Consider the following 123,634-nt stretch of genomic DNA (forward strand, 5'->3'; position numbering starts at 1 on the left):
AACAATGAGTGGTAAACAATGGAGAACATAAACCTTTTGTGAAAATATCAGCATATTGAGTTGTGGAAGCAACAAATTACAGAGAGATAACACGTTGTTGAACCCTTTCCCTCACAAAATGACAATCCACCTCTATGTGTTTGGCTTTAGAATGCAATACCGGATTTGTAGCCAAAGCCATAGCAGAGACGTTGTCACAATGTAAACTGGGAGGAGAGGAAATGTCAAGATGAAGGTCCTGCAAAAGTTGTTGAAGCCAAACAACTTCGGCAGTGGTAGTGGCCATAGCCCTGTATTCAGCCTCTGTCGATGATCGGCTAACTGTGTGTTGTTTCTTAGAACTCCAAGAAATGGGATTGGAGCCTAAAAACACAACAAAACCTGTAGTAGACCGCCTATCATTGGGATCACCAGCCCAATCAGCATCTGTGTAAACTCGTAAGCACAGAGAACCAGGTTGAAAAAAGATGCCCCAGCCTAAAGTACCGCGGAGATATCAAAGAATCCTCTTGACAGCAACATAATGAGATTCCAGAGGAGAATGCATAAATTGGCACACTTGATTCACAGAATAGGCAATATCAGGCCATGTAAAGGTTAAGTATTGAAGAGCTCCGACAATGCTCCTGTAATGTGTTGGATCTGAATAACTAGGACTACCATGAGTCAGAAGTTTCTGATTAGGATGACAGGGTGTGATACATGGTTTACACTCGAGCATATTTGTCCTTTGCAATAGATCATGGACATATTTAGACTGATGCACAAATAATCCCGGAGATTGATAGTCTATTTGCAAGCCAAGAAAATAGTGGAGAATCCCTAAATCCTTCATGTCAAACTCTGTGGTTAACTGAGAGATAACAGACTGAACACAAGCATCACTATCACCAATAAGAATGATGTCATCCACATATAACAGTAACACAACTATGTTGGTACCATTATGTTGAACAAACATGGAAGGATCGGCATAAGAAGACTTAAAACCCAATGAAAGTAAGAAGGTGGTGAACCTGTCAATCCAAGCTCGGGGAGCTTGTTTGAGACCATAAAGTGACCGTTGTAATTTGCAAACATAGTCGAGATGAGCCTTGTTAACGAAACCCTGTGGCTGGGACATATACACCTCTTCCTCAAGAAATCCATGTAAAAATGCATTCTTAACATCAAGTTGTTTCAGTTTCCATCCCTGAGTGGCTGCGAGAGAGAGAATGAGTCTCACAGTAGTTGGCTTCACCACTGGACTGAATGTTTCATAATAATCTAAACCAGCTTCTTGAGAAAAGCCTTTGGCCACCAAACGAGCCTTATATCTGGCAACTGACCTATCGGGATGTCGTTTGACTTTGTATATCCATTTACAACCCACCAAATTTTTATTGGGTGGTAATGGAACAAGGTGCCAGGTATGTTGCTGTAGTAATGCATCCATTTCTTCCTGCATAGCAAGCTGCCACTGTGGAGACTTAGAAGCTGCAGAATAAGACGTTGGTTCTTTAACAGAATCAAGATGAATTGTAGTATGATAAACCTTCTTCTTCTTAGATATCCCAGATTTAGACCGTGTCTGTATAGAATGGAAATTCTGAGAATGCAATGGAACAAGTTGTAACTCAGGAGCTTGAGAAATAGTAGGATCTGGATGCAAGTCCGAACCCATAGAAGTTTGAGAAGTAGTAGCATTTGGATGTAAGGATGAACCCATGGCAGAATCAGAGATTAACCCCATTGATGAATCTGAGACTGAACTAGAGATAGCCGGCGATGTGGAGACAAGATCACCTTGATGGAGAATATGGGACTGAGTAACTGGACTAGTAGTATGGGAAAATGCAGGAACAATGGCACGAGGTAAAAGAGTATGATTTAAGGAAGGATGCTCAAATAAGTTTGAATAAGGGACAGAGAGTGGGACAACTGATGACAAAGATGAAGTAGACTATAGATGGTGAAGCTTAGTGGAACCAGGAAACTGACTTTCATCAAACAAGACATGTCGAGACACAATTAACTTGTTATCTTTGACAGAGTAACAGATATAACCTTTATACTGAGATGCATACCCCCAAAAAATACAAACAGTGGTTTTTGGATCAAGTTTGGTTGTTCTGTAGGGTTTCAAAGAGGGAAAACAAGTACAACAAAAAATGCGTAAGTGAGCAAGTTGAGGAGGTGATTTATGCAAGACTTCAAAGGGAGATTTCATGAGTAAAGTGGAGGTTGGCATCCTATTGATAAGATAGGTTGCAGTAGCACAGGCATGATACCAAAACATAGAAGGTAATGAAGCTTGCTGCAAGAGAGTAATGGCAGTCTCAACAACATGCATGTTTTTCCTCTCGGCTAACCCATTCTGCTCAGGGGTATAAGGACAAGACTTTTGATGAGTGATACCATTTTCCCGAAGAAAAAGACTGAAAAGAAGCACCAATATATTCCCCACCCCCATCACTCTGAAGAGTTTTAATATGAGCATCAAAAGAATTCAATACAAAGGAATGAAATTGCACAAAATGACCAAAGATAGCAGCTTTATTGATGATTGGAAAAATCCATGTATACCTAGTACATTCGTCTATGAAAGAGACATAATATCTATACCCCTCAATGGACATACAAGGTGCAGGCCCCCATACATCGGAATGTATAACTGCAAAAGGAAGTACAGATTTTGAAGCAGGAGAAGGAAAAGGAAGTTTAGTAAACTTTCCTTCCAAACAGGGAGTACAAGGCTGAGATTGTGCAGTACAATGGAAAGGAATGGCAAACTTACTAAGAGCTAGCTTAACTATGTGATTAGTAGGATGACCCATGCGACGGTGCCACAATGAAGAAGACACCTTTTGACCAAGAAATGCTTCTGGTAAGACCTTTGATTTTGGAAGCACATGAAGAGGATAAACGGCATGATTACTCAGTCCTTGGAACAATATTCTCTCAGTGATCTTGTCCTGTATACAGAGAGAAAACTCATCAATGATACATCGACAATTATTATCTTTGCATAATTGATGCATAGACAATAAATGTTGGGACAAACGAGGAACATGCAATACAGATTGAAGTTTAAAAGTATGAGACTTGGTTGGAAGGTTAGATTTGCCAATATGAGCAATAATCAAACCTTCACCACTAGCACCAGTGACAGTATCCGTATGAGGATAAGGATAGGCCATCTGAAGATTAGAAATATCAGAGGTCATGTGATGAGTAGCGCCGGAGTCAAGAAGCCAGAACTCTTGTTGGGGTGCAGATGGAGTGGGAGTAACTTGAGCCGTCATAGCCACAGGAGAATGAGAAGAACCACTCATGCCAGAGGACTGACCATTGAAATGCATGCCAGATGACTGACCATTGAAATTCATAGACTGGTGTGAGGCTGGAGGCTGTTGAGAATGGAACTGTGGAAAAGGTGGTTGATAATACTGCTGTGATGACTGATATCCTGGAGCTGAAGAATTATTTCTGTCAAAACAAGTTGTAGCCGTATGCCCCACTCTATGGCAAATCTGACAACCATGTTGAAAACAATTGATAGCAGAGTGACCTTTTTATCACAAATTTGACATTTCTGCATTGGTTGATAACTCTGTGGAGAGAGCATTTGGTGTTGTGGTCCTGATGCTGAATGCGATTGAGACTGAGGTGAATACTGATTTCCACCAAATGAGAACTGTTGTGGAAACTGTCCTTGATTACCCAGAAAAAACTTCTTGCCTTTTCCTTTGTGTTTGAAATTATTTCCTCTGAAATTATTGTATGTACCTGAACCACTTTGAGAGACAAAAGCCAAGGGTCTAGGAAAAGGAAGTTGTTGAAACTGAGGATAGGGTAATTGTTGCTGTGAAAATGGTTGTGAGAAAGGAATAGGTAAGAACTGAGGAGGTTGTTGAAGGGGCACATAGGAATATGGTGACTGAGGGCTAGAAGGAAGGCCAAAATAGCTGCTAGATGAACCCTCCTTAGTACCAGATATACCTTCAGTGTCATATGCAGATGGAGAATTATGAGCCAACATAGCAGACATGAGAGGAACTTGCTTAGTGACTTCATTCAACGTATCTTCTTCAGCTTTCAATTGAGACCGCAGTTCTTTTAGAGATACCAATGTTTCCCGTCCACGAATGACAGACTTAATAGTGTTATACTCAGGAGGTAAACCCCGCAATGCAACAATAGCAATGTCCTCATCAGAAATAACAACCCCAACAGCAGCTAAATGATCCCTAGTATCTTTAATCCTCTGAAAATATGCATCAATGGATTCAGGACCTTTCCTAATATTCTGAAGATCAATCTTCATTTGAACAATACTCGTCCGAGTCATATTTGCAAATCTTTCTCGAAGACTAGTCCACATTTCCTTAGAACTCTTACACCCAATAACACATGATAAAGCAGCAGTCGACAGGGTAGCAGTAATAAGCGTCATTAATGCCTTATCATGTATCTTCCAAACATCATAAGCATCAGAATTCAACTCAGTCTTATCAGGACATAAAACAGATCCATCAAGAAAACCAAAAATGCCATTTCCATCAAGCAATAACTCCATTTGGAAATTCCAAGTCACATAGTTAGAATCATCAAGTTTGACAGTGACAGTATTACCCACAGTGGGAATGAGAGACGAAATTGGGGATTGAGTAAGAGCCAATTGAACAGATGTAACCATTATTTAACCAGAAACACCACAAAGCAAGCAACGCAAATATACAGAATGCACACCCAGAAGCAATCCACAAATGACGCTACAATCTGACAAGAGATGAACAACTTCGCAGAAACCAAATTTCCACAATCTAGGGTTTCAGACAATACTTGATCAAGACATCAAGATCGCAATAACAATGTAGTAGATACGAGAAGAAACAAGATCACCTTCCTGAAGCACAAAGATGAAAGAATGCAGCCGAAACACCAGCGATGAATCGAAGAACTCCAAAAGATAGAGTTTGCGATAAATACCGACAATCAATCGCACCAGCAACCTTCAACAACCGACACAAACGACGAGCAGTAACGCCAATCAACGACGAACGACGAGAACAACAAAACAATGCGGAAGCAGAGGATCGTCAATCAATGGTGTTACCCTTGATCGGCTCTGATACCATGTTAATAATAGCTATGGAAGCTGAAAGATCAGATCAGGAAAGACTAGAGAGAGAAAGAGAGAAAGCTCAAATAGAGAGGGAAACTGTAACTGATTTATTATTTCAGTTGCTACCTTATTACAAGAGATATTTCACTATAAATACATGTTGACCTATCTATCTCAACTCATATAATCCAATGACACATGTCATAATCTTGACCACTAATATACTCTAACAACCGAGTCAAAATATATGGTGAGTCGTCTCTTTTCTTTAAAGATGATGAACTTGTGGGAATCAAAGATGCTAAAGAGAAGCTGGTTAGATGGTAGTTGTCTAAAGAGCCTCAGAGGACTGTAATTTCAGTAGTTGGTATGGGGGGTTTGGGTAAGACGAGCTTGGTTGCGAACACCTTCACCGGTCAAACAGCCAATTTTCAATGCAATGCATGGCTCACGGTCTCAAAGACCTACAACATTGAAGATCTATTAAGAGTCTTGATAAAAGAACTTTTTAGATCAGCACTGCAAGATTTTCCTCAAGATTTGAGCAACATGAACTACATAAATATGGTAGAATTGTTGGTAAACTACTTGCAGCCAAAGAGGTACGTAATTGTGTTAGATGATGTGTGGGATATATTTCTGAAGGCAAGTAAGCGTAGCACTTCCAGATGGAAGTAGAGTCATGCTCACAACTCGAAATGAAGACATTACTTCTTTTCCCTTTGAAGCTGGAAGTCATGTTTACCATGTTCAACCTCTTAATAAGAATGATGCTTGGGATCTTTTTTCCAAGAAAACTTTCTCTAGCTGGCCTGATAAGTGTTGCCCACACGAGCTTGAGCCCATTGCTAAAGATCTTGTTGGAAAATGCAAAGGCTTACGTCTTGGAATTGTGGCTTTGGGTGCTCTCATGTCGACCAGAAGATTGGTTTCTAAGTGGAAGAACTTTTACAGTAGTTTGAATTGGGAGCTAAGTAACAACCCGACACTTGGAAGTAGTGAATAGCATCTTCTTGCTAAGCTTCAACGATTTACCTTACCGACTTGAGCATTGCTTCTTATATTTGTGCATTTTTCCAGAAGATTATATGATAGACAGTGATAGGCTTGTCAGACTCTGGATGGCAGAGGGATTTATGGATAGAGTGGAGGGGCCTAAGCCAAAAGAGATCGCTGAAAGCTACGTAGCAGAGCTCACTTGCCGATGCATGGTACAAGTTGTTAAGAGGCAACCATCTGGAAAAGCAAAAACGTTCAAGATGCATGACCTTATATGCAAACTTAGAGGTCTTAAGTTTGAATCTGTTGAATGATTAGTTTGTAGCATTTTCCTCACCCCTTAGTGTGTGTGTGTCTAGATATATATATATATATATATATATATATATATTGTTGTGGCCTAAAACTCCTCAAAGCCTTTTTCTCTCTCTTCTCTTTATCGTTCCACTCTCTTTTCATCTCCCAAATTTATTCTCCATAATTGATGCAGGAAAAACTCCAAGAGAGTCTTGAAGAGATGAGGAATAGATGACCTAGGATTCGCTGAACCAGGGGCAATGAAGTTTGCTCGACGTTGCTAATCATGGATTTGCTCACACAACCAAGCTAAACACTTGATTAGGAAAGGGGAAATCACTCACTTCAATTGCACAAAGCAAAATATATTTTAATTCATGCAAGTCTCTCAAATGCTTGTATTACATCACAATTTAAAGGAAGTAAGGATAAAGAAGCATAAATGAATTACAACTTCCTAAAAGACTCACCATGTTGTAAATGGAGTTAACAAATTTTCTAACTTTAAGACCTATCAATTTCCAATTCCAATGCATTGAAAATTGCTCACTACCATCCTCATCAACTTCATTCACAAAATGATTAATGACTTCGCCGTCATCAACGCACTCATCGTAAATTGGTGGTGAATTCAAATCGATGAAACTAATTTCTTCAACAGTATTTAAACTAATTATTAGCTAATTATTTAGAACAAAATTTCAAAAAGGCTGATTTTGGAATTTAAAATAATAAAAACGAATTTAAATAAAAATAATTAAATAATTGACAAAGTAAAGAAAGCAAAAGAAAAAGGGTTTTGAAAACAATTTAAACACTAAGTTTCTGCCATCACCATTAACAATCCTACGCAATTTTCCCAATTACTTATGAATTTCTACATACATGCTTTGAAGGTTAGGTTTTCCTAATGCATATTTTCCTCGTGATGTTCAAGCGAAAACGTACATCTAACATGCAATCCGTCTGTGATGTTCAAATCAAATATAAAGATGTAAGACTCATTAAGCTTTGTGATCCATGCAACCCTTAAGAGCGTGTGTTCACCTTAAGTGAACTTACATTAACTAATCACAAGAAGCCCTCTTCAATTTCATGGTGATATCCAACAGAAATTGCATCAAATTACTTGTCTAAAAACCCTAATGGTCGCGAATTACTAAGACAATTAGATAGTTTAATCTCGGTGATTAATAATTCAAAGCAAACATGCATCCATTCATAAGTAAATTAATAAAATCACATATTCATGCTAAGGCTCGTGGCTTCGACCTAACAAAAGGACTAGTTACGAACTATCATAATAAAAACTAAAGAAAATATATTAACTAGAAAAATGATTGAAAACACCTTGTAGGTAAAAAGTCTGAAGTTCTCCAAAATAATGTGTTTCCTCCCTCAATGTTGCGTAGAAGAAAACTAATGGCTAAAAAGCCTTATTTATACTACTCCAAATTAAAACCCTCATAGAAAAGGTTTTCTAAAAAATTAAAAAATAATATAATAAAATGATAACTATGAATTACATTCTTATTCTGACTAGGAAATCAGCCTAACACAGAAATAGCCACGGATCTGGACCTTTAGGGCTCCAAAACAGGCCCAAAACGACTTAAATTAAAGATTATGACCTCCTCTTCAAGTTCCAAGAAGAGCCCAAATCCAAAATCCATCATCTTCCAGCCCAAAAGTCACAAATAAGCTCTGCAGCCCAATCTACCAACACTGAGCGCTGGGTATAAATTAATTCACCACGATCAGATTCTTCAGGATAAAATTATGAAATTTTGATACAACCTTCTTGACAGACTCACGAACCCGCTCCAATTGGAATCACTAAAAAATTCCACCGTTTGAATACTTTATGCTCAGAACAAGTTCGCATGTCCTATATTAAAAACACAATTAATACTAAGATTAGGGTAAAATATATAGTAAAATATTAACTCATCAGGAGTCTCGAAGAAACGAGGGATAGATGACCTAGAATTCGCTCAATCAGGGGAAACAGAGCTTACTTGACGTTACTAATTGTAGATTCGCACACAAGACCAAGCTAAACGCTTAATTGGAGAATGAGAAATCACTCTCTTCAAATGCACAAAGCAAAGTATATTTTAATTCATTCAGGTCTCTCAAATGCTTGTATTACATCGCAATTTAAGGGAAGTAAAGATAAAGACGCATAAATGAATTACAACTTCCTAAAAGACACTCACCATGTTGTAAATGGAGTTAACAAATTTCTAAAGGCTCGTTTGGATGTGCTTATAAAATGATTGAAAGTGCTTTTAGATAAAATTGTTTTAGGTTCCAAAAACACTTGAAGTGCTTTCTGCAAGAAGCACCAGTTATGTGCTTGGCGTTTGTTGCGCCGGACTATCTCGGACTGGACTAACTTCAAGGACTAAGCTGGATTGGCTTAGACTAGACTAAGCTGGACTAATTTAGTGAAGCGTTTGGTGCAGTGTTAGACTAAAAAACTGGATAATAACAAATTCTAATATTATATTATTTAATATATAAATTATTAATATTTTATTATGATCTAGGTGACCGGAGATGACGAGGAGTCTATCGGGAGTGGTTGATGAGGACGAGAGATGATAGTCTTAGCTAGTCCCATGGTTATTGAGGGGTCTCACTAAGACCTCTTAGTGAAGGGTTTTGTCCATGCTAGTCCCCTTTAGTCTCATTAATGTTAGTCCCAGCATGGAACAAACACAGTATTGGACTAACAGTTAGTCTAGTCCAGTCCAATCCCACTTAGTGAGGGCAAACAAACGCCCAAGTGTTTTTCCAAGATTCACTTACATTTTTACTAAAGGTTGGTTCTAAAAACATTTTCACCAAAAGCACTTTCAGTCATTTTAAAAGCACATCCAAACGAGCTTTAAGTTATTAAAAGTGCACTGTAGTTATTATTCCAATTCCAAATGTATGTGAGCAATTTTCAAGTTGTATTCTTTTAACCCTCAGTGCAAATATATCAATGAATAATAAATGAATAAATAAACATACAATTAATTGCAACACAAAAAACATATATGCTGCATCCAACAAACTAATTTTGCGCCTTTAAGATGGATCATGAGCCACGCGAGTATAATCTTGTCGTGTAGCAAGAAAATAAGAACATGTTTTGTACTCTACTTAAATCCAACTTTTTAAACTAAAAAACAATTTTCAAGTTTTAGGCCTTAAAAACTTGTTTGGTATGACTATTTTCAAAAACTGAACTCAAGACTAACTTAAAAATATAATTTATTATCTAAAAACACAAAAAGTGAGTTTTTAGAGTTTTTAAACTTAAACTCATTCCTTTCTTTTCTCTCCCTCCTCCCCTCTCACTCCAAATCTATCTCTCTTTTCTTCTTTCTCTCTCCCTCCTCTTTTTTTTTTACCTTTTTCGTCTCTCCTCCAATCCGCTCACTTCATTCTCTCGGTTCTTTCTCTCACTCCTCTTCTTCTCTATCTCCTCCGATCTTCTCACTTCTTTCTCTTTCCTCCAATTATCTCTTACTTTCTTTCCTCCTCTCTCCTCTTTCTCTCTCAACCCCCTTTTTATGGATCTTTTTGTCCAGTTTAAGTTATAAGATTTAAAAATTTTAAATCGTATACCAAACAAGTTTTTGAGTCTTAAAGAAAATTGTTTTCAAAAAAAATTCTTAAGATATGTTTTGAGAAATTATAAAAAAATTCAAATATGATACCAAACAAGCCCTAAAGATTCCTTAGTTTTTTTGTTACATTTGAGCTAGCAAATGGCGGATCTCTTTTGCAAAAGGAAAACAATCTTAAAGAGACGAGGTTAATTCAGATTCCACATTCTTTTCGTACAGCAAGAAAAAGATTCACCAAATCGAAAATTAGCATTATATAGAAACCTGTTGTAAAATTATGAGAATGAATGCTGACAATAGTTTATTATTATGTGAAGTTTTCAAAAGGCCACAGTAGTAGTTTGTTACTAGTAAAAATGCATGTGCATTGCTGCAGGACTTGAATACACCAGCCTTAACCACATGAATAAGACACATTTAACCTTAAAAAAATTCAACATAATCATAAACGAACTAAAGGAATAGATGAGTGAACAATATCGAAATCGTTTTTGAAACCGTAATACAAGAAGACATGAATAATTTCGACAGAAAGACAAATTATTAAGGGAGGATGTGAAGCTTCTGTACGGAAGGTGACTACTGTGGTACATCTGAAAAAATAAAACGAAGCAAGAGAAATTCAACAAAAAAAAACTTGAAAACCCTTGCCCAAAAAAACTCACTAAACTCAAAGCACAGCATCTACATCGAGTCACTAACATACATTGCTCAGTTAGGACTCTGTTACACTCATTATCCCTGATCAATGTAATCATATATTTCATACACTCCCCATTGACATACACTGACATGGCATCTACTTTTTTGATGACTTTATTCACTCAGTTAAGCAATAACCAACATACACAATCTCACAATCATAACAGCTACTTTGGAAAATATTAGGATTTTAGTTTATTTGGATGTTTGGTTTTCTGGGCTTAGCCCATTAGCATTAGGGTTTCGGTTTCTTACCTCTTAGGATTAGGGTTAGTTTATTATAAATAGCATGCTTATTATTCAGTTTATAATAAGTTATTCACAATGTAGGCTCTTAGGGTTTTGTAACCGTTCCGGCATTCTAGTTTGTTTAATAATATTCCTATTATTTTATTAGTCTTGTTCGTTGCGCACTCTGATATTCAACCTGGTATCAGAGCAGAGTTTGATCCTTTTTGGGTCGAATTTGCTCTTGGTAACTAGTTTGTTTGTCTAGTCGCGTTCTCTTATTTGTTATGGTTTGTTCAGTCGTTGGATTAGGGTTTTATAGTTTGAAAAAAAAAAGGAATAAAAAAAAAAGAAACTGAACCTTTGTTTCACCAAGCCGCCGCACGGGAACCATGCGCTGCTATTTGCTGTTGCTGTAACTCGATTTCTGTCGTCCGTCTAAAACCAGTTGCTGAACGCCCCACCGCTGCATCCCCGCATCCAGGCCTGCCTGGACCACTCCTGCACCAATATAAGATCCGCTGCATCTGCACCAGTTCGACTCGCCCTGCATGCCTGCACAAACCCGATCACTCACTGCTGCACCAGAATCTCATCGTCATCACATGATGTAGTCATCCTGCCGCTGCAACCAAAAGTCGCGCCCATCAAACTGTTTACAACTGCTTCTTGTCTTTGCCGTTTTTGTTGTTGATCTGACGATTGTATTGGGGTTCCCATGCATTCTGAGGATTGCTGCAACTTACAAGTTTGTATCCGTTTAGAAACATAAAAAAAACAAGGACAGAAAAGAAAAGCAAAAAAAAAAAAGTATTGGGATTTGATCCACGGGCTGTTTTTATTTTATTTTTTAAGTTTGTTTTAGGCCCGCATGAATTGTTGGTTGGCCTGTTTGGAATTGGTTTGTGACCATTACTCGAGTGTTTGGATCTGTGACCACTCGAGTGGTAGTCCTTTGTTTTTGTTTGTTTGTAGTTACAATTGAGATATGAAAATCTCGTCCGTTTAGTGACAGGTTCTTTCCATACTCTCAACACTAGCCGGTTTGAACCAGAATCAGTTTGTCAGCCAAAATCAAGAATCAAGAACCAGTTTGCCAGTCAAGTCAAGTTCGTCAGTCAAGTCAAGTCAAGAATCAAGTAAAGTTTGACAGTCAAGTCAAGTCAAGTTTGCATACCTGCCAGTCCGCCTAACAGAGCCAGTCCACATCTGCTTGTTTGCAAACTCATGTTGTATACTCCCATGAGTTTGACGGGGGGTATTGGAAAATATTAGGATTTTAGTTTATTTGAATGTTTGGTTTTCTGGGTTTAGCCCATTAGCATTAGGGTTTCGGTTTTTTACCTTTTAGGGTTAGGGTTAGTTTATTATAAATAGTATGCTTGTTATTCAGTTTATGATAAGTTATTCACAATGTAGTCTCTTAGGGTTTTGTAGCCGTTCCGGCATTCTAGTTTATTTAATAATATTCCTATTATTTTGTTAGTCTTGTTCGTTGCGCACCCTGATATTCAACTTGGTATTAGAGCAGAGTTTGATCCTTTGGGGTCGAATTTGTTCTTGGTAACTAGTTTGTTTGTCTAGTCGCGTTCTCTTGTTTGTTGTGGTTTGTTCAGTCGTTGGATTAAGGTTTTATAGTTTGAAAAAAAAAAAAGGAATAAAAAAAAAAAAAAAACTGAACCTTTGTTTCACCATGCCGCCGCACGGGAACCACATGCTGCTATTTGCTGTTGCTGTAACTCGATTTCTGTTGTCTGTCTAAAACCAGTTGTTGAACGCCCCACCGCTGCATACCCGCATCTAGGCCTGCCTGGACCACTCTTGCACCAGTATAAGATCTGCTGCATCTGCACCAGTTTGACTCGCCCTGCATGCCTGCACAAACCCGATCACTCACCGCTGCACCAGAATCCCATCGCCATCACATGATGTAGTCATCCTGCCGCTGCAACCAAAAGTCGCGCCCATCAAACTATTTACAACTGCTTCTTGTCTTTGCCGTTTTTGTTGTTGATCTGACGATTGTATTAAGGTTCCCATGCATTCTGAGGATTGCTACAACTTACAAGTTTATATCCGTTTAGAAACATAAAAAAAAAACAAGGACATAAAAGAAAAGCAAAAAAAAAAAAGGTATTGGGATTTGATCCACGGGCTGTTTTTATTTTTTATTTTTTTAATTTGTTTTAGGCCTGCATGAATTGTTGGTTGGCCTCTTTGGAATTGGTTTGTGACCATTACTCGAGTGTTTGGATCTGTGACCACTCGAGTGGTAGTCCTTTGTTTTTGTTTGTTCGTAGTTACAATTGAGATATGAAAATCTCGTCCGTTTAGTGACAGGTTCTTTCCATATTCTCAACACTAGCCAGTTTAAACCAGAATCAGTTTGTCAGCCAAAATCAAGAATCAAGAACCAGTTTGCCAGTCAAGTCAAGTCAAGTCAAGTTCGCCAGTCAAGTTAAGTCAAGAATCAAGTAAAGTTTGACAGTCAAGTCAAGTTTGCATACCTGCCAGTCCGCCTAACAGAGTCAGTCCACATCTGCTTGTTTGCAAACTCATGTCGTATACCCCCATGAGTTTGACGGGGGGGGTATTAGAAAATATTAGGATTTTAGTTTATTTGAATGTTTGGTTTTCTGGGCTTAGCCCATTAGCATTAGGGTTTCGGTTTCTTACCTTTTAGGGTTATGGCTAGTTTATTATAAATAGCATGCTTGTTATTCAGTTTATAATAAGTTATTCACAATGTAGTCTCTTAGGGTTTTGTAGCCGTTCCGACATTCTAAGCTCAAACGAAGAAAATTGAATTATATATTTAAACTCCAAGCATGAAAGCTTCACAAAGATAAATAAAAAAACATTGATAACTAATTAGGCTTTGAATAAAAATGAGGGCGTATTATTATATACCTCAAAATGGCAAGGAACCAACTTCTTCCTCCCAACGATTCAAATTTCTGAAATTTGCAAACAAAGTAAATCCGTTAGCAACTCAAAGACTTTCAAATTTGAAGACCAAATCTAATGAAATTTAGAAATATTTTGAATCCAACACAACTAATTTGGCCTAACAAAGAATATGAAAGCTTAAGGCGTAGATGAAATGTTCAGTAAACTGCAAGGGGCCTCGGCCAAGGCCATAATTGAATAGTCATGTCATACAACTCACAGTTACTTCAATGCATTTGGATATAAAGGAAAATTAAATTTGTTCAATTTCGATATATAGAACTCAGTGCAGGAACAACTTTTGTGCCTCAATGACGTGAGAAGTAAATAACCAAGTTTATATACTGCAGTTCAAATAACAGAACTATAGGTTCATAACACTCCAAATAAACTTCACCCAACCATCATGAAATGACACGAAAAATGAGTCGATTACATAACTTTTAACTAATCTTGTGCCAAACAGCTTATGCTAGTATGCCCTCTCATGTTTAAGGAGGAATTGAAAGAAAATAATTCATGAATGTCGTGCTTCCACTGGTAGCGCAGTGCATCGAACGGATTTGATTTCACAGCAGCAACAACAAAATATCAAATAATGTAATGGAAGTAAAACAAAGATTAATAACCATACACCTATCCATTTTCTCTTGTAAACAAATTTTTTCATTTGCACCTAATTTAAAGTCATGCTTGTTTGCGGTCTTTATTTTTTTTATCAAGACTTATAGAATAAATTAAACACACAAACATGTATAGACACATAGAATAGATTAAACAGAAACATGTATAGACAGAAACAACTACCTCATCATACAACATTAAAAATAAACCAACCCACAAATGAGTTTGCTGCCAAGTTGAAAGCAAACAACAGCAGGTGAGATTTGAAAGCAATGAAACATGTAATGTGGATCAACATTACGTCAACGAAAAGCTTCAGATTGTGAGATTTGCTTTCCTAATAGTTTGATACGAAAAGAAACTTTGCGATCTTAGCATTTCCATATGACTAATCATTTCGGCATGATATTTGTCTTCACACAACAAATTGGAATGTGGGATTGCATACATTTGGATTTTAACAGTAGCCAGTAGTCATTCAAAATTTACCAGTCACAATTAGAGCTGAACTGAGACCTTGATTACAGTCATCAATCCAGCCAGAACACCTATGCCATCACTTTTCAGGTCCAGATTCTGCATTATACTATAACCATGTGGTGTAAGTATTGTGTGTAGATATGTAGAATCTATTTACATAAATATGTAGAATCTCCCCATCAATGTTTTCCAAGAATTTGAAAGTGCAACAATAAGAAAAGACATACTTGTTTGTACAAATAACATGAAGGGAAAAAAAAGGAGAAACAAACGAAGTCGGAGGGGTAAAAACAACGTCATGAGCATTTAACCTTTAATCATCTCTATAAGCACCTTCAGCATACAACGTTACTACAGCTTGAATTTGAATGAAGACCCCAACAAAATTGTATTTCTAAAACATGGTCTCAACCTGAAATGTCAAACAACACCAAATCATGAGCCAACAATGCCACAATTCACAATATTTATTATGGTACATAATGATTACTAAAACAAAAAACAAACCATTTTTCACGGTTCTTCGAAGGATTAAGAGGCGGGTCTGTGAGTAAAATCTGATACTCGGTAGGATCTATCTGTTGACAGAAAGTACACAACAGAGTATTGTTATGAAACTATATAAAATCGAAATTCACAATCAAAGCCAGCAAGGGTTTACCTTTAGCTCACTGTAAAATGCAAGTATAACTGAAGGAAATAAAATATATGGATATGCAGACAAAGTTTTCCCTTGTGCCTGTTTCCACCTACTTGGAAAATACTGCAGAAGCTGTAATTCATAAAATTCATAAGATGCTAAATGAAAAGACCTGGTATTTAACATATGGAACTCAAAAATATTAAGAACAAAGACAAAAGGTTGAAAATCAACAATTAATCCAAATAGTGATTCTTATACAAAAACAACAAATACTCATAAATCAAATACAAAATATCATCTCTTTGAGGTTATTTCTCCTAGTAATACGATAAATACAAAACCCTGTACCGATCAAACAAATAAAAATAAAAATAAAAATGAAAAACCAAAAAGTGTATACCTCGGGATTAAATCGGTGTTGGTTTGGAGAGGATAGATAGTTAGATGGGAGGAACTCGTGACAGGAGGTACGGCTAGAGGTGGCCGCAGCGGAGAGAGAGAGAGAGAGAGAGAGTAAGGAGAGACGGACAGCGGCTCGTCTCTATTACGGAGTGGGTATGTGGTGCGGAGCAGCAGACGATTACAACACTACATTATTGCTCTGAAATAAAAGAAATGAAACTAATGAAAATGGTTTAAAAATTTTGAGTTTTAACAATAAGGATAAAATAAATGATGAAGTGAATAGTAGTAGTTTGATTTTTTAGTGTAAAAATGTGACTTTTCGTTAAAATGAACAGTACTGTAGGCTTTTCGTTAAAATTCTAATAAAAGAACTGATCATTTGAATTAGACTAATGCCTCTTCAATATTGCTCACACAATTACAAAAAGCAACCTTATGTACAAAGTCTTCATGTAAATAGTAAAGACGTCAATTACCAGGCTTAAAGTCTTCATGTGCACATAAAGATTGCAATATTGATGTGCACATATTGTACAAAAACCAGACTAACCTTATTTACAAAGTCTTCATGTAAATAGTAAAGACTTCAATTACCAGGCTTAAAGTCTTCATGTGCACATAAAGATTGCAATATTGATGTGCACTTAAAGACTTTATTTTTGTAATTGTCCAGATGAAAAACCTTTATATAAAGATTGCAATATTGATGTGCACATAAAGACTTTAAGCCTGATAATTGAAGTCTTTACTGTTTACACGAAGACTTTCTTCCACATGGCTCCAGAAACATATGTCCCCGTTTCTTTTATTTTATTTATTTTGTTATATTTTACTATTATTTCTATGGTGGTGCTGATGCAGCTATTCCCTTTTAGGATAAATCTCAGTTTACTATTGGTCAATTTCCTCTGAACTTGTGACTATTGGCCAATTTTCTCCCTAAACTTGTGACTATTGGCCAATTTCCCCCTTCAACTTTAATTTTGGCCAATTTCTCCCCTCAACTCTCATAATTAGTCAATTTCCCCCCTCAACTTTAATTTGGCCAATTTCCCCCCAACTTTAATTTGGCCAATTTCCCCCCTCAACTCTCATAATTTGTCAATTTGCACCCTACTGTTAATTTTTTAATTTGATCATAATTAAACAAGTGTGTGTAAGAAACTAAATAAGATGTATGTTAATCATTTTCCTATGTCTTTATCCTATTACAAATAGATTAAAATTTAGAATTTTACAATTTATCATAGATAGTATTATTAGTCATAATAAATCTGTATGAAGTAATTTTATTTGATTTTTTACTATACAAAATTGATAATGAAAAGGATTGATGTGTACATTTTTTTATGTGAATACAATTTTCTTTATAAAAGTGAAAGCTAAGTTCAAGTAAATTGCGGAGAATCGAGCTTTAGTGAAAAAATGGTTAGTCAATTCATAATTTTCGACTCCTTATTAAGAATAACCCATTTTATTGAAATGGGTCTGACCCATGAGTTTAGGATTATTATTTCTTCTTCTACATGCTTTAAACCCGATTCATAACTTTTTCTTATAATCAACCCATATCACATACTAATTGTATTATGTTTTTGTACATTTTACCCTATATTATGCAGGTGAGTTTATGTTAATTTTAGTACTTTGTTGGAAGTTATTAGAAAGATTTAAAAAAAAATAGATGGAAAATTAAAAAAATTTAACAGAAGGGGGCAAATTGACTAATTATGAAAGTTGAGGGGGGAAATTGGCCATATTAAAGTTGAGGGGGAAATTGACTAATTATAAGAGTTGAGGGGAAAATTGGCCAAAATTAAAGTTGAGGGGGGAAATTGACCAATGTTCACAAATTTAGGAGGGCAATTGATGAATACCTCTAATATAAATGTACACACACCACCACACACACCGACACACACACAGTGACACACACACACACACCACTGCACACACACTGACACACCATGCACCTAAAGCATATAATATAAATGTACACACACACTTCACCACACACACACCGACACACACACTGACACACACTGAATTATTATGTTTATTTTATCGATATTATTTCGATATTATTCTAATAATACCTATATTATTTTGATATATTGACGAATATTATTTTGATATATTGACGAAAATAAGATGAATACATGTAAAAATATCCTCTTTTCAAACAAACAATATTATCTGCGATATTTCAATATTTAAGACCTTGGTTATAACCTATTCATTCTATCATACATTCATTCCAAAACAAAGTCAGTAGAGAAGAAGAAAACATGGCTTCGGCTGTGCTAGACCTTTTGGTTGGCAGAGTTGGAGCATTTCTCATAAGCGAAGCGTCACTATTAGAAGGAGTTCATGATGAACTTGAAGAGACCAGGCTTGAGTTGTTAGCCATGAAAGCCTTCTTGGCAGATGCTGAAAAAAAGGGAGCTCGAAATGAAGTGGAGAAAACATGTGTGGAAAATGTGAGGGACGTGTCCATCGCAGTACATCATGGACGAGTTCATGTATCACACAAACAAGCAGAGAAGTTGGGGTCCGTACACAAGAGCCTTTCGTCAAGCCACTTGCTTCCCCAAATATCTTTGGGAGAGGCATTGGATTGCCACCAAATTGCAGAAGCTCATCAAAACAATCAAAGGCATTCCAGAAAGAAGCCGGCGCTATGGTGTAGAGCGAATAGAAGGCACGAAGACTAATCCCAACAGTTACGATTCCAACCGAGTCAAAATATATGGTGTGTCATCTCTTTTCTTTAAAGATGACGAACTTGTGGGGATCAAAGATGCTAAAGAGAAGCTTGTTGGATGGTTACTGTCTAAAGAGCCTCAGAGGACTGTAATTTCAGTTGTTGGTATGGGGGGTTCGGGTAAGACGAGCTTGGTTGCGACCGCCTTCACCGGTCAAACTGCCAATTTTCATTGCTACGCATGGCTCACGGTCTCGAAAACTTACAACATTGAAGATCTATTAAGAGTCTTGATAAAAGAACTTTTTAGATCAGCACTGCGAGATGTTCCTCAAGACTTGAGCAACATGAACTACATACAAATGGTAGAATTGTTGGTAAACTATTTGCAGTCAAAGAGGTATGTAATTGTGTTAGATGATGTTTGGGATATATATCTCTGGAGGCAAATAAGTGTAGCACTTCCAGATGGAGTAGACGGAAGTAGAGTCATGCTCACAACTCGAAATGAAGACATTGCTTCTTTTCCATTTGAAGCTGGAAGTCATGTTTACCATGTTCAGCCTCTTAATGAGAATGATGCTTGGGATCTTTTTTCCAAGAAAACTTTCTCTAGCTGGCCTGAGAAGTGTTGCCCACAGGAGCTTGGGTTCATTGCTAGAGATCTTGTTGGAAAATGCAAAGGCTTACCTCTTGGAATTGTGGCTTTGGGTGCTCTCATGTCAACCAGGAGATTGGTTTCTGAATGGATGAAATTTTACAGTAGTTTGAATTGGGAGCTAAGTAACAACCCGACACTTGAAGTAGTGAAGAGCATCTTCTTGCTAAGCTTCAACGATTTACCTTACCGACTTAAGCATTGCTTCTTATATTTGTGTATTTTTCCAGAAGATTATGTGATAGACAGTGATAGGCTTGTCAGACTGTGGATGGCTGAGGGATTTGTGGACAAAGTGGAAGGGCCTAAGCCAGAAGAGATCGCTGAAAGCTACGTAGCGGAGCTCACTTGCCGATGCATGGTACAAGTTGTTAAGAGGCAACCATCTGGAAAAGCAAAAACGTTCAAGATGCATGACCTTATACGCGAACTTGCTCTTTCAATTTCCAAAGCTGACAAATTTTTTGCCGTTTATGATGAGCAAAAAATGAATAAAGATAGCAGAGGTCATCGTCGTATGTCCATGCAAACTAACCATGAAGAACTACAAACACACGGAGACATGTCAAAGGTTCGCACCTTCTTTTATTTCCTCCTAGTATGGCTGATTCCTCTTCAGTTCAAGAATTGCCATCTGGTTTCAAACTCTTAAGGGTCTTGGATCTTAAACATGTCCCAGTTGCTCAGCTCCCTGGTGAAATAGTAAAGTTTTTTAACTTGAAGTATTTAAACTTGAAAGGAACAAAAGTAAAAGAGCTTCCAAAAGATATAGGAAACCTTCGTAGTTTGGAAACCTTAGACATTAGGCATTCCAAAATTAGGGTACTTCCAGCTGGAATTGTGAAGTTAAAAAACTTACGGCACCTGTTGATGTACCATTGCAATTTTGAAGATCTTTTTAAGTCTTATTATTTCTTTGATGGCACACAAGCACCAGATGGCATTTGTAAGCTAAAGAGCTTACAAGTTTGTGATGCTATCAAGTTAGGAGGATCGTTAGTCAAACAACTTCGACAGTTGACCCAACTCACAAGAATGAGCTTAAGCAATGCGAGAGAGGCAGATGAGGAGGACTTGTGCAAGTCACTCGAAAGCATGAAACTCATTGAACACTTCTTTGTCCATACAAGTAATGAGGATGAGGTGTTACGATTGGATGCATTGCCATCTGCACCTCCTTTGCTCAAGGAACTTGGTCTGATTGGAAAATTAGAGAAGGTTCCACTTTGGTTTCCTTCTCTTTTCAGCCTTACACACTTGAGGTTGCATTGGTCCAGATTAACAGAAGATTTTCTTCCTTACATCCAAGCACTTCCTAATTTGAGCATACTTCGGCTAAACAATGCATATGTTGGAAATCAATTGGTCTTTCACACTGGATTCCGAATGCTTTCTGAATTGTACATAATGGAGTTGCCTAAAATGAATGCGATCGTCATAGAGAAGGGGGCAATGCCGGCATTACAGACACTTGTTATCACTGAATGCATGGGGTTAAAGCAATTGCCTAATGGAATTGAACACCTAACATGTCTCCAAACTTTGGATTTGGTAAATGTTCCCAATGAACTCGTAGAGAGAATTCGTGGAGAAGGAAGCTTGGATAGTTCCAAGGTTATGCACATCTCAGAACTAAGCTATCACTACAAAACTGAATCGGGGTGGTTTGGGGAAAGGTTGCGATCCTGCCTACAATGGATCTTTCGACCATCATCTTCTACCGTCGATATTCTATCCCGGGATGGTCTACCCTTCTTACCAGGTGATGAGTACTCTTTCTCGTGCTTCATTTCTCTTCTTTAATACTTAATACATTCTCTTTCCCAGTTGAGACATTAACCATTTCAGATTTTTCATTTTTTTTGTAATTAGAAAACCAAAATAAAATCCCAAACTTAAAAATAAAACAAAGTTAGCTTTTAATTTTTATTTATATTTTTTAAAAGAAATAACTGAAACTAAAAACAAAATGATTATCAAATAACCCATTAGTTTTTCTTGTGGTACATAAGATAGACTAAAGCTGAACAATAAAACTACACAAGTTTATGGGTGAATTATATTTTACATTCTCAGGTTTGGGTACAATTGGAACCTCATACATAATCTTCATAATATTTCAATCTCATACACACTTATATTTTAGTTGCAATTTCACATATCTGTTAGTTGCACCGTCAACTTGACGGTTAATTGATGACGTGACAAATATAAAGCCTATATTTTTTGCTAACATAGTAGTCAAATTTGAGCCCCAAATTTGTGCACCTGATTTTTTTCCTTTTCTATTTTTTATTAATTAATCTTTTTTATTTTCATGGTACAAAGTTGGCTTCATGTCAACACAAATATGGAATTTGCTGTTACCATGTCATCACTTAAATGATTAACTTAACAGAATTTTTAACAGATGTATAATATTAAAATAAAATAATAAGTAAATGTATGAGATTGAAATATTTTAAAAATATTGTATGAGGTTAGAATTGAACACAAACTTCAGAATGCAAAATATGATTTATTCTATTGCTGTAACGTTTTATCTTATGTTTTTTCTGCCACTTATTACTTGTACAATTTTGTATAGGGAACTGACAGCGCTCAACAAGTTGATAACCCTGCCTCCAAGTTTGGATTGGTCCCTGTTCATCTCTAAATTGGACAGACCATCGCAAAATTTGTGTGCTTCCCAGTCCAATGAGATCAGTCCAAAACTTGATATATTATTACCACACTGTTTATAGCTTATATGTAAATTATAATGGTATTGCTATCGTTTTATCTTTCCGCTAATGTTGTGTATGTAATGCTAATTTGCTACACTGTGTGTATATATGTATTCCATTCGTACGGATTGCATGTTCTTTGGAGTTTAAGTTTCATTTTGTTCAGAAAGAAAAAGGCAACTATGTTACTGCTAGACTTCTTGAGTTTATGTCCAGAACCCTACCGCAGCCTGTATTCATCTTTTTCTATTTCATGATGCTTAATGGATGCATATGTTCAAATGGCTTCATTTGTTTGTGTTTTCCTATCAATTTTCGATCTTGCACGTTATTTTAAAAGAAATTTTTTTCTCCTTTTTCGGTTTGCATTTTCTTAGCATATATAATTACTATTGGATTATGATCATAGACCAGATTTTCATTTGGCTTTTCACCTCCCAATTAATCTATTGGCATAAAAGAAACCAATTCCTTTTATTGATTATTAGATTTCAAATAAATACTCCATCATATATATACACTTTTACATTCTCTAACTCCATTTGAAAATTTACTAAATTATATGTCATAATGAGTTTTAATATAAGAGGTCAGGGCCTGGCCATACTATGGTCTAATGGTATGAATGTGAAGTCTTATGTTTAATTCTCACTAAAGGCAAATTTGAATCAAATTAATATGGATAATTAATTGTGAGACTTAGCCCACTTCCCCACTCTTTAGTGTAAATAATATCATATTTATTAAAAAAATGAGATTAGGACATGCAGTCCCTCTATGGTCTTCTATAGTGGTTTATGTAAGTGCAATACCTATATGTAGGATTCAGACATCATGTCTTTGATTCGTATTACACTATTGTCACAATGGTAGCGTTAGAAAGGTGCCTTAAAGCCAATCATGATATTTAAAGAGCAGCTGCTAAAGGATCTCACCATCGAATTCGAAGAGTCTAGCCTAGATATTCGTGTGTTCGAAAGTCGAAATCACTTGTGATGCAAAGAGCCGCCACTTTTAAATGTGCACAAGCAATATGACATCTTTTATCATTGCTAACACATTGCTACAATTCTTGAGGATGCACGTCTGAAATTCGGAAAGTCCAAAGTTCACAAGGTTCGAGGTCAAGATACTACATGTCAAAAACTTAAAACGATACGTATTTTGACTTACTCTGAAAGGCATGTTCTTTGGATAATTATTCATCCTCAAGGGAACAAGTCCCTTTAGTTACATAGTTACAGGCAATTGTGGGACCATGATATTTTATGGCCTGAGTAGGGTAGATCAGAATATGCATACCTCCAATGTCTGGTCATGAACTTAAGAGCCTGATGCGGAGCTAAATAAACAGAGCATCGTTACCACTATCATCATGTTCTAGAATCAGTGGGCAAAGTCCAACAACTTCGCTGAGATTGACTATAATTGTTCTGCAAGATACGGAAACCTAATCTAGCAAGGAATCAATGGGTATCCTATAATCTTGGATTACAATCTAATGATTGGCATGTGCCGCAAGTAATCACACTCCTAATAGGATGCAATATCTATTCCTAGATATCCTCTGGAATTCTCTCAGTTAAATGAGGATTCTACTATCCTAAAAGATCTCCTTGGATGGTATAAATAAACCATTCTAGGGTTCATATCTGGTAACTCGATTCTCGCATACTTATTCTCTTGCCCACTTCTTAAGTCTTATTTTGCTTACTAACTTGACCATCAGAGAGCCATTGATCGGTACACTCTACCTCCCAATCTTTGGCTTGCTTACCACTATTTGTTCCTTTACATGTACTTGGATTTATGCATCTCCACCGTTAATGATGGTGTGCAAATTTGGTTCCACACTTGGATAAAAGTGCGGTGGGGGCCACCATCAACAGAAACTCACAATTCACATTTTGTGGCCTTGAATATTGCACGGCAATCCCAATTTTCGAGGATTAGCCATTGTTGCTCTTGCTCATTGTACTTCGCGTATCCACATGTTGGAAATGTCTGTCATGAGATGATATTTTAAGGACATTTCACATATTAAACCAATTTACTTTAATCTAAGGGCAAATATTATTGTTTAAAGTCGTCTCATTAAATGTCATACGCTTAAAAGATAAGTCCAAGGAATATGTAATAAAGTGTAATCCATTCAGGAAACTTTTCTCTTTCATACACATATCTTCAATGCTTATAATCATAGGATTGACAATCCAAATAGATCAATACATACTATGTCTTATCCCTGGAGAGTGTCTAGTCTCAAGTCATTGGTGTGAAAGACACGAAAGTAAGTATCTAGATGCTCAATAAAGAGTGAGTAAACTGAACACGTCAACCACAAATTCTCATACTCATGTCATATGAGAACTCACCAATTGGGATAATACAAAGTAGTCCTTTGACTTAAGGCAACACAATTGTCTTGTTGTTAGGTCCTTAATCGACTATGTAAAAGACACTACTATTTGAGAAGGTGTCCACGACATCGTTGGGGTTAAGCAACCTAATCATAAAGGTATGCGAGTGTACGCATTACGCAAGGACCTACCTTTAGGAGTCTTCCTCACACCTTATAATATCAAGAACGTGGTCCTCGCTGACGGCTCTGAACCCCTCACCACCAACAATGTCTTCATTTACCAAATTATTTGTCATCTCATGTTTTTGGCCCAATTTTCGTGTCAACATTATAAAACATTATGCCAAAAATATAAAGTGGCGGAGAGTCTCACTTTTGAGAAAATCTCATTTTTAATAATATAGCTAGTTTATGCCTTGTTTATATGCAAAACAAAACGTTGTGTGGGTGAATTACATTTTTTATTGTTGTGATGCTTTGGTTGCTGGGAGGCGTTATGTTTAGAGAAAAAAATGAAAATAGTTGTGTGAGAAGAGGAAACGGATTTGGATCCCATTCGAATCCAAATTGTGGGGATCCTATGGATCCTCACATCTTAGTCATACATTGTATATCGTGCTGTCAGAAATCATTTGACTTTTTTATTTAAAAATAAAACATGAATAGTACCTAATAAAAACTGGCCGCATGATGTACGATGAATGGTTAGGATGTGAGGATTCTCATCTGATCAATAGAAAACATCAGTGGAGAAAGACTATACAATAGAGAGATAATTTTGTAATTGCCACTTAGTACTACGGTCTACTAGTATTCCTTTTCACTTGTAAGTGAGAGGTCTTAGGTTCGCCAAAGACAAATTTGAACCACATTGTTGTTAGCCCATTGTGAGATTTAGCCCATCACAACCCCTTAGACCATCTCCAATGGTTGGCTAAAAGCCAAATATTTTAGGCCGGAAAATTTAGTTTTTAGCCCAGAAACAACTTTTTTGCTCCAACCATTTTAACCTAAAATTTTAGCCCGGGATTATTAAAGAATGAACATAGACTATTTTTTTGTTAAATTATTATTTTTTTAAATAAATATGTAGACTATCGTAAATTAATTTTATGAACATTTTAATCTAAAAAAAATTAAATTCCGATAAATATTGAAAAATTTAAATTCCGATTTCTGGGCTAAATTTCGAGGAGAATCTGGCCTTAGTTTAGCATTTAGCATTTAGCCTAAATTTTCCCCTTGGGTTGGAGTGGGTTTGAGGGGTAATTTGGCTTTTAGCCCACCATTGGAGTTGGTCTTAGTCATGGTATAAAAAATCGATAATATCGGTGATATTTCGCCGATATTATCGTTTTTTTGGAAGTCCGATATTTCTACACATATCCAATAGGTTTTCGTCAAAATATCGAAATAATATTGATAATATCGCGATATTAGCGATAATATCGCGATATTAGCGATATTAGCGATAATATCGCGATATTAGCGATATTATCGCGACATTGCTTGAAGGCGACGCCGATGGAGTAGACGGCGACGGCTCGACGAGGAGGAAGGCGAGGGAGGAGCAGAGGGAGACGCGGACGAGGAGGATCGCGCCGATGGGGACGACGGAGGAGAGGTAGAGGTCGTGGGACATATTGACGGGCTCGACGAGGAGGAAGGCGAGGGAGGAGCAGAGGGAGACGCGGATGAGGAGGATCACGCCGATGGGGACGATGGAGGAGAGGTAGAGGTCACGGGACATGGTGACGGGCTCGACGAGGAGGAAGGCAAGGGAGGAGCAGAGGGAGACGCGGACGAGGAGGATCTGAGAGATGGATCGAGAGATGAGGGAGTGGGGTGTGTCTGTGTGTGGAGGAAAGGAAAGGAAAGAAATAAATAATAGAAAATGAGGGAGTGGGGTGTGTCTGTGCGTGTGTATGTGTGTGGAAAGGAAATAAATAATAGAAAATGAGGGAGTGGGGTGTGTCTGTGCGTGTGTATGTGTGTGGAAAGGAAAGAAATAATAGAAAATATGTGTGTGGAAATGAAAGAAATAATAGAAAATAAGGGAGTGGGGTGTGTCTGTGCGTGTGTGTGTGTGTGTGGAAAGGAAAGAAATGTACATCCCACGTGAAGAAGGAAGAAAGGTAGTAGAGAAATGATGGGTGCGGCAGTATGTCAGAATTAGGGTAGATTTAAAAACTAAAATATGAGTTTTACTCGAAAGTTGTAGTAAATCATTATATATAAATGATTATGGTGTGTTTAATTTTTTTTTCATTAATTACTACATATTTTCTTCACTCACAGTGTTTGCCAGCTCGTTGTATAATCAACTTAAATCAGTTAAATCCATCATGTAATGCATTTCCTTCCAATTTTTTGTGATAAACTAATAGATAATTGACTAAATAAACATTCTGCAAAGTTTCAATAAAAATTTCCAAGTTTTTCTTACAATTTCCGTGGTTTCCATGTAATTTTTATCGATATCGATATTATCCCGATATTTCCATCGATATTTTCGTGTTTTCGAACTACCGATATTTCCGATATTACCGATATTTTCTTCCTTGGTCTTAGTGTAGATAATATCACTTATTCAAAAAAAAAATTGTAATTAATTTTTATTTAACAAATGATATTATCTATACTAATAGAATGGACGAGTGAATTAAACCTTATAACAATAATGTACTTCAAATTCAAATCGAGCTAAGTCCTACTTAAAAATGGAGAAGCATATGAACTTTGGTTAGAATTTCAACATAAATCCTAATTTGGGCTATTTTTCCAAATTTCTCAGTTTTCCCCTCCTTCAAACCCTTAGGGTGCGTTTGTTGCATTGGACTAACTCGGACTGGACTAACTTCAAGGACTAAGCTGGACTGGCTTGGCTTGGACTAACCAGGATAAAAATAGTTAAGTGTTTGGTGCAGTCCCGGACTAGATCTCGGACTAACATATTTTAGATTCAATATTGATGTCTTTTTCCATTTTTCAATGGAACTAAACTTTGATAATCTGCATCTATCTATCCAATTACTTGTCGTCTTCCTCAACACCTACCATTTCTCTCCCTTTTTACAGAAAAACACCAGCCACGCGGCCTCCGAGACAGGAATATCTAATTCTGGTTCCCTTTTGCTGATTGGGAACGATGTACAATAGAAAGAACAGAGGAGGGGAAACTTGAAATTTGGGTGGAGATGATGAGGGACGGAGATGCGTGGCCATTTGATTTCTAGGAGACCCTTTTTGTGATCAGCGGTGAGATGGCGATGCTCGGAGGGAACTGTTCTGATCAAACCACTGTCATCTTCCCAGGCTCCAGATCCGACCGACCTAGACTCTTCTCCGAGCGGGAGTCTGGCGATTTGAGACCCGTTGGGGGAGTTGGCGTGTTGGGTCGATGATCCAAAGCGAAGCAGAAAGAGTCTGCGAAGTGATGCAGACGAGCGAAGCGGAGGAACAAAGCAGGTCTTAGCTAGTCCCATGGTTGTCGAGGACTCTCGCTAAGAACCTACAGTGAAGGCTTTAGTCCGTGCGAATCCCACTTAATCTCATTAACGTGAGTCCGCGTGATACCAAACACTGGACTGGACTAAGAGTTAGTCCAGTCTAGTCCACTTAGTCCAGTCTAGTCCAATGAAACTTAGTGAAGGCAAACAAACGGGGCCTTAACCCTCTGCAATCCCTTCCTTTCCCTCGAGTCCCTTCCAATTTTTCACACAATGAAACGCTCAGCTGAGGCCGTTCCCATCGCCGCCTCCTCCGCCACCGCCTCCTCCTCGCTGCCGCCCAAGAAACCCGTTTTCTTAACCAAAGCCCAACGGGAGCAATTAGCCCTCCAACGCCGCCAAGAACAATCCGAAGACCAGAAACGCCACCAACACCATCTTCTCTCGAGTCTCTCCCACTCGCGCCCTTCCTCCGACAACGCACCGCCCGCAACCACCACTAGTTCTGACCGAGACAGAGATCGAGATAGAGACAGAGACCGAGATCATAGGGACCGAGACCGAGACAGGGATCGATACTCCCGTGACCGGGAGCGAGATTCGGAGCGGCGGAACCGCGACCGCGACCGAGATAGGGAGCGCGAAGAGGAGGCCAAGGCTAGAGAGCGTGCCCGCTTAGACAAATTGGCCGAGCGCGAGCGGGACAAAGAGCTGGAAGCCATTAAAGAGCAGTATCTTGGATCCAAGAAGCCCAAGAAGCGAGTGATCAAACCCAGCGAGAAGTTCCGATTTTCTTTCGATTGGGAGAACACAGAGGACACTTCTCGGGATATGAATGCTCTGTATCAAAACCCTCACGAGGCCCAGCTTCTGTTTGGGCGAGGGTTTCGGGCCGGGATGGACCGAAGGGAGCAGAAGAAGCTTGCTGTGAAGTACGAGAGGGAGCTGCGGGAGGAGATTCGGAAGAAGGACGGCGTCGAGGAGAGGCCTGAGGAGGCCGCTGCTCAGAGGCTTAAGGAGGAGGCTGCGGAAATGTATGACACTTTCGACATGAGGGTCGATCGCCATTGGACTGATAAGAAGCTTGAAGAGATAACTGAGAGGGACTGGAGGATTTTTCGAGAGGATTTTAACATTTCGTATAAGGGGTCAAGGATTCCGAGGCCAATGAGGAGTTGGGCAGAGAGTAAATTGAGTGAGGAGTTGCTTAAGACTGTGGAGAAGGCTGGGTACAAAAAGCCTTCTCCGATTCAGATGGCGGCGATTCCACTTGGCATGCAACAGCGCGATGTTATTGGCATTGCTGAGACTGGTTCTGGTAAGACTGCTGCCTTTGTTCTTCCTATGTTGACTTATATTTCGAGGTTGCCTCCCATTAGTGAGGAGAATGCGGCAGAAGGGCCTTATGCTGTTGTTATGGCGCCTACTCGTGAGCTTGCACAGCAGATTGAGGATGAGACTAACAAGTTTGCGCAATTCTTGGGTATCAAAGTGGTTTCCATTGTTGGTGGGCAGTCCATCGAGGATCAAGGGTTTAGAATTAGGCAAGGATGTGCAGTTGTAATTGCCACTCCAGGGCGTTTGATTGATTGCTTGGAGAGGCGTTATGCAGTTCTTAACCAGTGCAATTATGTTGTGCTTGATGAGGCTGATAGGATGATTGATATGGGGTTCGAGCCACAGGTTGTGGGAGTTTTAGATGCAATGCCCTCCAGCAATTTCAAACCTGAGAATGAGGACGAAGAACTTGATGAGAAGAAGATATACAGAACCACTTATATGTTCAGTGCCACCATGCCACCTGCTGTGGAGCGGCTTGCTAGGAAGTACTTGAGGAATCCTGTTGTGGTCACCATTGGCACGGCTGGAAAGACAACTGATTTGATCACTCAGAATGTGATCATGAGCAAGGAATCTGAGAAACTTGAGAGATTAAAGAGATTGCTTGACGAACTTGGTGATAAGACTGCTATTGTGTTCGTTAACACCAAGAAGAATGCTGACTATGTTGCTAAGAGTTTGGATAAGAATGGATATCGTGTTACCACTTTGCATGGAGGGAAGTCACAGGAGCAGAGAGAAATTAGCCTTGAAGGTTTTCGGACCAAGAAATACAATGTTCTAGTTGCAACCGATGTTGCAGGTCGTGGGATTGACATACCTGATGTGGCCTATGTTATTAATTACGATATGCCTGGGAATATCGAACAGTACACTCATCGTATTGGGCGTACTGGCCGTGCAGGGAAGACTGGTGTGGCCACAACATTCTTGACTATGCATGACACGGATGTATTTTATGATCTCAAGCAGATGCTTATTCAGAGTAATAGTCATGTTCCTCCTGAACTGGCGAAACATGAGGCCTCAAAGTTCAAGCCAGGTTCAGTTCCTGATAGACCACCAAGGCGTAATGATACTATTTTTACTCACTGAGAAGTTAGGAATTTACCAGAGTTTTCAACTGAGGGCCCAGCTTATTCACTGTGTAATGGCGTTTTCATGGCTGAGACATCTTTGCTTAATACTGGAACTGAAGAAGTGAGTTGTTTTGATAGGGATTGTGCTCATCTAAAATTTATGCTGAACTGTAATTCGCAAATTGATGTCATAACTTTTTCCACTGGAATAATGTTGTTAATCTTTTGCTAGAATCAGTAAATTCTCATGATTATATCAGTTTGAAAGTATTTTTTTTTCCCACTCGTTATTGAGTTTTGCAAATTATTCGTTCACTTGAGCCGGTTCTCTTCAAATACTATTTTTGTCTGTTGAAACAGTGTTCTCATATCACATTTGAATGCAGAAATAAACGTTAAGCTACTCTTGTATGCTTTTTATGTATTATGTATGTATTATGTTGACAGTGTGGTGGTCACATCTGCCTTGGAGGTTCTTGGCAACAGTCTCTGAGATTCTGCCGGACCACCTCGTGGGATGGCACTGATTGATATTGGGGCTTTTCTGTGCATGCCAGATTTGATGAAGCAATTCGATATTATGGTGCTGTTTTCTACTATGGTATGTGGTTTAAGTTATTGCTGCTATGTGGTATTATTGAGGATTAACTGTGATTAGTAAGGAAGTGAATTTGAAGGCAGAGAAAAATACTCTGTTCATAAATCATTACATAAAGTTTGTAAATATGGGATAGGAATAGGTGGTTGTCTTTAATGGAATATAAGATTTTGACAAAACAGTACCCTGTCGAAATAATTTAGTGTCGTTTTTCTAGCTACTGCTGTAGTTTTATGCTTTTAGTATTGGCTTTTGATAGAATGTAATTTTGAGTTATCGACAGCAGATAATATACTGATAACAATGTTGACATTACTAATCCTGATCATATATCGAAGCATATATAATATTTGAAGTCCATTCTTGTACATAAGTGCGGATTGGTTCTGCAAGAATATATGTTGTATAGTGTTTTTTCTGTTGAAAAGTGGTGTATTGTTGAACTGCATATGGTAAAATCATGTTTGCGTAACTATTTCTTTACTCTGGTGTTGCAAGTCTTTTATAGTCATAATCGATGACATAATTGAGATTTAGATATCATGTGTAGATAGTCAATCTCATGCACCTTAATGCGGAAAATTATCTTGAATTGAAACTCACTAAGCCAAATAAATAGACGAAAAGAGTTGAATGGACCCGAAAATGGTACATTGTTCCATATTAATTTATATTCAGCTTATGAAAATTTGTCATTCCATGATCAAGGTTTGTTTTTGCATATGTAATCTAGGTCATAATTCTGTGAGTTTATACATGTTTAGTGGACTAAGGTGACATTGATTAGTAGGACGATTAACGGCTGTTAATAGATTTAGATGCATTCTACAGATAAGTTGCATATATTTGAGCATATTACAGTCCAGATGAAATAAATAAATAAACATGACTAGCACACTACTGAAAATTTCAAAACCATGTCATGCAGGCCTTGTTGTCTGAGGTTAAAACATGCAGATATGTCATTGTTAACCTCACCTTTGTGAGGCAAGTTTGATGAAATTGCCCTCACAGTTCAGGCTTGAGCACGCGAAAATCACATAATTAGCGTGCACCACTCCTTGGCTGGGATGAATGTGCATATTGATACTTTTCTGCATAATATGAGTTTCTGATGAGGACATCAACGTCGATAGTTTAGTGTGCACCGCCCCTGGAGTCCAATTGTCTTTTATTTTTGTTTTGTTAAGTTTTCTGTGTTTTCACGTACTCTAAACTATCTAAATCTGCTGCCAACTCTGTACTACATCAATTTCCTTACATACTTGAAGGTAGGGAATTTTTCGTTTTCGGTTTTTCCTAACCCAGGTCTCCTATAAAATTTATAGACAGCATTGTCATATAATTTCACCAGATTATCCTCACGAGTGCAGGACTCATTTCCTTGTCTCCAATACCAAATGGTCGGGGTGTGTCACCAAAACGTAACAGTAGCAGTAGCGGAACGCGTTCCACATCGGAGGAGGACGAGTGAAGAGTTGGTTTCGGTATTGGCAAAATTGAGTTATGTTGGTCACTTGAAGTCTAGTTTTGCTGAACTTGTTGAACTGTAGAAATTGGGTTCAAAAGCATTTGTTGGGGGAAGGGCCAAGATTTTTTCATGACCGTGAAGATTTTGAATAGTGTGGTTGATATTTCAGTGGATCAGTGTTGACAAGGACTCACAAGAGCAGATTTATAACATCAACTTATACCTGCACGAATAAGGGCTGGTTTGGTAGTACTATGCTTTGAAAAAAAATTGCTGTGAGAATAAGCCGCTGTGCTGTGAGAATAAGCAGTTGTGAAAAAAATCAACAGAGTGTTTGGTAAACTTTTTCGTAAGAGTGCTTTTGAAAAAAAAAAAAGTCTGATAGTGAATCTTTTCATTAAAGGAGCACTATAGCTCTGTATGCTTTGAAAAAAAGCTAGTTTTCCAAAGCTGCAAATAACAGCTTCAGCTTTTTCCTTTGATTTCAGCTTATTCTTACAGCAGCTTCCAAAATAAGCCTTTTTTCAGTTTACCAAACACCTAAAATCCGCACAGCTTTTTTTCATTGGTGCTTTTTTTTTAAGCACCTCACTCCCAAGCCATCCATAAATGGTGTGTCCTCTTTCGCTTGATAAATCCCTAATAAATCTTTTGAAAAGCCATAAAAACGTTTACATGGATTTGGGAATCCGAAAAACATATACATGAAGTTCCGTTTCGTCAACTTCACTGGAACCAGACTCCCATGGCACTTCTACCATTGCCAAAATTCGATTTAAAGTAACAAGTGAATACTTCGCAATAGCCTCGTTAGACTGTGCGTCCTTCTTTGTCTATTCAGATAATAGGTCGGAGCATAAACTAGAACATTAAGGAGCTGTAAAGATAATTGTAAAGGGTGTGTTTAGAAGTGTATTTTTAAAGTGATTGAAAGCCCTTTTGATGAAAGTGTTTTTGGAACCAAGGCTTAATAAAATGCAAGGGAATTCTGGAAAGACACTTGAATTGCTTATTGTAAGAAGCACTTAACTAGTGCTTCTCCTAAATGCACTTCAAGTGCTCTTGAAACCCAAAAGTACTTTTACCAAAAATGTTTTCAATCATTTTAAAAGCACTTCCGAACGAGCCTAAAATCGTTAGTTGTTAATACGAATGCCAGAACCCCAAACCACAAAAGTTTCGTTTACAGCTATTTTTGCTGTTTATGAATATTGTATTATTGGCATAAAACGCGACGGTGAAGTTATTTTTCGTCCAAGGGGAGTGGATAAATGGAGGATTAGGACAAAATGAAGTTGTTTTGATGGCTTCCTTGTAGCATCGCTAACAAAGCTAGGTCCCATGATGGTAGGGTAATCCGGTCTGTTTACAGGGTTACCTCAGACTGAAAGTCAGACACCATATTGTGACTAGGAATTTAAGACCAATGCAAAGCAGTTAGTCCGGTGTCCTAGGGCCTAGGATGAGGTAAGGACCTCTCCATGCCTGACGAGAATACCCACTTCTTCTTTCCTTACTCCTGTTGCAACTTATGCGACTAGCCGTGTCAATAATATAATGTCATGTGTCATGATAAGTAATGAAAGACAATGAAAGAAATTTGTAAAACAGGAGAGGATTATGAGTTACATACATAATATTAATCCATGCAGGACTATAAGTTAATGCAGGACAACCTCCATTAAAGGAGGATGTCTGTCTAATTTCGAAGTATTAATGTGCATAGTTTAGTAGTATTTCTTTTCTCATAAATCTTTTTCAACCATAGTTTATACGATTTGTTGTGATCTGAGGAACACACTTTGAGCAAGCACTGACTAAAATAAACCCATCCATAGCGGACGAGGTCTAATGATCAACTCTTTTTCTCTTCTTTGGCCCTATAAGACTAACAACTTTTCAACATTCATTTCCGGTTGCTCGTCAGCTGCAGGAATTGCCGTACTATCAGAATTTTGGAGAGGTCAGTGATTTATTTGGCTTGCTGATTTTCTGTCCGAGTATTTTGATGATTTCCTCCAAATTCAAAGTAAAGAAAACTAGCCAAAAAGACCTTCTAGCATTCTATGAAAGTGTAACTACGAGAATATCTATGCTTTATATTTCATTTTCGGGCCCTCCCTTGCTTCGAATCCTTAGCTCCAACTGTGAAAAGAGGGCTAACGAAATTCGGAGGGGGCCTCAGGGGATACCAGGAAATGATGTAAATATCAGTATAGCATTAGCTAATTTTGAACTCAACAATGTTACTACGAGTAAAGGAATATTTAGAATTAAACATAGTAAAGCTTTCTTTGTAGCGTCGAGATTTTTCATAAAAAAGGGTAAAAACATCTTCATTCTCTATATGGAGATTCAAACCCCACCACTACTATCAATTGAAATGCCATCATGAAAGACCTAAACCCACTTACAAGGCAAGGTGTGTGCACTTAAAATTCCTAAATGCGACGAAAAAGCTTTCCAACTAAATCGAGAAACTTGGTGTTAAATCACAATCACATCATCATAATAAACTTTGCGTATTTAATCTACTCTTATCTTTGTTTTTTCCCCGTTAGGTACTTACATGCATGTTTACCTAATTAGATTGCACTATGTTCTTCTTTATTTCTGTTTTGCTTTCCAAATTAGATTTCAACTACAACTACTACTCTATTATAGTGTTTTTTTAATAATTAAGTTTAAGTTTTTGAGCCAAGAGGAGGGCAAGAGTACAAAAGTTTGATCATAGGTTAAGGGATGAGGCTTTACCACTAGTATAATCTATATCAAGCGCTTTACCATAGTGGCCGAAAACAATAATGCTTATGCGATTTGGTGCGAATATCATTCAAAAGCGGATGAATTGCCAATTTTCTCCTTCAATGCAACGACTTAATATTCCCATATTCCTAAGTTTTGAGTTTTAGGATTTTAGTCTTTGCATTGAAGGAGAAAATACTATATTCAAAACTCAAATTTTGAGTTTTCAAAATATAGGTATTTATATTGGAGATGATTGAACCCAAAACTCAAAAAAAAAATTTAATTGAATGAGCTCCACCTTGTACTCAAATCTCATATTAAAACTTAAAGTTGAATCACACTTTGGTTTTTTTTTTTTGCCAAAAAAAATGTTGTGGAGACGAGATTTGTACCCGTGACAAAACCCAAATGTGATTTTTTTTCTTATATTTAAACTCAAATACAAGATTTGAGTCTTTACGTTGAAGATTTCGTGAATATATATAACTGAGTAGCTACACGTGTAACAAGTTACTATCGAGTTGTTTTATAATGAAATACCTAATATCGGACATATGCAAAGATATCCTATATTCCACCCCACTTGCCTCCGATATCAAGTAATTTATACCAAACCATGTCATTGGTACTTAAAATTATCCATTCGTGTTATTTAATAGGGAGTGGTATTCACACATTTCCTTTTACTTTCGGCACATCTTTGTTAATTTTTATCTATTGATCTTCTTCAGTTCATTTGATCCGACAGTTGAAAATTGAAACAAATGTGTAAGAAGTAAAATTGGTATGTGAATAGCACCATCCTATTTAATTTATAAGTTAGTACCAAGCAATTTCAAGAGAAAAACAAACAATTCTTAAAATTTTGGATTCTAATGGGTAAAATAATATTTCATTTGTTCCTTTTGCCTTTGGGGTGTATACAAGTTGAGCTAAGTTGCAATGGTACCCAAGCTCGGCTCAAGCTTGAATCAAACTCGTAAGGTAAGACTAACATAGGCGGCTTCCAAATAAAGAAACATACCAAATCAAACCAATTGTGGTTTGCTTCAATTTAGTCCAAGAGTACTCTCTTTTAGAGCTCGTTTGGAAGCATTTTTAAAATAACTGAAAATATTTTAGATAAATATATTTTTAAAATCAATTCTTAATAAAAATCCAAGTAGATCTTCAAAAAGCACTTTAAGCATTTCTTGCGAGAAGCATGTATCTAGTGCTTCGTCTAAAAAGCACTTAAAGTGTTTTTGGGACCCAAAATTAATTTTTCCAAAAACACTTTCAGTTATTTTAGAAGCATTTACAAACAAGCCCTTAGTGTAAAAACTGAACCAACCTCTTGAATTAGTTTGCTTTATCCGGTTTGAATTGGTGGTTCCTTGTCCGCCTTTGGTCGTAATAACCAAGGAATTAAATATCGATATTATCGGCGAAATATCGCCGATAATATCGTTTTTTTCCAACAGCGATATTTTCAGAGTATTCCAATTGATTATCGTGATAATATCGCGATATTATCAATGATATCGATAATATCGCTCTCTCTCTCCGTCGTCGGAACGGCAGCCGAGCTCCGTCGTCGCAGCTGCCAAGATCTGCGCCTCTCACAGGTGGTGATGGTGCTCGCCGGAGTGTGCGCCACGGTGGAGGTCACGGTGTCATCCGCCATTCTCGCAGAGGCTGGAGAGAGAAGACTGATGATGTGTGATGATGGTGGTGTCGTCCTCGAGCTGCTCGAGTCGAGCAGATGGTGCTGTTGCTGTGTGTGTGTGGTCACGGCAAGAGAGGGAGAGAGGTAAGAGGATTTTGAGAGAAAGAGAGAGAGACAGTGCAGAGAAGAGAGAGAGAGAGTCGAAGTGAGAGAGAAGGAAATGGCTTGGTCCCTGGTGTGGATTTGCACTTTGAAGTGTGTCTGTGCGTGTGTGTGTGTGTAGAAGTGTGTGTCTGTGCGTGTGTGTGGAAAGGAAAGAAATAATAGAAAATGAGGGAGTGGGGTGTGTTTGTGCGTGTGTGTGTGTGTGTGGAAAGGAAAGAAATAATAGAAAATGAGGAAGGTAATACATCCCACGTGAAGAAGGAAGAAAGGTAGTAGAGATTTGATGGGTGCGGCAGTATGTCAGAATTAGGGTAGATTGAAAAACTAAAATATGAGTTTTACTTGAAAGTTGTAGTAAATCATTATATATAAATGATTATGGTGTGTTTAATTTTTTTTCATTAATTACTATATATTTTATTCACTCACAGTGTTTGCCAGCTCGCTGTATAATCAACTTAAATCAGTTAAATCCATCATGTAATGCATTTTCTTCCAATTTTTTGTGATAAACTAATAGATAATTGACTAAATAAACATCCTGCAAAGTTTCAATAAAAATTTCCAAGTTTTTCTTACAATTTCCGTGGTTTCCATGTAATTTTTATCGATATCGATATTATCCCGATATTTCCATCGATATTTCCGTGTTTTCGGATTACCGATATTTCCGATATTACCGATATTTTCTTCCTTGGTAATAACCCCACTTATCTCCGGTTTGAATAGGTGGTTCCTTGTCCGCCTCTGGCCGTAATAACCCCACTTATCTGTAAAACAATATATTCATATGATTCTCTTATATATCATTATTTTTCATGACATAAGACAAGAGAATGTTATACAGTATACACACTCTTTTTTTTAACCTCTTACACATTTGTGTTTAGTTTCCAACGTTATTTTCATTTGGTTTATTGAATATGATGTTAAAAATAAAAGGGATTGTGCAAGAAACTAAAAATAGAGTGAAAACAATCATCTCCTAGATATTGGAAAATTTCAAGTCATTAAACCCTTTGGTAATGGCTACTTCCACTTGGTCCTCAGTTTTTTTTTTTTTTTTTTTTTTTTGTAATCCACTTGCTCTTGAGTCTTGACTGTTATTCGTTAAGTGTTAACATAGATTAATTAATGTGTTATAAATGAAAGTCAAATCATATTGTTAACTATATATAAGAACCATCTCTCTTGCATCAGCATATTAATATTAATACATATAATCTATGCCAAGCATTCAACGGCATAAAAGTCTTCTAAACTGTATGGGGTGGGGTGGCCATAATCGGGATCGTTTTTCTCACAAATGGCATTCTTGCATGCCCTTTATCTATTTCAACTGTATTTTTTTCAGATTATGAGGGATAGAAAGGAAAGAAAAACAAAACAAAAAAAGTTGATTTATTTAACTAAACAAAACACTAATTAGTGATGCTAAATATGAAAGCTGATTTGTCTGACAAAAAAAGAAGTTAGTTTCACATATATGATTGAACTTGTATAAATCCAAGGATGTGTAAATAGTGTCTAATCGCAAAATGTCCTCTGCTCTTACGTTTAATGAATTTTTACCGTTTGAACATTATAATTGAAACCGTTTATTTTCTTTATCATCATCTAAATATCATTTTGTAGAAAATTATTCAATTTGGAAATCTTTTAGCCATTTATATGCATAAAACAAATAAACGTTGCATTATGAGGATGCTACTTGTTACTAAAATCATTGATCTGTTTAACACGTATGAATGATTAAATGATCTCCAAATTGAATTTTTTTTACAAATATGATCTTTAGATGATGATAAAGAGAATGAATTGTCCAAATTATAATATTCAGATAGTAAAGATTCATTATAAGTGAGGAAACAAGTAAATCCCCATGAGGGACACAAACATTATCCTTAAATTAAATATACATATAATGTACATGATTACGAAGATGACCACAGTGTTATATTATTAGAATATACAGACCCTTTGTTTTATGGTTTTTTACGACATAACTAGGGGGGGGGGGGATTTTTATGCCCATATATGACAGTGAGATTCGTTCTTATCATTTTGGACTTGCAATTTGTGCAGTTGTATATATAAATATAAGGAAAATTAATGAAAAATGTTGAAAACTTTGAGTTTTAACGATAAAAACAAAATAAAGGGTAAAGTAAATAGTACCATGATTGACTTTTTAATGTAAAAATATGATTTTTCGTTAAAGTGAACAGTACCAGTAGCTTTTCGTTAAAGTTCTCATAAATATATGATATATGTGTGTGTGTTTTTGAGGAAAAAAAAAAAAAGAAGGTAAAAGCATTACATGCTTTTGGTTCTTGCTAATTGCAGTGAGTGGAATATAACTATTTTTGTGTTTTATGAGAAACCTACAAAAAAAAAAAAAGGTAAAAGCATTACATGCTTTCGGTTCTTGCTAATTGCGGTGAGTGGAATATAACTATTTTTGTTGTATGATGATCAAGTCTTATAAGTAGTTTAACTCGTCTGATTTTTCATCACCCTCATTTATACATATATGAAAATAATATTTTTTGTTACTAAGGGCCGGCAACACCCATGCGACATTCCACTGAAACAGTGCATACACAAGCTCTTTGTTTTTTGTTGTCCTGGTGTTCATATAACCTGTATATCCCTATGTGGGAAAGACATATCTTACTAACATATATTTGTTCTATAAATTTTACAATCGTTTAATTTATTAGTTTTCATTTAAAGATCAATGACTTAAAAAATCAGTTGAATTGAATATCGTTCATGCTTCTAAATGTGTAAAGCAAATTGACGGTGTAAGAACAAAGTAACATATTGATGATAATTGATAACCATTCATTTATAATGTGTAGATGACTAAATAATCTTTTATTTGAATGAAATTTTTATTAGAGATGACTTTTAAATGATAATTAAGAAATTAAACATTTCTAATTATAAATTGTCATGTGTAACTTTCTTGAACAGAATAATTACTTTACATAGCAACTATTCCTATAATAAGATCTTGTAGATGATGCAAAGCAGCTCGCAAATGGTATTAATTTATACATATATATATATATATATATATATATATATATAAACATTTTTCTGGTATCATATATTAGCACTTCACATGCAGGCATGCTCCATGCATGAATGCTTTAATTGGAAATTAGTGTTGTATGATTGTATCAATAAGTAGCATGTATAATCATGGAAGATTTTTTTTATCTGGATCATGTCACACAAATCATGATAAAAGAAATTCATAATAGAACTGGGTCCAACTTGCCTATAGAAAACTTGAAGTGTCATATAACATTATTGTAAACATAATTAAAAATAAGAGAATTTTAACGAAAAGTTTTCGGTACTGTTCATTTTAACGAAAAATCACATTTTTACATTAAAAAGTCAATCATGATACTATTTATTTTACCCTTTATTTTGTCATTATAGTTAAAATCAAAATTTTCAAACAATTTTCATTATTTTTCCTTAAAAACAAGGGAAAAACATATTTGCAACATTATTTATTATATAATTCTATGAGGCTCCCGCCACCGATTTACTAATCAAAACCTGGAGCGCCGCTGGATATGATACACACAAACTTTTCTTTATTATTTTCTTTGGGTTGGCATACATAAATATTTTTAATATTAAAAACATAACCTATTTAATGCACCACTTATTCCAAAACATCACCATCCTTAGCAAAAATAAATTTGTTGTATTAATAATTTTCAGAAAATTTAGGTCAATAAATAAATAATTTCATATATTATGTCAAATTTTAATTCATTTTTAGCATAGATCAATAAAACCAATTCTCATCTTCAACTAGGCAATAAAAATCTTTATTGACCTCTTCTAAAACATAAAATATTTATCAACCCAATCTTAATACTAAAAATCTATTTATGACCTTGTAGATTTTGCACTATTTTTTTTATTACATCGATATTTTTACACTAGGGGGAGGAGAAGTTCGGCTAAGCCACACAATAGGCAACCTAATTTTGTATTGAATTCACTATCCACGAGATTCGAACCTAAGATGTAACATCCCACATTGACCAACGGAGAGGGGGTGATGTGCCTTACATGTACATGTTCCCCTCCTTATAGCATGAGGCTTTTTGGGAATTCACTGATTTCGGATTCCATCGAAACTCCGAAGTTAAGCGAGTTCAGGCGAGAGCAATCCTAAGATGGGTGATCCACTGGAAAATTCTCGTCTGAGTTTCCAGAAATAAATCCGTGAGGGAATGGTAAGCCCAAAGTGGACAATATCGTGCTACGACGGAGTCGAGACTAGGATGTGACATAAGACCTCTCACTTCTAAGTGAAGAGGAATATTATTAGACCGTAGTATTGAGTATTATTAGACCGTAGTATTGAGTATATTTTACTACAACTTAGAATTAAACTTTCAAAATTTTATGACCTTTTAACTCACGTGCGTACATTTTGCTACAACTTAGAAATTAAATTTGGGTATCAGACGAAATATGTTTGTCAAATGCTAGGGGTCCTTTGATAAACATTTAGTTTTTAGTTTTTTATTTTTATTTTTTGTGCTTGAAATATAAGGAACAAAAGAAAACTTGTCTTTCAAGTTGAATCTATCTATGACATTACCAAGGAAGTATATGGATGAAATAAATGATTAATAAAATGGTGGAAGGGAGGGGAAGAAATAAAGAAGAATGAATAAAAACAAAATTTTGAAAGTGAAAATATCGTTTTTGGTTTCTATTTTGTACCTTTCTTTGTATAATTCTTCTATGTTTGTCCCTTCATTCTTCTATATCCTTCATTTCTCCTTAATCTCTAACGCAAAAATAAAACGAAAAATCACAAAGTGAATCAAATGGGGCATAAGATGTTTATATATGACTTCTTTTATAGTACGACTTCACACTAAAGATAGAATTAGTAATTTATATAATTCGAATGATCAATCTTGAGCTCTATCTCGTCAAATTAATGTACACAAATTTTGGATGGTGTGTGTGTCAATGTTATCCTATTCTCTTTCTTTATTTATTATTTATACTAAAAATTCGTGCAAAATGGCTTTTTAGAATTTCAAATAAATTCGGAAATAAAAGTGCAAATAGTAGCTCCCCATTTTTTAGGCAACTTTGCCAATCCTTCGAGTTATAATCAATTTATACGATGCTTTGGTATATATTACAAGTTCATTTTCTTCAAAAGTGCTTTTAAATGACTAAATAGCGTTTTTGAAGAAAATGTTTTTGAAATTAATTTTTAGTAAAAATGCAAATTAATCATAGAAAAACAATTGAAGTACTTCCTACAAAAAACACATAACTGATGCTTTTTGTATGAATTACTTTAAGTGTTTTTAGAACCAAATGAACCCTTAATTTTTGTCCAACTTCATTTTGAAAATGTAAGATATACACTTCATAAACTAAGGGGCATTACAAATACATATTCACCAATAAATCCGTCCCAAATGAGTCCTTGTATACTACAAGAACTAAAAGAATCACAACGAAGCATGCCCAATAGCAAAGCAGTGAGCATACTTCAATCACTTTGTTAAAAGTCGAGCTCACTGGGAACTACAATATTAAAAGGATAAATAGAATCGCTAATCTCAACTTTCCATATTCCATCTAGTTTCGTTTGCCTGAGCATCTCTAATAATGTATGCAAGTAAAGTAGCCAAAATTGTACAACATGGGCTTATGTGGCGTGTTACCTACTTATTTTCCTTGAAAAAATTGGGACACTTAAAGCTGGTTTGGTATTGTTGTACTTTGAAAAAAAACAGCTTCTTATGTGCTGTGAGAATAAACGGCTGTGAAATAAAGCTGTAAAGTGTTTGGTAAACTTTTTTGTAAAAATGTTTTTGAAAAAAAAAAGCAGTATTATAGTGTTTGGTAAACTTTTATGTAAAACATATGTGAAAAAAACCGGTTTTTCAAAGCTGAGTTTTGCAGCTTCTTGTTTTTGGCCTTTTTTTTCACCCAAAACTGTGAAAAAAAGCTGAAACTGAATGTTTACCAAACACAAAAAAGCTCCAAGCTTTTTTTGATACCAGCTTTTTTCAGAATTATCTCAGTAACAAACCAGGCCTTAATGAACTATGCAAACCATGACCTTATATTATATTATTTATTATCATTCATTTGTTTGTTCTTGACAAAAATATAGTCCAATCTAATTGAAAGATTACAGAGAGCATTTTAGTGTAAAAGAGATGTGGAGCCCCATTTGGCTATTCATTTTAGAGAAGGATTTGTATACTACAATTACAAGTGTCGTTCCATTTCAATAATGTTTTATTGATATAAAATGTGTGATGGTAAACTTTGTTATGCAAGTTATTCTTATTCATTTTGAAGTAAATAATATTGTCTATTTCGAAAGAGCATGCAAAATTTGCCTACTTACGTAGCTCATAAAAACAAGTTTGCTCACTCAATTACCTACGCAATTGGATGCTATTACACAAAATTGACACACATCCAACTGCATTAGAAATTTTGTCAACAACTTATATCTTAATAAAGTTATTGTTTTTAACTTTGGTCAACTTTTGTATCCCATTCACGAAATGAAGTCCAGGCAAAACACCAAACAAATCCACTTACTACACACGTGGCAGGAGCTGCAGCATCCTAGTAAGTAGAGTCCCAACCACAAGGGACAACCTCGTCATACCATAGCCCAACAGGGGTACAAAAGTCATTTCACTATCCAACAGGCCTCCATCATGACAGCGTGCCTCATCTCGTAATCTTTCCCCACATGCACACACCGGACCTTTTTCAACAACATCAACGGTCGAGATGGACACTTCCATTGCGTTCACAAGGTAATAAAGTACACCCATAAGCACTGTATTACATCCTCATAAAATTAGAAGCAAGCTTAGTCGTAAGCGGAAAGCGGTCGCTGCTGGACAAGATCCTCACTAGATCCTGGAAATCTGAAGATTAATTAATCTTATTTATTTTTCGTATATTGTGCTAGCAGTTTTTATTAAATATTATTTATATTTAATTTTAAATTAAAAATTAAAAATAATTTTTAACCGCATTATGTATAATAACTGAACACAGTTAACGGATTCCATAAAGAAAATCCGGAGAGATCCTATTCCGTCGCTGCTAAAGTACGCCGAAGGTGATGCAAGCGGATTGCGTCCGAATCTCGTAGGATATGCCGTTGGTCGCGCAACGGAGAGAAGTCAACCGTTAGAGGCATAATGGTCATTCTATCAAGTGGGGGTTAATTAAATAAATTCAGACAAAAAATAACATTAAACAAATTGGATTAAGTTAATAAAGCTATATAGTAGGTGAACTGGATTGAATAAAGAGTTGAAGTCCGGACCACCTCACAGAGAGAGAGCGGGAGGGAGAGTGGAAGATGGTGAGCTGGTTCTGATTATCTGGTGTTTGGATCGCAGCTTTCAGAAGGACTGAATCATATCACTTGTCTCAGATGTTTGTTTAGGTTACTGGACCTGTTTTTTCTGTTTGTTTCTCGGGAAAATTTGCAGGCCCACCTGGTTTCATTTCTCTGGTTGTTGGATTTGCAAGGTAAAGTTTTCTGGGTTTTTACTTTGTTGCTCCAAAAGGGTCTTAGAAAGTCCAATTCTTTGAAACATTTATGTGGGTTTTGTTCAGTTGGTGGGTTGTAAATCTCTTATGGATAACATCTAAATTTTCATTTTTTTTAATCCAAGGGTTTTGCAGCTCCACATTTTGATGTGCTTTCTGCTCCAGTTTGTTTATTTTTCATAATAATTTTTGTTGCTTCTTCTGGCTTTGCGTCACCTAATTTTTAATTTCAGTATATGGAAAACCAGAAAAAAAAAAAAAAAAAAACATGTTTTGATGATTTTTGCCTTCAATTTTGGGGGCTTTGTAAGCTAAATTTGTTAATTTTTTTTCTCGTTTCTAAGATTGTAGTATTTGTATTTGCAGGACCTCTCCTATCCGAAAGCCTTAGCTGTGAAGCAATGTATCTTTGATCAGTGCCAAGCTATCACACTCAAGTCTTTGGAATTCTACTTTTGTGGTTTTAGGGTTTGCTCTCTCTCTCTCTCTCTCTATATATATATATGTTTAGATATATTATTAAACAGGAGGGTGTGTGTGACTTATAAAGCTAACTCTTAGTTAAAGGATTTGAGTTTAACTTCTAGGTGAACATAAATTTAGAACTATTTTTCTTTTTATTCAGATTACATCTATCATTTGGGTTCATATTTGGTAATCTGGGTTTTGTTTTCTGAGGTTTTTTTTTTATTTGGTTAACACTTACAAATTACAAATAGGGATTTTGATTTAAAACCGGTTTGAGTTAGTTGTAGTTTGGTTTGTGGAAGGTCAGCTTTAAAACCCGCCAAAAGATGTAACTGATTAAAGTCTGATACTTTAGGCTGCTTTAAGTCCATGTGTGAGAATCTCCTTTTCTTCCTTTGTGCTTTTCTCAGTCAGTCTTCTTCCTTTTATTTCTTTCTTTGTTATTAAGCATTCCAGCAGGAATTTAAATCAAGTTTGATTAATATGCAGCTGAACCCGCACTTAGAATTTTGGGGCCACCCCAACTTGAAGTGGAATATACTTAACATCTGGGTCTGTAGGCACGTAGGAGTAAATGTCATTCCGCAGTATAGTGCGCGATGTAAGGGATGGGTTTGGAAGTTTATCAAGACGAAGTTTTGAGGTGAGGCTGCCTGGTCATCACAGGGGGAAATCTCATGGTTCAGTCCATGAGGTGCATGACCAGCCTTCGGTAATCCAAAATAGCCGTTGGGCTAGCCTACCTCCCGAACTGCTGCGTGATGTAATAAAAAGATTGGAGGCTAGTGAGAGTACGTGGCCTTCTCGCAAGCATGTTGTTGCTTGTGCTGCTGTGTGCAGATCATGGAGGGAAATGTGCAAGGAAATCGTCAGAAGTCCTGAATTTTGTGGGAAGATTACCTTCCCAGTCGCCTTGAAGCAGGTGAGAGGTTCACATTATGTTCTTTCTTATATGATTGACTTTGTTGATAAAGACAACAATGCCCAAATAATTTTTGTTTAATGTAGTTACTGTGGTGTTTCTGTTTAAGTTATTTGCATCAGTGTTTATCCACCTAGATGCTCTATTTTGAAGTACGATGTTTATGCCTTCCTAAAAAGAAAGATGGTATTTATGATATCTGGTAGCTGACACATTGTTGAAATTTTTGCCTTTCACAGCCAGGATCTCGGGATGGAACCATCCAGTGCTTTATCAAGAGGGACAAGTCTAATTTAACTTACCACCTTTTCCTTTGCCTTAGCCCTGGTAAGATTCTCTTTAGATGGTTTTGTTGGCACATGTATTGTGCCACACTCAATTTGACATTTCATATTCTGTGGTTGGTTGGATGATCAACTCCAAACTTTCTGTGTATAGTATAGTGAATATCTTTTGGTTATGCATTGCCATCACGGTATAAATATTGTAGTGGTTAGGGTTTTATAAATTACTAGTATCTCTTCTCCTGCTGTGTATTTTTATTCTATTCTGCTCTTTCAAGTCATTTACGTGTGCATCTTGCCCCTATTTTATGATGACTAGTGCATTCAAGGCCCTAAAGCCTAGGTAGGCGGAGAGGTCTGGTGATACCTCACTAGTTCTAACTTCTAACTTCTAACTTGGTTATGTCAGTCACACTGTCTTGTATCAAGACATGTTCTTGTCATTGAGCTTAATAGCATGTGCAAGGCTGAAGCTTATTTTAATGCTAAGTGGTTGACCATTGCCGTATGAATATTAGATACAGTGCACTTATCCCACTTTATACAGCAATAAGAATTATTTACTTCTCCCTTTGTGTTGTTTCTTTGCAACGTAAACCAGCTACCCTTACCCTACTTGCCGCTGCTACATAAAGGGTTTATGTAACAAAAACTTTATCAGTAAGGGTTGAATAGCATAACTCGACCTTGAACATCTTTCCTTGATTGCTTTAGTGTGTTCGCATTTATTTTAGGATGTTCTCTTGATCAATGCCATGCCCTTGCAGCTTTGCTTGTTGAAAATGGGAAATTTCTTCTTTCTGCAAAGCGAACGCGGAGAACTACTTGCACAGAGTATGTGATCTCCACGGATGCTGATAATATTTCAAGATCAAGCAACAAGTACATTGGGAAATTGAGGTGGGCTTTCTTCAACTTTCTTTTGAGCTGTTCGTATCTGTGCTGAAATTCATTTATAAGCGACTCTAAAAAAAAACGATAATGTACATGACTTAAAAACTTTAAAGATGTGTCATTCTTAATAACCAAAAAAGAAAAACGTTATTGTGCAAACAATTTTTTAAACTTTGGTGTGAAATTGGAACTGGGAAAATGCCCTTGTTTTAAAATCATTGCGCACATTTGAGGGATCTAGTCTGAATTAAATTAATTTCTTTTCTTTTTCACCTGTTGCCGCATTGATAAAGAATTAATATGGGGGTTAATGCGATTCAATATTGTTCCTTTGCTTTGGTTTGCAGTAAGCGACTATGTCAGAAATATGTTTTGTGTGAGTAATATAAATGAAAAAGAGTTTTAAGATGCTTAACTGTTGATCTTTATAATTAGCAGTTCTTTTTTCTTATACCTTAGAACAGTATTTCTGCTTCTTTGGTTGCATTATGATTTCATTGCTATACCTTAAAAATTTAAATGAGATTTCAACATGAATAATACTTAAGTTAGTGCATTCTGAGTATGGTTTTGAATAAATCGCAAGGGTTGTCTTGCTATCAAGTGTTTTGGGGCAAGGAACTGTTAAGATCGTCTTCTATTTACTAAAAAGATATGAATGTGCTCAGGAAGACTGTTCTAAGATTATCTTCTCTAGCATATTTTCATTTGACATTACTGGCGTGGGGTATATTTTGAAGCTTTAACAGTGCCTCGCTTGTAGGAATTTAATTGCGAGTATCAACTTGTTTATATTAGGGGGCAAAATCACATGTTTGACAATTCTAAGTAAAAGATCTATCCCATGTATTTGCTGTTCTCAATACACCTTCAATTCCAGCCCACTTATTTCAGGCCATTTAATTAGTATTTAGTAATGCATCAACTTCACATTTAATTGTCACTCATTTGAATAATCTTTGCTGCTTTGCATGCCGTCCACAATTGGTGCTTCCTAAGTTCATATTTTTTTTCAATTTATACTTATTTGGTAGACATGTTTCTTGAATTTTTAGCAGTTAGTAGCATTGAAAAACAAACTGATATGTGACATATAAAAGTCCTTATTCTCCTCTCCCTGGAATTTTGATTACATCGGGCTTAGAGACTTTAGATTAACGTTCATCTGCCATTCCCCTTTTCCCATATTTTTCAGGTCTAATTTTCTAGGCACCAAATTTATTATTTATGATACCCAACCTCCCTACAACAGTGCTCAGCTTTCCCCACCTGGGAGAAGCCGTCGGTTCTACTCTAAAAAGGTATCTCCCAAGCTCCCCACTGGCAGCTACAACATCGCACAGGTGTCGTATGAGTTAAATGTGCTTGGCACACGGGGGCCACGAAGGATGCACTGCACCATGCACTCAATCCCTGCAGCATCCCTTGAGCCTGGTGGCATTGTCCCTGGCCAGCCTGAGATTCTCCAACGCTCCCTTGAGGACTCATTCCGAAGCATTTCCTTCTCAAAATCAATTGTTGATTCAAGTGAGTTTAGCAGTGCACGATTCTCTGATATAGTTGGGGCCCATTGCGAAGAAGATGGAAGGGAAAGACCATTAATTCTTCGGAACAAGGCACCAAGGTGGCATGAACAGTTGCAGTGTTGGTGCTTAAACTTCCGGGGAAGGGTGACAGTTGCCTCTGTCAAAAACTTTCAGTTAATAGCGGCCGCACCACCTTCTGCTGGCGCGCCAACACCATCTCAACCACCACAGCCAACCTCGTCTGACCATGACAAGGTCATACTTCAGTTTGGTAAAGTTGGCAAGGATATGTTTACCATGGATTACCGGTATCCGTTGTCTGCGTTTCAGGCTTTTGCGATCTGCTTGAGCAGCTTCGACACCAAATTAGCATGTGAATAGAGGAGAGAAATTATGGCAAGAAATAGAAAGTGTAGTTGGTAATTCTTTTTTCATCTTTTCGAGCTTCTCATATGGATTGTTGTTGTATGATGACACTGTTACAACTCATAGTAGACTGGAAGTGCAGAACAAAAGTGCACGCTGCATGAGGGCGCCTGTGTTTTTTTTTTTATTTTAAATATTTATATTATTTTTCAGTTTTTTTCTTTCTTTTGTTCTGTTTCAAATTTTCTCTTTTGTAAGAATATTGTTTTATTATATGCTTTGGAAAGAAAAATTAATTGAGAATCAAGAGATAAAAATTTGGGCAAAATTAGCAGGAATGTTGAGTTTTTGACATATGGTTACGAAAATGATCCGTTTTTGGAAACATCACATTTTGATGACACATTGATGATAAAATATGGTATATAAAAACTGATCATTTATGTCATTTAGTATTACAGTTTATTGATAATTTTTTCACTTGTAAGTGAGAACTCACTTTCTTTTCTTTAGTATAGATAATATCGTTTGTTAAAAAAAAAAAACTAACCATTTCTCCAATCAAATGTAAAAGATTGATCATCTAGTTGTCCTAAAAATAACCATTTAGTTCCTAAAAATAACAATAGGGAGCGAACACGTAGGACCTGAGTGTGTATATATCATTTCCTTTTTATAAAGGCATAAACAAGATATAAAATAGCGATGATATCGGAAATATCGATAGTCCAAAAACACGGAAATTTCGATGAAAATATCGGGATATTATCGATATCGATAAAAATTGAATAAAAACCACGGAAATTGTAAGAAAAACTTGGAAATTTTTATTGAAACTTTGCAGGATGTTTATTTAGTCAATTATCTATTAGTTTATGACAAAAAATTGGAGGGAAATGCATTGCATGATGGATTTAACTGATTTAAGTTGATTATATAGCGAGCTGGCAAACATTGTGAGTAGAAAATATGTAGTAATTAATGAAAGAAGTTTAAACACACCATAATCATTTATATATAATGAATTAGTACAATATTTTACACTTTATACATTGCATGGTAAAATACATGAGTGATTTAGTACCACATAGAGTTCCTATTAGGTTCAAAATTTTCAAATCTTCATCATCTTTATGTGTAGAGTAAGTGTATTTTAGCATATTTTCACAAAAATATAAGTGATATGGTGGTCAAGGTGTTGAAGGAATAAAATGGGAGGGGTTCGAATCCCCTTGGTGTTTTTTTAAAGGGTTAATCTCTGTTTACTACCCTAAAGTTTCGTGGTTTTCAACATTTGGTACATGAAGTTTTTTTCATCCCAGAGTCATACCTCAAGTCTTAATTTTGGGACAGTTTCATACATCCGTTAAGTTTTTCGTTAGAACTTCTGTTAAATGATGACGTGGCGTCCACGTGGACAATAAATAAGCGCCACGTGTCAATATGGGTTCACATTTAAAAAAAAATAAAAAACAGAAAAAAGGGGAAAAAAAAACTCGTTTTTGGGCGCCCTCTCCCCAAACATCCCTTCTCCTCTGCAAACCCTTTCCCCAAACATCCCAGCCATGTACGAGCTTCACTTCACCATGCCCATGTTCAGCACTATCTTCAACAACATCAACACCTGCCTGGACACCCGCACCGTCTCTGTACTCCTGCGCCACAGCGAAGCCATTTCTCTCTTCCCGCCAAACACCCCCTCCTTCGACTCATCCTCATCGCTGACGATTCGAGCGCGTCGTCACGCGCAGCACCACTCGATCACTTTCTGTGCACATACAAGGACCTCGTGGATAGAGGCGACAAGGGGTTCAAGTGGGTCCCACTATCGAATGAATAGGATCCGATGACTGCCACATCGTCAGGAGTCGTTCACCGCCACAAAGAACGACGCAGCGGCGGTCGAGGGTCTTCAAGTCACCGATCTTGTTGAAGACGAGGAAGAGGAAGGAGTCCAGGAGGCGATCGAAGAGGTCGTCGTCAATGGGGGAGTAGGGTTCCAGACTACAACGACGAATTAGTCTGATAATATCGATAATATCGCGATATATTGACGATAATTAAATGGATACTCGTGAAAATATAGCCCTCTCACAAAAACGATATTATCGCCGATAATATCGATATTTTGGTCCATGGGCATAAATCTAATAACTTTGACAAGAACAGTCTAGACTGATGAAGGCTATGAAATGAGAGATAAACATTAGGGTTAAGTACATTTCACACCTTCAGGATTTGGCTTTCAGTTTGGAAATGGGTCACATAATTACTTAATTGTTGACCTAACGGTCGATATAACGGCATGTGCAAATTGGTCGAATTTCAAAAGATCTGGGTGTAATGTTACAAAATTGAAACTTTGTGGCCCATTTTGAAACTAACCTCAAACCTTGAGGGTGTGAAATGTGCTTAACCCTAAACATTACGCATTCCAAATAGTAAAATTCCACAAGCTATGCGAGTTAGTTTTATTTATATTTGGATAATAACAAGAAGATATCAATAATGTTTTTGCTAATTATAAGTAAATCGATTATGTATTGTGGTATATTAATGTACTTAAATAGAAATTACAAAATTTGCCACTACAATTGGCTCCCTTCCCTCCTAATTTGTCATAATTAAAAGGAGACAATATTTGGGTGCTCACTGGGAAGTACCAAATTTACTGAATTTATAATGTGGCCCAATAAGAATAGTCCACCTGTCTAATCTAAAACTCCCCAACCATTTGTTATCCTTGTAACCATACACCTATCTTCTCCTCACCTCAAGCCTTTTCTCTTATTCGTACACCCCAACACCAACCCCATCGGAAAGTGCTGAAGTGGGATCGTCGTCAAAGGGAGGGTTGACGGTAGACTTGTCGGCGAACAGAGGAATTGGGGGTGGGGTCATCGGAAAGTGAGGGATTTGAGAGTGGGCTCACTGGAGAAAACAAGGGTGTTCTCACCGGGGAAGTGAGGGTCGGGATCGCCAGAGAAGGGGGAAGGGCTTGTCTGCAAGAAGAGAGTGTTTGGGTTAATATCTAAACTTTGGGCTTTTAGGAAGGGAAGCCCAAAAAGAGCTCAAGAAGGAGATTTCGCCCGAGACCCAACACCGAAACCCAAATCGTCCATCTCAAAAACCAGTTGGCACTCCCCCATTAATGCAAAGGCTAGTTGCTTACAAGAAGTGACAACCGATGGAAATTCACCAATTCTAGGCCCAAAAGTGCTTTTTGGATGGCAAACACGTAAAAGGCTGATGACTCACTACCCTTCAGTGACTTTCGGGCAAAAACAAAAACAACACAGCTGGGCTAATTCGTCTATAAAAGGGGGAAGAGGGCCCAAAGACAAGGACACTCAACCAATCAAACAAACAAACATACAACTTGTCTCTTAGCCAAGCAAATACCTAGAAAGTTGTGCTTTGTCCAGACTCTGCACCCTTCTAGCCTTTGACTCCCTTAGAAAGACATCTTTTGTCTATGTAAAAGCTCTGCTACCTTTTTCCTAAATGTTGTAGTATCGATCTCTCATGTGTAAACTCTTTTCCAATCATCCCCTTTAGTACTCAATCCTTTTGTAACTACCAAGAAAAGAGACTGCAAGACGTTTTAACCTTGCCCGACAAGGTGAAATCTTACCCGACTCTCTTTGTTTTTGCCTTTCCATTAATAGATCTAGTGTTATAATGTATCCCTCAATAGATATGCAAGTTATTTTCGGTCTCTTAATGATCCAAAGTTCCATTAACTCTCAGATCTGGTTCATTTAATACTTTTACTATCGTAAAAGTAAATGAAACTGATGTTTTCATCAGATCTGGACCTCCACCCTTTAAAGCATACAAGATAAACAAAAGTCTTTGATCTCAAGGCATAGAAAAGAACTTAATGTGGACTTAACCTATCCACGACAATCCTTTGATAATGAGAAGTCAGAATAACTTGGGGCATAAGTAATCGGCTTAAACACACTCATTCTACATCTGCCATACAGAGATGGCAGTGGAATGAAGGTCAAGGGATTTGATGTGACTCGGGTTTTTCCTAAAACACGTTACTGGAAACACAGTCCAGTATATTAAGTATCATAATACAATTGGTTAGAATTTTTTTTATGAAGTTTTTAACCAATTGTATTATTAGAACATCTCCAAAGCAGACGTGAAATATTGAACACCAAATTTTAATTTGATGATCTATGTAGCAGTTTGACATTAACTTAAAATTACATCTCCTACCAATGTGTCTAATATATTATTTTGTATTTTAATATATTAATTTTTTTCAATCATAATAAATACTAAAAGAAATATAAATAGCTACACTTATACCAAGCATTAATGCAAGGCTTGTCCAAAAGTTAAAAAAAAATAACTAAAATAATTATTTGGCATATAAATTTTGAGGCAGACTTTTGACGCCTCTCACCAAGCCTTCTTCTGACATCAGCTTTTGGCTGATGGATTGGAATGAAATGAGATGTTATTTTTTACTATTACACGTCCATTTGGCAATTTGAAGCATTGGTTGAAGATGGTCTTACATTTGGTGTGTTGAGCTGTATTTTCGATGTAGCAATGTTTGACTAATGTTGGTCCATGTAAACCTTTAGTGAGGATATCAGCAGTTTGATCTTCAATGGAGATGTACTGCACCACCAAATCCTTCTTTTGAACTTTCTCTCTGATGAAGTGAAAATACGTATCCAAATGTTTGATACGAGTGTGAAATACAAGATTAGAACATAATGCCAAAGCTGATAGGTTGTCACTGTCACTCCCCGATCCCGACATATGTTCAGAATCGACACGTGACGTCATCAAGTATCCGTATATCTAACATACCCCGCCTTTGAAATATGTACAAAGCATAGCTCAATATTCAAATTGTGTAGAAATTTTTGTATACTTTATGGCTGCATCTGAACTCGTCGTTAGATTACCTACGTACCCTAAAAAGGGATCAAGCCCTTCGTAGTTCACCATTTACTACACTCCGACGTTTATCACAATATGTTCAAGCATAAAAGCATAGCATTCCTTAATCATTTATTAAAACTTGACAAGCATGAAATTAGTAGGTGCAGAGCTGCATAACAAACCCACATGACATTTGTTTGTACCATACTTGACCAATCCCGAAACTATTGAGCACCATTCAATGTTATACCGTTAAGGATCCACAAGAGTTTCCCTCTAACCAGGAGGCCAATCACAGCGTGACATGTGTCGACATTAGAGGCCAATCATAGCGCGACAAGTGTCAACATCAGAGGCCAATCACAACACGACACGTGTCAAAGTAAAAACAAAGCTAGAAACTCTCTTCTATAAAATGAGATCATTCTCCCACAATATTTCCTAATGTCATTTGTACTAAATCATTCACTAGTACTCATTAAAGGAGAGCTTGAACCTATGTACTTGTGTAAACCCTTCACAATTAATGAGAACTCCTTTACTCCGTGGACGTAGCCAATCTGGGTGAACGACGTACATCTTATGTTTGCTTCCCTGTCTCTATCCATTTACATACTTTTCCACACTAGTGACCGGAGCAATCTAGCAAAGGTCACAAACTTGACACTTTCTGTTGTACCAAAGTCCTCACTGATTTTGTGCATCAACATTTGGCGCCGTCTGTGGGAAATCGCACTTGTTCATACTCTCTTCAGCTTTGTCAAGCTGGTTTCCACCATTGGTATACTCTCTTTTGACAAGGCATCCCTCTTTAACATAGGGAGAGAAGGAAGCCATAGCACATAGAACGACACCCTCATCCTGCCTAGTGTGAGGTAGCGAAAGAAGGAACGAAAGAAGTTCACTCTTCAAGCTAAAGTCGAAGAGCTGGAGGCTCAGAACAACAAGATAGAAATGAAGAATGAGGTCCTACAGGAACAGTATGAGAAACTCTTCGAGACGCTCTATGAGGCTAGGCATACTCAAACACACGAGCTCATCACCTCCGTGGAAGTCAACCATCAACTGGGTGCCCCCCAACACAGAGGGTCACCTGCCTTCGACATGGATATTCCTAACGAGGAGCGAGCTACTCATTGAAATGTCGATCAACATGAGACTTCTCTCAACCCAGCTATTTCGACCCGAAGTATGAGAAGTGGAGGAAGGCACCTTCTTGCAGAAGGAATGGAATGATCAAGAGCCGGTTACCATGACTGTCGAGACTTTCTAAGATAGCGACGAAAAAATTCTATCTACATAGGCTCAAGGATCGAAGACCCAAGAGTCATCGAAGGGCTCGGTCCTCTAACATAACGTAGGCCAACGCCTAATCCAAGAAAGGAACCACATGCCTTGGAGGGACAAGAAGGTGAAGGAGACTCGAGAGACATCCAAACGACACGTCTAGAAAGCTAGTACGGTGAATCTAAGAACAAACCACATGCCTTTAACTAAACTCTCATACTTCCAAGGGATGAGAAAAACTTACGAATGAGAGTTCTAATGATGCCTGACTCCACTCAAGACCCTTTTATCCTGCATCTCCTCGAAGAGGTGAACATGCTAAAGGCCGAGCGTCATGTCCAAATCCCTGGCTGGGATCAACCAAGGCCCGACCCTTTGACAAAGAGAATCCTTGGCACCCCTCTACAAGGAGAAATGAAACAGAAGCTTGGCTTGCAATCTTATACTGGGAGGGAAGATCCGATTGAGCATATCTACCTCTTTGATCTACCATGGCATAGGAGATCTTGGCTATTCAGACACCCATTGCATCATCTCCTACCTCATTTAGCTACTCGCTAAGTCATCAAACGTATTTGTCTCTTGGTAAGAGAAAAGATTTTTACTCTCAGCAAGCCCATTACAACAAGAGGGATAAAAGTTCGTATCAAGACAACCAGGGGTGAACGTACGGTCGACTATTATGACTATGGGGCCAAACCTCACTCTTTCAAAGTGGAGGACTAGGTATTGAAGGAAATGTTATTATAAGAAGGCATACACATTACAAATGTTTTGACCCTCAACCGCTTGAGATCTTTTGTCACATAAGCCATTCGGCAAATATTTAAAGAAGAGGGAATTCAAACAACTTCTTCTGAGTCTTTTGCATTCCTAGCACTGGAACACTTGGTCTACGTTGACCTACCTCTATACTCCAACTCAGAGCTTCAACATGCATACTTTGACACAAAGTATGTGATACTAAGTGTTACAACCAACATGGTTCACATATCGAAAGCATGGATCCCTTCATGCATAGCAAAACATTCATAAGCATCACTCATGTCAATCAACATAAACATCATACATTCCAACACATTCATATATAAACATCATACATTCCAACACATTCATACATAAACATCATACATTCCAACACATCCATACATAAGCCAACTGTGCTTCGAAAGGGTTCAACATACTTTGTGTCATTCGACACTTGCTACAATGTGCCTCGACACCTTGCCCTTATCCTCACCAACTAGGTGATGAATGAACTCACCTTCGTGCCACCAACCAGGTGATGAAATGTACAACATGTACTCTAATATTATTTGGCAACTTGCCACTGTTATCACCAACCAGGTGAAGAAGGAACTCACCTTTGTGCCACCAACCAGGTGATGAAATGTACAACCCGTACTCTAACTTGTATTTGGCAACTTGCCATTCTTATCACCAACCAGGTGAAAAAAGAACTCACCTTCATGCAACCAACCAGGTGATGAAATGTACAACCTATACTCTAATATTATTTGGCAACACGCCACTCTTATCACCAACTAGGTGAAGAAAGAACTCACCTTCGTGCCACCAACCAAATGATGAAATGTGATGAAATGTGATGAATGAACCCACATTCGTACCATCAACCAAGTGATGAAAGCAACTCACCATTCATTCCACCAACCAGAAGACGAGTGATACAACTTGTACATGTGAACTCCTAGCATTTACAAATAATCAAAAACTCTCAAGCTTTACAACTCAACTAGGGGAGCACTTATGCCTAACAAAAGTTATAGTCATTGATAGGAGCATATTTATGCGATTGAGTTAGCTTGTTCTCATACTTTTATGTTGTTATTTCTTAGTTAATTATGTATTTTAAGCTATTTTCGTGTGTTTGTAGGTCCATAGGCCTTATAAAGCAATAAGGTGCATTTTGGAGTAGTTTTGGGCTTGGAATGGATAACACATGCATGGAGCAAGGTGGATGGACAAAATTGAAGATTAAAGAGGCTTGGAATGTGTTAAAAAGAAAGAAGAATTAATGTAAAAATGACAAAGAGCTCAGCAACCAAAGAAGAAACATGAGTCAAGATTACCTTATCATCATCCATGTTCCCTCCTTGCACTTAATTGCTACACCATTCCTTGTTCCCTCCATCATTTCAGATTTCATGCATCATTACATTGAATCATTGCACTCAATTGCTACACCATTCCTTGTTCCCTCCATCATTTCAGATTTCATGCATCATTACTTTGAATCATTTCAACACCACTCCATTTTACCCATGCTTTGCATCATTACATCACTTTCACCTTTGAATCATTTCATCACCACTCCATTTTACCCATGCTTTGCATCATTACTTCACTTTCACCTTTGAATCATTTCAACACCACTCCATTTTACCCATGCTTTGCATCATTACTCCACTTTCACCTTTGAATCATTTCAACACTACTCCATTTTACCCATGCTTTGCCTTGCACTTCCTCTATAAAAGGAAGTGTGTGTAACATAAATGGAGTTGATATATTTTTTAGATCATTCACTCCCATTTCAATACAACCTTCATCCAAACACATCCATTCCTCCATACAAACAAACCTTCAAACACTCACCAACACCTTGTGCCGTAGCAAAGGAAGGAAAGGAAAGTGATTGGACGTGCGTGCTGTCAACTTGGATCGTTGGAGTGTTTAGGTGTTTTCTTTCTTTTGTTTCCAATGTTAAATTCATTTTTTGATTTTGTTGCAATTATGAGTGGCTAAACCCCCATTTAGTTAGGGGGAAGTTTGAAGCCACGAACATGCTTGAGATATGAATTGATTTCTTCCAATTGTGATTTGATAAGTTGTGATTGCAATTCAATTATCTATTTTATTCATAACTGATTCTTGTATATTTATTAAGGATGCATACTTAATTTTCATGCATGAATTAGATGCTAGAATATAAATGAGTTTCACCTAATTGTTACAAGTTTATATTCATGAGTAGTGAAGGTTGTTTATCACAATCGCGTTAATTGAATTCTTGGCAATTGTATCATACATTCATAGTTATAATTGCCTCGTCAACACTTATGATTTTCATTGAACGTAATGATCTCTGATTGTATCTCTATTATGCATTCATATAGGGGACTTTTAGAGAATGATTTGGGTTGTCGCATGCATTCATCCAATTCAATGAGTAAAGGAAAATCTGAGGGTTAATTTGTGCATCACGGTTAATCTGGGGTGTTGAGCATAATAGTTTATTGAAAAGCAATTGGAAATCGATTCATGTACAAGTGTGTCATATGTGAAGAATGGACCTCTAACTAATCCATCCATCATCGTATTCCTCAAATTTGTCTTACAATCTGCCTAGTTTTATAACTTGTTTGTTTGTTTCAAATTCATCAAAACCAAAATCCCCATTTTACTTTCTTGTTTCAAAGTGTTAAATTTCGGTTTCGTTTGTGTTTTTGAGTGTTTTGATTCAAACCAAAACACTAAATTCGTCCAAAATTGTGTTAGAGTCAAATCTGCCCAGTTTGTGTTTTTTTAGGCAGTTTTGAGTCTTTAGAATCTGTTTTGAGTCCCTTGAGTCTATTCAAACGTTTTTAACTTTGTTTTTATGTTTTTGAGTAAGTTTAGAGGTTTTAACAAGCCCTCCTAATCCCCAGTTTAGAACGATCCCTACTTGCATTTATACTACAATTTGATAACAAGAGGGTTTAATTTGAGTGCTTAACTTTCATCGCATCAGTCACCAACAAAGTCTTATTGCAAGCCAACAACGGCTTCAATGCATGGTATACGAAGATCAAGCTCTTCAGCCCTCTTGCATCAGCTTCAGACATTTCTCCTCTGTAACAATGCAAACACTACAACTCGTAGAAAGCTTCACACATTCTTGATCAAGACTGTTCGAAGCAAATTCAATTTATATGGTTCATCCAAACCTTCGACTACTATAAGGTGTGGCTTGCATCACAATCTCTTGCTCAACAGTGTGGAAGCAAAATTTGTATATGTTGTCTCTCCCACATTTTCAAATTTCTAGTTTTCCCAAAAAAAAAAAAAAAAAAGGAAATTGGGAAATTCAACAACTTCAACAAATGAAGGGCAACTACAAATGCCAAAAGCTTCACACTCTCTCGATCAAGATAGTGTGAAGCAAAATCAATTCATGGTATCCAACAAAGCTTCAACCTCAAAGCTTCACCGACAAAGCTTCACCACAAAAGCTTCACCAACAAAAACTTCAACAAATGGAGGGCAACTACAATTCTCAAAAGTTTCACACACTTTTGATCAAGATAGTGTGAAGCAAAATCAATTCATCGTACCCTACAAAGCTTCAACACAAAAGCTTCACCACAAAAGCTTTAACAAATGGAGGGCAACTACAATTCTCAAAAGCTTCATACACTCTTGATCAAGATAATGTAAAGCAAAATCAATTCATGGTACCCAATAAAGCTTCACCAACAAAAGCTTCACAAATGAAGGGCAACTACAAATGCCAAAAGCTTCACACACTCTTGATCAAGATAGTGTGAAGCAAAATCAATTCATGGTACCCAACAAAACTTAAACCTCAAAGCTTCACCTACAAAGATTCACCACAAAAGCTTCAACAAATGGAGGGCAACTACAAATGCCAAAAGCTCCATACACTCTTGATCAAGATAGTGTGAAGCAAAATCAATTCATGGTACTCAACAAAGCTTCACTACAAAGCTTCACTTACAAAGCTTCACCACAAAAGCTTCACCAACAAAAGCTTCAACAAATGGATGACAACTACAAATGCCAAAAACTTCATACACTCTTGATCAAGATAGTGTGAAGCAAAATCAATTCATGGTACCCAACAAAGCTTCAACCCTCAAAGCTTCACCACAAAACTTCACCTACAAGCTTCACCACAAAGCTTCACCTACAAAACTTCACCTACAAAGTTTCAACCTTCAAAGCTTCACTACAAAGCTTCACCTCAAAGTTTCAACCTTCAAAGCTTCACTACAAAGCTTCACCTCAAAGCTTCACCATAAAGCTTCACCTACAAAGCTTCAACAACAAAGTTTCAACAACAAAGCTTCACCAACAAAGCTTCACCTACAAAGCTTCAACACCAAAGCTTCACCTACAAAGCTTCAACATCAAAGCTTCACCCTACAAAGCTTCACCTATAAAGCTTTAAAAAATATATATATTTTCGAAAATTCAAAAAAGGCCTAGGCCTCCTCTTCTTTGGGCCTAACAACTTTCATAACAAATATATATGAATGAGGAGTTTTGGGCTACCACTTAGAAAGGAAAATGGTGAAGTTTTGTTACTTTGGAAACTTGGCTACTAGCAAGACACCTCCTTCGTCAACTCCCTCAACTGGAGACTTGAGGGACTCTTACCATATGCTACTACACCTTGGTACTTGGAAGGTTCACGACTACTTAGTGACTTGGATCTTTTAAGTCTCCAACCGAGAAGTTTTCCTCACTCGGGAAATTAAGGGAGCACTACCTCAACCTACATACTTCACTCACAAAGCTTCAACATACAAGCTTCAACAAAAGAAAAAATTCAAAGAACTTAGTGAAGGAGGCCTTGGTGTATTTAACACAATACGTTGAAATGAAGCAAAACTTATTTATTGATATCTCCAATAAGTTACAAATATGTACATATACATGAATCAAAATAAACAAACAAGAGGTAGCCTTCACAAAGGTTGCTCAGGAGAAGTCTCAGTAGTCGGCAGAGCCCCAGAAAGAGGAGGCACCAGAGGGTGATTATTCGGAGCCTCAGACTGGGCAGAACCCCAGAAGGAGGAGGCACCAGAGGTTGATCATTTAGAGCTTCATTATGCGGTACATCCCCAGAAGACGAAAGCAATAAATGCCTTTGGAACAAACCCACAAACCTCTGATGATCAAGTAAAATCTGACCATCAAATTCCTGCAGCTAGTCAAGCTTCATTTTCATGTTTGTAGCATAGTCATGTGCGAGCCTGTGCAACTGTTTATTCTCATGCTTGAGCCCTCTGATCTCTTGTTTGAGACTTATCACTTCAGCCGTCAATGATTCAACTTGGCGGGTTCGAGCAAATAGGCGTTGGGCCATATTAGACACAGAACCTGCACACTGAACACTAAGAGCCAGAGAATGCTTAACAGCCAACTCATCAGACCGTTTGGAAAGTAGTCTGTTATCTTTGGGAGTAAGAAGGTTCCTGGCCACCACCACAGCAGTCATATCATTCTTCATCACAGAGTCCGCAATGGTAAGAGGACCAGTAAGGGATAAGAAGGATGTACGCCATATGTTGTCTTGAGGAGACATGGCTGCCTCTTCACCAAAGTTCAAGTAAAAATGACGGTCGGATGGGCCAGACATTTTCAGAAATGATGAAGCAAAAATGAGTCCAATAAATCTCTGAAGTACAAAAATAAAGGGAAAATTACTACAAGCAATAACTCTATGAACGTACTTCTTGCACACAATTGGCGCCCCTATAAAAGAAAAGGCAACATGATTGCTTTCTCAAAAATTTGAAGAGACACCGCTCTCAGAATCTCGAGAGCCAGACCCCCAACAGGATTACTTGCTCAAAAATCAAAGAAGCACCGTTCTCTGAATCTCGAGAGCCAGACTCCCAACAGGATTGCTTTCTCAAAAATCGAAGAGGCATCGCTTTACGAATCTCGAGAGCCAAATCCCCCAACAGGATTACTTGCTCAAAAATTGAAGAGGCACCGCTCTCAGAATCTCGAGAGCCAGACCCCCAACAAGATTACTTGCTCAAAAATCGAAAAGGCACCGTTCTCCGAATCTCGAGAGTCAGACTCCCAACAGGATTGCTTTCTCAAAAATCGAAGAGGCACCGCTCTCCGAATCTCGAAAGAAGACTCCCAATAGGATTGCTTGTTCAAAAATCGAAGAGGCAATGCTCTTCAAATTTCGAGAGCCAAATCTTTAACATCTTCTTGCTCGAAAACTGAAGAGGCACTACTCTCCAAGCTTCGAGAGCCAGATTTCCTTGGATAAAGCTTGTCTGCAATCTTCACACGTAACATCAGCTTTCCGGATACCACGGACCACTTTTTCAAAGTGCTCTGACAAAGTTAAAACACGTGAAGCTTGCAGCTCCTACTACATTTCTATGACCAAGAAGAGTAAAGGAATAGCATTACTACTTGTTGTTGGGGAAACTCCTATATATGTCGACCTCCATCCTCCACGGACAGGCAGACTTGCAAAAATGCTTAACCCTTCCTCATATCTGAGAGGGCACTTCCAACAAAGTCTCTCGAAATACTCAGCTTTCTTCCCCCAATAAAACCTCTGCAAACTAGCCATAACAGAGCAAGAGTATCTCATATCATCAGGGTCAAAAGCAAGAGTATCCCATATCATGCTTTTTCCCTGTATTTTCCTTTGCCCTTGCTCTTACCTGTAAGACAAAGAGAAAGAGAGCAATCAGTCAGCACTTGGAATCAAGTTTCCAGTCAGGAACTGACTGCCTGGAATCCCTTGCCTGATTACTTACCTAACATTGCTCTCGAGTACTCATCTTCAACATCTTATGCTTCCAGAGAAGACACCACATCTGCCTGAGGAACATATAGGGTAAGTGAAAAGGATACAAGGAAGCATGTGGAGACAAGCGCAACAGAACACGTGTCGATTCACCTATTACTTCTTCAAAAGCAAAAGTATCTCATATTATCAAGGTCGAACGAACTTTTGATTTGATGGACTTGTTTTGACCCATAAATTCTTGAGTCGGCCTTATATTTTGGAGGAAACCAGAAAACCCTCCAGCCCAGTTCAAAAATAAGCATGTGGAAAGATCTTCAAAAGCAAAAGTATCTCATATCATCTCTTCTCCATGTCCTTCTCTTTGTCCTTGTTGATGTCTACAAAAAAATGTGAATGAGAACAATCAGCCGGAACTCGAAATCAAACTTCTGATTTGGGACTGATTACTTGGAACTCTGATTGCTTACCTTGTCTGTCACTTCTTTCGGTAGATCTCTTCGCTCAGAGACTTGGGGGACTTCTACTATAGGGTTTGTATCGCGCTTGACCAAGTCCAAAACTACAAGTAAGCTTCAAGTGAAATTGATACATTACCTTGTGCATCTCCATCGGTTAAAGATACCACCCTTGGATGGAGGAAAAATACTTTCAGAGAAGATGCCACATCTACCTATGAGATAGATAAGGCAAGTGAAAGCGATACCACACTTCGGTACTTAAAAGTTTCGTGATTACTCAGCGGCTTGGATCTTGCAAGTTCCCAACCGAGGAGCTTCCTTCACTCGAGAACTTAGGGGAGCATTGTTTGTACCATACTTGACCAATCCTGAAACTACTGAGCACCGGTCAACGTTATACTGTCAAAGATCCACAAGAGTTTCCCTCCAACCAGAAGGCCAATCACAGCGTGACACGTGTCGACATCAGATGCCAATCATAGCGCGACACGTGTCAACATCAGAGGCCATTCACATCACGACACGTGTCAAAGTTAGAACAAAGCTAGAAACTCTCTTCTATAAAATGAGATCATTCTCTCACAATATTTCCTAATGTCATTTGTACTAAATCATTCACTAGTACTCACTAAATGAGAGCTTGAACCTATGTACTTATGTAAACCCTTCATAATTAATGAGAACTCCTCTACTCCGTGGACGTAGCCAATCCGGGTGAACCACGTACATCTTGTGTTTGCTTCCCTGTCTCTATCCATTTACATACTTATCCACACTAGTGACCGGAGCAATCCAGCAAAGGTCACAAACTTGACACTTTCTGTTGTACCAAAGTCCTCACTGATTTTGTGCATCAACAACGTTCAAGATTTCCATTCCATACATCATATAAATCACTATGTTTCCAACATGATACTTCAATCCACAATATGTAACATATCAAATAACCAACGAAGCACAATATTATTCCCTAGCCATATTGGTTAACTAGTCTAATCATAATGACAACAATCACAACCAACATCATTCCACAATCACATCAATCAATAACATATATCATAGACCAAAATGCAGGGCTAGAGCGACACAGTTCGGCCGAAGCCTACATCTTTAATGCTGAAATCAAATCCAAGGAACCAACAAGTCAAATGATGCGATTTCGGACCTTTCAACGAAATCCATCAACATCGGGTTCTGGACCACTCAACGGAATCAAAACATCAAGTAGGATTCTGAATCACTCAACGGAATCCAAATCAGGATACGATTCTGGACCATCACTCAATGGAATCGCAGAGTATAAGGGATTCCGGACCTCTTAACGAAATCTCAGAGTACAATGCATAACGAACGACTCAATGAAACCCAAGCTGGATACGATTCTGGACCATCACAGTACAATGCATAATGAACCACTCAATGAAACTCAAACTGGGTACGATTTCGGACTATCACTCAACGGAATCGTGGAGTACAAGGCATAACGAACCACTCAATGAAACCCAAGCTAGATACGATTCCAAACCATCACTCAATGGAATCACGGAATAGAAGGGATTCCGGACTATCACTCAACGGAATCCAAATGGATACGATTCCTGACCATCACTCAATGAAATCGAAAAGTAGAAGGGATTCCAAACCATCACTCAATGGAATCCAAGTGGATATAGTACCTACCGAATGTACCAGATATATCTAATTCTCAACACCCCTAGAATGCGTATGGTCCCCCATTCTCGGATATACTAAGTAGGACCACCCATGTACCACTACTACATGGTGCAGTAAATCCCTCACACAACCTACCACTACCTCAACCCCTATAAATTACAACGTAGTCACCTACACTATCAACTTCTCATAGCCACCAACTAATATGTCACACAAGCATATAGGTTCCACAAAATCTTCTAATAGGATTTTTGGATCACATTGTCATAATCTTCATCATAAATATCATTCATGTTATCAAGAAGATAAATAAACACACACACACACACACACACACACACACACATATATATATATATATATCACAATATGATGTCCCATATACGCAAACCGAGGTATTTACTATTTGGGATAACTCACTAACCAATATAGGCCCATTAATCCCTACATACCCTCTTGCGTTACTAATTTTATTATTTAAGATCAACACGTAACTTATTCATCAAAAGCCAAGTCCCTGTCAACGGTAGGGTCCACAGCCCTATAAAAGTCAATCTGGAACATCTACCCATGGATTTCCAATCTGTAACTTCCCAAGGGTCTCATTTATCTTCTAGAACTATATTCTAAAATATCGGAATGATCCAACGGTCGGATCTCCACCAATTGCTAGAATTAGGTTGCTATCAACGTTTGGTTTTACAAACTTGGAAATCCAATTTGGGAAGATCCGTACATGGGATTCCCAATCCGTCAGTTCCTATGATCCTCAAATATTACGTACTATTATGTATTAAAGTTTGGTAACGATCCAATGATCAGATGGTTGATTCATATAATGTCCAATTTGCAGTCTCTATCAAAACTAGTCATACGATGAGATTTCATCAATCAGACGTCACATATGGAATCAGGGTATCCAAATTAGTCTAGGAAGGGCAGGTGGGGTCTCGGCCCACACGCCGCCCCGACTCGCCGGAAAATTCAACTATTTCCAAAAATTACCAAAATTTATAAATTTGTAGATCTCAATGAGGAGAGCAAGTTTCATACTTGTGACCACGGCCAATTTGGCTAGGAAAACTCCCAATTTAACTCAAACCCCCCGGAAACCCTAGAAAGAGTGGGCTTTGATTCCATCTCCATACTAGCTCCAATGCCTTCTCCACTGCTTAGGCTTTGTTCCTGAGGTTGAGAGGAGCCTTTTGGTTATGGGGTTTGATAGAGTTACCTTTGGGAATGGCGGATCACCGTCGGGGAACCATCACGCACCTACTGGTGGAATTCTTCATAATTTCGAGCCTAATCTCATCGAATTTGATGTGGAAATGGTAGAAGGAGGGTCGTGGAGTGTTTTCCATGTGGTGTCTCGGTGTAATTCATTAGAAATTAGCTGAAGAACCATTGGGTGCCATGGGTTCCAACCGGGTCGGGTTGCAAGAGATATGTGTCAAATGGGCGGTCCAGTTTCCCCTCATTCTCTCTTCCCTCCTTTCCCTTCTTTCTTCCTCCCTCATTGTTCCCTTGTTCTTCCTCTCTCTTCCCCATTGGTCGAGCCCTCTTCCTCCTTCTCCTTTCCTTTCCGTTCATCCCCCCTCCTTTCTTTTTTTTTCTTCTTATCTTTTGTTTTATTATTTTATTTATTTATTTATTTTAATTATGTTATTACTTTCATTTTATCAATTGTTATTAAACTTTCTCTTTACTTTTAAGAGTACTAAAATGCCCTTCACTTTCGTGTTTTGTAAAAACTTTTTGTTTTCTATATATATATACACAACGCGACTTCCAAATACTGAATACACTATTTAAATAGTAAAATCCAGGGGTGGGATTTCACAGTCACAATGAAGTAGAGGTGGTTCTGAAATAAATTGATGTAAGTATTTTAAAAGTAATTGAATCCATACTACATCTTCTACACAATGAGCAAGGGCTTTGTATTCTGCTTCCGTGGAACTTCTAGAAACTGAGGATTTTTTTCTTAGATTGCCATAAGATTGGATTTAACCCTATATATACCACAAAACCTGTAATAGATCACCTTGTGTTTGGATCAGCAGCCCAATTTGAATCCGAGAAAGTTATGATAAAGTTGTCAGATGCTGCTGAATATGTCCATCCACACTGTGTAGTAACTTGAACATACCTTAGGATCATTTTTACATAACCAAAATATTCGTCTGTATCATATATTGGCAAGCCACATTCACTGAATATGCTAAATTAGGTCTGGTAAAGGTGAGGTAATGAAGAGCACCTACCAAGCTCCAATACATAGTATGATTAGTCAAAGGTACACATTCAGAAGCTAAGAGTTGAGTATGTGGCTTACAAAGAATTGAAGTAGGCTTACATGTGTCCATTCCTGCCTTATGGATTAAGTCTTTTTCATATTTTGATTGGTTGACAAAGATGTCACCATTATCTTTGTACTAAATTTGCAATCCCAAGAAATAGGACAACTTCCCCATATCCTTGAGTTCAAACATATCACCTAATTCTTGAATTACTGCATGTGCCTTTGTGGAGTTTGACCCTGTTAAAATTATGTCATCTACATATAGTAGTAGTGCAATGACATCATTTCTATCACATTTAACAAACAAGCTGTTATCAGACTATGACATTTGAAAACCCATTACTGGAAGATAGCTTGTGAATTTTGTATTCTAGACTCTTGGAGCCTGTTTTAGTCTATAGAGTGACCTAACTAACTTGGAAACATGATCAGGTTTTGATTGATCCATAAAGCCTAACTTTTTCCTCTAAATCCCCAAGCAAAAATGCATTTTTAATGTCAAGCTGCCTTAATTCTCATCGATGATGGCTGCAAGTGGTATAATCAATCTCACTATGGTATGTCTCACAACAAGGCTAAATGTCTCAAAGTAATCAAAACCTAACTCTTGAGTATAACCCTATGCTACTAAACGAGCTTTGTATCTTGCAATTGAACCATATGGATATGTGAGCTGGTGGATGAACTAACACCCAAGTTCTTTGACTTTTTAATGCATCAAACTCCTCTGCATTGCCTTTTGTCATTCACATTTTGTTGTTGGCCTTCGAAATGTAGTTGGTTTAGCTACATCACTAATGTTTGCAATAAAAGGTAAGCCTCTAGTATAAGATTCTTCATCAAGCTTGAGTGATGTAAGTTCTGGTAATGAAGCTAAGTAGCTTGCATAGTGTTTTCTTGGAATAGCACCTGTTTTGTAATCTGGTTTGCACTCTTTGAACATAATTGTTATTTTGTGATGGAATAAAAGGTATATGAGGATCGAGTGGAAGTAATACCTTTAATTGTGCAGGATCTATGACATGTAACATTGAGGTTGTAGATGGAGGTGATGGAGTTGTTTCAAATTCACTTCTGTCTTCAAAATTTGTAGTTTGCACTGAACAAGACTTTGTACCAGACTGCATTATAGAACTTGAATTCCAGTATCAATTGTTGTTGTATAATCTAAAGAAGTAACATCCACAATATCATAATGCATATTTCTTGACATTGAGTATGATGGGAGTGTAACTATTATTGGAGTTAAAAAGGATCTGCATTCTTGAGTCTCAACTTGTGCTTGTATTCTAGGATTCCTAGAATTACATTTGTATGTCTTGAGATGATGAATTTACTGGTTTGCACAAGATAACAGATCACTCCCTTATATCCCATTGCATAGTCTAAAAAGACACAATGATGATCTAGGTTGGAGTTTGTTTTCATTATATGGTCTTATATAGCGATAAACAGTTGTCCCAAAGATCTTTAAACCCGGTGGCTGTGGATAAGAGCCAAACAACCTCTGATAAGGGGACTACATTCCTAGATTCTTACTCGGCATTCTATTTATGAGAAACACAGAATGTGAACAAGCATGGAACCACAAGTCTTGAGGCAATGTTGCTGTTGTCATCAATGTTATAGCTGTCTCTATAATGTGTCTATGTTTCCTCTCAACAATTCCATTTTGCTGATGGGTATATGGACAAGACACCATATGTACAATCCCTTTATTCTTCAAGAATTCATCAAAGCTATGACTCATATATTCCCCACCACCATCAGTTTGCAAACACTCAATATCAAAACTGAACTGAGTATGAACAAAGCTATAGAACTTCTGAAAAACTGCAAAGACTTCTATTTTGTTATCAATGGGAATATCCATACATATCTAGTGAATTCATCAACAAAATTCACATAGTACTTGTATCCTTCTATGGATCTAGTTGGTGAAGGACCACAAAGATTTGAATGCACTTTTTGAAAGGGAAAAATAGAAGTTTCTTTCATATCTGTGAAGGGTAACCTAGACATCTTGCCAGAAATACAAAAAGAACATAGATATTGCTTATCATCAAATGAACTAACTATATTAGATTACTTCATCATTGTAGATAACACTTCATTGCTGGGATATCCAAATCTTTGATGCCAAACTGTAAATTTCACTCTCTGTCCAAGCAAAGCCACAGAATCTTGTGTTGCCTTTACTACTCATTTTGAAAGCAACTCCACTAGAATTTGAAATAACTCTCCATCAATGCTCCTTCCTTGGTAGATTACAACCTTAGTTGCATTTTCATGCACATAGAAGTTAATCATCACAAATAAACCTGTAGATCTTTGCATAACTGTTTCACAGATAACAAACTAACAGTTATGGTTGGAACATGTAAAACACTTCTCAGAATTAAAGAGTGGTAACATTTCCAATTTTGCAGAACCAATATGTTTTATTGGAAGATCTTCCCCATTACCAATTGTAATTTTGTCACTGCCTTCATATGATGTTACTTGTTGCAGAGAGTTTATATCAGCTGTCATATGATGTGATGCCTCTGTATCAACTATCTATGAATCATTGGGAAGAAATGGATGTGAAGCTTGAGCTTGCATTGTAGTTAAAGTAATAGAAGAGGTGCACAACACTATTCCATTTCTTTCCACAAATCTAACATTTCGCAATGTTTCCCATAGAACTAGGATTAGTTGACCTTTCCCAACAATTAGGGGTAGTATGACCTCGTTTAGAACAAATATGACATTCTAGTACAATTTGTGATCTAGTCTCAATACTCCCATACCATGATTTCCATGAACAACCATTCTGCTTACCACCAAAAGATTGACCTTCGCCATTAGAACCATTTGAATTCCTGTAATTTCCATTTTCATTTGAGCCTTTGTAATTCCCATTCCCATTTGAGTTCCTGTAGTTACCATTAGAACTAGAAAATTGCCTTAGAACACCATTTTGTCCCACAAAGCCATAGCTATTTGAAAGATTAGGAAATTGCTCCTGTTGAAGTTGAGACAAACCTGAGTATGGAGACTCTAGAGTACCATATTGATTTCCCATATATGGAGGAAACTGTTGTGGAAATCGTTATGGTGATGGAATAGAAGGATATGGACCTGCAAGATAGGAGCTAGAAGAAGGCACATAAAGACTTTGTTGTGGAAATGGCATACTAAAAGTAGAGACACCATTTGGTACCCCTATGATTGTCTCTCCTGTAGGGAAAATCATACCTTCAGAATTGCTAGATGATTCTTGAGATATACCAGATGATGATGAATTGCCAAAAGATCCTTGCATATATATTCCTACAAAGTTATTTGTCAAACTTTTATTCAAACTTGACGGAAATGAAGTACGATGACTCTTAGACAGTTCACAAACACAACATTTAAAGCTAGACATATCATGCTTAACAAATAGGCTAGGAAACAACCTCCATAAAAAAAGCATGTCCAAGGCGACGATGCCATAACCAAACCTCCGAAACTTTATTCCTCTCCTTTTGAGATCCTTCCACAACAAGTGTTTGAGTTAACATTTGGATATTGTTTGATGTCGGCTCCAAGTAGTAAAGCCTCCCCTTTCTAACACCATAACCAATCTTCTTGCGAGTCTGAATGTCCTTGAAAACATAAAAAGAAGGCCAAAAAATCACAAGACAATGTTGGGCGACAATTATTTGAGCAATAGATAACAAATTATAATCTAGGGAAGGAACAACAAGTACGGTATCAAGATTAAGGGTATCAGAAAGGGAGACAGTGTTTTCCCCAATAATGGAGGCAACATTACCGTTGGCAACACTCACGAAAGTTTTGGTGGACGGTTTTAAGGCTTGTACTTATCTAGAATCACAAGTCATATGTTCAGTAGCATCGAATTCAATTATCCACGTATTATTCGTAACAGATGTACAAACTTGTAAAGCCTTACAATTGGTCATACTCTCCTATCTTGTTAGGTTAGATTGATTTGGATGGACATGAGCCTCTAATGTCATTGAGCTAAGTAAGTTGAGTGCAACGCGAGAGAGTGATGGATAAGGCCCAAATTTACAATCAAACCAAGTCCAAGCAAGTCAGCCTACACGGGGCCAAAAAAAAAAATTTCAAAAAATTTCTTTTTCTTTCTTCCTCTTTCTTTTTTTTATTTTTTATTTTTTCTGTGAGAACGTGTGCAAGAATGGATCAGTGGGTCACGTTTTCCGGCGCAATGGCGGCGATGCGTTCGTGGTCTGCTACAACGACTGGTCGGATTGTGACGATGTGAGGCAACAGGTCTGGTCGACTGGGTTGCAGCAGTTGGATGCAGTCGGGTCGGGGTCAAAGACGATCTGCGACGGGATGTAGGCGGTGCAGGCGGTTGTTCTAGGCAGCCATGTGATTACAATGGTGATGTCAACAGAGGGTCAGTGGTTCAGGTTTGGTGTGTGTGCACCGGTGCGCTAGTGGGCAGCAGACTCAACGGCAAACTGATGATTAGGTTATGGTTTCTGATTGAAACTGATTTCAAAGAAATCTGGGCAGCAACGACACAGGTCGCTCGCTGTTCGTTTCGAATTCAGAGAGGAGTTGCAATGACAACAGTCGCTTGCTAATCTATAGTCAACAACGACGATAGTCGCTTGCTGGTCAACGGCGCACCAAACATAGCTGAGCTGCGGCAATGCTATCGCGCACAGCTAAGTTTTTTCCTATTTTTACGACATGGCTTTGGTGCCAAGAAGAGAATGCTTTTGGAATTGTGTATTATATGTCTATTCATCTCTCAAGGAGGAATTCATAAGATGATACAATCATATCAATAAGGAAAGAACTAATTTACATGAAATCATGCTAAATTAAGAATCCCAGGAATATACAAAACGTCAACAAAATTAACCTTGATTAATTACTTTTTCACTCAATTAAGATTTCCTCCCGCAACCTTAGACTCGGACACACTGAAAAGTCTCTCGTAGCTAACACTAAACGCTAGAATATCATCCTCCCCTAAAAAATAGGGGTAATGCTAGGGAGACCAAATTTCTAAACCAAATTTTGTAAACCAAATGATGTAGATGGTGATGATTGGATTATTACTTAAGTTTTGATTACCATGCTTATTTCCTATTAGTAACACATTATTTAGTTTGCAAATTTAGTTAAATTTTTTTGTCAACCTGCTAAAAAAAGCAAGAACTAAAAGAAAAAGAAACGAAGCAAGCGAAGATTTTTGTCACCTTTCAACTTCTCAAGGAAACAAAACAAAGCTAGCTATGTTTTTTTCTTACTTTTCTTCACTTCTAATCTTCTTTTTGGGTTTGAATCATAATTACTTATCTTCTTTCTCTGCGATACCAGCCTTCAAAACCGAAACCATGAGGATCAATGCTAACACACTTTACCATAAGGCTGGGAAGAAACAGCTGGTAACTTTGAATCTTTTCAAAACTCTCATTTTGCAGCTTTTGGCATTATATAGTTTGAAAGCATCTAATTCTTTGATGAAAATTGCATATTTAATAATCGTAGAGAACTTTGCAGTTCTTTAACTTTGTTTCTTGATTAAGCAACGTCTGAAATTATATAGTTTGAAAGCATCTAATTCTTTGATGAAAATTGCATATTTAATAATTGTACTTTGCAGTTGTTCTTTAACTTTGTTACTTGATTAAGCAACGTACCTATGTGCAGCTTACCATCTAGCTAGCCTGATGGTGAAGATTGTACAGAAAAAAGGCCAGAATATGGACTATCAATGAAGCAAATGAGTCACATGCAGTACTATCACTTTGTAAACTGTACGAGAGAGAGAGAGAGAGAGAGAAAGAGAGAGATAAAAGAGAGAGAGATGGAAGAGAGAGAGATGGAGAGGTTGAAGAAACAGAGAGAAAATGATGAGAAAATAGATGATGAGGAAATAGAAAGAAAGGGAAAGGCACTGAGTCGAACAGAAAGGCCATATCAATGGGCCATGTACGACAACTGGGAATGCCTGAAACAATACTATAAGGGAAAATGGGAAGAGGTACTCAGTCCATTGACAACGAACGATGACACTGTACTTCACGTCGTAGCCTTTGCCGGGCGGAGTGACGTGCTTGAATTCTTGATTTCACTTGTGACGACTGCGACCAACGACAACCCTCGGAATTTACGGAATGCCTTGGTGCTGGAGAATAGCCACGGGAGCACCATCCTCCACGAGGTGGCAGCGTCGGGAAACCTGAAAGCCGCAATGCTGTTGGTAAGCCACGATGACCACAATAGGAGAGAGCTAATTGCTAGACGGGATGCTGACCAAGACAATGAGTATGAGCCGGATGTTGATGCTAGCTCTACACGTATTGTAGAGATTAAGAACAAGTTAGGAGAAACGCCGTTCTACAGGGCAGCTTCTTACGGTCACACAAAGTTGTTCGACTATTTCAACATACAAGATGTAAATATAGAGCGCCACTTAACCAGATGCGTTGATCGCATGTCTGTTCTTCATATCGCTGTCATTAACCAACATTTTGGTCTCTCTCTCAACATTCAAAATAGCATTATTCATCGAAGTTAGACAATAATTAATATATATAGTTGGGCTTGTTTATATTGGGGGGGCTCCTCCAAGGCGTATGTTATTTTGAGTTTGCGCAAGTGTGTCATTTTTTTGTACTTTTGAAAAATGCCCATCTTCCCTTTTAGTAATAAGGCAACCTGAGTTTGATACCTATAACATTATAGCCACACTAGTATGAGTTCAATATATTATTCTCACAGTCAAATTTTCTCATCCATTGTAAGAGTATGATTCTATATGAATCCAATATAGTGGTATGGCACTCACTTTTTCCGGCCCACTGTGGAAGGCCTAAGAAAACTGTAAAATCCAAAATGAAATTACCTCACGCACAGGAGGGTAGTTTTTTACGTATTTATTTTTATTTTTATTGAAAAAACATGTAAATACAATTTTTTAATAAAAGAATAAAATATTAAATAACCAATTGACACACGGGTAGATGTGTGGCAAGAGGCTATCATAATATTTACTTCCGTAAAAATCAGCTAATTTGCGAGAATAAGTCTTTTAGTTGTTTGATTAACATTCTTTCTTCTGTTCTGTTTCCACTTTTCATATATAATGCAGAAACTGCTGTTTGGTTACTGAAAAAGTACCCATGTCTTGCAAAAAGAAGGGAAGACAATGGTTTCACAAGCCTTCAATTGCTAGCCCAGATGCCATCTGCCTTCCAAGTTTACTATCGCAAAAGCTTATGGAAGATGCTTATTCATAAATGTACGTGTCTATACTATTATTTAAGAGAAGAGGAATTGTATACCACATCGAAATAAACTCCCAACTATGTCCCCCGCTTTCATTAAATACAATAATGTGTATAGTAAATAACAATATTAAAAACATAAAAAAAATAAAAACTCCATTTCTCTCTAATCTCTTTTTATGTTCTCCGTAGCTTCATTCCACATGCATATATAACATAGGACTTTAATCTAGCAGCTAGTATGTAATGATGTGTTCATGATATTCGGATTAAACAATTCACAACACTTTAACTATACTAATTACCTGTACTCTAGTAAAAACAGTTGTTTTACTCCTGCTAATGGAGTGCAAGAATAGAATTTAGGATGAGATCATATTTCTGCTTCCCTTTCTATCTTAATTACATATATTATTCAGGCATCTCTGAAGATGATAATGTTGATGGGGACGGTGATATAGAGAGCAGATGGATTCCACAGCTTCCCACAGCTTGCTTGTCGAAGACGCTCTCAAGTAAATAAATCTCAAACCTCGAATATAATAAATCGAACGTAATATATTATTGTCTTTTGTTGTTTTGCTCCTATGAATTGTATGCTTTGTTCAATTCTTAATTATATGGACTAAATGATGAACATGTAAGAATAAATCTGACCTTTACAAATCAAAGAAGATGAAGTTATAGTCGACTTCAATAGTAAGTTTCTTCTCTCTGCTAGATACACACTACTCAATCAAACAATGTCTTTGGTCCAATATAATGAGGGTATTTTTCTGTGAGAGCAGTTACTACTATTTATATTGACAAATAATATATCCCTGCAATTCTCCTAAACCAAGATTGCCTCCCATTTTTTGATACAAGTGAGTAATTTAGGATCAATTCCTAGTTTTAATCCTTTATTAACTAGGACAGTCAATTCCAATAAGTCTTTTCTAAACTAATTTAAACTAAAACGACTGACCAGTATACACCTACACTTATGCTCATATTCTAATAGAACATGTTCATATGTGTTCATACCTCTCCAATCATACTCCCTATTTTGATTATAAACTAATTTAAACATAGTAGTAATTAATGCTAGAGTCATTAGGAGCTTCTTTTTCCCTTCCCAGATTTAAGAGCTACTAGAGGATTGAATATGAATTTTTTTTAACTATCGCTAAATTTTAGCAAGGAACTCATTGGAGAATCTCTAGTTAGAAAGCGTTACTAGCCCTTTACTAATCATTTATTTTTAGAGTTTTTAGTTTTCATTGTATTAGAAATAGATGAGACCTATATAGAAATGTGGGAAATAGAATAGTGAAGGAAGGATGGGAAGAGATGTAGAAAATGGATAACGAAGACACAAAAAATGAAAACTAAAGACCAAAAATTATTAGGGTACCATCTCATGTGGCAAGTGATGCATGTAATGAGAGAAATTCATTAATTAACATGACATGTACACACCACTTGTCACATTGAATGACACGCAAATGTGATACAAAAATGGGATCTTCTTTCAAAAATTATTTTAAGTTCTTTTCACTTAAGCCTTTGTTTTTTCGGTAAACTACTTAAGCCTATCATGATGGTGAAAACTAAGTTAATTATATTGTTAATTTTAATCCTATATATGCATGATCAATCATACACAGGATGGCCTCGAGTGTTTTCGATCGTGAAGCAAATAAAAAATGAAAAATCACTATCGGAGCTCACTCATCTGCTCGTAGAGAAAGATTATTCGTGGGTAGAAAGTAAGAAAACAGAGAAAGACAAGACAGTTTCATTGGTGTCCTTACAGAAAGATAGAGCTGCTATTGGTGGTGATGGAAGAGAAACAAAAAAATATACTATTTATAACTACACCCCACTGCTTATAGCAACTAGCACCGGAATATTACCTCTCGTGAAAAAGATGTTTGAGGTACATCCTCAGGCGGCTGAGGCGCACGATATCGGCAATCAACAAAACATTTTGCATATGTCGATTAAGCACCGTCAGTTGCAGATATTTAGGCTTGTGAAGAGAAGCAGATCAATAACGTCGAGGTTATCTTCGAGGATTGACAGTGATGGAAATACCATATTGCATCGAGCTGCAGATATGACATATTACTCTCCAGACACTCAAAGTGTAAGTGGTCCTGCATTGCAATTACAAGAAGAATTACGTTGGATGGTGGTGAGTGACTCTGGCCCTAGTTATATTCTCTTTCACGGTTTTTTATACAATTGATATTTTAACATTAAATTCATCGACATATAAACTACAGAATGAGAAATTCGAACTTGGAGAAACATTCTCTCAGTTTGAATAAACTATTATTCATCTTGGGTAAACATAGTTTAATTTGAATTATCAAAATTATGGGAAATTACATAATTTTGTTGTAAATAATTAATTGAATATATTCTACAGTTAATATCAGCCACCTAAAATCTAATGAGTCTTCCCATAAAAAATTAAAAGTAAAAAAAATAATAATGAGCCTTCCTTTTATTCATATTGGAAACAAAAATATGCTAGACTAAGAATTGAAATGGTTAATTCATACATTAATAGTTAGTTTTACCAATTTGTTGGTAGCGCGTGAGAAAGATAATGCCTCCTCATTACATGATGCACCGCAACAACATGGGTATGACAGCGGAGGAGCTCTTCAATACTGAGCATGCAAAGCTTCTTCATTCGGCACAAACATGGATAAGAGGCACTGCTCAGTCATGCTCGGCCGTGGCAGCTCTAGTGGCCACTGTGGTCTTTGCAGCCGCCTACACTGCTCCCGGGGGTTACAGTTCAGGCGGTGCTCCTGTTCTTCGACATTCTCCCTTCTTCACTACCTTTATCATCACAGATGTTGTCTCGCTCATCAGCTCATTGTCTTCTCTCGTCACGTTTCTCTCGATCTTGACATCTCCGTTTGAGTACAAAAACTTCCATCAATCTCTTCCGCTCAGGCTGCATTTAGGATTTGCCTTTCTTTTCTTCTCGCTAGTGACGACCATGCTCGTGTTCACCGCTACAGCTGTGCTCTTGATTCATCTCGATGAGGAATTGACAAGGTCTCTCCTTTATGTTGCTGCCTTTCTTCCTGTGTCTGTATTTGGGCTCATACAGCTTCCTTTGTATGCGGGATTTTCTCATGCCCTGATATTTCTATTTAAAAAAGTTAAGAAGTTTATAATTTCGTTTTTCCCTGTAAAGGAAATCCTCAATCAGTAAGGGTATTATTGAATGTTGATTTGTGTGTTGCAAGTCCAAACCAAAATAAATACCAATAATTACAAATTGGTGAGATAATGGACGATTGACTTCACAGCTTTTTTTATATTTTTAGCTAAGCATTTTTTTACCATTTAAATATCTATGTAGCAGATATCTTTGATTTTGGGAGCTATTATTTATTTATTTATTTATTGAAATGTATTCAACAACAAGAATTGTAATCTTTATTCAATAATCAGTGTGTGTTGTTTTCTCAAATAGTTGTTACTCCCTTTATTTCATTGTTCAAGTTTTCTGAGAGTGTTAATGAGAGGTGTGAAATATAGCTTGTAAATTATCGCCTATATTTTTTTTAACAAACGATCTACACTAAAGGGATGAGAGAATCTCACAATAACTAGCAAGAATATGGTTCAAATTCACCTTTGGCAAAAATCGAACCTAATACCTGTTGGAATTTAGGATTATTTTGTTATTTGAATTTGGGCTTAGCCCGTTAGTATTAGGGTTTCGTTTTCTTGCTTATTAGGGTTAGGTTAGTTCTCTATATATATGATGTTTTGTAGCTCGTAGAATATCAACTTAGTCACAATGTAACCTTCTAGGATTTTGTAGCCGTTCCGGCATTCTCGTTAGTTTAATAATATTCCTATTATTTTGTAGTCTTGTTCGTTGCGCCCTCTGATATTCAACTTGGTATCAGAGCAGGTTAAATCCTTCGAGAATTAATCTGTTTTGGGGTTGATATCGATTTGTTTGTTTGTTCAGTATCAGTTTTGTTTTAATTAGGGTTTTGTTGTTTGTAAACAAAGGAAAAAAGTTGAATCTGTTTGCCTGGGATTTGGGAGGCACGCCGCGCCGTTCGTTATCTGCCAGAACCCAAACCTGCATCGAAGCAACCGATTGCATCCATCCCGCATACCTGAAAACCCCAGCACTGAAGGAACCTACAACCTAGATCCCAACCCGCCGATCTAACTGATCCACCACACCACTGCTACACCTATGTCTTGCACCACTGATGTACCTGCTGCCATCCCTGACTCCAGATGCTTCGCTCCCTAACCTGTTGCTGCACATCTGCCACTATGCCGACCAAGCCCACCTGATCATATTTGTTGAACCCATCAACCTGCATCAAACCCGCCATCACGCCCACCATAAAACAAAACAAAAAAGGAAAAAAAAAAGAAAAAAAGATACAAAAAATGGAGCTTGCCTTGTCGTGTCCGCCTAACAAAGCTTGTCTTGTCTTGTCTGCCTAACGGAGCTTGCATCCGCATCTGCTTGTTGGCAAACTCATGGCGTGAGTTTGACGAGCGATGTTGGAGTTTAGGATTATTTTATTATTTGAATTTGGGCTTAGCCTGTTAGTATTAGAGTTTCGTTTTCTTGCTTATTAGGGTTATGTTAGTTCTCTATATATATGATGCTTTGTAGCTCGTAGATTATCAAGTTAGTCACAATGTAGCTTTCTAGGGTTTTGTAACCGTTCTGGCATTCTCGTTAGTTTAATAATATTCCTATTATTTTGTAGTCTTGTTCGTTGCGCACTATGATATTCAACTTACCTCTCACGTAAAAGTGAAGATGAATACCACTAAACCGTAATACTAAGTGGCAAATTTATCACCTATATTAATTTGATAATAGTTGATAGACCAAAAGTGGTCACTGAGCCAGTGCTCATCAAAGAATGTTAAAGAGCAGGACACCCCAAGGAGCGAGGAGCGGATAGAAACCAATAATGCATATCTAAGGGACTATTTGATAACCATTTCGTTTTTTATTTTTGGGTTTTCATTTTTCACTTTTTTGAAAAATCAAGAAAGTAGTTTTGGTTCTTGTTTGGTAACTACTTTCAGTTTTCACTTTTTTGAAAAATCAAGAAAGTAGTTTTCATTTTTGAAAAATCAAGAAAGTAGTTTTGGTTCTTGTAACTACTTTTAGTTTCCAAAAAAAATGAAAACTGAAAACCAAAAAACGAAAAACTCAAGGCCAAATTTTGAAAAATCAAGAAAGTAGTATTTAGTTTTCATTTTGCTGAAAACTGAAAATGGTTATCAAACAAGATTTCAGTTTTTTTAAAAGTGAAGAAAAAAAACTGAATACAAAATGGTTATCAAATTGCTAGATTTTTTGAAAACTGAAAATAGTTATCAAACAAGATTTCAACTTTCAGTTTTTTAAAAAGGGAAAACAAAAACTGAAAACGATATGATTCTAAGAGTGTCAAGAGCATGCTCAAGTTCTTGAAGCCAAAGGAAGGAAGTTTGATGACAATGGCGAAAAGTGTGAGTTGGGGAGAGCTATATGGGTATCCACATGTCGACCCCAGTTAAGAGAATACCCCAGTTAAGAGAATTATACTCAATATTGGAAAAGCTCTATGCTATTATCATTCTGTTTCTACTTTTTAGTTCTTTCTTCTGTAATTAGAGAGAACTATAGAGGAGACTAGTAAGAGATGCCCGCGCAATGCTGCGGGATTGAAAACTGTATGAAATTTTGTGTATAGCACTATGTACATACAAAAATACTCGATCTATATGTACATACTATTTTACGTGCAAAAGATTTGGTAGATAATCCTATTTACATACAAAAGTGAATGCTTGAAGCATATGTATATAATATTTACATACCAAAGATTTACGAAATTGTCCTACCTACATACAAAAGATGGTCGAAAGATACTATGATAAAGAAATCTAGTGAACTATTTGAGTTTTAAGCGAATGGGATAAAGAGATCATGTTTAATAGGTCGTTAAAAATTCAAAAAGTAGAGAACAATGAAAGGGTATACATACTCTGTTTTGCAGCCATAAATATGGTTTCAGAAATGATTGGGGAATCTGATACATTTCTGGTTGGAGCCTTTGGAGTAAGAGTCGTGTCTGATATTTCCTTTGCTGCAACATCACTAATAAAAAGGTAAATAGAGGAAAATAAAAGTGTTATTAAATATTGAGTAGTGTGGAATTTCGAACAATGAAAAACTATGAACTTGATATCAACGTTTGTGAGACGAATAAATTTGAGATGAAGATAATACATACTGGATTTTGGGACACATAAAAATGATTCCGGAATTGCTTGGGGTTGCTTTGATTTTCGGAGAAATGATAGGGGCACCGTTGAAATTTGAGTCAAAAGCTGATACTTTTTCTATGAAGCTTTTGTGCCGTCACTGAGATGTAAAACAAAGGATAATTAAAGGTGAACATTGAAAATGCAGAGGTTAAAATTAAAGGCATTATATAAATGTAAAACACACTCGCATTTATACGTAAGCAATAATGCTAACATGACACTACAGATGTAAAATTTAAAATAAAAATAAAAAATCTTGTCAAAACCCACTTCCCTGTCAGGTCATAATTTTACAACCACCAAAAAATAACGGAAGGGCATGCCATGATCTCTAGAAAATGATAATCACTTTTTTTTTCTGAAATTGCTCACCTTCCTTAATCTTTTCTAAAGAAGCAATGATTCGCATCCTGTAACCAAATCAGAAAATAACATATGATTACCCAAAACCCATCTCAGGTAAACTAATCGCAAAAAAATTAAAAAACTCATGCATTCAAATTTCAAAGAGCAAACAAAATTAACAATAATAAAATTAAGAAGTGAAAGCTGACAGACCTTGAGATCGAATATGTCCTTCCTTTTGGGTCTCTTGTTCAATAATGCGTCAACACAGTGAATACAATCTTTTTACTTGCTCTCCCTGCATATCCTCGACAACTAAAAAACAGCAGAAGCACAACAACTACTGAGCATTAAACCTAAACCCAACTAAGGAGATCAGGTAATCTACTCAAACATACCAACTCAGTCCTTGGGCCGCTTCAACTTTGCAAATACACGACCTTCTGTCCTTGCATTTGACAATAATTTTCATGACTCATAGTTTTTAACTACCCATACCTATACCCAACTGTCAATTACCTAGTCAGTGCACCAAATTGTGAGGCTGTTCCAGGTTTTTGTTCTTGATACTTACAAAAATGTGAAACCTTATAAGTAAATTGAAAAATAAGGTATGATATTGTTGCTAGGTGAAGTGCTTGGCACATTTTTATATGCAAAATAATAATAATAATAATAACAGAATTCTGTATCATTGATGGAGCTATTAAGGTTCTTCACTTTAACATCTCGATTAAATAACAAAATGGCCGTTGATGAAATCATAAGATATTTATGTGAATGATGTGATGACTTAATGAGGGCTATCTTGTATAAAGGTCGTACCCAGTGCACAAGGCTCCCGCTTTACGCAGGGTCTGGGAGAGGTAAATGTCGGCTAGCCTTACCCCCATATATGGAGAGGCTGCTCCCAAGTCTCGAACCCGAGACCTACCGCTCATGGGCGAGGGCTATCTTGTATGTGTTAATATATTGAGAAAGAAGAAAGTTGAAAGTATAGTCAAATAGATTAAAACGTTTAACTTTTCGTGGCTGTAATTCTGTTTTTCAGTCATGTTGAATAACAGCTTCTTCTACATTTGGCTTCTCTGAATGTTTTAAGGTTGCAAGTTTCCCATTTGATGATCATAATTGCCCCCCCCAATCGAACTCATAGAATCTTTCTGTCGAAGTGCTCATTCATGGTTACAGGATGGCATCGAAAATGTTGTGGTGGTTCATTGCAAAGCTGGTATGGCAAGGACAGGAGTGACGATTGGTAGCCTTCTCTTATTTCCTAAGGTAAGATCAATAATCAGCACCTTAAGACCTGGGGTTGTATGGTGGAAATGTTGGTGCTTCTTCTGGCTTTATATTTCTTGCACTTATGACTATAACTTTTTCTTGTTTGTTTTTCCATGTATCTGCAGTTCTTCCCTACGGCTGAGGAGGCCATGAATTACTATAACCATATAAGGTGTATAGATGGAAAAACTCTGGTTGTCCCAAGTAAGATTGTGAGTCAGTTAAATTTTTGGATTTCCCGTTTAAGCTTGATGTTCCTTATCTATCTACATCATTGTGATTAACAATTTTTTCTATGATTTTCCCAGAGATACATCAAATGCTTTGAGCATATCTTAAAACACTTCAATGGAGAAACTCCTCCAGATCGGAGGTACACGTCTGATACACTTGTCCAAAATGTATCAGTCTGACCTTTCACTTATATATATATGTATCTAAGTGGTACATTGGTGTTGTAATGAGGACCTATTTACTCCTTAAGTTTAAAGCATAAATAAAACTAAACAAAATCAACCCCAAAAAACAACCAAATTCAACTTCATTATAAACTTAAACAAAACCAACTCCAAGGTGCAACCGAATTTAACTCCAATATAATAAAACTTAATACAAAAATCTAAAACCACCAGAAATTTAAATTGCTTACCTTGAGAGGGCTTCGGAAAACGACGGCGCTAAAGCCTGAAAACAAAAACCCAAAAATCCACGAATGTAACTCTTTAAAAAACAAAAAACAAAAAAAAACAAAAAAAACTTAATTCTACAACAAAACCCAAAAGCGAGCAACCAAAGTTTCTCACCTTAAGCATAAATGTCTTCCAAAGCTGCATACTAAAGTTCCAAAAAAATAGAAACCTGAAATTCAAAAGAACACCTGATTATACACCCACATGCAAAACCCGATGGCAAAAAAACAAAGAAAAAAAATCCAAAATCCAAAAACCAAAAACCAAAAATGAGAAGAGAAACAATTTCAACAAAAAGTCCATTTGTCAAGACCCACAACACAACTTAACTAAAACACTCACGGATTAAAAGTTTTTCCCCAAAAACCCCCATCTCTGTCATCAAACGAAAACTCCGAAAGCAAAAACCCATTTAAAATTGAACCCAAAAAAATTAAAAGCTTCTAACATTTGGGCAAGACAACCAAAAATGAAATCGAACTGCAATGCAAAACTCAAAAGCTTAGAAATCACTAACCTTAATACGTAAAAATTCTCTCAACAGACAGGCTGAAACAAAACGGTGAAAAAGACGAAATCGATCCAACGTACGGATGGCAGCCAAAAACAGAGAAGAACAGCCAACAATGATTGCAAAAATCAAAGATCGTGTCTCGCCGGAGATAATTTCGCGAAACGAAAAGGAAGAAATTGAGAGAAATCAGAGCGCACAACGACGACGAAGGAAAACCCAGTTGAGGAAAGCAGAAAATGGAGAACTGAAAGGTAAAGTGAAAGAGATGAATGGAAGGAGAGAAAGAAACGACACAGAACCCTTGGGATCAATGGGTAAAACCGGCAATTGACTGCACACATAAGGGCAAAGCTTAGAAAACCCGAGGGCATTACCGTACTTTTACTGTTCATGAACAATGAAAACAGTGCTGGGGGAACTGGGTTTTATTATATGTAGGATCACACGCTTTTAATAGAGGAGTTGTATTTTCGCTCTATAAGCGATTTGGGTTTACATCAAATTAGCTATAGCCGGGGGTTAAAAGGTTGTGAATATCAAGAAATTTTTTAGTACGTGACAAACACAATTCAGTATATTAAGTGTTATAATACAATTTGTTAGGATTGTTTTTAAAGTTTTTAACCAATTCTATTATTAAAGCATCTCCAAAAAAACGTTAAATATTGAACACCAAATTTGAATGTGATGATCTACGTGGCAGTTTGACATCATGTTAAAATTGAATTGCCAACCAATGTGTCTAATATATTACTTTTATTTTAAGATTACTTTTTCAAATCATAATAAATATTAAAAGAAATATAAAATATCTACACGTATACCAAGTATTCAATGCAAGGCTGGTCCAAAAGTTAAAAGAAAAAAACGAAATAATAATAATAATTATTATTTGGCATATGCATTTTGGAGGCGGCACTTTTGACGCCTCCCACCAAGCCTTCAATCCACGGGTTGGAATGAAATGAGATACCATTTTTTACCATTACATGTCTACTTGGCAATTTAAAGCATTGGTTGGAGATGCTCTTGTATTTGGTTTATCGAGTCATATTCTTGATACACTGAAAAATCTCTTGTGACCAACACTAAAGGCTAAAATATCATCCGCCCCTAAAAATAATAGGAGTCATCAGAAAAAGCAAGAATTAAAAGAAAGAGAAACGATGAGGATCAATGCTAACACACTTTACAATAAAGCTGGTAAGAACACAGATGGTAACTTTAGATCTTTTCAAAACTCTTTTTTTTCAGCTTTTGACATTATAGAATTTGATGCATCTAATTCTTTGATGCAAATTGCATATATAATTCTCTTAGAAAACTTTGCAGTTATTCTTTAACTTTGTTTCTTGATTAAGCAATGTACTATGTGCAGCTTACCATCTAGCTAGCTTGATGGTGAATATTGTACAGAAAAAAAGGCCAGAATATGGACTATAAAATGAAGCAAATGAGTCACATACAATACCACTGTGTAAATTGTACGAGAGAGAGATTGAAGAGAGAGATGGAAGAGAGAAAAAGATGAGAAAATATAAAGAGCGGGAAAGGGTTTGAGTCGAACAAAAAGGCCATATCAATGGGCTATAGACGACAACTGGGAATGCCTGAAACAATACTATAAGACAAACTGGGAAGAGGTATTCAGTCCATTGACAACGAACGACAACACTGTACTTCAGATCGTAGCCTCCGCCGAGCGAAGCGACGTGCTCGAGTTCTTGATTTCACTAGTGACAACTGCGACCAATGACCCTAGAGAGTTACGGCATGCCTTGGTGCTAAAGAATGGCCACGAGAACACCATCCTCCACGAGGCGGCAGCGTAGGGAAACCTAGAAGTGGCAAAGCGTCGGGAAACATAGAAGCGGCAAAGCGTTTGGTAGGACATGAATGTGTATTATTACATTTGGTATGTCGAACTGTGTTCCCAACATACTGAAAAACCTCTCGTGACCAACACTAAAGGCTAGAATATCATCCGCCCTTAAAAAATAATAGGAGTCACCGAAAAAAGCAACAATTAAAAGAGAAGGAAACGATGGGAGCAGTTCTAGTGTTGTTAGGCCCCCTGGGCAATAGGCGATTCAAACCCCCAAGTAAATAGTAATTGTCTGTACTAAATAGTAATTGTCTAAGTGCATTTACACCTCTAAACTGAATACTCTAGGCAATTCGTATTAAAATATTTTGTTTTATTTTTAAATTTGGATAATAATAAAAGATCGGTTGAAAATATTTGAAAATATTAAAATGTGGTGTAAGATGGAAGAACGTGGCTCAGTATTTATAGAAAATTATAATTTTTTTAAATACTTTTTTGTAATTTTAATTAATTTGTTCATAATTTTTGGTATTTTAATTAACTTTTAATTATTTTTTATAATTTTTTAATAGTGACTGATGTCACCGTTATATCACATAACTTAGGAGCTGGGCTAGGCAATTCTGACCTTGGGGGACTAACTGGGCTCCCTCGTAGCCCAGTAAACTTAGGTGGGCTAGAGGGGATTTTGGTGGGGAGAGGGGATTTAGGCTGGAAGTGCTACGAGGATCAATGCTAACACACTTTATCTCAAATTATGTAGCATCACGCTGGAAGTGCTATGAGGATCAATGCTAACACACTTTAGAGGAAGACAGCTAGTAACTTTGGATCTTTACAAAACTCTCTTTTTTCAGCTTTTGACATTACATAATTTGAAAGCATCTAATTCTATGATGCAAATTGCATATATAATTCTCTTAGAGAACTTTGCATTTATTCTTTAACTTTGTTTTTTGATTAAGCAACGTACCTATGTGAAAATAGAAAGATATGAAAGAGAGAGAGAAAGAGAGGTTGGAGAAAGAGAGAGAAGAAGATGAGAAAACAGAAAGAGCGGGAGAGGCTTTGAGTCAATCAAAATGGCCATATAAATGGGCCATGCACGACAACTGGGAACCCTTGAAACAATACTATAAGAGAAACTGGGAAGAGGTATTCATTCCATTGACAACAAACAACGACACTGTACTTCACGTCGTAGCCTATGCCGGGCAGAGCGACGTGCTCGAGTTCTTGATTTCACTTGTGACAACTGCGACCAATGACCCTAGAAAGTTACGGCATGCCTTGGTGCTGGAGAATGGCCATGGGAACACCATCCTCCACGAGGTGGTGGCGTCGGGAAACCTGAAAGCTGCAATGTTGTTGGTAAGCCACGATAACAGCGTTAGGAGTGAGCTAATTGCTAGACAGGATGCTGATCAAACCAATGAGTACGAGCGAGATGTTATTGATGCTTGGTCTAGAAGTATTGTGGAGATCGAGAACAAGTTAGGAGAAACGCCCATCTACAGGGCAGCTTCTTACGGTCATACAAAATTGGTCGATTTTTTCCACAAACAAAATGTGAATATAGAGCGCCACTTCACCAGATCTGTTGATCGCATGTCCGTTCTTCATATCGTTGTCATTAACCAACATTTTGGTCTCTCTCTCTCTCTCTCTCTCTCTCTCTCTCTCTCTCTCTCTCTCTCTCTCTCTCTCTCTCTCTCTCTCTCTCTCTCTCTCTCTCTCTCTCTATATATATATATATATATATATATATATCTCCATTCAAAATATAATTATTCATCAAAGTTAGACAATAATTAATATATAATATAGTTGGGCTTGTTTATATTGGTGGGGCTCCTTCAAGGCGTATGTTATTTAGAGTTTGAGTAAGTGTTTGACTTTTGTGTTTCCACTTTTCACAAATAATGCAGACACTGCTCTTTGGCTACTGAAAAAGTACCCATTTCTTGCAAAAACAAAGGAAGACGATGGTTTCACAAGCCTTCAATTGCTAGCCAAGATGCCATCTGCCTTCCAAGTCTACAATCGCGAAAGCTTATGGAAGATGCTTATTCATAAATGTACGTATCTATACGCTTACATTAAACACAATAATGTGCATAGTATTATTAGTAACTAACAATAAATAAAAAATAAAAACTCCATTTCTTTCTAATCTCTTTTAAATAACTATACTAATTACCTGTACTCTAGTGAAAATACTTGTTTTACTCCTGCTAACGGAGTGCAAGAGAAGACTTTACAGTGCTTCCCTTTTTATCTTAATTACATATATTGAGGCCTCTCAGAAGATGATAGTGTTGATGCGGCCGCACCAAATCAAAACGGTGATATAGAGAGCAGATGGATTCCACAGCTTCCCACAGCTTGCTTGTCGAAGAAGCTCACAAGTAAATAAAACTCAAACCTCGAATATATAAATCGACGTATTTATTATTGTCTTCTGTTGTTTTGCTGTTTTGCTCCTGTGAACTTTATGTTTTGTTCAATTCTTAATTATATATATAGACTAAAAGATCAACATGTAAGAATAAATCTGACCTTTACAAATCAAAGAAGATGAAGTTATAATCGACTTCAATAGTAAGCTTTTTCTCTTTGCTAGATAAAACCAAACAATAAGTCCCTACAATTTATAATGAGCGTATTTTTTTTTTTTGTGAGAGAAGTGACTACAATTTATATTGACAAACAATATATCATTATGATTCTCCTCAGAATCTTGGTAGATTGTCTCCCATATTTAATATAAGTGAGTAATTTAGGATCAAATTCCTAGTTTCAATTCTTTATTAACTAGGACATCCAAACCTCTCCAATTAGACTTTTCTAAACCAATTTGAACTCACATGCTGACCAATATACACCTACACTTATGCTCATATTGTAACAAAACATATGTGTTCATACCTTTCCAATCATACTCTCTATTTTTATTTTTATTTTTAAAATTGCTTCAAAAGACTATGAACCAATAGAAATGTAATTTTTATTTCAAATATTAAGAACATAGTAGTAAAATTAACGTTACTAGTCATTAGGAGCTTCTTTTTCCCTTTCCATATTTAAGAGCTACTGGAGGATTTGCTATCCTAGGAGCATGATTGGTGATGTTATTGAAGATGAATTTTTTAATTATCACTAAATTTTAGCAAGGAGCCCATTGGAGCTCTTGTTACAAAGTGAAAGTGTTACTAGCCTCTTTAATAATCATTTCATCTTCAATTTTAGTTTTCATTGCATTAGAAATTAAGGAGACCTGCACAGAAATGTGGGAAATAGAATAGCGGAGGAAGGATGAGAAAAGACGCAGAACCATAGGATAAGGAAAGAAATTAAAGAAAAAACATTATTGGAGTACCATCTCATTTAGCAAGTGATGCATATAATTAATATTTAATAAGAGAAATTCATTAATTGACGTAACATATACACATTACTTGCCACATTAAATAATATACAAATATGATATAAAAATCTGATCTCCGTATCATTTCCCAAAATTATTTTAAAGTTCTTTTCAGTACTTAAGCCTTGAAATATGGAACCTGATGGGGTCCCGATACAACCTTAATCATAAAAATCTCAAACGCAGAAAAATCCGGAAAAGAGGAAAAAAAAATCACTATGCATGCGTGATGGTAAAACAAAGTTAACTATAATTTTAATTCCTATATATATGCATGATCAATCATACACAGGATGGCCTCGAGTCTTTTCGATCTTGAAGCAAATAAAAAAAGAAAAAACACTATCGGAGCTTACCCAGCTGCTCGTGGAGAAAGACTATTCGTGGGTAGAAAGTAAGAAACCAAAGAAAGACAAGACAATTTCCTTGGTGTCCTCACAGAAAGATATTGCTGCTATTTGTGGTGATGGAAGAGAAACAAAAAAATCTACTATTTATAACTACACCCCACTGCTTATAGCAACTAGCACCGGAATATTACCTCTTGTGAAAAGGATATATGAGGTACATCCTCAGGCGATTGAGGCGCACGAAATCGGCAGTCAACAAAACATTTTGCATATGTCGATTAAGCATCGTCAGTTGCAGATATTTAGGCTTGTGAAGAGAAGCAGAGCGATAACGTGGAGGTTAACTTCGAGGATTGACAGTGATGGAAATACCATATTGCATCGAGCTGCAGATATGACATATTACTCTCCAGACACTCAAAGTGTAAGTGGTCCTGCATTGCAATTGCAAGAAGAATTACGTTGGATGGTGGTGAGTGATTCTGGCCTTAATTATATTCCCTCTCACATTTTTTTTAATACAAGTGATATTTTTACATTAACTTCATCTATATATTACACTACGGAATGAGAAATTCAAACTTGGGGAAAGAGGTGGGAGGACACTGCTCTACTTGAACACTCTCTCATTTTAAATTAACTATTCTTCATCTTGGGCATACATAGTTTAATCTGAATTACCAAAATTATGGGAAATTACATAAATTTGTTGCAAATAATTAATTGAATATTAATACGAGGCATCTAAAATCTAATGGGTCCTCCCATGAAAAAATTAAAATAAAAAAAAAAAACCATTTTGCGCCTTTTTTCGTTCATATTGGAAACAAAAATAGACTAAGAATAATTCATACATTAATAGTTTTACCATTTTGTTGGTAGCGAGCGGGAAAGATAACGCCACCTCATTATATCATGCACCGCAACAACAAGGGTGTGACAGCGGAGGAGCTCTTCAATATTGAGCATGAAAAGCTTCTTCATTCGGCACAAACATGGATAAAAGACACTGCTCAGTCATGCTCGACCGTGGCAGCTCTAGTGGCCACTGTGGTCTTTGCAGCCGCCTACACTGCTCCCGGGGGTTACAATTCAGGCGGTGTTCCTGTTCTCCAACATTCTCCTTTGTTCACTACCTTTATCATCACAGGCGTTGTCTCGCTCATCAGCTCATTGTCTTCTCTCGTCACATTTCTCTCGATCTTGACATCTCCGTTTGAGTACAAAAACTTCCATCATTCTCTTCCGCTCAGGCTGCATTTAGGATTTGCCTTTCTTTTCTTCTCGCTAGTGACGGCCATGCTCGCGTTCACTGCTACAGTTGTGCTCTTGATTCATCTCAACGAGAAATTGACATGGTCTCTCTTTTATGTTGCTGCGTTTCTTCCTGTGTCTGTATTTGGTATGCAGCTTCCTTTGTATGCGGGATTTTCTCATGCTTTGATATTTATATTTAAGAAAGTTAAGAAGTTTACAATTTCGTTTTTCCCTGTAAAGGAAATCCTCAATCAGTAAGGGTATTATTGAATGTTGATTTGTGTGTTGTAAGTCCAAACCAAAATAAATACCAATAATTACAAATTGGTGAGATAGAGGACGATTGACTATCCAGGTTTTTTTTTTTTAATGAATTTTTAGCTAGCATCTTTTTTACCATTTACATATGTAGCAGATATCTTTGATTTGGGATCTCTATTCAACAACTAGAATTGTAATCTATATTCAATAATTAGAGTGTATTTTTTTTTTCTCAAATAGTTGTTACTCCCTTAATTTCAGTGTTCAATTTTTTAGGAAAGTGTTAATGAGAGGTGTGAAATATATAGTTTGTGGAATTTGATACTCTCCCGAGCCCAAGGTGAGGATCCTCCTGACCAACACATGTGGGCCAACAAGAAGATCCCTTTAAAATTATAATAATTATAGCTGCTAAATTTTCATCCAACATCCTACATGTGTGTTGGTCAAGAGGAGACTCACATTGTGCTCAAGAGAGGATCCAATTCCATAGTTTGCAAGCTTATCACCTCTATTAATTTGATAATAGTTGATGGACCAAATTGTCAAAGCAGTTTTGGAAAGATGTACTTGTACTTGTTTGGTGCATTCACTGTACCAGTGCTCAACAAAGAGTTTTAAGGGCAAAACACCCCAAGGAGCAAGGAGTGGATAAAAAATAATGTTGTACACCTAAGAGAACATTTGATAACCATTTCGTTTTCAATTTTCAATTTTCAGTTTACTTTTTTGAAACTCAAATCTTTATTGGTAACTACTTTCAGTTTTCAAAAAAATGAAAACTAAAAACCAAAAAGTAAAAACTCAAGGTCAAATTTTGAAAACTCGAGAAACTAGTTTTAGTTTTCATTTTTGGAATATTGAAAATAGTTATCGAACAAAATTTTATTTTTCAATTTTTTAAAAAGATAAAACAAAAACTAAAAACAAAGCGGTTATCAAATGGCCTCCAAGAAAGTAGTATTTGGTTTTTGGTTTTTCAAAAACTTAAAATAGTTACCAAATAAGATTTCAGCTTTCAGTTAAAAAAAATAAAAAAAGTGAAAACAAAAACTAAAAACTAAAAACAAAATGGTTATCAAAAAAGTTTGATGACAATGGCAAAAAGTTTGTGTTCACGATAGCTATATTGCTATCCGCATGTCGACCCCAGTTAAGAGAATTATACTCAATAACGGAAAAGTTTTATTATGACAACCCGTCATTATTTTATAAATTTTAAAAGCGTGATTTTACGATAATGCCCTAGAGGTGAATGGTTTTTGACTTTCATTTACCTACGTATAGTGAGACGTATGGAATTCTTTTAGCGTATTCCTTAAGCACTCGACAATACGAGCTCGTAGACGCAAGCAGAAGAAGATTTGGAGTTACGGTTAAAGTTCTACGGAACTCTAACCCGAGAAGTACTTTTATTTTGGTTACGATTTATATTTTTATATGTATATAATTATTAGTATTATTAATTTATTAATTATTGGGAGAATATGAGAAAGGAAAAGAAGAGATGTCGGGGAGGAAGAATAGAGGGAACGGGATTGGCCAAAACTGCCCAATCTGGAAGAAGGAAGAAATGGCGAATCAGGAGAAGAGAGGAGAGGATGGCCAACCAGAAAAGGGGAAGGAGGGAAAGGAGGGAGAAGGAAAAGGAAGGGAAACGCCGAGTCTTCTTCTTGACCCGCGGGACCCGGCTGAGCTCCAAGGCCGAATTCACCTATTTCCCGGCCACTTTCCGATGAATTGTCTCGAACCACCACCTAGAAACAACTTCCTAGCCTTCCCTCTTCCATTTCCATTCAAAATTAGAAGGAATTTGGTGGTAATATATTAAAAAACCGAAGGTGGGTGCCGTGAGGAACATTGCTCGAAATCCACCACTTGTGAAACGTTTTCCTTCAATTACCACTACCATTAGACTTCCCTAGAACCCAGGAACAAAGCCCAAGCAGTGGTGGAGGCATTGGAACAAGTTAGGTGGTCGAATCGAAGCACACCAAATTCTAGGGTCCACACAGATATTGTGAAATTGAATGTTTCCAAGCCAAATTGGCATTGGTCATAGGTATGAAAGTTGTTCTACTCATTGAGATCTTCAAATCTAAAAATGTTGGTAATTTTTAGAAATAGTTGAATTTTCAAGCGAGCTGGGGCGGCGGCTGGTGCGGCGGCGCGTGGCCTGAGGGCTACCAATGCTATTTTTAGACTATATGTGATGTCTTGAATTCAGTTTTGAGAAGTGAATGACGTAGATTGATTGTTAGAGCCAAAATTCTCTAAGATACGTTAATAGGTCATTATATGAATCGACGATCCGACCGTTGGATCGTCATCAAACTTTGATAGATTATTATTCATAATATTTGAGGAATATAGGAACTTACAGATTAAGAATCCGACTTATGGATCTCCTCGAATTGGATTTATAAGTTCGTAAAATAAAATGCTAACCGCCACTTGGTTTTGGCAATTGGCGGAGATCCGACCGTTGGATCGTTATGAAACTTTAGTATGTTATTCTAGAAGCATAATGTGTATCCATGGAAGTTACGGATCAAAGATCTGATTTGTGGATCTTCTAGACCGAATTGCGTAGACTTGAGTGAGATGTAAGTTATGTATTATATCAACGAGAATTCTAAGATATGGTTTGATAATTGGTCACAGGTGCCGATCGTTTATGATGCCTCGATGTTCGTGCTAGGAAGTTGTAGCGCGGACTCCAGGTGAGTGGATCTGTCCTTGCTCATCATATGTTTCATGATTGATAATTCTATAAATGCTTTTAAATAAAACTGAGAAACTTATACCATGACATATATATATATATATATATATATATATATATATATATATTTACATATAATTATAAGTTATAAAATACTATGAGATGGTTGAGTTAGATGCAGTCTAATGAGATAAATGATTGTGAACTATGAATGACTTGATCCCTATTTAGGGTACGTAAGCAGTCTAATGAGATGTTAGATGCAGCCATATAAGAAATGAAATTAAATAATCGAGACCATAGTCTTGTTTAAGGAACTGAACAATGTGTGTGGGCTTTTGGTTTTAGGTGTATATATATATATATATATATATATATATATATATATATATATATATATATATATACACGCTTGATGTTTCCCAGAAAATGCAATTAAAGGACTTATGCTTTAAAAATGCTATGCCTATTGAATAATGCGTAATCGATGAGTTGAATTGTTTGTGTGTATGTGTGTGTGTGTATATATATATAATTGTGGTGCTGTGAACGCTCTGAGGTGCAAAGGTGAATACATGACACTCAGGTAAGTTCAGGTAAGTTTAGGTAAACTCAAGTAAGTATACGGTATTAGTTTGACTGATGAGATATGAATATGTCGTATAGGTCACTAGAGGTGACTCCGACTATTATATGCTAGCCATGATTGATGAGATATGTGATGAGATATGAATATGTCGTATAGGTCACTAGAGGTGACTTCGACTATTATCTGCTAGCCATAACTGATGAGATATATGATTGATGAGAGATGAATATGTCGTATAGGTCACTAGAGGTGGCTTCAACTTATTATATGCTAGCCATAACTGATGAGATATATGTTTGATGAGATATGAATATGTCGTATAGGTCATTAGAGATGATTCTGACTATTATATGCTAGCCATGATTGATGAGATATGAATATGTCGTATAGGTCGTTAGAGGTGACTCTGACTATTATATGCTAGCCATAACTGATGAGATATTAATATGTCGTATAGGTCGCTAGAGGTGATTCCGACTATTATATGTTAGCCATGATTGATGAGATATGTGATGAGATATGAATATGTCGTATAGGTCGCTAGAGGTGACTCTGACTATTATATGCTAGCCATAACTGATGAGATATTAATATGTCGTATAGGTCGCTAGAGGTGATTCCGACTATTATATGTTAGCCATGATTGATGAGATATGTGATGAGATATGAATATGTCGTATAGGTCACTAGAGGTGACTCCGACTATTATATGCTAGCCATAACTGATGAGATAACTGATGAGATATTAATATGTTATATAGGTCACTAGAGGTGACTCCGACTATTATATGCTAGCCATGATTGATGAGATATGTGATTAGATATGAATATGACGTATAGGTCACTAAAGGTGACTCTGACTATTATATGCTAGCCATAACTGATGAGATATATGATGAGATATGAATACGTCGTATAGGTCACTAGAGATGACTTCGACTATTATATGCTAGCCATGATTGATGTGATATGTGATGAGATATGAATATGTCGTATTGGTCACTAGAGGTGACTCCAACTATTATATGCTAGCCACGATTGATGAGATATGTGATGAGATATGAATATATCGTATAGGTCGCTAGAGGTGACTCTGACTTACACGCTAGTATATATAATGAATATATGTGATGAGCTAATATATGTGGTGAATACGTGATGGGCTAGTACACGTGATGAATATGCGATAAGTTAACATACGATTATAAATATGTGAAGCATGCCTTGAATCAATATACATATATAAAGATGTATATTTTATAGTCTAAGTCTGGAAATTATACAGGTGTTGTAGCAAGTGATTACATGTTTTATATGTTCTCTATTAGTATTTTACTTACAAGGCCACTCACTCTTATCTTGTTTTCACCCTCCAGGTATTATTAGCTGAGTTTTATTATCACCAAAGACTCACGGTGATTCTTAGTATCGGAGACTATTTCAAGGGTACGATTCTTACATCACTTTTCTGTACTTACTTATGCTCTAACATCACGTGTGAATTGGGTTCATTCCCGCTCACCAGTGTACTCTAGTAATTAGGCACTCTTAGGTTTAAATTTATTCACAATTTTCCACAACATCACACTTTATGGCTTCGTCACCTTCCAGGTGTTAGCCAGCACAGCTTGATTCGGAGTCCTAGTGGACATTCCGGGTCGGGGTGTGTCATCTATGCTATTATCATTCTGTTTTTTACATTTTAATTTTCACTTTTGTAATTAGAGAGAACTATAGAGAATAGGGGTGGGCAAACGGGTACAGGAACCGCGGGTCGGGGCGGGTAATCAAGGTTCGGGGCGGGTACGGGCCGGTTCCTAATTTTTAAAAAGAGAAACGGGGCGGGGCGGGGCGGGGCTTTAGAATTTTAGGGGCGGGCCGGGTCCAGAAGTATAAAAAAACGGGTACCCGACCAACCCGTTTGTGTAACATCCCAATTTAAATATAATATTTTCTCGGTCTCCCAGGCTCCTTGTGAACATTGTCAGATTGTCTCCTTGTCCCGATGCTTTTGCTTTTGCTTTTGATGGAACACACACACACCCAACCTCTTGATCCCTCTTTCTTATCTTGATACTTTTGCTTTTCTGAGAACACACACACACACCCAATCTTTCAATCCTTATCCCTCATTCCTCCCTGTGTTTGTTCTTCCCCCATCTCTGCAACTCTCCTTCCTGGAGCAGACAGACGACACCCACACCCACACCCACACCCACACCCACACTCCACCGCGACCTCCACCGCAGTGTCTCACACCTTCTCGAAGACTCTCCTCTCCTCAGTCTCCTCACTCTTTCTCTCTCCCCTACAGTTTTTCTCTCTCCCGACACCTCTATCTCTGATTTCTCACACCTTGGATCTGTCGATTCTCAACCTCCTGCCTCTCGATCTCTTTCCCCTAGTCTCTCGATCTCTCTCTCCCCCAACCTTCTGATTTTTATTTTTTTTTTTGTTTGTTTGGTCACCATCGATGGTCATTCCTTTTTGTTTTCTGTTTGGCTACTGAGAAAATAGGATTTGGAGGATGACGAATCTTGAGGATGGCGAGTCCGGGAGGACATTGAAATTCGAAACCAGAAAAAAAAAAACAAAAAAAAAAGAAAAGAAAAGAAGGACTCGTGGACCCGTCTCGAACCGGTCCGTTTCCAATGGGCCGAGTTAGGTCCGGTTTCAGTAATCAAATTTGCAATACCCGGCCCGATCCGTCCCGTTTCCTTTTTAAGCGGGTCCGGTCCGGTCCCTTCAAATTTGGGCCCGGCCCGGCCCGTGCCCACCCCTAATAGAGAAGGAGATGCGTAAGGATCACACTCTTTTAATAAAGGAGTTGTAATACTAAACACAGTTGTCTTTTCGCTCTGTAAGATAAGGGTGTTTTTAGAAAAAAAAAAAAAAAGGATTTGTTAATCATTAGTTTATCTCTAATATGAGACGTCTCATATTTGTTTCATTTGAATGACAAGTTTAATAACTTATTATCATGGTCGACTCACTATATGCCTTAGCTCAACTCTATCGCATTTTTTAATACAATTTCTAACCCTTTAGAATGAAATATAGTTCTATAAAAACACAAGAAATCCATATTAAAAATTAAAAACGAAATGGTTATCAAGCCCGAAATGTATGAATATCAAATTTAATTATTAAATTAACCTTTTTGGTACTATCAAATTCTTATAGTGTTAAACAGATTTTGTCCTTAGGCTTTTCCCATTCACTAATTTAGGCTATGCAATCATATTTTAAAAAATTCATCTATGAATTTTCTCTGTTACCATAGATATGTAACTTTGTCAAATTTGTGTCAAAGAATGCAGGTGACTAAGGTTTTATGGGTACTTTGGGGTTGTACTTTTTTCAAAACTGTTTCTGATGTACTGTGAGAATAAACAATTGTAAAATAAAGTAGGTAAGTGTTTGGTAAACTATATGGGGGTAGAATTGTCAATATAAAGGTTTCATTAACACATGCCTCCAATAAAGAAAAGCACTTTTGAGAAGATTGTGTAGAGTTTTTTTTGCTTTCAGCTGTTTTGGACCCATAATTTTGAAAAAAAAAAAAACTCTTTTTATTTCATTTACCAAACACAATTAGAACCCCAACTTTTTTAAGAAGTTGCTTTAAAAAAGTTTAAACAATTTCAAATCAACCCTTAGCCGTACATTATGGTTTATGTTTTTAAGATTAATTCAATCCCCAATGTTGTGGAACAATTTTTCATGGTCTTGTGTGCATCCGATCCGATGATGGACATGTTTTACTTCAGGACCAAAGTGATCAAATGGTGTAAAGGACGTAAGTTAGCGATAAGATAAGCATATAACCTCAAAAGGTATTTTCCTTAATTTCATACAACAATTCTTCTTGAGAGCTGCTAGACTCACCCCGTTGTCTTATTTCCCCACCCACGTTAGATTTACACCCACTATAAAAAGTTAAAAATTTAAAATGTTATTTTCTCACCCACCATTATTCCTAAAATAACCCTCTATATAATTAGAGATAAATTTCTCTTAAGAAAAGAATATAAACAAATAATATTACTCTCTTCTAAAAGCCAAAAAAAAAACAAAAAACAAAAAAAACAAGGTCTTCTAATCTTCAGCCGACACGTTTGGTTGGGATTGAAAATGGAGAAGCTTACTCAAGTCCGTACCTATGCAACAATTGAAGATTAATTCGGCTTCAATTCTAACTTAAAGGGAGAGAGAGGTGGTGCTTGTGGTAAGTACGGGCTAATGAAAAATCAACCACGCTTACCGTTGTTTAGGTTCTAAAAGCCAAAAAAAAAAAAAACAAACAAAAAAACAAGGTCTTCTAATCTTCAGCCTACACGCTTGGTTGGGATTGAAAATGGAGAAGCTTACTCAAGTCCGTACCTATGCAACAATTGAAGCTTAATTCGGCTTCAATTCTAACTTAAAGGGAGAGAGAGGTGGTGCTTGTGGTAAGTACGGGGTAATGAAAAATCAACCACGCTTACCGTTGTTTAGGTTTTCAATTCTAAATCAACCACGCCTACAGCAGTATGCAACAAATTTACCCTAACCTAATGAACGATGTCAACAGAGCTATGCTTCAATTCCAGAAATTCTCATTAAAAAACAAATTGCACCTTAATCTAATGCAAATTCAAATAAAAAGTCACATAGCTATGCTTCAATTGTACGATGTCAGCAAATCAAGATGACCCACATAAAATTATCTTTTACCTCTTCGACGGAAACATAATCATCTACTTCTTCCATAGAAACGTCATCCTCTAAGTTCATTCTTTTTGCTTTCTTTGAATGAAAGGAGATGGGAAATATGAGTTAGGGTTTAAGGAAGACAAATTTTCTAAACATAGCGTGAGAGTTATCACGTCCAAACTTTTCTTTTTTCTTTTTTATATAAGAAAAAAGTAACATAAAAGGGAGTAACTAAGGTCCTTATTAGTCATTTTACAAATGGACAAATTTGTAATTAAAAAATTCATAAAAATGTGGGTGGGAAGATAAGACATTGGAGTGAGAATAACAGCTCTCTTCTTCTTTTTTTTCTTCTTCTTTTTTTTTTCTTTCTTTAGATCATTACATATATAGCTCTTTTTCCATTTTTGCATTCAACCAACAAAAGAACAACCACTGCATTAAAAGAAAGAAAATACTAAAAACGATGAGACAATAAAATATAAAATTCATAATAGAAGAGAAAATACTGATACAATGAATTAAAAACGATGAGCCACAAAAAAAATTCGACCATAATAACAAACAAGACTAGAAAACTGAGATACAATTTATTTCTGATTTTTTTTATATGAATTATTTCTTATTCTGCATTAAACAAGTAGAGAATTTCTAGGTTTTGGTAACGTCGTAAGGAAGCCATATGCCATTTCTTGGACTTCCTCTAACGTTACCATTACGTGACATTCATATCCCTTGCATATCGTTTTTGAAGCCTCCTATTTTGCTCATCATCTTTTCCTCGTCTTCACCCTCATGAAGAGAGAAAGAACTTGATGGAAGATCTAGGTCCGGTTCGAAATGCACGATCAGTTTTCGAGATTGTTCTGTTGCTTGAGATATGAATATGACGTATAGGTCACTAGAGGTGACTCTGACTATTATATGCTAGCCATAACTGATGAGATATATGATTGATGAGATATATGATGAGATATGAATATGTCGTACAGGTCACTAGAGGTGACTCTGACTATTATATGCTAGCCATGATTGATGTGATATGTGATGAGATATGAATATGTCGTATTGGTCACTAGAGGTGACTACAACTATTATATGCTAGCCACGATTGATGAAATATGTGATGAGATATGAATATATCGTATAGGTCGCTAGAGGTGACTCTGACTTACACGCTAGTATATATAATGAATATATGTGATGAGCTAATATATGTGGTGAATACGTGATAGGCTAGTAGACGTGATGAATATGCGATAAGTTAACATATGATTATAAATATGTGAAGCATGACTTGAATCAATATACGTATATAAAGATGTATATTTTATATTCTAAGTCTGGAAATTATACAGGTGTTGTAGCAAGTGATTACATGTCTTATATGTTCTCTATTAGTATTTTACTTACAAGGCCACTTACTCTTATTTTGTTTTCACCCTCCAGGTATTATTAGCTGAGTTTTATTATCACCAAAGACTCACGGTGATTCTTAGTATCAGAGACTATTTCAAGGGTACGATTCTTACATCACTTTTCTGTACTTACTTATGCTCTAACATCACGTGTGAATTGGGTTCATTCCCGCTCACCAGTGTACTCTAGTAATTAGGCACTCTTAGGTTTAAATTTATTCACAATTTTCCACAACATCACACTTTATGGCTTCGTATCAGCTCTCTTCTTCTTTTTTTTCTTCTTCTTTTTTTTTTTCTTTCTTTAGATCATTACATATATAGCTCTTTTTCCATTTTTGCATTCAACCAACAAAAGAACAACCACTGCATTAAAAGAAAGAAAATACTAAAAACGATGAGACAATAAAATATAAAATTCATAATAGAAGAGAAAATACTGATACAATGAATTAAAAACGATGAGCCACAAAAAAAATTCGACCATAACAACAAACAAGACTAGAAAACTGAGATACAATTTATTTCTGATTTTTTTTATATGAATTATTTCTTATTCTACATTAAACAAGTAGAGAATTTCTAGGTTTTGGTAACGTCGTAAGGAAGCCATATACCATTTCTTGGACTTCCTCTAACGTTACCATTACGTGACATTCATATCCCTTGCATATCGTTTTTGAAGCCTCCTATTTTGCTCATCATCTTTTCCTCGTCTTCACCCTCATGAAGAGAGAAAGAACTTGATGGAAGATCTAGGTCCGGTTCGAAATGCACGATCAGTTTTCGAGATTGTTCTGTTACTTGACCGGAATGCCACATTGTTGGCTTGTTGTCGTGTGGACCACGGAAAATGACGACGGCATTCGCACAGCACGTACGGTGGTCAGCTCTCTCACTTTCTTCAGTAGCCTTCTTTTCCTCTTTTGGAACATAATAGTCCTATCACTTTCTACCCATGCTACTTTCACCTTCTTCCTAAACATTGTTGTTTTCTGGTTTAAGAATTAAGCTGCCTATACACACTTGTTTATCTAGGCTTAAGCTCTATATACTTTGTGTACAACTCAAGAGAATATATATAGCACAATAGAGAAAAGACTCCTTCACAAAATTGGAAATAAAATCAACGCAATCAAGGACGATACCAATTTTTGTTCTTAAGGGATTCGAACCTAGACCTCTTCCAATACTGTAAAGACAAATATTACTAACAACTTTGGTCATTAAATTGCTTGATTTATTTTGGTCTTTTTTTTTTTCCTTTTTGTTGTCTCTGTTTTTTGGGGGTAAGGTTTATGTCCCCCCTGACTAAGTGTAGCTTGTTTTTTCGTTATTAATAAAATTACCCTCGTACCGTCGAGGTTTTCCAAAAAAAAAAAAAAAAAATCACCGCGGATGGGGGCGTCGAACTTGGACCACTTCCCTTAATGGAAATAAAATGCCAACAACTTTCCACCTTTGGTCATTAAATTTTTTGTTATATTCCCTTATAACAAAAAAGGAGTTGAACCCAGACCTATTTTAACATTGTAAAGACAAATACTACTAGCTTCGCAGAGCTTACAGAATTTTACTACTTAGAAAGCGTAATGTTTATATCTCATTTCATAAAATTTTACATATTGACTGTATATTTCACAAAAAGAATAAAAGAGTAAAGTAGTTAACATTGAAATTGACAGTTAAAAAGTGCTTAAAATGCGGGCCAGTTCTATGCCACATCAATACGTAATGTTTAATAAGACGATGAAATTGAAAGAGAGGTTAAATTGGTATAATTCTGAAACAATGTGGTGTAAAATGCAAAAATTAAAACCTCATGGCTCATTTGCAAAATAGCCCTAAACCTTGTGATGTAAAATATAGTTAACCCTAAAAACTAACTGTGCATAAGAAAATAATTCAAAAAACCATGAAGTTGACACATGGATTTTTATCTGCAAATAACGAGAATAACCTTATCCAATTGGCATGGCCCACATTCGATTCACATGTAGTTCAACCATCAAGAAGACCTACCATGCTGACTACAAATTTTCCAAACTCCTTTGCTCTTGATAAGGATATAAGGCAAGAAAATTTAGAGTAGAATTAATAACTAGTCTCTACGTTTAAACTTTCCTCATCGAAGGCTTATTCCTTTAAACAAGAAAGTCCAATAACATCCTATCAAGAACTATCCAAGATAAGCCTTAGGACATTATTAATTAAGTTTAAGAATATATACAAAGATTATCCTCAGTATTGTCATGGCACAAGTTCAACTCTATCATCTGATAACACACCTTGGCCAACTGGAAGTTGACACTTGACATAGAATACCCTACACATGTGGCCAGCCATGCTCCTATAAATACCCTATTAGTATCAAGTAACTTAGTTACTTTGCTCCTATAAATACCCGAATTTAGGGGTGGGTTCTAAAAATTGAAAACCAAAAAAAAAAAAAGGGGACAAAAAACTGAACCGAAACCGAAAAAACCGAAATCGAAAAAAAAAATCGAATCAAATTGAAAAAATCGAACTAAACCGAAATCTTTTTGTTCGGTTTCGGTTTCGGTTTTGAGGGTTCAGAAACCGAACTAAATTGAACCGAACCGAATTATTATATATATATATATTTTTTTTTTTGTATTTTAATTTTTAAGCCAAATTCCCTCCATAATTCCAAGCCCAATTCCAACCCAATTTATAAGCCCAGTTATAAACTCTAGCACTGTCCTTTTTTTTTTCTTCCTCAGAGAGCCACATACCTTCCCTTCTCCTCTCCATCTTTCTTTCTTTCTTTTTTGTCCCTCTTTCTTCTTCTTTTCTCTCTCCCCAGACCTCAGCCGCATCATCTTCTCTCATTCTTCTTTTATTTTTTTTTCTTCCTCTTCTTTCTTTTTTTCCCTAGACAGGGTACATATTCTTTCTTCTCACCCTAATTTCAAATCTCACCCATCGACTCTATCCTCCCCGGAATTCTAGAGCTCTATTTCTACGCTTCTTGCTTGATCTCTAGCAAATTAACTCCGTCTGTAGCTCCCGACGCCGCCACCATAGCCGAGTCCACCAAGCCCGCCATAGCCGATTCTACCAAGCGGTGCCTCACAAATTTATTCAAAGATTTATATGTGGAATTTGAATTTAGATTTCTCTAATTTTCATATGACTTTAGGTCTTCCTAATCGAATATTATGCATGCATGCTTAGATTTGTGGAAAATTAAATTTCTAGGACTTGTGTTTTGGTTGATTATATAGAGATACACTTCTTTATGAAAGATTTTCGTGATATGAAAATTAGTATTCTAAAACTTAGATGAAATCCAGATTTTGGACTTTTTCGATGATTGAATTTGAAAATTCGTTTGCTTAATGATAAGGTCAGTTTATTGATTTGTTCTGCAATCCATGGATCTAGAAACAAACTGATTTATTCTTCAACCTAAAAAAGTTGCAGAAGGAAAAAAAAAGAACCAAACCGAAACCGAACCGAAAAAAAACAAAAACCGAAGTTGAATTGAACCGAAAAAACCGAAAGGAAACCGAACCAAAACCGAACTGAACAGTAATTTCAGTTTGGTTTCCGGTTTTAGCCAAAAACCGAACCAAACAAAACCAAACCCACCCCTACCCGAATCTACACACTTCGCATTTTTAGTACAATTTCTAACCCTTTAGAATGAAATATAGTTCTATAAAAACACAAGAAATCAATATTAAAAACTAGAAATGAAATGATTATCAATGAATATCAATTTAGTTATTAGATTAAACTTTTTGATACTATCAAATTATTATAGGGTTAATTACATTTTGTCATTAGGTTTTTCCCCATTCACTAATTTAGTCTATGCAATCATTTTAATGTTTTTTAAAAAAAAAAAAACCATGGAATCATATTTTAACAAATTCATCTTGAATTTTCTTTGTTACCATTGGTTTTTAGCCGTACATTATGGACATATTTTTCTTTAGGACCAAAGTGATTAATGACTCTTTTGGAAGTGTATTTAAAATGATTGAAAGTGTTTATAGAGAAATTGTTTTTTGATTTCAAAAACACTTGAAGTGTTTCTTGCACCACTAGACCGTAATACTAAGTCGTTGTAAATGATGTATAATAGCAAGAAGATAAGCATATAACCTGAAAATATATTTTACTTAATTACATACAGAATTATTTTTTTCCTTCTTTAGATCATTACATATATACCCCTATTTCCATTTTAGCATAAAACCAATGAAAAAGTACTGATACATGAATTAAAAACGATAACCAGAAAAAAGAAAGAAAAAAAAAACGATAACAACAAACAGCACTAGAAAACTGGGGAAGTACAATTTATTTCTGATTTTTTTTTAATTGAGAAAAATTATGCAAGATTAACTCTTCAACAATGGTTGTGTGCTAAGCACCTACACTCCCCCAAAGTGGTGAGGACCATCACACGATTCACACCCAGAAATCTCCCGCCAGTCACTTCTCTTCAAGTTTAGTTTTTTCTTCCTCAAGGTCAGTGATCTCTTCCATCTTCTGAACACTGGTGAGCAATTCTTCCGTCACTTGACCGGAATGCCACACTGTCGGCTTGTTGTCGTGCGGACCACGGAAAATGACGACAGCATTGACACCGCACAAGGTGGTCAGCTCTCTCACTTTCTTCAGTAACCTTCTTTTCCTCTTTTGGAACATGATAGTCCTGTCATTTTCTACCCATGCTACTTTCACTTTCTGCCTAAACATTGTTATTTTCTGGGTTAAGAATTGAGCTGCCTATATACACTTGTTTTTCTAGGCTTAAGCTCTATATACTCTAAATTGTACCACTCAAGATAATATATATAGCACAACAGAGATAAGACTCTTTCACAAAATTGGAAATTAAATCAACGCATTCAAGGGACATACCAATTTTTGTTTTAAAATTGTTTTTTCTTCGATGAACGGGGGAAGGGGATTCGAACTTAGACCTGTTTCAAATACTACAAACAACTTTGGTCATTAAAATTGCTTGATTTATTTTGGTTTCAATCAACCGTGGGATGGGAGCCTCGGACCTCTTCCCTTAATGGAAAAAAAAAATACTAACTTTCCATCTTGGACTGTTGGACAGTAACTTTGTTGTTATATTCCCATTTAACAAAAAAAAAAAAAAAAAAAAAAACAGTTGAACTTAGACCTATTTTAACATTGTACAGATAAATACTACTAGCTTCTCGTAGCTTGCAGAATTTTACTGCTTAGAAAGCATAATGTTTATATCTCATTTCATGGAATTTACACGTTGATATCAATTTTATAAAATGTGGGACAAGTTTATGCCATATCAACACGCAACGTCTAACAAGATTACGAAATTGACAGAGAGAATAAAATGGTATAATTCTAAAACCATATGGTGTAAAATGCAAAAGTTGAAACCTCGTGGCGGATTTTTCAAATGACTCCCAAACCTTGTGGTGTAAAATGCATTTAACTCTAAAAACTAATGAACTACATGTGGAGCAAAAAATAATTCAGAAAATCATGGAGTTAACATGTTAACATGTGGACTTTTATCTGTAATTGACGAGAATGCCCTTATTCATTTGGTGAGGCCCGCATTCGCTCCACACCAGTTCAACCATCAAGAAGACCTAAGTTGCTGACTACAACTTTTTCAAGCTCCACTGCTCATGACAAGGAGATAAGACAAGGGAATTAAAGGTATACTTAATAACTAATTCCTACCTTTAATCTTTCCTCAGTGTAGATTTATTGTTTTAAGTAAGGAAGCCTAATTACATCATACCAAAGATTCTCCAAGATAATCTTAGGATATTATCAATTAAATTTAATAATATCCACAAGGATTGTCCTCAATACTATCATGGCACAAGTACAACTTAATCGATCTGATAACACACCTTGATCAACAAGATGTTGTCACATGTTATGAAAACCCTACACATGTGACCATCCATGCTCCTATAAATACTCAATCCACACACTTCTCAAGTAAGTTGAAGTACAGTTCAACCCTAATCTCACTCTTTTTTAAGATAACTTGACTTAGCGAATGTTCATTGGTCAAATCCCTTCTCTCAGGTTGCATGGTTCTAGGCATCAACCAAATGTGTTTAATTTGTTTTGTAATAACAATTTCGTCAAAGACATAATTTTTGCTACCACAAGTCTGGTGCTTTCATTAAGAGGTTAATTTAATTCTCAAAGAAGCTCTCACAATTCTTTTCCAAATTTCTACCTTTCTAGAATTTTTCTAGCGCACCCAATCTTCAAATCCTTTAAAATTTTGATTCGTGCGCTCTAGACAAAGGAAGAATGGCAGCATAAATGAAAAATTGCCACCTTCTTAAGTACTAATGATTGACAGAAGATATCTAATTGTGAGACTTCATATATATTGATGAAGATAAAAGTAAAAATAGAATGGATATTTTTGGATTTTGATTCATGCCTTTTGGATTGAATGATTTGATTCAAACAAAGGAGGTGTCTCAACATCTTTTTTGGCGTCCTTGAAAATTTGACACTTCACTTCATAAGAGGTACATGTAGAATTGTCCATGAATTGTTAATTAACTTGGCATTCATATACACAGGCCATGAGGATCATGCATTATAATCTAGGATTATAAAGTTCTAATTTATGCATTAATCTAGAACAAGTCTGATTCTAGGATACATGACACACCCTGACCCGGAATATTCACTAGGACTCCGAATCGAGCTGTATTGGTCAACACCTAGAAGGTGATGAGCCATAAAGTATAGTGATGTGGAAAATGTGAATAATTTTAAACCTAAAAGTACCTAAAGACAAGAGTGCGTTGTGAGCGGGGGATGAACCCATTTCACATGCAACGTCAGAGCATAAGTAAAGTACAATAGTATGGGTAAGGATCATACCCTCGGAGGTAGCCACTTATACTGAGATTTGCCAAGAATCCTCATCGATACGACTTTCAGCAGATAAAACCTGGAGGGGCGCAAAAACAAGGGTGAATGGACCTAAAAATAAAGTTTTAAACCCATATAATTTCCCAGAAAATAATAATACATATGTATATAGAAATCATGCTCGAGAGTAGTGAAAACCAAGTATATGCCATGTCAAATATCTCAACAATGAAATAAGTAAGCCATGTGAAATAAATCAATGTAAAATGATATGCCAGCCAAAGTCACTTAATGTGACCTGTACAGCTGAACCTATAGCTCATAAACTAATTTCTGCACACGAGTCGAAACCACCTAATATGGTCTGTACAACAGGCTGGGTGTAAATAAGTAAGCTCAAGTGCTATGATCACGTGAAGACTGTGTGATAAATCGCAAGTCACCTATGAGTCGGAACCACCTAATGTGGTCTGTACGACAGGCTGACACCTGACTTGGATCCAAGCTGAGCATGCGGTGCAGGAGGTGAACAATCACCTGAAGGCTAAGCCCTAGCCGTGGGCGAAGCATTAACACTGGGGTGCAGGATAATAAGCTTTAAATGCATCTACGCATAATCATACACAATGCAACCACTATTATCATAATGTACTCACCTGAAGCTTACCTGGGCCTCTGCATCATCATTCAATAGTATGCAAAACTATTCTAATGCAAATATTAAAATATAATGCTTCCTTGACATGGCATTGAAGTCATAAATTCATTTAAAAACAGTTTTTAGAAATCCTAAAGCATAAATATATATATATATATAGAAAACAAAAACCCACTCACCTAAGGTCCACGCTACAACCCCCTAGCATGAATATCGAGGCGTCACTAACGATCGTCACCTAGAACAAATATTCAGTCACATCTCAAAATTCTTATCTATATAACACGTAACTTACATATCCTATTCGGGAAGATTCGTAAGTCAGATTCCCGATCCGTAAGTTTCTAATATCCTCAAATATTATGTACTATAATGTACCAAAATTTGGTGACTATTCAACGGTTGGATCGTTGGCGGACCTTAATGGAACTACGTTCAAATGACGGAAATTCGTCAATCGAACTTCACCAATGGAATCAGGGTATTCAAATTTCACCTAGGAATGTCAGGGGATGTCTCGGCCCACACGCCGCCGCACGCACCGCCGTAGGTGGCGGTTAGCCACCCCGACTCGTCAGAAAAATCAACTATTACTAAAAGTTCTCAAATTTTACAAGAATGAAGATCTCAATGAGTGGAGCAACTTTCATACATGTGACTAAGGTCAATTTGGCCGGCAAAAGCCTCAATTTCATGAAAATATGCTGGAACGCTAGATTTGGGTGTGTTTGACCTCCAAACTCACTCCAATGCCTCAAACATTGCTTGAGCCTTGCTCTTGGGGTTGAGAGGAGTCTTTTGGTGGTGGTCATCAACGGTGAAACTAGCTGGAGCCACCGGAAAAAGGTTAAAATTGTCAGATGCCCCCGGGGGTTTGTGGCTTTAATTTGTGAATTTGGGTTAGAAATCTAGAATTTTAACACCATAGAGATGTTGGGCTCGATGAGAGCTTTTCTTAGACACCGAAATCACCTCAAACGAACATCGGACGGAGGGGATAGGACCGGGTCAAGGAACCGAGTCAGCGGGTTAGAAACGGATCAAGGTTACCCGGTGCACCTCTTCCTTCTCATTTCCCCTCCTTTCTTCTCTCCCCCATTGGTCACTCTCTCTTTCTCTTCTTTCTAATTGGGCGTCTCGCCCCTCCTTTCTCTCTTTTATCCTTCATCTCCACCGCCTATCTTTTCTTTCTTTAAATCTAGGCCACACACATGGCTATCCAGATTAATCTCCAAAAATCTGGAGCTTTCTAGAGAATACCCAATTTACCAAAATGCCCCTACTTTAAATGTTAATATCTCATTCGTTATAACTCCAAATCACGATCCGTTTGCGCATACGCGTCCGTAGCGACGAGTACTACGGGGATACGCCAAGAAAATGAATCTTACGTAACTCAAAAAGGCAATCAACAAAAGTCACTGCATTTTCCTTGAAGGGCATTTTCGTAAATTCACTTTATAAAATTGTAATAATTGGGGACGGTTTGTTACAATACATGCATGTTTCTGTGAAATACAAGTCTATCAGTTATACATATATGTAGTTCAATTTAAATAACTAATTATCGGTGTTTCCAATTCCTTCTTCTAGAAAAAGAGACATCACCATTAAAATGTGGATAAGAACCTGTGGTTTTCTAAATTAGTTTACTATCTGTATGATCTATAAATGAGAAGTTCCTATAAATATTTATAAGCAAGACATATTTGCATTGATGAAGGAACTTAGAAACCGCTCAGGGTTCTTGATGGGTTTGCAAGTTGCTTTCCAAGATCAAAACCTGGGAATTGTTTAGGTGTTTTGGACAAGAATTCCATGCCAAACAATTACCAATAGTAGTTGGTAAAATGAAGAGACATGAACAAATTAAAGCAACTGCAATATTGTTTGAAGCGGTGTTTTGATTTAGTGTTCCATTTGCACAAAATGGATATAATTAATGCTGTCATCTAAATGATGTTATTACAAGAAGATGATAATATTGTCTATCAGAGATTTGTGTTACACTAAAAAGAAGCAGTTTCAGACTGTTAATTGGTACTAGCAAAGAAGGCGGTTAATTACTATTATGACAAGCATCATAAAGAATCTTGCGCGCAATGACCGTGTTAGCCAGGGATGAAGCCAACTGCCAATTCGTTTGAAAAGAATAAGACACCGAGAGTGTGGGGCTCTTCTACATGTCTTTTGTACATGTGCAGAAGACGCGATGTTGCTTATTTGGTAAGCAAGGACTACCAATGAGTTTGTTTTATCATGGTTGTTCATGGTAAGAACACGTTTGTGATAACAATACACAATACATATTCAAATCATAGAGCTTGAACTCATTATGGATGAGTTACTTTCATCTTAATAAAATGATGACTGAATTAATAAATAGAGGAGGCTAAGGTCCAACGAAGTGCTTTAACAACCTTAAAGCAATCATAATTTTGAGTGAATTGTGGGGTTGCTTAAATATCATTAAGATATAATGGTATTTACTTAACAAGAACATATAAAAGAATTTGCCACCTAAATGTGATAATATACAATTTTAAGGTGCATAAAGCCTTAGAGATCTTTCTTTAAATACCTTAAATATGGGGGAAGTCTACTTCCTAGTATTAGCAAATTACTTACAAAAGTCCCAACATATATATACTTTTGAGGACTTGAAATTGAGAAACAACTACTCTCATATGAAATATAATTTCATCAGATAGATTGTGCACACGATTAAAAAAAGGGAGTTTTAATGGAACACTTCTGGTACTGTTCACTCTTAACGAAAATGACAGTTTAACTTTAAAAAATCACTCCTGGTACTATTCACTTACAACACATTTTTGTCATTTTGATTAAAACTCAAAGTTTTCAAACCATTTTCATTAGTTTTCCTTTAAAAATAGTCAACCTAGTAGTGGATCCAATTATTAAAGGTTAGACTAGAGAGTAAGTTGATCATTGAGGGGAATGAGGCTAATGCCAACATAACTAATGAATTAGTCGAGCGGAAATATAACTTAGTTGATTGGAGATCTCATGATCTAAGTTCAATAGGCAAACTGGTTAAAGAAATTAACAAACTATATACCTCATTCCTATGATGGAAGAAGTGTGCTGGTTGCAGAAGTTTAAAGGTTTTAAATTTATACTTAATCTCTAGTTGTCAATTTTTCTAACTTTATCTCTAGTTGTTTATATTAATCTTGTAGACTATTTATGTTGTAATTTTCTTTATGATTATTATCACTATAATTTGTTGATGCACAAAACCGGAGGTCTTGGAACAACATAAATCCGACCGTGGATCTGCAAGAAAGTAAATAACACAGGATATATCGTGGTTCACCCCAAGGTTTGGGCTACGTCCATACTGATATTGTATTTCTCTGTTTGTGAGGGAGAGAGATGGAAAGAGCTTCTGAGAGCAGATAGCCCTTCTATGGCCTAAGAAATTGGCCTCTTCTAATTGTGAGGGTGAAGGGTCCTTTTATAAAATAAGGACTCCTCACTTATTACATATTTGCCAATTCCTTTATTACATAATTACATTTAAGTCCCCCTAGTATTTATACGAGGTCTAAATACGAATGCCCTAAATATGGTATAAAAAGTAGTCCCCAAGTCTTCAGTCAAGAGAGTCTTTTGGCTAGAGACTTGAAATTCAGTCCATGTGTGGGCCGAAGTAACTAGATGTTGTCTTGAACTGAAGCTCGATATGAGGCGGTGCTCAATTTGAAATGATGCTCAACTAGAAGTAGCACATGCCGTGAAGTTGCTCGGCTCATGGCTTATGTTGCCTTGGTTGGCTCGCCTTGTGGCGTTAAAGGTGAGGGGGGTCCCTTTTATAGAATAAGGGCTCACTCCTCAATACATAAATGATGGGCTAGAGTTGATGCTCGCGGCGAGGCGGTTGCTCAGTAGGCGGCGATGCTCTCTAATGGTGGTGAGGGAGTCCCTTTTATAGAATAAGGGCTCGTTCCTCAATACATAAGTGATGGGTTAGGAGTGATGCTTGCGGCGAGGTGGTTGCTCAGCTGGTGGCGTTGCTCTCTAATGAAGGTAAGGGAGTCCTTTTTATAAAATAAGAGCTCGCTCCTCAGTACATCAATAATGGGTGCTCTCTAATGAAAGTGAGGGAGTCCCTTTTATAGAATAAGGGTTCGCTCCTTAATACATAAATAATGGGCTAAGTCCCCAAGTATTTTTCATGTGTGTTCTCTAATGAAAGTAAGGGAGTCCCTTTTATAAAATAAGGGCTCGCTCCTCAGTACATAGATAACGGGCTAAGTCCCCCAAACATTTTCCATAAGGCCCAATATATGGTACATAATGTAGTCCCCCAAGTCTTCGGTCAATAGAGTCTGTTGGTTGGAGACTTTAAATTGAATCCATGTATGGGCCGAAGTGGCAGTTGTTCGGAGGTGGTATTTGTATACCCTGCACTGAAGCTTTGTAGGTGAAGCTTTGCAAGTGAAGCTTTGAAGCTAGAGCTCTGTAAATGAAGCTTTTGAAGCTGGAGCTTTTGTAAATGAAGCTTTTGAAGCTAGAGCTCTGTAAATGAAGCTTTTGAAGCTGATTGACATGAGTGATGCTCATGAATGTTTATGTTGATTGACATGAGTGATGCTCATAGATGTTGTCATGAGCGATGCTCATGAATGTTGGTCATGAATGTTTATGTATGATTGTCATGAGTGATGCTTATGAACGTTTATGTATGAATGACATGAGTAATGCTCAAGTATAATTTGGAGTACTGGGGGTACTTTTGATCACCTGGTTGGTGACATGAAGAAGAGTATGGGTTGTACATTTCATCACCTGGTTGGTGGCATGAAGAAGAGTATGGGTTGTACATTTCATCACCTGGTTGGTGGCATGAATGGCTAGTTGCCAAATGATATTAGAGTACGGATTGTACATTTTATCACCTGGTTAGTGGTAATAACGGCAAGTTGTAGAATGATTTTGGAGTACTGGGCGTACTTTTGGTCACCTGGTTGGTGATAATAGAGGCAGGTTGCCAAATAATTTTGGAGTACTGGGCGTACTTTTGATCACCTGGTTAGTGGTAATAGCGGCAGGTTGTCGAATAATTGTGGAGTATTGGGCGTACTTTTGCTCGCCTGGTTGGAGCTATTTTGGGTTTATGGGCATTCGCCCTCTACACAACATTCCAGCCCATTTATTTTGGGCTTTGCCCTTTTTTTTTTTTTTTTTACCCTCTGATGGGGTTTATACAGATGTCTTCGAAAGATAAGAAAAATAAATTACATCATACAAAAAACCAAAAAAGTAAACACATTATTCTGGTGGGGTGTAGACCTGGCATTCGTGTCGTGTTTTCCATGTTCGTGTCACTTTTGTGTCATACCCGATATCTTAACGGGTTGTGTTGTGTAACACCCGTTAAAATAAACGGGTAAAATGACCCGACCAGAAATCGACCCGATAATATTAACAGGTAATATGACCCGACCCGTTACCTGTTAAGGAAAATATATTTTAAACCAATAAATAATCAAATGAAAAACATAATACTAAATAAGTATATATATACCATATTGTCACATCCAAAACATAAAAACGCATTTTTCTTTTAAGTATATTTTCACATACCTAAAGTCTTTAATAGCTTTTTAATTAATGTAGAAGTGTAAAAAAAATGTAGAAAAAATATATAAACGCTCGTAATGACAAGTTTTACAATTTTCATGAAGAGCTTAACTTCGAAATTCGCTACTATAATCATATAAATCATAGATAAAAATTTAACCGTTGATTGTTGTTTACATTTACGCTTCATTATTCTCATCAAATTTTATTTTTTTTTAGATTTTCTTTTTTGAAAACTTGATCTATTAGAGGATGCAAGAAGATGAACGGTTTGGATTGTTGATATTATATTCATAGTTTTACGGTTAGTGAAAATATTGCTTGATGTTTATAAAGTTTCTACAAACTATATGACATCGACTCATATTTCAGTTAACCGTAAATATCGAAATATAATATCAAAGATCTGAACCGTTCATCTTCTTACATTCGCCAGATGATCATGTTTTCAAAAAAGAAAATTTAAAAAATGAAAATTTAAAAAATGAAATTCAGTAAGAAGAATAAAGCGTAAATGACAATCGATGGTTAAATATAAATTTAAGGTTTATGAATTATAGTGTTGGATTTCGAAGCTGATCCCTTCATGAAAGTTGTAAAGTTTGTCACTATGAGTGATTGTATATTTTTTTTACATTTTGTACACTTCTACAATAATTATTATTAATTTTATTAATTCTGCCCTCAAATAAAAAACATTAGTCATGAAGGTTTGGAGGATTTTAAAAATCTAAATCATAATGTAGGTGTAACCATTATCTACTCGTGGAGGAATAATGATGAATCACGAGTGTTTATATTCTTTCACATTTATCATACTTGTATCTATGTCTTCTTAGTTATTATACAAATACTATATTAGTTTATTTTAATTTTGGACAACAACATGTTAAGTAAAATTTATCCTAGTAATGATAATAATGAACTTTCATAATAAAAATAAATAATGACTAAAACTTTTTTTTTTTTAAATTATATAGAATAATAATACAAAACTATATATTTAATATAGAATATATTGTATATATTAATATGACTATTGTATTTTATAATAAATCTTTTAGTAATTAAACTTTAAAATTATCAAAATAAATTTTTTCTTAACGGGTCGAAACGGGTTACTCACGTGTTACCCGCGTGTATACTCGTTAAGAACCTGCTATTAACGGGTCACCCGATAATGACCTGATAAGTTATCGTGTTGACCCGAAACCCGTTATTTTCGTGTCGTTTTTGTGTCGTGTCAGAAACTGCCGGGTCTAGTGGGGTGTTTATTCCTTGCTTTTGCTTTCTCTTTTGCTTTCTGCTTTTGCTTTCTCTTTTGATTTCTCTTTTGCTTTCTGTTTTGATTTCTCTTTTGCGTTCTCTTTTCTCTAAAATGATAGTTGCTTTGGACAGCCTTTCCGACATTGCTGTCACGCCCCAAACCCGGGGTCGGTAGTAAAAACTTGAACCCGAATCCGAAACGTGAACTAAAAACTAAAAATAAATAAAAAGAAATTGACACGGGTTGGAAAATAAACTCTTCTTATTTAAAATAACTCAATAATTGACACACCCCGTCCCGAAGGAGGGTATGCTGGCCGTCACGTGAGAGTGACGTAACCATTTACACAGTTCGGAAGCTTTAAACAAAAATACAATTACTAAGATGAAACACCTGAGGGTGAGTCCTACTTTTGTGAATTCTGTCAGAACACCGCTGGATTCCTCGTGGCCACCAAAGCTCTGCTATCTAGAACCTGGAGGGGCGCAAAACAAAATTGAGTGGGTTAGTAAAACAAAGTTTTTCGAAAACATTTCATTTTAAACATTTCTAACCCCTCGCCGTAAAACCTGTATACTTTCCCAGAAAATAGAATATAAACATATATATATATATACACATATCATCAAAACTCAGCCCGTCATCTATCAATATAACATCTCAGAAAGAATATGCCATGACATGCCAAAATATAATAAGAATGCATCAATATAAATCAGGTGAAATAATAAATCAACCGAAGACCCTACAGTGGTCCTGTACGGCTGATTCTATAGCTCAATATCCCATCCAGCCGGAGTCACCAACTGTGACCTGTACGGCCCTGCCGGAGTCACCAACTGTGACCTGTACGGCACTACACTGCACATAAGTCGAAACTACCTATAGTAGTCTGTACGACTAAGATGGTGAAATAATACGCTCTAGTGCTTCTTTCATCAATCATCTGTGCACATAATCTAAGGTCACCCACCAGTCGGAACCCCTCTAATGGTCTGTACGACTGGCATGTCGTAACCACCTCTAGTGGTCTGTACGACATCCACCTACTTGGATCCAAGGCGAGCGTGTCGTGTGGTGAATACTATAAGCACTAATACCAAAGGTGCAGTTTATGAGCTCACAACGCAATCACATCATCATTCATTCATATAAACCATATAAACTCCCTGATACTCACTTGTGCGTCCACAGCACCAATCCACATATATATACGCATCAATATCAATTCATATAATTTATAATATGCATCATGGCAATTGAAAACATACTTTCATATAAATTCAATTTCTGGGACAATTAATAGTATATAGGTAATACGAAAACAAAACTGCCCACTCACCTGGAGTTCGCCCAACAACTCCGTAGCACCACACATCAAGGCGTCATAACGATCAACGCCTAGAACGATAATCAAATCAAACCTCAGAATTCATATCGATAGAATATATAACTTATATAAAACACGTCACTACGTAGTTCGATCCGGAAGATCTGCAACTCAGATTTCAAATCCATAATTTCCAAAGGTCCACAATATACCTCTAGGACACCATCCTAAAATTTCATTACCATCCAACGGTCGGATCTCCGTCAATTTCCAAAACCAAGTGACGGTTAACATTCTATTTTATGAACTTACAACTCCAATTCCGGAAGATCCGTAAATCGGATTCCCAATCCGTAAGTTCCTATAATCCTTAAATATTACGTATTACAATGTATCAAAGTTTGATGACGATCCAACGGTCGGATCGTCAATTCACATTTTCACCTAACCACGAATCGTAACGAACTTAGGTTCAATTATTCAATTTACGTCCATCAATTATCAAAACTGAACCTAGAACCTTAAACACATGCTAAGAATGACATTGGCGGGCCATTGGCCACGTGCCGCCGCACGGGCCGCCGCGGGTGGCGGTTGGCCGCCCCGGTTCGCCGGAAAATCCAACTATTTCCAAAACTTCTCAAAAAATATAGAATTGAAGATCTCAATGAGTAGAGCAAACTTTATACCTGTGGCCAAGGCCAATTTGGCCTGGAAGAGCTCCAATTTCACCAAAACCGTGAAGAACCCTAGAATTGGGTGTTTTCAATTCGACCTTCAAATCAACTCCACCGTCCAATTCAATGCTTGGGCTTTGTTCCAGGTCATAAGGGGATGCTATGGGTGTTAGAAATTGAAAGAAAACGTTTCAAGTTTTGAAGAAATTTCACACTAAGCTACCGCACACCCCTCACGGTTTTTAATCAAATTTCAAGGCCAAGCTCCTTGATTTTTGAGGTGTAATAGGAAGAGGAAAGATCATAGAGGGTTTTCCAAGTGATGGATTGATGTAACTCACCGGAAAAATGACGAAATTTTGACGAAAATGGGTGAAGAACACCGGCGGGTCGCGCGGGTACACGGGTTGGGGAAAACCCGTTTCTTCCTTCTCTCCTCCGCTTCTCGCCCTCTCTCCTTTCCTCCTTTCCTTCCTCTGGTTGGCCAGTCATCTTCCTCTCCCCTCTCCCCATTCGGCCTCTCCTCCTTCTTCTCCGATTGGGCAGCTTTGCCCAATCTCTCTTTCTCTCTGTTTTCTTTTTCCTCTCACGCACACACACATACAAAACTTTCTTTCTCTCATCCCAACCATCCATTTCAAATTCCTTTAATCTAGGCCATCCAAATTTTAATAATAAAATTTATAAAATGCCCAAACTTCAAACTTTAAAATCTTTTTCGTTATAACTCCAAATCACGAACCGTCTGTGCCCACACGTCCGTAGTGACGAATACTACGAGGATATGTCAAGAAAACGAATCTTAGATGGCACGACACAACGATTAACCTCGAATAATGCGCATGCCTCAAAGGGCATTTATGTAAAATCCTTTATTAAAACTTTAAAAATTCTTAAAATTAGGGACGGACTGTCACAATAATTCTTTACAAGGCTAAAATAAAGAAATACAAAATTCTATCCTCACACTTAATCCGATCTCATCCCGTCTACCCTCTTAGATTGTTTAATTCGTGAACCTGCATAACAATAGAGGGGTGAGCTTTAACAGCTCAGTAGGGACATAACCTTATTACAGTAAATTGACAATATTAAATTAAGTGTCATGAAATCATATAGCCAAATATCAAATCATTATTGATAATAATGCATGAATGCAATTGAACCTCTTCCGCTACCCCCGTTACTTTATATAATAAAACACGCGGACCTGCATGTCCCATACCATGCATTTTACCCCTGCAGAGGTGGTTCGAATGTTCTATTATACAAATTAACCCCCCGTAACTCAATCATCCCAATTTCCCCTTTTGTTAGTCATCTTGCCAAAACTCTTCGTCGCCAGTCCCGAATTACCCTTAAAGAATCTGTGCACTGTGGGCTCACCTGAGACCTGGTACCTGCTAAGAGTTTGACTCAACTACACAAAAGATCATTTCCATTACCCTATTTCCAAATTCCTTTCTCACCTACAAAGTTCCAACCACTTCTGACACATGAGTGATGCACAAGCAACGTTATTACATCTTTCACATGTCACAATATATCTCCATGTCACAATATATATCTCAACGAATAACATTCCAGTAGTACTAACAAGTAAACAACCAACTAAAGCAATAATCCAAACAATGTCCAACCACATTAATCAACCAACACAAATATAGTACTTCACGAAATTTAATAGAATCAATATCTGTAACGGTCTGCCGTATTTCCCCTACCTGGACTCCAAAGCATTGCACCAACTCTCTATTACAAGAGTGCACCACTATTGTGATCAATTCCTATTTCACAAGTACAAGCAAATCACTAAAATGCATAACAAATGTAACCCTAGTTAGACTACTTGGTATTACTAATCTAACACCACTTGATTCAAAAGTCATTTTGGTCGATATGAAATAATGCAACTGCAATAGAAGACGTTTGAATGTAAAAGGATTTGGGAAATAAGCAATATATATATATAGCTCACTGTATAATACAAGTTCCTCAAAACACTTTGGCTTATATAATTGCATAAAAGCTTTGTCATATTATACATATATACATATATATTTTCCTGATATGTATCAGTATGAACTATTTTACAAAATAATACTCCAATCGAGTTGGAATTGTAAAAGTCGTTTTATAAGGGTATTACAAATAGACCAACACTTTAAATCAAAACAGGCTTTGCATTATCTAGTACTATATAGTGAACAAACTGATCATACCATACTTGAAACCAAAAGGCTGTAGTTGTAAAAATAGGTATACGTTATATAGAATAGTTTTGCATCAAATAGGCAGCATTATATAAAACCCTTGCATATAAAACTTGTTTTGCAGTTTCTGCCTAAAAGCAACCATGAAAGACAACGATTTACTACATAAAATAGCTAAGCAAAGAACAAAGAGAGCTGCGAATCATTACCCTGCTGCAGGCTGACATCCCAAGCATGAAGATAAATACGAATAATTCAGCACCCTTCTCTCTGATTCTATTTGATTTCTTAATCCCTTCCTCCTATTTGTCTTCTCTTCTCTCCTCTCTCTCTCTCTCAACATATATATATACAAACACAACCACATGAGCAGCAAAGCATGCATTGCATGCTAGCTTGTGTTCGAAAACAATGGAGTTGATCTCCTATTTATAGGCTACTAAACGGAAACTACAAAGCCCCTTATTGGTTGAAGTTGGCGGCTAACCACAGCTGTTAAGCTAGCTGTAGGCACTGAGGAGAAAGAAGATAGCAACTAATTCAGGTGAGTACACGTGGTCTTAAGTCATAGACCGCAAGAAGAGATGGCAATCTCATTCAAAATATTTGTGTTGGCTTCTAAGTGGCCAGGTGGGTCAGTCAAATCAAACTAATTATATATACATACATATAGATGCATACGTACATGTACATATAAATACATGCATATAAATACATACGTATATGTACATATGTATACACATTAAATACGGGATCTTACAATTGCCCATTTGCTTTTCTTTGGCTTTTAAAAAAAATAGGAACATGCATCCGTCGACAAAAGCAAAAGTATAATCTTTCTCTTTTAGCTTTTGCTTTTACTTTGCAAAGTGCAGATGGCACTCAAGTTCTCTGTTTCCCCATGCACCTTTGTTGCTTCTGTGGATGCTAGCTAAGCCTGAGTGCTGCTCAAGGCTTTCATCTGAATGTGGTTGTGGTCGGAGGAGGGGATCTGATAAAGGAACCGGAGAAAGAGACGACAGAGGGAAGGGCACCGTTTTTTAAGGCCTTCTGCGGGTAAGGATAAGCAGCCTTGCGCTTTGGCCACGGTGAGCTTGCGGAAGAGAATTTCGACCTGCTGTTATTGCTGAGCCATTTGCATGGAGGACACTGTGCCTTCATACGCCAATGTCGACAGGCCCTGTCTTTGTTTATGTTTAGGGTTGGCTGTGCAAATCACGAAAACACGCCCGCGATGCTTAACTGTCTTACAAAACTCACACATCTTCTTCACATATGAACGCACCTTCATGGCTACTAATGAAAACACAAAAACAAAAATTTAACAACCCATCAAATTCAGCAGCCATCCAATCCAGCTGGAGACGAATAACTCGAAACAGATAATGGTTGCCAAACTGCGAATTGAAAAAGCTGGTGGCTGATGGTGGCGTTTGGCTGGTAAAGACCAACCACATACTTGTTAGTTTCGAACCCCTCGCGGAGGGCATCAGCATCTGGGTAGAAGAAGAGGTGGTGAACGGCCCAGTTGAGAGTGTCTCTGAGGGCTCGCCTGTAGAGGATCCGAACCTTCTCCATCTGAGCGGCTCGACAAGCTACGTACGTTGCTGTTGACACTCCGCTCATCGATCAAGGCAGAGAGACAAGACAGAGAGATGAGAGATTTGATTCCCTGAATCTGCCTTGCTAGATTTGCAAGAACCAGTGCCTTTCTTGCCGGAGATGGAGTCGTCGAAAGAGATCAGGTGGTGCTTGTAGATGCGGTTGGTGGGTTCCGGGATCCGTACCTGGGAGAGATTAGATCGGAGCAGGTCCATGGGGTCGAGCATCGCTCTCTGTGCAGAAAGAAAGGGTTTTGAAATTGGACAGGCAAGACGAGAGAGGTGGACTTTTCTGTATGCTTTTGCTTTTTGAATACAAAAGCAACAGGCAATACGTTTTGAAATTTCTCTGGTCTTCCTCGTCTTGTCTCGACTCTACTGGAGTGATGAGAGAGAGTGAGAGAGTTTGTCTGTGTCTCGGTGGGTTTTTGCAGATTTTGCGAATTTTGCAGATTTTGCAGAGGTTGAAAAAGACAGGGATTTGAGGATAGAGAAAAAGAGAGTCTAGAGAGAGAAAGACAAAGATTGGAAGAGCCAGAGAATGAGTCTTCCTCTCTGCATTTTTGAGAGATGGGTTTTTGCAGTGACTTTGGTTCCTAGGTTTCTACAGATTCACGGCGGAGGAGAAAAATTGAGAGAGAACCGACTTAACTTTTCGTGTCGTTTCCCACAGACGGCGCCAAATGTTGATGCACAAAATCGGAGGTCTTGGAACAACGTAAATCCGACTATGGATCTGCAAGAAAGTAAATAACACAGGATGTATCGTGGTTCACCCCAAGGTTTGGGCTACGTCCACACTGATATTGTATTTCTCTATTTGTGAGGGAGAGAGATGGAGAGAGCTTCTGAGAGTCAGATAGCCCTTCCATGGCCTAAGAAATTGGCCTCTCCTAATTGTGAAGGTGAGGGGTCCTTTTATAGAATAAGGACTCCTCACTTATTACATATTTGCCCATTCCTTTATTATATAATTACATTTAAGTTACCCGAGTATTTATACGAGATCTTAATACGGAGGCCCTAAATATCCCTTTGACTTAATCCTTCGACTTGAAACATGAAAACATCAATAGGCTGACAATTGTAGAGAATATGATCGAATGCTAATGTTGAATTGTTGTTTTTGTTTCATTTTTTCAGGCCTCATACGACAACCAAACTATAGAAGAGAATGTCAATGATGTTGGATTTACATCTCCCTCCCTGTCTTTTTCGTTTTCTTTCTCTCCCAAGCTTGTTATTCTTTGATCATTTTTGTTCCAGTTTATGTGAGGAATAGACACCAAGAATTTTAAGTTAGGGATCAATAATGAGAAAATGGTGGAGACACAAAATTCTAAGTGATATTGCAACTTCTTATTTGACGTGAATAAATAAGATTCAGAATGTGTCACATCCTGGTTCGGGCCCCCACCATATCCGGGCTCTACTCCGTCATAGCACGATGTTGTTCGCTTTGGGCCCCGACCATGCCATTATGGTTTTGTTTATGGGAACTCACACGAGAACTTCCCAGTGGGTCACCCATCATGGGATTGCTCTCGCGCGAACTCGCTTAACTTCGGAGTTCCGATGGAACCCGAAGCCAATGAGCTCCCAAAAGACCTCATGCTAGGTAAAGATGGAAATATACATATAAAGCTTACAGAATCATCATCCTTGGATGATGTAGGATCTTACAGAATGTGCCCAAATATGAATAAATGAAAAACTATTATATCATTAGCAAAAAAAAAAAAAAAAAACACGATTATATAAGTTTGAATCTCTTTGTTTAGTACTGTCGTTTGGGGAGGGGGATTTCTTCAATTAGATGGGGAAGTTGAGCATCACACGACTTGGGCACTATATCAATATGAATCTTATAAATTGGGATAAGAAGTTTGGCACTGGTACTAGTATTTAAAGAGGAAAAGAAAGATGATGCATTGTGAATGTTATAAGCTTATAACCACCATTAAGACAAAAAATTGTGGACTAGAAGCCACAAGGCATCAAGAACTCACAACCTATACACAATGGGGAGTTTATTGTGCAAGGAAATTCGATAAAAATAAGAGTTCACATGTTTCGAGCTAAACTATCGCCTAGCTTACAACTCGGCCAACTCTTGAGCAACCGGACATGAAACCTTTGTCAATTAAACTTGGGACGTCAGGTTTTAACTGTCACGGTATTGAATGGTGTTTGGGACATTAGCTATGAAGTACGTAGTCACGTTAACAAGTCACAACATGACCATGGACTACCTAGCCACTCCATCTAGGCCGTTTGAGACCGTCCGAGACATTTCCTATTTCAGTTGAAATGGAACTTGACATGTTTTGGTATGGACATTGTGTACATTTGGCATATTTGCGGTGCTATCAGTACATGTCATAAGAAGGTTTGAGTGCATTGTGACATGTCATTGACAAGGTGCATAGGCAGTCATATATAGCCTCGTCTATTGTCGACATAAAGCGAAGCTTGGATGCTTTTTGACATGTCATAATGCAGCGCATGAGCCGTACTAATATGGTTTGATGTCAACATGTCTTCTTTTCATACCTTAGGGCAATGGTAGAAGCATCGAATATGATCAACTCTTCACAGGGCAAACAAAGAAGGAAATTGGAGGAGGGGAACAATCTCCTCTAATTTCTCTCTTTCTTGTTTGAAAAAAAATTGTTCTCTAAGTTTGTTTAATCATATATTTAAGTTAGAGTTAAATAATTTTTAAAGGCAGTTGGACTCTATCTCCCAGAAGAATTTCACTACAAATCAGAGTGCAGAATCTAATACAGTAAAGGAATCAACTTTTGGCTACACCACTCAACTTAGGATTCCTATATATCGTGGACCTTATAAACGTGGTACAAGTGTTGAGCATTTGTGGAACAAAAAATAATTCTAAAAATTCTGAAGCTAACATGTAAATTTTTGTTTGTAATTGACAAGAATGCCTTTATTCAATTGGTGAGGCCCGCATTCCCTCTACACACATCAACCATCAAGAAAACTTGAGTTGCTGACTACAACTTCTTCAAGTTTTTCTGCTCAAGGCAAGGAGACAAGGCAATGAAATCAAATGTACTAACTAATTTCTATCTTTAAACTTTTTTATCATTTGAAATCTTATTCCTTTAAACAAAAAAAACCTTAATAACATGCTACCAAAAGCCTAATAACATCATACCAAA

At 36.9% G+C, this 123,634-nt stretch overlaps 6 protein-coding genes, 1 long non-coding RNA gene and 1 pseudogene across 14 annotated transcripts; 5 read left to right on the forward strand and 3 right to left on the reverse strand.

The window, feature by feature from the left end:
• Window positions 1-15,150: 15,150 nt before the first annotated feature.
• On the reverse strand, window positions 15,151-16,551 carry LOC103402144 (uncharacterized). The gene is made up of 5 exons (XM_070821670.1): window positions 16,534-16,551; window positions 16,053-16,193; window positions 15,671-15,781; window positions 15,517-15,587; window positions 15,151-15,421 (listed from the first exon to the last, which is right to left on the reverse strand). The coding sequence occupies exons 1-5, from the start codon at window positions 16,549-16,551 to the stop codon at window positions 15,361-15,363; spliced, it is 402 nt and encodes a 133-aa protein (XP_070677771.1). The 3' UTR covers window positions 15,151-15,360.
• A 1,873-nt stretch (window positions 16,552-18,424) lies between these two features.
• LOC103402143 (disease resistance protein RPM1-like) lies at window positions 18,425-22,269 on the forward strand (annotated as a pseudogene).
• Window positions 22,270-28,100: 5,831 nt separating this feature from the next.
• LOC103402142 (DEAD-box ATP-dependent RNA helicase 21-like) lies at window positions 28,101-32,634 on the forward strand. The gene is made up of 3 exons (XM_008340880.4): window positions 28,101-30,497; window positions 30,824-30,977; window positions 32,348-32,634. Exon 1 carries the CDS (start codon window positions 28,230-28,232, stop codon window positions 30,390-30,392), a length of 2,163 nt encoding a protein of 720 aa, XP_008339102.1. The 5' UTR covers window positions 28,101-28,229; the 3' UTR covers window positions 30,393-30,497; window positions 30,824-30,977; window positions 32,348-32,634.
• Window positions 32,635-44,431: 11,797 nt separating this feature from the next.
• Window positions 44,432-49,269, forward strand: TLP2 (tubby-like F-box protein 8). The gene is given in 6 exon segments (NM_001294012.1): window positions 44,432-44,590; window positions 44,978-45,079; window positions 45,569-46,001; window positions 46,241-46,328; window positions 47,053-47,185; window positions 48,375-49,269. Coding segments are annotated over 4 exon segments (1,281 nt in total). The 5' UTR covers window positions 44,432-44,590; window positions 44,978-45,079; window positions 45,569-45,653; the 3' UTR covers window positions 49,087-49,269.
• A 23,659-nt stretch (window positions 49,270-72,928) lies between these two features.
• LOC139196344 (uncharacterized) lies at window positions 72,929-78,662 on the forward strand. The gene is made up of 5 exons (XM_070822136.1): window positions 72,929-73,749; window positions 74,367-74,516; window positions 74,922-75,017; window positions 76,152-76,681; window positions 77,087-78,662. Exons 1-5 carry the CDS (start codon window positions 72,987-72,989, stop codon window positions 77,720-77,722), a joined length of 2,175 nt encoding a protein of 724 aa, XP_070678237.1. The 5' UTR covers window positions 72,929-72,986; the 3' UTR covers window positions 77,723-78,662.
• Window positions 76,227-83,929, reverse strand: LOC103402139 (uncharacterized). 7 transcript variants are annotated; one of them, XR_011581164.1, is made up of 9 exons: window positions 83,656-83,929; window positions 83,253-83,307; window positions 83,099-83,133; window positions 81,379-81,480; window positions 81,193-81,230; window positions 80,787-80,917; window positions 80,538-80,650; window positions 77,073-77,696; window positions 76,227-76,643 (listed from the first exon to the last, which is right to left on the reverse strand). It is a non-coding gene; the product is annotated as an uncharacterized lncRNA (long non-coding RNA). The 7 variants fall into 7 exon arrangements; XR_001785916.3 differs by lacking the exons at window positions 76,227-76,643; window positions 77,073-77,696 and adding exons at window positions 78,459-78,857; window positions 78,945-79,008; XR_011581168.1 differs by lacking the exon at window positions 77,073-77,696 and having other exon boundaries at window positions 76,512-76,643.
• A 2,487-nt stretch (window positions 83,930-86,416) lies between these two features.
• LOC103402219 (protein ACCELERATED CELL DEATH 6-like) lies at window positions 86,417-90,849 on the forward strand. 2 transcript variants are annotated; one of them, XM_070822137.1, is made up of 5 exons: window positions 86,417-87,128; window positions 87,409-87,558; window positions 87,778-87,888; window positions 89,200-89,729; window positions 90,140-90,849. In XM_070822137.1, exons 1-5 carry the CDS (start codon window positions 86,474-86,476, stop codon window positions 90,770-90,772), a joined length of 2,079 nt encoding a protein of 692 aa, XP_070678238.1. In that variant the 5' UTR covers window positions 86,417-86,473; the 3' UTR covers window positions 90,773-90,849. The 2 variants fall into 2 exon arrangements, with proteins under 2 accessions (XP_070678238.1, XP_070678239.1); XM_070822138.1 differs by having other exon boundaries at window positions 87,790-87,888.
• Window positions 90,850-114,869: 24,020 nt separating this feature from the next.
• Window positions 114,870-121,304, reverse strand: LOC139196343 (uncharacterized). The gene is made up of 5 exons (XM_070822133.1): window positions 119,058-121,304; window positions 118,360-118,422; window positions 116,977-117,654; window positions 115,971-116,029; window positions 114,870-115,103 (listed from the first exon to the last, which is right to left on the reverse strand). Exons 3-5 carry the CDS (start codon window positions 117,269-117,271, stop codon window positions 115,053-115,055), a joined length of 405 nt encoding a protein of 134 aa, XP_070678234.1. The 5' UTR covers window positions 117,272-117,654; window positions 118,360-118,422; window positions 119,058-121,304; the 3' UTR covers window positions 114,870-115,052.
• Between the last annotated feature and the right edge of the window lie 2,330 nt (window positions 121,305-123,634).

Source organism: Malus domestica, chromosome 05 (genome assembly GCF_042453785.1).
Source record: "Malus domestica chromosome 05, GDT2T_hap1".
NCBI classification, from domain to species: Eukaryota; Viridiplantae; Streptophyta; class Magnoliopsida; order Rosales; family Rosaceae; genus Malus; species Malus domestica.

Coding starts and splice junctions, on each gene's coding strand:
- LOC103402142 (XM_008340880.4), top strand. CDS start 28,230: ATGAAACGCTCAGCTGAGGCCGTTCCCATCGCCGCCTCCTCCGCCACC.
- LOC139196344 (XM_070822136.1), top strand. CDS start 72,987: ATGAAGCAAATGAGTCACATGCAGTACTATCACTTTGTAAACTGTACG. Junction 75,018..76,151: donor CTTGTCGAAGACGCTCTCAA/GTAAATAAATCT, acceptor AATCATACACAG/GATGGCCTCGAGTGTTTTCG. Junction 76,682..77,086: donor AAGAATTACGTTGGATGGTG/GTGAGTGACTCT, acceptor ATTTGTTGGTAG/CGCGTGAGAAAGATAATGCC.
- LOC103402144 (XM_070821670.1), bottom strand. Junction 15,588..15,670: donor CATTTTACAGTGAGCTAAAG/GTAAACCCTTGC, acceptor TTCTGTCAACAG/ATAGATCCTACCGAGTATCA. Junction 15,422..15,516: donor TCGAAGAACCGTGAAAAATG/GTTTGTTTTTTG, acceptor TTGACATTTCAG/GTTGAGACCATGTTTTAGAA.
- LOC103402219 (XM_070822137.1), top strand. CDS start 86,474: ATGAAAGAGAGAGAGAAAGAGAGGTTGGAGAAAGAGAGAGAAGAAGAT. Junction 87,559..87,777: donor GAAGATGCTTATTCATAAAT/GTACGTATCTAT, acceptor ACATATATTGAG/GCCTCTCAGAAGATGATAGT. Junction 89,730..90,139: donor AAGAATTACGTTGGATGGTG/GTGAGTGATTCT, acceptor TTTTGTTGGTAG/CGAGCGGGAAAGATAACGCC.
- LOC139196343 (XM_070822133.1), bottom strand. CDS start 117,271: ATGGATGGTTGGGATGAGAGAAAGAAAGTTTTGTATGTGTGTGTGCGT. Junction 116,030..116,976: donor AAAATTTCGTCATTTTTCCG/GTGAGTTACATC, acceptor TTATCGTTCTAG/GCGTTGATCGTTATGACGCC. Junction 115,104..115,970: donor AGTTGTTGGGCGAACTCCAG/GTGAGTGGGCAG, acceptor GCGCCCCTCCAG/GTTCTAGATAGCAGAGCTTT.